General features: G+C 44.9%; 6 protein-coding genes and 1 pseudogene across 15 annotated transcripts; 1 reads left to right on the top strand and 6 right to left on the bottom strand.

The window, feature by feature from the left end:
* Positions 1-3,832: 3,832 nt before the first annotated feature.
* LOC138813611 (olfactory receptor 7D11-like) lies at positions 3,833-6,184 on the top strand (annotated as a pseudogene).
* Positions 6,185-9,899: 3,715 nt separating this feature from the next.
* Positions 9,900-10,838, bottom strand: LOC138813423 (olfactory receptor 7D4-like). Its single transcript, XM_070001847.1, has one exon. It carries the CDS (start codon positions 10,836-10,838, stop codon positions 9,900-9,902), a length of 939 nt encoding a protein of 312 aa, XP_069857948.1.
* A 7,605-nt stretch (positions 10,839-18,443) lies between these two features.
* Positions 18,444-25,487, bottom strand: Znf699 (zinc finger protein 699). 3 transcript variants are annotated; one of them, XM_070002337.1, is made up of 6 exons: positions 25,172-25,487; positions 24,621-24,672; positions 24,117-24,243; positions 21,218-21,328; positions 20,675-20,855; positions 18,444-20,113 (listed from the first exon to the last, which is right to left on the bottom strand). In XM_070002337.1, the coding sequence occupies exons 2-6, from the start codon at positions 24,651-24,653 to the stop codon at positions 18,667-18,669; spliced, it is 1,899 nt and encodes a 632-aa protein (XP_069858438.1). In that variant the 5' UTR covers positions 24,654-24,672; positions 25,172-25,487; the 3' UTR covers positions 18,444-18,666. The 3 variants fall into 3 exon arrangements, with proteins under 3 accessions (XP_069858438.1, XP_069858439.1, XP_069858440.1); XM_070002338.1 differs by having other exon boundaries at positions 24,621-24,666; XM_070002339.1 differs by lacking the exons at positions 24,117-24,243; positions 25,172-25,487 and having other exon boundaries at positions 24,621-24,665.
* A 14,172-nt stretch (positions 25,488-39,659) lies between these two features.
* LOC138813841 (zinc finger protein 266-like) lies at positions 39,660-49,196 on the bottom strand. Of its 2 annotated transcripts, none has more exons than XM_070002335.1 (7): positions 48,876-49,196; positions 47,973-48,124; positions 47,178-47,257; positions 46,257-46,383; positions 44,370-44,450; positions 43,470-43,552; positions 39,660-41,976 (listed from the first exon to the last, which is right to left on the bottom strand). In XM_070002335.1, exons 2-7 carry the CDS (start codon positions 47,995-47,997, stop codon positions 40,117-40,119), a joined length of 2,256 nt encoding a protein of 751 aa, XP_069858436.1. In that variant the 5' UTR covers positions 47,998-48,124; positions 48,876-49,196; the 3' UTR covers positions 39,660-40,116. The 2 variants fall into 2 exon arrangements, with proteins under 2 accessions (XP_069858436.1, XP_069858437.1); XM_070002336.1 differs by having other exon boundaries at positions 48,885-49,196.
* A 2,912-nt stretch (positions 49,197-52,108) lies between these two features.
* LOC138813839 (zinc finger protein 26-like) lies at positions 52,109-81,935 on the bottom strand. The gene is made up of 5 exons (XM_070002328.1): positions 81,883-81,935; positions 69,205-69,324; positions 60,372-60,455; positions 58,492-58,574; positions 52,109-57,967 (listed from the first exon to the last, which is right to left on the bottom strand). Exons 3-5 carry the CDS (start codon positions 60,391-60,393, stop codon positions 55,673-55,675), a joined length of 2,400 nt encoding a protein of 799 aa, XP_069858429.1. The 5' UTR covers positions 60,394-60,455; positions 69,205-69,324; positions 81,883-81,935; the 3' UTR covers positions 52,109-55,672.
* Positions 81,936-87,873: 5,938 nt separating this feature from the next.
* Positions 87,874-116,177, bottom strand: LOC138813837 (zinc finger protein 26-like). Of its 2 annotated transcripts, none has more exons than XM_070002326.1 (11): positions 116,090-116,177; positions 115,446-115,537; positions 106,040-106,113; positions 102,631-102,777; positions 101,845-101,930; positions 100,587-100,698; positions 97,955-98,037; positions 97,126-97,252; positions 96,412-96,495; positions 95,727-95,809; positions 87,874-95,128 (listed from the first exon to the last, which is right to left on the bottom strand). In XM_070002326.1, the coding sequence occupies exons 4-11, from the start codon at positions 102,653-102,655 to the stop codon at positions 92,879-92,881; spliced, it is 2,850 nt and encodes a 949-aa protein (XP_069858427.1). In that variant the 5' UTR covers positions 102,656-102,777; positions 106,040-106,113; positions 115,446-115,537; positions 116,090-116,177; the 3' UTR covers positions 87,874-92,878. The 2 variants fall into 2 exon arrangements, with proteins under 2 accessions (XP_069858427.1, XP_069858428.1); XM_070002327.1 differs by having other exon boundaries at positions 87,875-95,125.
* Positions 116,178-120,405: 4,228 nt separating this feature from the next.
* LOC138813840 (zinc finger protein 561-like) lies at positions 120,406-138,590 on the bottom strand. Of its 6 annotated transcripts, none has more exons than XM_070002330.1 (8): positions 138,512-138,590; positions 138,139-138,197; positions 133,405-133,554; positions 132,818-132,906; positions 130,837-130,963; positions 130,261-130,341; positions 128,091-128,170; positions 120,406-127,023 (listed from the first exon to the last, which is right to left on the bottom strand). In XM_070002330.1, exons 3-8 carry the CDS (start codon positions 133,427-133,429, stop codon positions 125,638-125,640), a joined length of 1,788 nt encoding a protein of 595 aa, XP_069858431.1. In that variant the 5' UTR covers positions 133,430-133,554; positions 138,139-138,197; positions 138,512-138,590; the 3' UTR covers positions 120,406-125,637. The 6 variants fall into 6 exon arrangements, 5 of the variants coding, with proteins under 5 accessions (XP_069858431.1, XP_069858432.1, XP_069858434.1 ...); XM_070002331.1 differs by adding an exon at positions 135,336-135,492 and having other exon boundaries at positions 138,139-138,567; XM_070002333.1 differs by having other exon boundaries at positions 120,406-126,867; positions 126,958-127,023; positions 138,139-138,567.
* Between the last annotated feature and the right edge of the window lie 3,403 nt (positions 138,591-141,993).

Genomic DNA, 141,993 nt, shown 5'->3' with positions numbered 1-141,993 from the left:
ACTTTAGCTCTTTTTTTTTTTCGGTCAGTCCTCGCGCTTGAATTCTGGGTCTGCCCGCTGTCCCTCAGCTCTTCAGCTCAAGGCTACCACTCTACCACTTGAGCTACAGTGCCACTTCGGTTTTTCTGAGTGTTTATTGGAGATAAGAGTTTCACGGACTTTCCTGCCTGGGCTGGCTTTGAACCGCGATCCTCAGATCTCAGCCTCCTAGTAGCTAGGATTACAGGCATGAGCCACCGGTGCTCAGCTTAGTTTAGGTCTTGAATGAAATTCTTCCTTGATTTAAATTTTCTGTGTCTTCTCTCATAACCTTTAGCTGAGGGGCTATTTTTTCACTGGACTCCCTTTCCTTCTCTTGCAATTTTGTTACCTTTTTGTTTGTGGATTCTATTAATTCCTCTAATAATCTTTGGTTAGTCTCATCATGCCCATGTGTAAGCCATGAGTGGGCTTTCTGTCTTTTCATTAAATGTATTTATCAGCAGTTTTTTTTTAAGCATTTTGAGAATTATCTTCTAGGTCCTTCATTGACTGCTCTGTTGCCTGATTACTTTGTGTGAGAGTTCAGGTTCCTTGATTTGTCAATTTTCTTGTGTTTCTATGGTTTGTTTTGCCCATTTGGAAACAAAACCAAATCCAAAACCACAACAGAACACAAGTTGAAGTCAACAGCCAACCTAGAACCCTATAATTTCACAGACTTTAAATCAGAGATCTTAAATCATAGGTATTCTATCTATTCCTCCATTTTTGTTTGGGGAGAGACATTGTGGTGCAGGAAAGGAGATTATATATAGTTGTAACCAGTGAGAAAATCTGTTGCTAGGGGTATATCAATCTGAACTGAAAAGATAACAGGATGAATCAATTAAACAGAGTCAAATGAAAGAAACAAACTCACAATTAGGTCCCAATGGAAGAAAAAAAAACAAGAGAGGGACCAGATGTAAAGGAAATAAACTAAAGTGAAATTGAAAGAAAAAGAGATATAATGAAAAATAAAGGAAGGAGAAAATAAGAATAGAGGAATTAAGAAAAGGAAAGGAGCTGGGCGCCGGTGACTCACACCTGTAATCCTAGCTACTCAGGAGGCTGAGGATCTGAGGATCATGGTTCTAAACCATCCCAGGCAGGAACATCTGTGAGACTCATCTCCAATGACCACCAGAAAACTGTAAGTGGCACTGTGGCTCAAGTTCCTTAGCTCCTCAGCTCAAAGCAAGCACTCTACCACTTGAACCACAGCACCACTTCTGGTTTTCTGGTGGTTTATTGGTGATAAGAGTCTCACAGATTTTCCTTTGCTGGTTTTGAACCACGATCTTCAGATCTCAGCCTCCTGAGTAGCTAAGATTACAGGCATGAGCTATCAGTGCCCAGCTCAAGAATTAAATTTCTTTTTTTTTTCAGGTAAGGGGTAGGTTTATTCAGTAGACCTGATGGGACCAGGCAAGGTTGGCACTCTGCGTGGCTGGGAAAGGCCTGGGAAAGAGAGAGAAAAGAGCTAGAAAAGAGCAGAGAGAGCTAGAAAAAAAGCATTTGGGAAAGAGAGAGCTAGGAAAGAACAGAGCTGGGAAAGAGAAGAGAAGGAAAGAGCTGAGAAAGAGCTAGAAAAGAGCAGAGAGAGGGCTTCTAGGCCTGGGCTAGGCCTTATCTAGGGTATGGGCGGAGAAAGGTGTGGCCACATCAAATTCAGATGAGACCTCAGCAGATGCAGATGTGACCTCTTCCAGGTGTGCCAGTTGCCTAGGTAACACAGGTACTGGTGGAGACTTTGCTGCGAGGAGGGTGGAGTCTGCTAGCCATCCAGGAGAAGACCTTACATTCCAGCTTTTTAATAATCATGAAATAGGGCACAGATTCTCTCTGGCTACTTCCTGCTGACAAGGGGCATCGACAACAGGGGCAAAAGGCTGGAATTTGGTCCCCTCCCAGAGAAGGCAGTGAGCAGCAGCTGTCCCTTGGTGGCATGAGTCCTTAGATGAAGTCCGGAGAAGTCTCATGAGGCATTGAGGGGCTGGAAAAAATACTAGAGAGCAAATAAATGGCAAGAGGAAGGACTTGGGGCTGAAAATGTTGGTAGAAATGTCCCTAGCTACTTCTGAAATCTGGCAACTAAGTAGAGAAGTCAGGTGACAAAGGCAAGAATATAAATTCCTGTTGTTAATAGGTAGACAAGTATAGACATTGGATGGGCAGGCTTCTACTGACCTCCTGGCTCTAGTTAATTTTGAAAGGGCAAGCACAAAGTAGCTGATGTGACATCATCTCCTCTTACTCCTCTCCATGTTCCCTTGTTCCCCAGACTGGCTGAGTCTAGGTGCTCATTGCTGGGATGGCTTGTCCCAGTTGGTATTCAAGGAGGTTTGAACTCAAGGCCTGGGCACTGTCCCTGAGCACTTCTGCTCAAAGCCAGCACTGAACCACTTTGAGTTATAGTACCACTTGCAGTGTTTGGCTGGTTAGAGATGAGAGTCTTGAGCCATGCTTCCAGCCTGGCTCTTTGCAGGTTAGTTGGGAGATGGACTCTTAGGAATTTTTTGGCCCGGGCTGGCTTTGAACTTCAATCTTTGCCACAAAAGCCCTTTATTATTTCCAATTAAAGCAGCAAGGAGATCAAGTAGAATAAGTAGAGTTTACCTGGTTCTTATTAAGAATTGCCAACAAATATTCTGAAATGACAAAACCCATTGTATGTGAGAATCTTAGCACAGATATGCCCAATATTTTAGAGTCATGTAGTCAGTAGTAGAATACACAAACCAAAACAAAAAAGGCAAAATTCAAATCCTAAAATTTTGACAATGCTTAGACATCTTTGCTAACAAAGCACATCAGACAGTTGGGCCTCAGTTACTAGGGCCTGTGAAAAGAGCAAATTGTTAGCAAGGCACTTTAGAATAGATGGATGGAGTAGTAAGATTGGTGGAAGGTTAAGGGTGAGATGGGGCCAAACCCTTAACCCACCATGTGGCCAAGATGGCGAATTCAAGATGGTGAATTTCTGAAAAAATGCAAAGAAACCTTGAACAAATAGATCAAGCCTACATTGGCTTGCCTTTGAGAGGGAACCTAGAGGGGGGGTCCCCGGGACCCAGCCTGTATCGCACTCTTCAGGGCACAAGCCAAAATGTAGAAAAGAGAAAGGGAGAGATAGGGAAAGTTGGACATGACTGGCAGAGAGAGAGCAAAGAGAGCCTGAAAGTAAACAGACTTCTGACCATTTACCATTGCAGTGGCAAAAACTGTCTACATCTGAGAATGGCATAAAATTAGGCTCTCTGGCTTTCCAGGTAGCGCAGGAGGCATTTCAAAGGGGTTTCATGGCTCAGGCATGACTCGCAGCACCCCATTAAATGTGTAGGAGAGTCAGTCTGGTGAGTGAAGGAGAGCTGACCAGGCAGAAGCGGCGTGCCGACTTCCCCCAGAGCCCTCTAGAGAGAAATGGCCAAGCCCCCAAAGCCAAGCATCTTCGGCTTCAGAGGTGACCGGCCTTTCAGCTAAAGGCCGTAGGAGCTCTCTGGTGTGGCGCCACATCTGGACAGAGACTGAGCAACAGAGAGCCGTAGTAGAGAAGTGGTGAGGACGTGGATGTGAAGGCCAGCAATGGTATTGATGTGCTGTGTCCACAGCAGACAGACCGGTTCGCAAAAGGCCATCAGAACTGTGGATATTCCTCAGAGCAAAAAGGGAAAAACAAACCAAAAAAAAGGAAAAAATAAAAATAAAACGAGAGAAATCCCACCTATCCTGACTTTAAGCCCTTCCCAGGTTTACACTGCACCATTTATGTTAGGTTTTTAAAAAGAGGTAGCCGAGTAAGAACTGCACCATGCACGTGGTATTCAGGTAAGGGGTAGGTTTATTCAGTAGACCTGCTGGGACCAGGCAAGGTTGGCACTCCACGTGGTTGGGAAAGGCCTGGGAAAGAGAGAGAGCTGGAAAGAGAGAGAAAAGAGCTAGAAAAGAGCAGAGAGAGCTAGAAAAAGAGTGTCTGGGAAAGGTGGGAAAGAGAGAGCTAGGAAAGAGAACAGATCTGGGAAAGAGAAGAGAAGGAAAGAGCTGAGAAAGAGCTAGAAAAGAGCAGAGAGAGCAAGAATTAAATTTCTAAATCAGTGTCCTTTATGTGACTTAGGAGATAGAAAGATCGATAGAGGGGCTGGGAAGGTGGTTCAGTGGTAGAGCGCTTGCCTTGCATGCATGAGGCCCTGGGTTCAATTCCTCAGCACCACATAAGCAAAAAGAAAAAAGCCAGAAGTGGCTCTGTGGCTCAAGTGGTAGAGCGCTAGCCTTGAGCTGAAGAGCTGAGGGACAGTGCCCAGGCCCAGAGTTCAGGCCCCAGGACCAGACCCAAAAAAAAAAGAAAGAAAGAAAGAGAGAGAGAGAGAGAGAGAGAGAGAGAGAGAGAGAGAGAGAGAGAGAGAGAGAGAGAGAGAGAGAGAGAGAGAGAGAGAAAGAAAGAAAGAAAGAAAGAAAGAAAGAAAGAAAGAAAGAAAGAAAGAAAGAAAGAAAGAAAGAAAGAGATGCTTTATTTATCATAAAAGTGAATAGTAATAATGATGGTGATAGTAATAGTAATAATAAATAGCTATCATTTATTGATACTTCTACTCCACTGAAACACATTTGAAATCTAAAAATGGTTTCTGTAATAACTATATTTATAGAGAAAAAATACTTCCCTGGCAAGTATCACATCAGGAAATAGAGATTGTTTCCACTGAAAATCAATACTACATTACTATTGCACAGCTGATAGGATTAAAAAATATGGAAGTTATCAAACAGGACACAGGAAATCACCTCCGATATTCTACAAGAGCCATAAGAAAATTAACATATCAATAAATTTCAAGATGGAAATCAAAGCCAAGCTCTGTGGATCGCACCTGTAATCCTAGCTACTCAAGAGGCTGAGATCTGAAGACCATAGTTCGAAGCTAGTTTGGGCTGGAAAAGAGCCACCAAACAGCCAAAAGTGGAGATGCAGCTAAGTGGTAGAGAACTAGCTTTAAGCCAAAAAGCTTAGAGGTAGCACCCAGGCCCTGAGTTCAAGCCTCAGGACAAGCACCAGAAATACAAAGACATCAAAAAGTTACTGAATATAAAACAGGAGAAACTTACCCAAATATTATCACCTTAAAGTGACTTGAGTCACTCTCGGCTGTGCAGGTCAACCCCACGGGAAGCAGTGGCATTGGTAGGGGTGACCACCTGAGCTCCCAGTGGATGTTGATTGAATTTTGGCTTGTTTTCCCCTAAGGATAACAGCCAGGGCTCTGACAGCACAATACCACACAGGGGAATCACAATTCCTCCTCCTGGGCCTCTTAGATATCCCTGAACTCCAACCCATCCTCTTTGGGCTGTTCCTGTCCATGTACCTGATCACTGTGCTTGGAAATCTGCTCATCATCCTGGCCATCACCTATGACCCTCACCTCCATAACCCCATGTACTTCTTCCTCTCCAACCTGACCTTTGTGGACATCTGCTTCACCTCCACCACCGTCCCAAGATGCTGGTGAACATCCAGACACAGAGGAAGGACATCTCCTACCCAGAGTACCTCACTCAGATGTATTTCTTATTGGATGATTTCCTATTGACCATGATGGCCTTGGACCGCTTTGTGGCCATTTGTCACCCATTGAGCTATGCAGTCATCATGAACCTTCACTTCTGTGGCCTCCTGGTCCTCGTGTCTCGGATCATCATGTTCTGTGTCATTATGCTCCATGTCCTTGATGATTCAACTGACCTTCTCCATGGGCACCAAGATCCATTTCTTCTATGAATTGGTTCAGCTTCTCAGGGTATCTAGCTCTGATACTCTGATCAACACTATCTGTCTGTATGTGTTGACTGCCCTGATTTGTGTATTTCCTGCCACTGTCAGATTCTCTCCTCTTTAATGAAGATGTCCTCCATAGTTAGCAAGCACAAAGCCTTCTCCACCTGTGGTTCTCACGTCTGTGTGGTCTTCTTGTCCTACGGGACAGGATTTGGGGTGTACCTCTCCTCAGCCATGACTCATTCACCCCAAGAAAGATCTGTGGCCTCGGTTGTGTACACAGTGGTCACCCTTATGCTGAACCCCTTCATCTACAGCCTGAGGAACAAGGATGTGAAGAGGGCCCTAGGGAGACTCAACAGAATCATCTCGTCCAAAATGGATTCCTGACCACAAAGTTAAGTGGGCACTACAACCCCTAAGGAAAATTCTGTGAGTTCTCCTATCCTGGTTCGGTGTGTGTGTGTGTGTGTGTGTGTGTGTGTGTGTGTGTGTGTGTGTGTGTGTGTGTGTGTGTGTGTGTGTGTGTGTGTGTGTGTAAACTAAGGGCACTTTTCTGTCATAGATCTTTTTCACTCAAGACAGGCACTCTACCACTTTAGAAACACCTGTACTTCTGGATTTTTGCTGGTTAACTGGAGATAAGCAGCTCTCAGAATTGTTTTGCCCTGATGACTTTGAACTGTGATCCTCAGGTCTCAGCCTCTTGAGTAGCTAGGATTGCAGATGTGAGCCACTGGTTTTCTGGCTATCTTGGCTTTTTTACTTCGTAAAGGTCATGTTTCTTTGTTTTTATTTTTTTTTAGTTCCCAAAGCACATATTACTCTTCTTGGATATGTGTATTTGTTTCTCTCCAATCACTTCCTCCATCACTCCTTTGAAACTCTTCTTCCCTGTAGACTGACTTTAAGGTTCTACTCTGGATCAGCTTTGTTCAGGTTTTCTGTAGACTTCTAATTGACATTTAGAACACTTTTTTCCATCAACAATGCTGATATGGTTTTCTCCTAAATCATCTTCTTGAATGATAGAGTCCTGTGACTTAAAATGGTTAATATCTTGGATCCACACACGTGTCAAAAGGAAACACCTTACCCAGTCAAGACTGTTGCTTGTTGTACATCTACAACACTTGTTCATCTGAAAAGCTGGTAAAATGCCAGCCTTGAGTGAAAAAGCTTAAGGACAGTGCCCAGGCCCTGAATTCAAGGACCCACAAAGAAGAGAGAGACAGAGATATAGAGACAGAGACAGAAAGGAAAAATATTGAAATCCATTGCTCTGTTTATTAAGATGGCATAAAGAAGGGAGCAAGGGGAAGGATAAAGAGAGTAGCAGAGGGTATAAATCTGATAAACATAGTGTGTGTGAAATTACATGGTAAAACCTCTATGCACTTTAAAAAATGAGAAACAGGGGCTGGGTGCTGGTGGCTCATGCTTGTAACCTTAGCTACTCAGGAGGCTGAGATCTGAGGATCACGAGTTGAAGCCAGCCTGGACAGAAAAGTCCCTGTGAGACTCTTATCTCCAATTAACCACCAAAAATTGGAAGTGGTGCTGTAGCTCAAGGTGGTAGAGCACTAGCCTTGAGCAAAAGAGCTCAGGGATAGTGCCCATGCCCTGAGTTCAAGCCCCATGACAGATACAAAAAAAAAAGAGAGAAAGAGAGACAGGGATGTATCTCAAGTCCTGTGGGGGAGGGGCATGAGTGAAAGGAGGGAGGGAAAATGGACAAGGAGAAAGGGATGAGTACTACCAAAATGCTTTGCATCAATGGAACAACAAAACCTCCAGAATTGTTTTAAGAAGAAGGGAGGGGAGAGAGAGCAATAGAGAGGGTGAATCTAATCAAGGTATATTATAAGCAAATCATATGTGAAAGAAACCTACTACATACTAACTTTCAAAAAGACTTACAAAAAGACAAACCTTGCTGGGCACTGGTGGCTCACACCTATAATCCCAGGTACTCAGGAGGCTGAGATCTGAGAATCCAAACCAGTCGGGGCAGGAAAGTCCATGAGACTCTTATCTCCAATTAACCATCAAAAAAGGTGGGAGTTGAGCTGTGGCTTAAGTGGTAGTGTGTTAGCCTTGAGCAAAAAAAAAAAAAACCCACCTGGACAATGCCCAAGTACTAAGTTCAAGCCCCAGGACTGGAACCAAAAAAAAAAAAAATGACAGTGAGACCAAAGGAGGGAACACAAAAGCACAATACCTCTGTGCATCTGATCATATGAAATAATATTTATCAAAATGAGGCCCAGGAATGGATAAAAGGTATTTTTTTCTTCATTGCTGTTTTTGTTTTCTTGTATTTTTGTCCTGTTTATCTGTCTTTGCAAGGGTAAGGGGGAACAGAAATGGAGGGACAAAAGGTAAACAAATACAGCAGTGGTACTTTATGAAAAATGAACTATATAACTTGTGGGTGGGGACAGGAAGGAAAACCTGGGAAACAGCCAGGGAAGGGGTGACATTGTCCAAAAAGAAATGAACTCTTTACCTGGCTTATGTAACTGTAACCCCTCTGTACATCACCTTTATGATAGCAATTTAAAAAATAAAAAAAGAAGAAAAGGAAAGAAAATTTTAAATGTAGCTTCTGTGTTAAACCAGAGAAAAACTAAAGTAAATCATGGCTCATAACTGTATGTTCATAAATGGTTGCTTCCTCTTAAACCCATTTTTAATTACTTAATAAAGATATCAGGGGGGCTGGGAAGGTGGCTCAGTGGTAGAGCGCTTGCCTTGCATGCATGAGGCCCTGGGTTCGATTCCTCAGCACCACATAAGAAAAAAGAAAAAAGCTGGAAGTGGCACTGTGGCTCAAGTGGTAGAGCGCTAGCCTTGAGCTGAAGAGCTGAGGGACAGCGCCCAGGCCCAGAGTTCAGGCCCCACGACTGGACCCAAATAAATAAATAAATAAATAAATAAATAAATAAATAAATAAATCAGGTTAATTTTGAGTAGTTTGTGATTCCTAAGCTATCAACTTTTAATTATGTGTTAAAAATCTCTAACCCTCTTTTGTTTTACTTCTTATTTTATTTTATTTTTTGAGAAGTTCAGTTCTTTTTTGGTAAGAATGAGATCCTTTATTTTGGAGAGAATTTCCTGAAAGTTTAAGCAAAAAAAAAAGTCAACCCTGGAATGGTGAAGTGTCAACAGTCAATAAATAAATGGATCTTTCCATTTTTTAAAGACTAATTTGGGGTGGTTTCACTTTTTTATTTTCATTTTGACATCTATTAATTGTACAAATCAATGGGTTGCTGAGATACTTCTGCACACATATACATCAAATATCTTGATCATGTCCATCTTCCCTTTTCTTACCCATGGTCCTGCTCCCACATCTCCATCTCTGTCCAGCACCCTTCCTGGTCCCTAAAATTCCATCCTAATCTTTCTCCCTTCACCCTCCTCAGTATCTAGTGTCTAGTATTCCATTCTGTACATCTACAAGATTAACTGACTGGCTTCCATACATAGAACAATACGGGGCATGTGTCTGGTGCCTGGCTTACCACGCAACAGAGTGTTCTCCAGTTCCAACCACACTGCTGCCTCTAACAGAATTTCCTTTTGAATAACTCAGTGATCTTCTATTTTTCCCATCTTCTCCTGTTTCCAGATATTTGAGAGAATTGAATCTTCTGCTTATAGTTTCAGATTGTGATGCTCAGAAGAACTTCACACTCTTTTCTATCTATCCCCTGTACAATTCCAATGGTTGAGGTGGGGTTATGTGATGTGTTCTTATCACACGACAATGACAACTTCTGGTTCTCAACTTTTGTGGAGGCAGCATGGTGGACAGCAGTTGTCTTGGAAACTGTTCTTACATCAGAAATGGTTAGCAATGACTTCCTTTCTACAATAATAACTGTGATGTCACATGGATGAAAAGGGGAAGTTGGACTGACAATAACAGAAAGGTGGACACAAAAGGTTGACAGAAAGTATTCACAGGGTAATTTTGATCGAGGACAGAAAACCAAAGAGAGGCAAAGAGTACAAGGTTTAGAGGCAGACTTTACTTTCCCACTGTCCGTCCTCTGCTCACAGCTTGAGAAATCCAGGCCCAAAGAATCATACATCAGTAGACACACAGCATTCTACCAAGAAGCTTCCACAAGGCTGTCTTAATGTCCCTGTTCCTCAGGCTGTAGATGAAGGGGTTCAGCATGGGGGTCACCACTGTGTACATCACCGAGGCCACTATGCCCTTCTGGGAAGAGGGTGAAGTACCGGTGCTGAGATAGACACCAAGCCCTGTCCCGTAGAATAAAGAAACCACAGAGAGATGGGAACCACAGGTAGAAAAGGCTTTGTATTTTCCATCTGCTGAAGGGATTCTCATGATGGTGGAGACAATTTGGACATAGGAGTAAAGGATTCCTGACAAAGGAACAAAGCCAAGGAGGCTGGTCACTATATAGAGCAGGATGTGATTGATCAGGGTGTTGGAGCAAGCCAGCATCAGGGCCTGAGCAAGTTCACAATAAAAATGTCGAATGACCCAATTGGTGCAGAAAGACAGACGCAGCATCAACAGACTCTGGATCAGAGAATAGGACAAGCTGATGAACCAGGACACAAGAACCAACAGACCACACAGTTGGGGGTTCATGATGGTTGGGTAGTAGAGAGGATGACAGATGGCCACAAACCTGTCATAAGCCATCACAGTCAGGAGAAAGGTGTCCAGGCCTCCAAAAACCATGAAAAAATACATCTGGGTAATACAGCCTGCATAACTGATGGATTTAGTCTGCGTCTGGAGGTTCACCAGCATCTTGGGGACAGTGGTGGAGGTGAAGCCGATGTCAGCCAAGGAGAGGATGGAGAGGAAGAAGTACATGGGGATATGGAGGTGGGGGTCAGAGCTGACAGCCAGGACGATGAGCAAATTTCCAAGCACAGTGATCAGGTACATGGACAGGAACAGCCCAAAGAGCATTGGCTGATCCTGTGCATCTTGGGAAAATCCCAGGAGTAAGAATTCTACCACCTTGGTCTGATTTCCTGGTTTCATGTTGACCTATCAGCTGGACAATTAGACGAAGAGAAAGAACATGAAATAGACACCACATCTGGGTTCTTTTCTTATTATTATTTCTTGAGGTGAAAGATCAGACACACAACACAATATGATAAAACTTAGGAAACCTGCATTCTGCTGTTAATTATAGGGAAGAGGTCCTGATGCTAAGCAATCCATATCCATTGGTCTGGGGGCATGGTGTGGGGTGTCCTCTATTCCTTCATGCCTATTTTAGAATCACCAACACAAGTTAAGCAAGTCTTGAGACCTTAAGAATATTTTGGGTTTTTTGCCCGTCCTAGGGCTTGAACTCAGGGCCTGGGCACTGTCCCTGAGCTTCTTTTTGGCTCAAGGTTAGCACTCTATCACTTGAGCCATAGCACCACTTCTGGCTTTTTCTGTTTGTGTGGTACTGAGGAATCAAACCCAGGGCTTCATGCATGTTAGGCACTCTACCACTAAACCTCATTCCCAGCCCTAAACCTTAAGGATAAAATCACCCACATTTGCTCTATCACACATGAATGTAAGGAAAGGTCTGAGTCTTCCTGGTCTAGGGCAGAACTCAGTCTCAGAAGAGAGTCAGATGACCATGTCTAAACAATAAGAAAATTTGAGAGCAGCGAAAATATATGAATAAACTACAGCAGGATGGACAGGATGTAGGTTTACGTCCCAAAGGAAAGAAAGAATGGAGTGGGAGAAACAGAGAAAGGAAGGAAAGAAGTGGGCAAGGATGGAAAGAGGAAGAGAAAAGGAAGGGAGGGAGAAAGTGAGGGAGGTAAAAGGAAGAAAGAAAGGGAGAGATGAAGGAGGGAAGGAAAAGAGGGAGGAAAGACAGAAGGAAGGAAGGGAGGGAGGGAGGGAGGGAAGGGAGGAAGGAAAGAAAGAGGGAAGGAAGGAAGGAAGAAAGGAAGGGAGAGATGAAGGAGGGAAGGAAAAGAGGGAGGAAGGATGGAAGGAAGGGAGGGAGGGAGGAAGGAAGGAAGGGAGAGATGAAGGAGGGAAGGAAAAGAGGGAGGAAAGACGAGAGGAAGGAAGGAATGGAGGGAGGGAAGGAGGAAGGAAGGAAGGAAGGGAGGGAGGGAGGGAGGGAGGGAGGGAGGGAGGAAGGAAGGAAGGAAGGGAGGAAGGAAGGAAGGAAGGAAGGAAAAGAGGAAAGAGAGAAGGAAGGATGGAAGGAAGGAGGGGGAAGGAAGGAAAAGAGGAAGTAAAGAGGGAGGGAGGGAGGAAAGGGAAGGAGGGAGGGAGGGAGGGGAGGAAGGGAGAAGAGAAAGGAAGGGTATTCACTCAAAACATACACCCCAAGTAAAAGCACACTATACAAAGAGAAGGTTAAATAACTAGTCCAGCATTCTACTTTTCCAGCTGTTATCCTCACGAGCAATTCATAAACTATAAACATCCCAGGCCTTCCCCGGCCCTGTGCTTTACAACAGTCATCTTTCCACTCAAGCTAACCATCTCTGTTCCCTGTTTCCCTGCACACTTACTGGGCTATGCAGGCTTGGCAATGTGGACCACACATGGCCAACTCTTGGCTCTTGTTCTCTCATAGAGGATGAGTGATGAAGACAGATCTGTGCCCCAAAGGAGCAGAGAGAAAGAGTCAGTCCTGGTATCCAAGACCCAGCTGCTTTCACCTGGGCGAAGGCATGAGAGTCTTAAGCCTGGCACTTGAGGGCCTTGGTGACTTGAAGTTAACAAGCTGTTGATTGTGCCCTGAGGGGTGAGGGTTCTATGCTCTCAGAAGCTAATTAAACAAATTGGTCAAGAATGTGTTCATTCCCTGAGCAGTGGGGTTTCTCAAGGGCAGGAATGACAGAGAAAGATACTCTATTCTTGGATTGCCTCTTGGAGAAAGTGTCCACATTTTCTTTTACTGTTTGTTTTTGGGTTTTTTTTTTTTTTTTTTTGGTTGGTCGTGGGGCCTGAACTCTGGGCCTGAGCACTGTCCCTCAGCTCTTCAGCTCAAGGTGAGCACTCTACCACTTGAGCCTCAGCTCCACTTCCAGCTTTTTCTGCTTATGTGGTGCTGAGAAATCGACCCCAGGGCCACATGCATGAAAGGCAAGCACTTTACCACTGAGCCACCTTCCCAGTCCCAAGTGTCCACATTTTCTGACCACCACTAATCATAGAGAAGAGAATGGCTTTTAAAAGTGTAAAATGAACTATAAGGTTAAAAGTAGTCAAGCCAGAGCCGGGTGTGGGTGGCTCATGCCTGTAATCCTAGCTACTCAGGAGGCTGAGATCTGAGGATCACAGTTCAAAGCCAGCCCAGGCAGGACCTCTGTGAGACTCTTATCTTCAATAAATGACTCAGAAAACTGGAAGTGGCGCTGTAGCTCAAGCAATAGAGCACTCGCCTTGAGCTGAAGAGCTGAGGGACAGCGCCCAGGCCCAAGGTTCAAGCCCCATGACCAACCAAAAAAAAAAAAAGTCAAGCCAAATATTAGTGGCTCACATCTGTAATTGTAGCTACTCAGGAGGCTGAGATCTGAAGATCATCGTTCAAAGCTAGCATGAGCAGACAAGTCTTTGAGTTTCTTATCTTACATTAAGTAGCAAAAAGCCAGAACTGTAACTGTGGCTCAAGTGATAGAACACCAGACCTGAGCCAAAAAACAAAAAGCTAAATAAGAGCTTCAGAACTACCAAAAGAAAAATTTTTTTAAACTTAAAAAGAGAAACTATATAAACTAGCTACTCCACAGACTATATAATCACCAAAAAGCAGAACTGAAAGTGTGGCCCAGGTGAAAAGCAAGATGCTATCTCAAAAATTAGTGTCAAAAAATTAATAATAAAGGAGCTAGGTGTTGGTGGTTCACATTTATAATCCCAGCTACTCAGAAGGCTGTGATCTGAGGACTGCAGTTCAAAGCCAGCCCCAGGAAGGAAAATCCATGAGACACTTATCTGCAACCAACCACTAGAAAACCAGAAGTGGCACTGTGGCTCAAGTGGTAGAGCACTAGCTTTGAGCAGAAGCTCAGGGACAGCTCCCAGGCCCTGAGTTCAAGCCCCACATCTAATATGGAGGGGCTCAGCTCTAGAGCACATATCTACTAAACACAATGCCCTGAGTTCAAACCCCAGTGCCAAAGACGTTTTAAAGCTGAGCAAGGTGGTACTTTCTTACTCGGGAAGCATTGGGAAAGAATAATTATATCACTTCCAGTATGCTTTAGACCTTGCAAGTGAAGTGAGTTTCTTGTAGGCAACAAATGTTGGGGTTTTGTTACTTAATCCAACCTTCCAATCTGCCTTCTGGTTGAAAATTTTAGGCCACTAACATTCACTTATTAAAAAGTATGTAATAATTGCTGCCATTTTTTTTATTTTTTGTGAGGCTTCTTTCCTACTCCTTGTCTAATAAAATCTCCTTTCCCATTTTTTATAGCTGCATTTATCCTGGGCACAGGATTCTATTAAGTGACTTCTGCAGAGCTGGCTCATGGGTGTACACTATTTCACTTTTATTGTGGCAGTTCTTAAATTTTCTTCAATTATAAAAGATAGCTTTGCTTAATAATCTAAGTTGGCATTTTTTTTCTTTCAGGTTTAACATACATTATCCCCTGCCCTCTTTGTGTTTAGAATTTCTGTGGAGAAATCTATTACTCTGGCAGATTGGAGCTTTTCTCTTATAGCTTTCAATAGCCTGCTCTTATTCTGTAATGTTTTAACTATGGCACAAGATTCTGTGTACTTAATATATAACTACAATATGACACAGGGAGGTACTTCTGTGGACTTCTCTGAATAGAGTATTTAAAGCCTTCTGAGTTAATATGGCCATCTCTTAAGATTTAATTTTCTAGTATTTTACCAAATATTTTCTATACTTTTATAGCTAGCACATCTTCTATGTCCGTGGTCCATAGTTTTGGTCTGCTAAATGTTATCCAAAGACATCTTCAATGTTTCATGTCAATCTGAGTGTTCTACCTTGTCTTCCCTCTAAAAAAAAAATCTATCTTCAACTATTCCTTTATATTGGTGAGGCTTTCAGCTGAGCTTTTCATTTTCACAACTTCTAGATGTCTATATTTTTTAATTCTTTTTTCATATTTTGCAGTTTTATTTCACTCATTTATTCATTTTGTCTTTTCCGAGATTTCATTCAGGAATTTATTCCTGGCCTCTTTGCTGACCATTCTTATAACCCATTTGAATTTTGGGGGAATTCAAACTTTTCGATGATTCTATCATGTTATTTTGGAATGGTTCTTTTGGAAGTATTGTGTTGCCTTGGGTGTTTTTTCATATTTCTTGTGTTGTGTTGGAATTTGCACAGCTGAGGCCACGTTCTTGGTTGGAAGCTTTAATTACCTGTCCTCTTTCACGTGAAGTATTACCAATGCTTAGACATGTTTCTCAGTGGTTTAAACTTTTCAGCTGCCCATGGTGTCTACAGACTTTCTGACTTGTAATTACTCATTATAATTAGAACTCAACAAAAAGAAATAAAAATAAAAAGATGCTCACTATAGCTCTCTTGAGTAGCTACCATCTTTCTCCATAGTTAGCCTGCCATGCAGGAATAGTCACTGTCACACAAAACCTCCACACTGGGACTAAGGCTTATGGGAAATTCTAGTCACCAGACCCATTTGGTTTACCTCATGTTTATAACTTGTTTCCTCTACCCACTGGGAAGCCAGGGTTAGAGATGTGGACTTTTCCTACTCTTTACTGTTGCCTTTCTTTTTCTGGGTATTTATCAGCCATTTCATGATTCCTCTCTTCAGATATCTTTTTTCATTCATAAAGTCATAGTGTCTAAACCACCTGACTCCTTTCTTCAGAAGTTTAATTCCTTGTGTGATGTTAAAACAATACATATACATCATGATAGAGGAAATCACAAGATAAATAGCTCATTAATATGATACAGAGGTGAATTTCTGAACTCATCGAGAGCTGGGGTGTGGGAGATGTGGCTCATAGTCAGAGCATCTGCAAGGCCCCTAGTTTAGAACCCCAGCACTTCAAAACATAAATACATTTCTTGGGCTGGGAAGGTGGCTCAGGGGTAGAGTGCTTGCCCTGCATGCATGAGGCCCTGGATTCAATTCTTCAGTACCACATAAGCAGAAAAAGCTGGAAGTGGCACTGTGGCTCAAGTGGTAGAGTACTAGCCTTGAGCAAAAGAAATTCAGGGACAGTGCCCTGAGTTCAAGCCCCAGGACTGGCAAAAATTTCTAAATCCAGGAAAATGGAAAGGCCAATATACCATGTCCCATGTGGTCTACTTCAAGAAAGAAATTATCATCTGAAAATTAAATAATATGAAGTTTACCAACACATGAAGAAACCAGGACTTTTTCAAGACTTTGATACATACAAAAAAAGCATTGGAGAAAACTCAATATCCCATGTTAAAAAGCAAAAATAAAGCTGGGCACAGGTGGCTCACGCCTGTAATCCTAGCTATTCAGGAGGCTGATATCTGAGGATTGAAGTTCAAAGCCAGCCAGGGTAGGAATGTCCAGACTCATCTCCAATAAACCACAGAATACCGGCAGTGGCGCTTGCCTTAAGCTGAAGAGCTGAGGGACAGTGCCGAGGCCCAGAGTTCAAGCCCACAACAGACAAAACAAAAACAAACAAAAAAAATCCAGGAGTAAAACAGAATTCCCTTCATAAAGGTCATCTATCAAAAACAGGTGGGGAATTATAATTAATTGTGATACTGAACATATTTCCTAAGGAACAAAGTAAAGATGTACCTTAGTGACTTCTACATTTAAAAAAAAAAAAAAACAGGTGAGAAAAGTAAAGGATAAAACTTGGAAATTAGGTAAGATATTCCTCTATTGGTATGTCATGAATATAAAGAAAACACCAAATCATAAACTAAATGAATTAATGTCACTACCTATAAGGTTAATGTACAAAGACAATATTATAATTTATGTAAGAATAGAAAAAAATTACAAAGCAAAATATACTGTGGTCAGAAATAAGCAATGATATTTAAGACCTCTAAAATTAAGATGACCTAGGAAGACGGACACTGTAGCATGTTGTTGAAAGACACAATATTGTAAAGAACCAGGTGCTAGTGGCTCATGTCTGTGATGCTTGCTATTCTCAGGAAGCTGAGATCTCAGGATTGAGGTGCAAAACCAGCCTGGGCAGGGCAATCCATGAGACTTTTAATCTCCAATACCAACACACACACACACACACACACACACACACACACACACACACACACACACACACACACACACACACACACACACACACACACACACACACACACACACACACACACACACACACACACACACACACACACACACACAGCTTCAGGAAAATGAGCTCAACACTGGTGCCCACCAGACCCCATGTGTCTGTCTACCAGGACCATGAGTCTACCTACCACACAGAGAATGGGGTTCTTCCTTCAAGCCTTCCAAACACTGCACAAACCTAGCCAATTTTAACTGAGAACTGGAGAAAGACATTAACCTAGGAAATGTAGTCCCTAGCCATACCAAAGTTAGCATTGTTGACATGTTGTTTAAATTTAAACTCAAAAAATATTGAGAGCTCTGGCATGAAGAACAAAGAGTAAAACATGACATCAAATGAGACCATCCTCCCGCAAGATCTCTATAGGACTTACTACTTCTTGGCAAAACTACTTATTACACATGAAAAGCTTTTGATAGTAAAAACTGCTCTTTTCAAAAACAGTAGCTTCTCTTTAGTAAACAAGAGGGAAGGAAAGGAAAATATTGGGTACCCTATTTCCAATACCTGCCCAAAAGACTTTCAAAAATTTAGCAATTAAAACTAAGTGTCCATAACATATTGGCCATATACCTAGGAGAAAAATTAGACTTAGAAGCCAAGTTACCTTCAGTACTGAAGACTGAACCAAGGGCCTTAACCACACCAGGCAAGCACTCTCCTACTGAGCTTATATATCTCCAGCCTTAGAAACCAACTAGGAAACAAAAAGGTTGCCAGGCACTGGTGGCTCGCACCTGTAATCCTAGCTATTCAGGAGACTGAGATCCGAGGATCATGGTTCAAAGCCAGCCCAGGCAGGGAAGTCCATGAGACATCACCAATTAACCCAATTAACCACCAGAAGCAAAACAGAAGTGGTGCTATGGCTCAAAGTGGTAGAGTGCTAGCCTTGAGCAAAAGAGCTCAGGGACAGAACCTAGGCCCTGAGTTCAAGCCCCATGACCCACAAAAAAAGAAAAAAAAAAAGGCTCTCCAGTTTACATATGAAAATGCATCTCAGCCAAACACAGTGGCCATGTATGTAATCCTACTTACTTCAGAGTCTACAGGCAGGAGGTTCACTTGAGTCCAGCAGTTGGAGGCCAACCTGGGCATATTTTGTTCCCCTCAAAAAAAAAAGGTGTGTGTGTGTGTGTGTGTGTGTGTGCGTGTGTGTGTGTGTCTATATGTGTATATCCATGCTTATGTTTATGAGCACGTACAACACCAGAGTCCAGAAGACTTCTGTAATGAAAAGAATTTATATTTGAGCCAAAATAAATGCACCTATTAAATGCGCCTATAGTTGAAAAGATTTGTCTCTCTCATTAGAAAGAAAAACAGTGAGCCAGCAGTTCCTCTTTAATGGTGAGGTACAGACCTAGTATAAACAAATGGTGACAGTCTGGAGCTATTTACCAGTTTCTCTCACATATCCTCAGGTCTTCAAAAGGAGGCACAGGAATCTCCTACTTTGTCCTATTTATGAGGTGTCTTCACAGTATGAGACTTCTGAAGTTACCCCAAGATTAGAAAAAGCCTTGCTCACATGCCATATTCTTTACATTTATGTGTTTTCTCGAGTATGAATTTTCAAATGTCTTCGAAAATAGGCTGGGCAAATAAAGGCTTTCCCACATTCCTTACATTCATATGGCTTCTCTCCAGTGTGGCTTCTCACATGCCGTCGGAATGATGAGGGACAGCTGAAGGCCCTCCCACACTCCAGACATTCAAAGGGTTTTTCCCCAGTGTGCATCCTTGCATGGACGGTGAGATAAGAAGAGTGTCGAAATGTCTTCCCACACTCCTTGCATTCATATGGCTTTTCTCCAGTGTGTGTTCTCATGTGGATGCTAAGGGCTGAGAAGTAAATGAAGGCTTTTCCACATTTCTGACATTCGTATGGCTTTTCTCCCGTGTGAGTTCGTCTGTGGACTGTTAGATGGGACGAACTAATAAAGGTTTTCCCACACTCTGTACATTCATAAGGCTTCTCTCCGCTGTGAGTTCTTAAGTGTTCAGTGAGGGATGAGGAACGACTAAAGGCCTTCCCACATTCCTTACATTCATACTGTACCTTCCCCATGTGGTCCCGCACATGCGCCTTATAGGATGAGGGACAACTGAAAGCCTTCCCACAATCCTTACACTCAGATGGCTTCTCTCTACTCTGATTTTTCACATGTGTGTTCAGAGACGTGGGAAGGTAAAAGGCTTTTCCACATTCAAAACATTCATACGGCTTTTCCCCAGTGTGTTTTCTCATATGGATACTTAAGGAGGAGGGACAATTGTAGGCTTTCCCACATTCCTTACATTTATACGGCTTCTCTCCAGTGTGGACTCGCGCATGGACAGTGAGCTTTGAGGACTCGCTGAAGGCCTTCCCACACTCCTTGCATTCATAAGGCTTCTCCCCAGTGTGGATTCTGATGTGAATGATGAGGTGGGAGGAGGAACTGAAGGCTTTCCCACACTCCTTACATTCATAGGGCTTATCCCCACTATGGATTCTTTTGTGTTTGGAGAGCGATGAGGAGCAACTGAAGGCTTTCCCACACTCCTTACATTCATAAGGCTTCTCTCCATTGTGGATCCTTTTATGTTCTGTGAGGTACGAAAAGCTACTGAAAGCATGCCCACATTCCTCACATTCATAGTTGCCTTTGTCACTGTGAATCTTCATATGGGCCCTAAAAAGTGAGGAACAGCTGAAGGTTCTGGAACATTCTTGACACTCATAAGGCTTCTCCTCAGTGGGAGTTTTCAGATGTTTCTTAAAACAAGCAAGGAAGTGGAAGCCTTTGCCACACTCCTTGCACTGATAAGGCTTGCTCCCAGCATGGGACCTGAGGTGATTCTTGAGGGACGAATGGAACGTGAAGGCCCTGCCACACTGGTGACACCTGTATGATGACACCTCAGCCATCCTGTCCAGCACACTGACATTTGCACTTGGTGTGTGCTGATTTTCTTCATTACATTCATAGACACTCTCCAACACATGACTTCTAAAAATTAAAGACAGATTATTATTAATAATAATGCATTTTTAGTGCATATGTTTTCAACCCTGTCACTTTAGAAGGTACCAGATATCACAGAAGGCTCCATCCCAGCCAATTACTATCACCATGTTTCTGAATCAGGAGGTATTTCTTGGTAATTGTTTCCAACAGAAGTATGTGTCAAACATTCAATATCTGTCTTCTTTGCAGAAAAATAAAGATCTACACAAAATACTAAATTAATACATTTTTGTCTGAAACTTTTATACACAGCTATTTCTAATACTGAAGACTTTTTTTGTGTATGTGCGCCAGTCTTGGGGCTTGAACTCAGAGCCTGAGTGCTGTACCTTAACTTTATTGTTCAAGGGTTGGCATTCTACCACTTGAGGCACAGCTCTACTTCCAGCTTTTTGGTGAGGCTCTGTGAGATCTACCAACTGCAGTCCTCAGATCTCAAACTCCTAAGTGGCTAGGAGTACAGCCACTAGTACCCAACTTAATCTGAAGCTATTGGATCCTTTTTTCCTGAGGCACTACTTTCTTTTATATAAAGGCACTAACCTCAGAAGTGTCTCCTGGCTTTTGTTCTGACAATCACTATCTTGGGATCCCCAGTTTTCCTGTGAAGCAGAGGACCAGGAATCCTTCCTTTTCAGTCCTACTATTTCCTGTTCTTTGGATAGCTTCTCTACCTCAGTAGCTTGAAGAACTAATTCATCAGTTTTAAGTTGAGTCTCAAAACCTGAAAAAAGGGAAGATGCCAATGAGCAAAGGACCAGGCTGTTAGGAACAGGCACAGGCACAACGGTGAGAAGGAATTTGTTTAGGAGAGACCTGACACACCAACAAAAGCAGGACACGACTCATAGAGCAGAACAGGAAGGTACTGAACTAAGTGCACATTCCAAACACTGACTTAGAAAGAGAAATGTGGAGGTCTTTGCAAAGAACAGGGGAAGTACAAGAAAACTGACAAAAAGTTAAACTGCAATCTGACATGTCTATGGAATACCAGCCCTCCTCAGATAAAGCCAAATTTTATAGTTTTGTTTCCATTTGATTTGTTTTCCCCCAACCAGGACAGTTTCTCCCCAGAATTCTTGCCTTCATGGTCCTCCAGAGGACAGGTGTCCTGGATAAGTCCCCTTTTCATGGACTGCAGGTCCTCCTCCTGCTCCCATTGAGAGATCAGACAGGGAGTCCATAGAGAGTACCCTGTACAACAGCAAATGAGAGAAACAATGAGGAACCACAAACATTTCCACTAAGTCACCAGGTTGAAATACTGCCCTTCTCTGGGAGAGAATGAAGGAAGGGGTGACACTGTCCAAAAAGAAATGTACTCACTACCTGACTTAGGAAATGGTAGCCTCTCTGTACAATATCTTTATAATAACAATTTTAAAATGAAAAAGAAACACTGATCCTCTAAATCTCTAAAATGAGCAAGTATAAGTTTAACTGAAACAAAATGGGGGAGAGGAGAGAAGGAGAAAAGAGAAGAGAAAGAAGGGAAGGAAGGAACAACTAAAGGTAGGAAGGAAAAGAGAAGGAGGGATGAAGGGATGGAGAGAGGGAAGGAAGAATGGAGGAATGGAACAATGAACTGAACCTTGGTGCCATTCCAGGACATCCCAGAACCAGGACATCAATAGGAAGGAAAGGAGGAGTGAGGTCATGGTGAGGGAGTGTAGAAGTTCCAAGAGCACTGTGTACTATATATATCACAATGACACCTCCTTATATTAAAATTTTATGGTAATTCAAAAAAGAAGAAGAAGCCAGGCACTGGTGGCTCTCGCCTGTAATCCCAGCTACTCAGGAGGCTGAGATCTGAAGATTTTGGTTCAAAGCCAGCCTAGGCAATAAAGTCTGACAGACTCTTATCTCCAATTGACCAGCAAAAAGCCAGAAGTGGACCCAAAAACCAAAACAAAAATTCCAGAAAGTAGAGCTGTGACTCTAAGCAAAAAAAATTCAGAGCCAGTATCCAGGCCCTGAATTCAAACTCCATAACAGACAAAATAAACAAATAAATAAATACTGGGAAAACTAGATAGCCATTGAAAACTGACCTCTTTTCTCATCCTGTGTAAAAATCAATTCAAAATGATGAAAGATCTTACTGTAAGACCTCACACAAACTTCTACTAATGGAAATCACAAAAGAAATGGTTCACTATACTGGCACAGGCAATGATTTCCTAAAGAGGACTTTAGGAGAAATAGAGCAAGAATTGAGAAACAGACCAGGTGTGGTGGTTCCATTCATGCCTGTAATCTCAGTTACCTGAAAGGCTGAGATTGTTAGCAATATAGATCAAGGCCAGCCACACCACAATAAGTAAATTGGGTGTGATGACACATGCCTGTAATCCCAGCTACACAGTAGGCACAGGTAGGAGAATGACCCAAGGCTAACCCAGGCAAAAGCATAGGACCTCATCCAAAAAATGACTAAGGTAAAAAGGACATTAAGTATGACTCAAGTGGTAGAGTGCCTGCCTAGCAAACATGAGGCCCTGAGTTCAAACTCTAGCTCTGGAAGAAAATTAAAAAAGAACTGACAAGTAGAGTTACATCACATTTAAAAGGAAGTAACAGAGTAAAGAGACAACTTACAGAATGGGAGAAAATCTCTGAGGCATTATCCACAAACGAAAGATTTTCTTTTCTTTTTCTTTTTTTTTTTTTGCCAGTCTTGGGGCTTGAACTCAGGGCCTGGGCACTGTTCCTGAGCTGCTTTTGCTCAGGCTAATACCATGTTTTTATGCTCCAAGTCCCTACAGGGGATGGGATGCCTTTCCATGCTGCACTGTGAGATACACCCAACTTATTTAACTGGAGGTATGTTCCTGGTGGTCTTGGGGAGAGGGCACTCACAGCAGCAAAACCCTCAAACTACCTTTCTGTGCCCCACAGTATTCCCTGAATACCCACACTTAATATATCCCTGGAGGTTCTCAACACTAAAAAGAACAAAGTTCGGGCTGGGAAGGTGGCTCAGTGGTAAAGCGCTTGCCTTGCATGAGGCCCTGGGTTCGATTCCTCAGCACCACATAAGCAGAAAAAAAAAGCTGGAAGTGGAGCTGTGGCTCAAGTGGTAGAGCGCTACCCTTGAGCTGAAGAGCTGAGGGACAGCGCCCAGGCCCAAAGTTCAGGCCCCATGACCAGACCAAAAAAAAAGAACAAGTTCAAGGCATAAATGTTCATTATCACGAAGCCTCTATACAGATAGAACCAATCTGTGTGGGCTCAATGACCAGAACATTCCCATTATGATTTAGATATGCTGTTGTCTGCCAGGAAGACCAATGTGTGGAAGGCTTCGTTCTCACCCAGTGCATTGATGTTCAGGATTGGGGCTTTAGGGAAGTGACTAATCAAGATACTCTGACCTCACCAATCTATTGATGGAGTCCTAATACAGTTTAGGAGGAACAGCCTATAAGGGAGGAGGGCAGTCAGTGGGCATGGCCTCCAAGGCAACATCAACATCCTATCCCTGGTCCCTTTCTCTCTCTGGTCCTAGCTTTCCATGAGATCTGCACTATGCTATCCAGCAGGATCTTCTGCCTTACCACTGGTCCAAAACCAAGGGAACCAAGCCACCACAGGCTGAAAGCACTGGAACTGGGAGCCAAAACAAATCTTTCCTCCTTTAAGTTGGTTGTCTCAGGTATTTTGGGGGGGAAGGAGTCCAATCGTGGGGCCTGAACTCTGGGCCTGGGCGCTGTCCCTCAGCTCTTCAGCTCAAGGCTAGTGCTCTACCACTTGAGCCACAGTGCCACTTCCAGCTTTTTTCTTTTTGCTTATGTGGTATTGAGGAATCGAACCCAGGGCCTCATGCATGCAAGGCAAGCGCTCTACCACTGAGCCACCTTCCCAGCCCTTTGTCTTAGATATTTTGGAACACTCTCACACCTCAGCCCAAATTCAAGATCTGGATTGGTAGTAAGGTAAAATTGTAAACCACTACATAGAAGAAAGCTGCCATTCTTACCTAGGGCAGCCAGGTTCCAGAAGGTTTCCAGCATCACAGCTTGATAGAGTTTCCTCTGAGCAAGATCTAGCAGAACCCACTCCTCCTGGGTAAACTCCACAGCCACATCCTCAAAGGTCACTGAGTCCTACAAGACCCCACACATTCTGCTCAGCAAGTCACAATCTTCCATGTGGGCAAGAGGATAGAGAAGGCCACCAGCAAGGGTAACTGAGAAGCAATTCAAAAAGGCCAGGGCCTGCCATATCTCCACTCTGACTCAGCCAGCAGATCTCATTTTCTTTCTACCCTCCTCATAACCCCCCACACACAATAAAATATTTGTTTATATACTCGTTATGGGTGCTTTACTACTAGAATGACAGTTTCCTTGCAACAAAACTCTTAAGACCTACAAAGCCTAAAATATTTGCTGTGTGATCCAAAGCACAGATTGCTAAAACGTGCAATTCACAAACTGGACAGAGGGAGAAATCTTTAGGAAAATTATTGCCTTCCACTCACCTTTATCATAATTCTCTTTAATTCAGCAGTCATTCTTTATTCCTCTCTGTACCTTCAGGAAAAGAAGTAAGCTATTGATATGTCACAGGTAATGTAGATGCTGACATGAGAATACAGACCTGCTCTCAATTTCCACATTCAGAACTCCAGATGTGTGTTATGACCGACAACTCCCCTCACTGGTCTTACAGAAGCAGCAAACTTGTCTCCTCCTAGCGCTAGAAAAATAAGGGTCTGCTCCTTACTGGCCACACAGAAGCAGCTGAGCAACACTGTGTAAGTAAATTAACACATGGCCCATCATAATTGGTCATGGTAACAAAAAGGTTTCAAATGGACCAAGCAGTGGCTACAAGCACAAATATGTTGTTTCTAATCCAGAAAAGTGCTGATTTATTCATATCCTAAGCTTCTCAGGCTTCACTTCAAACAGCTGCTACTTCTGCACCGCCCCACCCCCACCCCCGCCCCAGCCGCGGGAGGAAGGGGAGAAGAGGGGAAGGGGAAGGAAGAGGAGGGAGGGCAGGGGAGGGGAGGAGGACACAGCTCACCTGAAACGTGGTGGGGACAGGCGGGTCTGGCCCTGTCCCCCGAAGGCCCGGGAGGGCCGCGGTGGCTGTAGGCACAGAGCAGAGGACCCGTGTGGGGACTGGGGAAATTCTTCCCGCCGGCGTGCGAGTCACCGCGGCGGCTGGACGCAGTCAGGCGACACCGCGGCTGCGCGAGGCCCGGGAACCGCCCCAGCCCGGGCTCTCGGTTTCCGGCAGCCCCAGCCCTGGATGCCGGGGCGCGCCGGGTCGATTGTTAACTGAGGGCACAAGTTTACCCCACAACCCGGCGGGGGGCGTGAGGGGACGCGGCGACCTCGGCAGCGGTTGCGTCGCGCAGGCGCGTTCACGCGCCGCGGCTTCCCCGTTTTGTACCGCCCTCGCGTGGGCGTGGTTTCTAGGGGGCGTGGCCCTTGGCTGGGCGGGGCAATGGCGGGGCAGATGGAAGTCTGGCTTGGACCAACAGTCCGAAACGGTACTTTGGGCCGAAGTTGAGATGGCGCATAGAAGAACCACACGTACGGGTCACGCCGTGGCAGGACCAGGTGAATGTGGAGCTTCTTGTTCGGCCTCTGGAGTGAGGCTGAGGCGAGGTATGGCTCTAGAGACGTGGATTTTCAATGTTCCCCTTGAGGAAGGGGCGGAGATTGGTTGAACGTCATGGGGGGGGCTGGAATCCAGGGGCGGGGCTTATGTGAGATAATAGATTAAGATTCTCAATTGGCATTCTCACTGCACAGAGCGCTGTCCTTAGAACACTCCTACAACTCTAAACCCAACCCATCTGTAAGATACACTATCCATTCAGTCCTTCAGACTTTGATGGCTGCTATAGGAATGTTATTCATAACTAAGTCCTTTACCTGGAAACGGAAACTAATAGCTGTCAGTTCATTATTTTCAACTTCAACACTTTCTGGTTTTTTTCCTTGTTCTAATATTCATAGCTGATTTTTCTCACTTTGTCCAGCACTTCCTCAATGATAAGTCAGAAACAAATTATGGCCGGGCGCTGGTGGCTCACGCCTGTAATCCTAGCTACTCAGGAGGCTGAGATCTGAGGATCTCGGTTCAAAGCCAGCCCGGGCAGGAAAGACCGCGAGACTCCTATCTCCAATAAACCACCAGAAAACCGGAAGTGGCGCTGTAGCTCAAGTGGTAGAGCGCTCGCCTTGAGCTGAAGAGCTGAGGGACAGCGCCCAGGCCCAGAGTTCAAGCCCCATGACCGACCAAAAAAAAAAAAAAAAAAAAGAAACAAATTATGAGAACAGAAGAGGAGCCTGCCTAGGCAATCAGGGCCAAGGCCCCCTTCCCATAAAGGTTCTGCACCCCTCACCTGCCTTGCGCAGTCATGGGCTCTTAGTCATCGTTCCTATTAGACCTAACCCATGAACAATGGACAGACTGGACCCCAGAGGTGCATGCTGGAAGGGGTACGCAGTCAGAGGCCAAAAAAAAAAAATCCTATTTGAAAACTGAAGCAAAAAAAGTGGAACTGGATGCATGGATCAACTAGTAGAGCGCCTGCCTGGCAAGTTCAAGGCCATAAGGGACAGTGCCCAAGGGATTCTATAATGGACAAAAAGTGAGGCTTTCGCTTTTCCCTCCTTGCTTCTGTAGATTCCTCTAGACATCTGGGGAACTTTATTCTGGGGGGCGGGGAGGGGAAAGGAGTATGGACTCAGACGTGGGTTCGAGCGCTCACAGATGCCTGCAGTGAGACTTTGACCAAGTTACACACTTACTGTCCCACTATTTTCCCTTTCAAGCTTAAAAGAAAAAGCACTCCAAACCTCTTAAGCCCCCTCACCTCATGAAAGTATCCATCCAGCCCTGCCCTGGGCTCAAGGGACAGGCCCTCTGTGCCACACCCTCAAAGACGTCACAAAGAGGCCCCGCCCCACGCAACTCAGAATCTGAAATGTGTACCAACCACCCCATGAGTACCCACCACCCCTCTGCCCTCCTGGGCTGCAGCTGCTGCTACCTGCCTTTCTGGCTCCCTCGAAGTCTTGCGGAGTTTGGCCCAGGAGAGCCCAACTAGGTCCGGCCAACAGAAGACACAGATGGCAGGATGAGGCCTGAATCCCGTGCCCCACTTCATTCCCGGTGGCAGGTTTGGGGTGTCCGTGTCCCACAGGTGAGTATGGAAGGACAGTCGGAGTGCACAGGCAGGGTCTTTTCTGAATCCTCAATCATTTTCAAATGATGCCCCAAAATCTAGCTGTGTGTGTGTGTGTGTGTGTGTGTGTGTGTGTGTGTGTGTGTGTGTGTGTACTGGGACTTGAACTGAGGGCCTAAGCGCTGTCCCTTAGCTTTGTCTGCTCAAAGCTGGTACTCTACCACTTGAGCCACAGCTCTGCTTCTGGCTTTTGGGCGGTCAATTGGAGAGAACAGTCTCACAGAATTTCTCACCTGGGCTGACTCTGAACTGGGATCCTCACATCTCAGCCTCCTGAGTAGCTAGAATTACAGGTGTGAGCCACTAGCATCTGGCTCAATTACACTTAAACACATTCTTCTGATTAAGTTGAACCATTTTATGAAATTGTTTGAAAAGTGACCTTGTGCCCTTCCAGCACTACCCTGCCCTGGTTAACACTGTATAAACCATGTTAGTAGAATCATAGTACAAACACATTTTGAGTATTGTACAATTCGGTGGATTTGTATAAAAGATCAAATTGAGTCAAATCTAGTTAATAGCTACCTCTTGCCTTACAGATTGGATGTTATTACCTATACTAACATTTATAGTATAATGCAAGCAAGCATTAGTGACCAACTACACTGAAGTTTAAGAAAGCAGTCTTCATAAATGAATCTAATCCCAAAGATTTTGAATCTTCAATAATTTCAACATCTCAAATGACCTAAAAAGTATTGGGGTCTAATGTCTTTTGTGGCAAATACTTCTAGTATTTTCCTAAGGAATTTGACAAGTGTTATTGGGGTGAACTAAAGCTCCTGAATGCATAGGAACAGCCCAGTACCCTACACACACTTTTCATTTGGTGAACTCTGGGCCTTGGGTTTATCAGACAGGAGCTCTATCACTTCAGCCATGTTCTCAGCCCCTTTTGCATTTCTTTTTTAATATGGTCTTGCATTTATACAAGAGGATCACAGGCCTGCTTAGGATAATAGGTGTGCAACACTGTACTCCACTTTTTACTGATTGTGAAGAGGGTAGGCCTCAAACTATGAACCTCAATCTCAGCCACCTGAGTATTGTTTTGTTGTTTTGCCAGTCCTAGGTCTTGAACACAGAGCCTTGGACACTGTCTCTGAGTTTTTGTGCTCAAGGTTAGTACTCTACCAACTGAGCCACAGCTCCACTTCTGGCTTTTTGTGGTTAAATGGGGATAACAGTGTCACAGACTCAGATCTCAGCCTCCTGGGGAGCTAGGATTCAGGGGTGCGCCACTGGCACCTGGCTCATGGGAGATGGCGCACCGGAAAGGCTTCTCTCCGGTGTGCGTCCTCAGGTGCTCGCTGAGACGGGAGGACCTGACCAAGGCTTTCCCGCACTCCCCGCACGCGTACAGCTTCTCCCCGCTGTGGATGTGGAAGGAAGTGATCCTGGAGGCAGGAGGGAGGCTTTCCGGAAGCACTTCCGGGGCGGCCGCCTCCCAGCGGCGGCGGCTGCAGCAGCTCCGCGCATGCGCGGCCGCCCTCCCGGCCTCCCTCGGGTCTCTCTCCAGCGTGGGTCCCGGCGTGCTGACGCAGGCACGCGGACACGGTCCGCACTCGGGACACGTGAAGGGTTTCTCACCCGCGTGCGTTTTCCGATGCTGAGTCAGCTGACAGGACCTGGGGAAGGCTTGCCCGCAGTCGGCGCATGCGTGGTGGCTGCCGGGGCTCTGCGCGGCGGGAGGGGGGGGGGGACGGGGGGGGGGGGGGTGTCAGAGGAAATGTCCCCTGGACTCTGTGCTCCCGGGGGCGACCTGGGGCCTGTGTGCACACTGAAAGATCAAACCGTCTCTAGGAAGTCCCCTCCACTGCTGATAGTCTGGGAGAAGAAAGAGTTCCTCAAAAATGCATATAGATCATGACATACTATAATTATATATTATTATATACACGTATGTTACATAATTATTCACATATTTGTATTATTTCAAGCCAGGCGCTGGTGGCTCACACCTGTACTCGGGAAACTGAGATCTGAGGATCACGGTTCAAAGCCAGCCCAGGCAACAAAGTCCCTAAGACTCAGCTCCAATCAACTACGCAGAAAAAGCCAGAAGTGGTGCTGTGGCTCAACTGATAGACTGCTAGCCTTGAGCACAGAGAGGCTCAAAACAGGCCCCAGGACCAGCAAAATTCATTTTTTAAAAGATTTTTTTTTTTCGGGCTGGGAAGGTGGCTCAGTGGTAGAGCACTTGCCTTGCATGCCTGAGGCCCTGGGTTCCATTCCTCAGCACCACATAAGCAAAAAGAAAAAAGCCGGAAGTGGCACTGTGGCTCAAGTGGTAGAGTGCTCGCCTTGAGCTGAAGAGCTGAGGGACAGCGCCCAGACCCAGAGTTCAGGCCCCACGACCGGACCCCCTCCCCCCCCCAAAAAAAAAGATTTTTTTTTCAAAACCCATTAATAGATTCCTTGCATCTGAAGATAAATGTAATAATTCTCTCCAATTTTTTTTGCTATTTTATACATACAGTTCCTGTTGTTTCTTTATTGTATTTTAGAGATGGGTCTCACTGTGTTGCCCAAGCTGGCCTCAGATTCTTCAGCTCAAGCAGTCTGCCAGCCTCAGCTATCTTCCCAAGCAGCTGGGACTACAGGCATGAGTCACAACATGAGGTTTGTAGACTTCCTTAAAGTGAAATGAAGTGATCCTTCCACCAGAATATTCTGCTGTGCACCCTAATCATCAACAGATTATACAGATCTTTTCCTGGCATAAACTGGTTGCACAAGGGGTTTCCACCAGCATATATTATGCATCCCAATCTACCTCCACCCACCACTCTCTTACCAATTCCCTCTTCTTAAAACAATGGCAACAGGTTTCACTGTTCTGTTTTCATACATGTAGACAAACAATGTTAACCCTCCTCACCCTCATCCATCTTTGCCCCACCTTCCACTGGAACCTCCCCCCCAACATAGGCTGTTTGTGTCCTATAATTTGCTCAGAATGACCGTCTCTGTTATTTTCTCTTTCCCTGTACCATTTCTCTAATTTGATGAAGACCTTTTTCACACTCTCTAGATCTGGGAATGTGTAGTTGTGAAAACTTCGGAAGAACAGGTTTCAAGCTACATTTGAGGCATCTCCAACATCACCATACCCCTAGTTTCCCTCTGGGGCCATTGCTCCCTCTCAAGTTCATGCACCTTCCCTCAGATCTGTCTGGCTCTCCTTATTTACTATCACAGAATTAATCTTCTCAGAATGTGAAAAATAAGAAAATATCCCTTTTCTTAATCTTACTGTGTGGATCTCACTGGAGGTTTCCCCTCAAAGAATCCTGCAGAAGTGCTGAGCCTTTGGTTTCAGTCCCACTTCCCATTCTGTAATCAAAAAGATAAGGAAATTTAAGGATTTAGAGACAGAAATGGCAAAGGAGGGCTGGGAAGGTGGCTCAGTGGTAGAGTGCTTGCCTTGCATGCCTGAGGCCCTGGGTTCGATTCCTCAGCACCACATAAACAAAAACAAAAAAGCCGGAAGTGGCTCTGTGGCTCCAGTGGTAGAGTGCTAGCCTTGAGCTGAAGAGCTGAGGGACAGCGCCCAGGCCCAGAGTTCAGGCCCCACGACCGGACCCAAAAAAAAAAAAAAAAAAAAAGAAATGGCAAAGGAAATGAGGTGAAAAAGACAAGGATAATGTATAATTATTTTCAAATTAAAGTTTTTAAAAAGATTTGATCACTTACTGTGTCAAAAAAGGCAATGATTGTCGGGCTCTAGTGATTTATGCCTGTAATCCTATCTACTAGGAGGCTGAGATCTGAGGATCAAAGGTCAAAGCCAGCCCACGCCGGAACCACCAAAAAGCTAGATGTGGAGCTGTGGCTCAAGTGGTAAAGTATAGCCTTGAGCACAAAAGCTCAGGGACAGCACCCAGGCCCTGAGTTCAAGCCCCAGGACCAGCACACACACATACACACACACACACACACACACACACACACACACAAACACACACACACACACACATAGTTTCCTCATTCCACTCATGGAACACTGAGCTTCTTACCAGGGTCATACATGAACACTCACATGGGAGAAGTCCTCCCTCCACTGGCTTTGACTCATCTTGTTCCAATCAAGAGATCAGGTTGGGTTTGAGGAGCTGACATCCTGTGTATGAGCAAAGACACCTCCATTAAAGAGGTTCATGGCAGAGGTAATGAACCTTTCCAAGACAGGAACTAGCATTTCCAGTGAAATTATTCCCAAAAAGCCCCAAAATGCAAATATATCCCCTCTGCCTGTACCCTCTAAAGGTCAATTGTCTCTGACCCCTAATGTCCATATTTAAGTTCACATTTACAACGTAAAAGCAGGGAGCAGGGGTAAGACAAAACATGGGGTTTTTTTAAACTTTTCCTTTCCTTTTGGGAGCTAGGAATGGTACCCAGCACCCTGCACATACTAGCAGGAGATTCATCTGGCAAGCTGGTTTAGCACCAATGACAGGGGCCCAAGAATAGGATTTCTGACTGAGTCTGTCAGAACGCACATTTCAAACACAGTCCTGAACAACATTTGGAGAGCCACCACTGGAGATGAAGCCTCCAAAGGCAGAGTTCTACCTCTGCTGTTTCTCACTGCATTTGTAGGGGAAGCTGCTGAGATTATAGCACAGTAAGAATGGAGCCTAATCTGTTTCCTACAAGGCCACAAGGAATGCTGGCTGCCTTACCCATTGTGGCTAGATGCCTGTAGTTCTCCAGCATTACCTCCCTATACAGGCTTCTCTGAGCTGAGTCCAGCAGCATCCACTCATCCTGGGTGAAGTCCACAGCCACATCCTAAAGGTCAACCAGGTCTTAAACCATCACACACACACTGATTTGCGCCAAGTAACATCACCAGTGTTTGCTGGAGGAGGAGGACATGATGCACATGTCTGCACAGGTCTCTAAGGCCTCCTGGTCTACCCCAGAGTTCAGCAGTGCTCAGTGCTCCTGTCTATCCATACCCACTCAGTGTCTAGCTCCTCCAGTCCTGAAGTCTCAGCCTTTCCTACATGTGATCTTGTCTCAACACAGCCAGACTCAGTGTTTGACTCATTTTCCTCCATCACACTACAGATGCCTGATTAACACTGAGAAATGAGTAAATATTACAACCACAGGACTCTCATCTCCCTTACCATCTTTCAGAGCACTCAACAAAGGAAGAACCCAACCATATGGCACATAAGGGAAGATTTAACAAGTGAATACAAATCACTGGGAGATTATTTTTTGCAGTCCTGGGGCTTGAACTCAAGGCCTGGGCACTGTCCCCAAGCTGCTGTGGCTCAAGGCACTTGAGCCACAGCACCACTTCCAGCTTTTTCTGTTTATGTGGTACTGAGGAATCAAACCCAGGGCTTCATGCATGCTAGGTAAGCACTCTACCACCAGGACACATACCCAGCCCTCACTGGGAGATTTTAAGGTAATCTATGTCCTGGGAAAACCCAATGAGGAATACAGTCATTGGATGAGCCTCTGTTTGCTTTAAGAAACTCTGGAAGCTAGGAGCCAGATTCCACACTTGGAATCCCAGATACTCAGGAGGCTGAGACATGAAGATCTCTTGAACCCTTGAGACTAACCTGGAAAAAGTTACTGAGACTCCATCTCAGGAGAAAAAGAAAAAAAAAGTTCCAGAGTCAATTCCAAGCAGAAGGAAATCCAAGATTTCACCCCAGGATACATGTTCCACATACCTGGTCACCATTGGTCAGACAGCCAGCCATCTTCCTTTCTGCTTGAAGGTACACCAGATCCCACCAAAGAAAGACCTCATGGAAAACAAGAAGGTATGAAAAGTCATTCATATGCCTGGAAGCCACTCCATGCTAGTTCAAAATTCCCTTGCATCACTCAAGAAAGCCCCTATCTACACCAAGATGCCAGAGTCATGACATGACCAAGTGAAAGAGAGACGGTGAGCCCTGTTGTCCATGAGAAAAGGGTAATCATTTTGTCAGACATAGGAAAGTCATGTACTGAGAAATGTGATCATTTGCATGGTGATGAAACTCATGACAGAGGATCTACAGCCCCGCTTCGAAACACATACAAAAGAGCTAAGAATGAAGGGCACCTTCTAATTTGACTACTCAGGCACAGGCCACTGGACTCCATGCTGTGCAGGGGTAAACTGAAAACAGACAATCTATGAAGTTAACAATGTGGGGGTGCATACTTATAATCCTGGCTACTTAGAAGGCACAAGCAAGAAAGATCATGAGTGTGATGCCAGCCAGCACAAGGTCAGCAAGACGTGATTGTCAAAACAGTAAAATCAAAAGGGCTGGGAAATGGCTCAAGTAGTAGATCATTTGCCTAGCATGTGGGAGTCTCTGGGTTTTATCCCCAGCCTTGAGAAAGGAAAAAAGGCCACTGATTGGACTTAGGTGAACAGATCAAGGCCTTCCAGGCTGCGAGGCAGATGATGGCAAAATATGTCCAAACACTCCTTTTGTTGATTCCAAGGTCCTTTCAGGACACTGGGAGTTCCATGTAGAGGGCAACTGCCATTCCTTTTCATACAAGGGATAGCAGTCTATCATCAAACAATTAACCAAACATCACACACACTATCTTTGCAGATGACCCAGGTTTTACAAAGCCTCTGAAAAGGGCTGGGAAGGTGGCTCAGTGGTAGAGCACTTGCCTTGCATGCATGAGGCCCTGGGTTCAATTCCTTAGCACCACATAAGCAAAAAAAGAAAAAAGCCGGAAGTGGCGCTATGGCTCAAGTGGTAGAGCACTAGCCTTGAGCTGAATAGCTGAGGGACAGCGCCCAAGCCCAGAGTTCAGGCCCCATGACCGGACCCAAAAAGCCTCTGAAAACTAATATTAGGAGTATTGATTGCCACTTACTGAGCACCAACCTCTAGCTATCAGAAGTTGAGTTTTGTGAATGAGCAGCGTTATAAGGTTGCTTTATAGTAGACACCATTATCCCAATTGAATACTGGGGGAAAAAAATGATTCAAAGAACATTAATCATTGGTTCAATGTCACCCAGTTAAGTCAATGAGACAGCTGGGTGCCAGTGGCTCACGCCTGTCATCCTAGCTACTCAGGAAGCTGTGGATCAAGGATCAAAGCTAGGCTGGGTAAGAAAGTCGGTGGGCCTCTTATCTCGAATTAACCATCAAAAAGCCAGAAGCAGAACTATGGTTCAAATGGTAGTGCACCAGCCTTGAATGAAAAGAAAAGGCGGGGGGACAGCGCCCAGGCCCAGAGTTCAAGCTCCAGGGCCAGCACAACATAATTATAATAACTAGACGCGCAAAGAGAACGCGACTTCCTGGAGAAACGATTACGGGCGAGGAGGAAGAGCTCCGCGGGACCTCCCCGCCGGAGCCCCGAGGGGGCGCCCTCAGGACCAGCCCCCAACTCACAGCGGTCGCCCTCCCCCAACTAAGGGCAAAACCAACATGGCGGTGCGCGCAGACGACGTCGGAAGTGTCCGTCGCGTATACTGACATCACTTCCGCTCCCCACCAACCGCCCGGTGAAAAAGAGGCCGACTGACCAGCCAGACTGTCGAGGGCGGGAACTCAGAGCGTTCAAACCTGCAATTGCAGAACACCACTGTAGATGGCATTGGTTAAACCGTGTTCGGGATTCTTTGTAAGGCTGCCGTCGTTAAGGGATTTTTGCAGTAGAGGCGAGAGATACAGTAATGAGCAATTCGAAATTTGTGGGCAGGGATCCGCCCATGAAATCTATACAAGGGGGCAGGAGTACTGTCCCCTAACATGTCTTCACCCTCAGCTCCCGTGGGCTCCTGATCTCACCTTTCCTGGCACCTAGATTTTTCTCTGTTCAGGAGTAGCCAGCCAGAGCTTCCCTGCACTCAAAGCACTGCACGTTGCAGAAATCAGAATAAGCAATACCTGTACGTCTGTCCAACAGAAACTAGGTGACAATAACCATGTTGTCTTAATACACTGATTTTGAGCCAAATTAGAAAGCTACATGTAAAATGTCTGTGTATGTATATAAGCGGGGATTGAACCCAGGACTTGCTTGCTAGGCAAGCATCCTACCACTTGGCAGCAGACCTATACCCCCAGCCCTTTTTACTTTTGTTTTGGTTTTTTGCCAGTCCTGGGGCATGAACTCAAGGCCTGAGCACTGTCCCTGAGCCTCTTTGTGCTCAAAGCTAGCACTCTACCACTTGAGCCACAGCACCACTTATGCCTTATTAGTTTATTGGAGTTAAGTCTCATGGGGACTTTTCTGCCCAGGCTGGCTTCGAACTGCAATCCTAATCTCAGCCTCCTGAGCAGCTAGGATTACAAGTGTGAGCCACCAATGCCTGACTCCAACATAATTGGGTAGCCTATTCTGTTTTGGAGTTTGGGTTTGTGTGTGTGTGTGGGGGGGGGGGGGTGATGCTGGAATTTGAACTCAGGGCCTGGCTGTTATTAAGCTGCTGTGCTCAAGGCTAGTGCTTTACCACTTGAGCCATAGCTGCACTTCCTACTTTTACTTTATGAAATACAGTCTTGCTAATTTTGACTGGACTGGCCTGTCCTCAAATTTACAATCGCTGGGGCTGGGAAGGTGGCTCCATGGTAGAGTGTTTGCCTTGCATTCATTGAGGTCCTGGGCTCGATTCCTCAGCACCACATTGTTAGGTTTTTAAAAAGAGGTTGCTGAGTAAGAACAGCACCACCCACATGGTATTCAGGTAAGGGGTAGGTTTATTCAGTAGACCTGCTGGGACCAGGCCAGGTTGGCACTCCACGCCGCTGGGAAAGACCTGAGAAAGAGAGAGCTGGGAAAAGAGGTGGGAAAGAGAGAGAGCTGGGAAAAAGAGCTAAGAGAGCTGGGAAAGAGCTGAGAAGGAAAGAGCAGAGAAAGAGCGTCTAGGCCTGGGCTAGGCCTTATCTAGGGTATGGGCGGAGAAAGGTGTAGTCACATCAAATTCAGCTGTGACCTCAGCAGATGCAGATGTGACCTCTTCCAGGTGTGCCAGTTACCTATGTAACGCAGGTACTGGGTGGAGACTTTGCTGCGAGGAGGGTGGAGTCTGCTCGTCATCCAGGATTAGACCTTACGCACATAAGCAGAAAAAAGGAAGTGGCACTAGTGGCACGTTAGCCTTGAGCTGAAGAGCTGAGGGCCAATGCCCAGGCCCAGAATTCAGGCCCCACGACTGACCCCCCCACAAAAAAAAAAAAATTCACAATCACCCTGCCTCCACTCCCAAGCAGCTAGGACTTGAGGCGTGAGAGGCCATGTTTGGCAAATTATTGCCTGCCTTTATACAAAACAATTCTATTAAGTAGACATTTCATAATTTTCCTTTTTTTCTGTTTAACTGGGGCGGGGGAGGTAGGAGAAGGGGTCTCCACCTACAGATGTTCCAATTCTAGCTTCTGCGTATCTTTGACAGCTGTCTTGATCATGCATTTTGTTGAAAAGGTTCAAATTCAGCCAAAATGCCAACTGGTGGAGAGGTAAAGAGGATGAAAAGATGTTATACACACATATATAAACATGGAATAGGCAGCATAATGTAACCCACCAGACAAGGTTTGAAAAAGGAGGAAGGGAGGAGATAAGGGAGGAATGGTAACATAATGAATGTATCCAAAGTATACTATAGTACACATGTATGAAATTCATGCTGACTCAAAAATATTAAAAGGTATATGTCACCAATTTAATGTATGTACACATTTTAGATATTAACTTATAAATATATATTTATAAATATATAGACTAGGACCAACTAAACATTGATGAAGAAAAAGATACAAAACAGAAAGATAAGCCAGGTACTGGTGGTTCATGCCTGTAATCCTAGCTACTCAGGAGGCTGAGATCTGAGGCTCACAATTCAAAGCCAGCCTGGGCAGGAAAGTCCATGAGATTCTTTTTTTTGGGGGGGGGGGGTCCGGTCGTGGGGCCTGAACTCTGGGCCTGGGCGCTGTCCCTCAGCTCTTCAGCTCAAGGCGAGCACTCTACCACTTGAGCCACAGCGCCACTTCCGGCTTTTTATGTGGTGCTGAGGAATCGAACCCAGGGCCTCAGGCATGCAAGGCAAGCGCTCTACCACTGAGCCACCTTCCCAGCCCCTCCATGAGATTCTTATCTCTAATTAACCACCAGAAATCCAAAAGTGGCGCTGTGGCACAAGTGGTAGGGCACTTGCCTTGAGCTGAAGAGTTTACGGACAGTGCCAGGCCCAGAGTTAAAGACCATGACCCAAAAAAGGAAGAAAAAAAAAGGTATCCTGTTTGTGGATTGGAATGATTAATATTATAAAAATGACCCTACTCCCCAAATTGATTTAGGGATCTATCTAATGGCATCCTTTCCATTCCAATGATAGTTTTTTTAATCCTAAAATTCAAACAAAACCATGAGGCTCCAAAAAGCAAAAGAAAACAGGTCTTGAGCAAGATCTATCTACATGAGAGCATCAAATTTTCCAAATTCAAATAATATCACAAAGCTACAATAATTGTAACAGTGATGTACTGGAATCCAGGTAGTAGATCAATAACATACAACAGAAAGCTCACCAACAACCATTTTTGACAAACATCCAAGTACAGAGAAGATCCCTTGTTAATAAATGGTAATGACAAAACTAGTTATCCACGTACAGAAGAATACAATTGGACCACTATCTCCATGAGGCAATAAGATCATAAATGGTTAGAGAACACAGGGAAAGTATCATGACACAGGCTTTCGCCCTTTTTTTGGAGTTTACCTAAAGGAGAGTCAACAGAAGCAAAAAGAATCACATAGGAAAACAAACTGATAGCCAGGCACCAGTGACTCACACCTGTAATCCTAGCTAAGAAAGCTGAGATCTGAGGATCGTGCTTCAAAGCAGGAAAGTCCCTGTGAGACTATTAGCTCCAATTAACCACTCAAAATCCAGAAGTGGTGCCATGGCTCCAAGTGGTGGAGTGCTAGCCTTGAGAAAAAAGAGCTCAGGGACAGTTCCCAGGCTGAGTTCAAGCCCCACAACTGACAAAAATACAACAAAAAAGGGGCTGGGAAGGTGGCTCAGTGGTAGAGCACTTGCCTTGCATTCCTGAGGCCCTGGGTTCGATTCCTCAGCACCACATAAGCAAAAAGAAAAAAGCCAGAAGTGGCTCTGTGGCTCAAGTAGTAGAGTGCTAGCCTTAAGCTGAAGAGCTGAGGGACAGCGCCCAGGCCCAGAGTTCAGGACCCACGACCGGACCCAAAAAAAAAAAAAAAATAACATGAAAACACACATACATGAAATGGGCAACAGGTGGAAGAAAATATTGGTAAACCATACATATAATTATGGGTTACATCATATACATGAATTATATAAATATGGAATATTTATCCTTAAAGGAGTTGGGAACACCAGAGATGAACCCAGAGGACATCATGCTAGGCAAAACAAGCCAGACACAACCAAAAATACTATGCTACATGATTGTTCTTAAATCTGGAATTTAAAAGACAAATCTTAGCCAGGCACCAGTGGCTCACACCTGTAATTCTAGGTACTGAGGAGGCAGTGATCTGAGGATAGTGGCTCAAAGCCAGTCTGGGTAGGAAAGTCTGAGAGACTATTCAATGAATCACCCAAAAAAAGTGAGGCTGTGGCTCAAGTGGTAGAGTGCTAGCCATGAGTGAAAAAGAGACAGTACCTAGATTCTGAGTTCAAAGCCCCAGTACTGACAAAAAATAAAGTCAATCTCACCAAATGAAATATATAATTGGGGGGCTGGGAATGTGGCTTAGTGGTAGAGTGCTTGCCTAGCATGTATGAAGCCCTGGGTTCAATTCCTCAGTACCACATACACAGAAAAAGCTTGAAGTGATGCTGTGCTAGCCTTGAGAAAAAGAAGCTCAGGGACAATGCCCAGGCCCTGAGTTCAAGCCCCAGGACTGGCCAAAAAGAAAAAATTGTGTGTGTTGGGGTGGGTAGGATGAGGTCAGTCAATAACAACATCCTGTATATCTGAATCTGCTAAGACAGTGGAAAGTATTTCACAACCCCAAAACTAATGGGCCACCATATCACATATAAGATACTTCAATTATCCTGACTGTAGTAATCATTTCAGGATGGTGTGTGTGTGTACAATTCATTCTACATCAGATAGTATACCCTAAATAATTTCAGTTCAATTATCATGGATAATTATCCTGACTAGTACCACATCAGATTGTACCCTCTATAATTTTAGTTTTCAGTCACGCCTTGGTAAAGATGAAAGAAAAACTAAAGAGAATAAGAAATTACATTTTCAAACTGGTCACAAATACATATTTTCAAAACATTTCAAATATTGAAAGTGCAGGTAATCAAAATACATTTATAAAGCCATCAGTGAAGACATGTCTCTGTCAGCTTAAAGGACTCAGGATTTCTTTCACTTTCTCTCAGTGAGAATCCTCACCTGTTTATTAAGGAATGATGTTGAAACTGGAAAATAAAAAAGTGACTTCCCACATTTCATCCTTTCATAAGGACTTTCTCAGTCAACCATCAAAGAACTATGCAGAACTACACCTTGGCCATTCTCTATCAGTAGCTTTCTCTTCAATGGAAGATGTCATGTGTTTCTTCAGCTCCCAAGAAACAGGTAGGGCTTTCCATTCCTGACATGGCACAGCTAAAAGATGTGTGCTTGTCGCATGGACTGTGAACAGACTCAGCTTTTCCACACTCCTCCAGGTCCTGGGACAGGCAGAGAACAGGTTCTCCTGGGGACCCTGCAGTGATGGGGGCCTGAGGATACTGCAGAATGGCTTACACTGACAAGCTCTCTGGCCACTGTGAATCAGAATGCATTGTCAGGGCAAAAGGACTTCCTAAAGCCGTGTCCTCATTCTTTCCACCCAAAGGGCTCCCCTCCAGCGTGGTTACGCATCCTGCCAGAGGGGAAGCAGCACCCCGAGCTGGCCCCAAATCCTCACCTGGCTGACATCTCTCTGCACTGTGAGTCCGCACATGTTTACTGAGGTGAGAGTAAACAGCAAAGGCCCTGCCACAGTCCTTGCACGCGTAGGGCTTCTCCCCCGTGTGCGTGCGCATGTGGATGTGCAGGTAGGGGGAGCACGTGAAGGCTTTCCCACACGTGCTACACTCAAAGGGCTTCTCTCCCGTGTGGATCCTCAGATGGGCAATCAGATAGGATGACGACGCAAAGGCCTTCCCACACTGGTCACACTCGTAGGGCTTCTCTCCCGTGTGGCTTCTTATGTGTTCCATGAGACCGGAGGAGGTGGTGAAGGCCTTCCCACACTCTTGACACGTGTAGGGCTTCTCTCCCGTGTGGGTTCGTGTGTGTTTTGTGAGGCCTGAGCGCACTGTGAAGGCTTTCCCACACTGCTCACATTTATGAGGCTTTTCCCCGGTGTGAATTCTCACGTGCTTACTCAGGTGTGAGGAGACCGTGAAGGCTTTCCCGCATTCTTTACACACGTAAGGTTTCTCCCCAGTGTGAGTCCGGATGTGGTTGTGGAGGTAGGAGGTACATGCAAACGCTTTCCCGCACACATGGCACTCGAAGGGGTTCTCTCCCGTGTGAGTGCGCAAGTGCTTCGTGAGACTCGTGCGCTCCGTGAAGGCCTTGCCACACTCCTTGCACGAGTAGGGCTTCTCGCCGGTGTGTGTGCGCATGTGGATGCGCAGGTAGGAGGAACACGTGAAGGCTTTCCCACACACCTTGCACTCAAAAGGCTTCTCTCCCGTGTGGGTCCGCAGGTGGGTGATGAGGGTGGAGGAGGAAGCAAAGGCCTTCCCACAGTGGTCGCATTCAAAGGGCCGCTCTCCTGTGTGACTTTTCATGTGTTTAATGAGGCCCGAGGTGGAGGTGAAGGCCTTCCCGCACTCCTTGCACTCGTAAGGCTTCTCTCCGGTGTGGGTAGGCAGGTGTTTGCTCAGGCCAGAGCGCCCTGTAAAGGCTTTGCCGCAGTCCTTACATTTGTAGGGTTTTGATCCGGTGTGAACACGGAAGTGATCGTTGAGGCAGGAGGAACTCCGAAAGCACTTCCCACAAACTTGACATTCAAAGGGCTTCTCTTCAGTGTGGGTTTTTAAGTGCTGAGTTAGTGGGTAACACCGAGAAAATGCCTTCCCACATTCCTTACACTGGTAGGGCTTCTCCCCTGTGTGGATTCGCATGTGGATATTAAGGTTGGCAGCGTACTTAAAACTTTTCCCACACTCCTTACATTCGTAGCGTTGCTTCCCGGGGTGTGCCTGAGCACTTGCAGTGTGGCTCATGGGCGGGGCAAAGGCCCCAGGCTGCTCTCCCCACTGGAAGGGCCCATCGTCACTGCCAGCTCTCCCAGGTGGCTGAAGGTATAACCGGCCAACCAAGGCAGGCCCAAAGGCACCACATCCGAGGGATCTGGCTTGCACACTTGGTGCCTGGTAAGCATCACCGGAAGTCAGACTCGAGTCTTTTCCACATGGACTGAATGCCGGGAGTTGGTGTGCACCCATTTCCTGATGCAGAGTAGGAAAGTCTTGTCCACACTGGCTGCAGTCATCAGTGGCCCCTCCATTTTGAGGACTACCATGCGTCAGGGGACCCAGGTGTTCTCTGATGAGTTCCTCATGAGGCTTCAAGTCACAGAGCTCCTTTCTGTCCTGGCTATGGGCCTGTCCATGAAAAATGAACAGTGAGTAAAACATGTGATGATGGTGATGAGGGTGGTGATGGTGATGATAATGGTACTCACTCATTCTACTCCAGGAGAATTTCTTGTGGGTCCTTCAAGTATGATAATCAGCATGGCCCGGGGTTGGCCCAGCCTGCTGGAGGGGGTGGGCCATCAAGAGGCTGACGTCATTGACCCACAGGGCGAAAGGGGGTGGGCCTGCTGCTGGAGGGGATGAGGTGTCACGCCCCACATGAGCTGCCTATTGGAAGTGATTAGACAGTAGGCAGCTTGGGGGAGAGCATGAATGGCGGTTAGAAACTATTAGTGGGGGAAGGGCACAGCCTATATATAGGCTACATGTTCCAAGCAATGGGGAAGTAGTCTCATTGGAGAGGAGTGGAGTAGAGAGTACAGGGGGAGTAGAGTAGAGTGGAGTGAAAGAGAGGTAGGAGGAGGTGAGACAGCAGAAGGGGAAAGCCTGTAGGAGCAGAGCAGGGCAGGCCAGTAGAGGTCAGCCTGGAGAGGTCATTCAGGGCTTCCTCCAGAGATCATTTGGGGCCTTCCTCTAAAGAGGCAGGTATAACCACCTCTCTGTGAGAGGCACCTCCCAGAGCAGAGCCGGGCAGGCCTGTGGAAAGTGGAGAGGCCTGCAGAGAAGGAAGAAGGGAGGAAAGGCAAAAGCCTTCTCCTTTGGAGGTCTGAGGTTTACAGACCGACTAATTGGTGGTTTGCAGACCGGTTAGGCTGCCCATTGGAGGCTTGGAAGTTTGGTGGTTGAGGCCGCTCTTGGTTCTGAGTATCTAGCCGAGAACAAGATAGTCAAGGGCCCCCTTTCTGGTGTAAATCGTGTAAATAAATGTTATCTTTAACCGTAGCTTGATGGATTGTCTCACTCTTTACAGGTCATAATTCAAGCATGCCCTATTTTTTTTGCCAGTCCTGGGGCCTGAACTCAGTGCCTGAGCACTGTCCCCGAGCTGCTTTTGCTCAAGGCTAGCACTCTACCACTTGAGCCACAGCACCACTTTCGGCTTTGCTGTTTATATGATACTGAGGAATTGAACTCAGGGCTTCATGCATGCTAGACAAGCACTCTACCACTAAGCCACATTTCCAGCCTGAAATTGTTTTAAGAAGGGAGAAAAGAATGAGGGGGATTAATGGGAGGGGGAGGGGTTGTTCAGGGTTCATCATACACATGCATAGAAATGTCACAATGAAACCCCCTTATACCATTAATGTATGGGAGGGAGGGAGGGAGGGAGGAAGGGAGGGAGGGAGGAAGGAAGGAAGGACTCCACAAAACTCATTATCTAGTTTTAAGGTGGGAACATGTCCTTGAAGAACTCAATTCCCCTGCAGATTTGGGGCATCTCTCCAGAGATCCCATTCCCACACTCTCCAGACTCTCTCTCTCTCTCTCTTGCACTGACATCATGGAAGACCCAAGCCCCCCTGAATTTGGAAAACAAGAAACAAGCCTTGTCTTACCAGCTGTATCTCTGCTAACATTTTTAACCAAAAAGTATCCCGCTGAACTGCTGTCTCTTTGGTGTTAAGTCTCATTGCCCATTCTGAAGTGGAAACAGAGAAATATACAGTTGCTTACAGAGGAAAGAGATGAGAAAAGTTAGGAATGATAGAGCTCATTTGTACTTGTTTTCCTATTCAACACAATAAATTACAAAATTACAAAAATAAAATGATGATAGCTTTTGAGTAGTCTAGTTATAGCTTCAAATTTTAGGGGCGGGGGAGGTAGCCCTGTGTGAGCATGTCCAAAGCCCTGAGTTCAATCTCTAGAATAATAATAATAATGATAATAATAATGTCACAATCATAAGAACACAGTCAAAATCTAGAAATCTAAATGATGCCTTGTATTTTCTGAAATCAAATGTCATAGTGATCAGAAACTATTAGGTAAAAGAAACAGGGAAAAATAATTAGAAAATTATTAGGAAAAAGAACATATATGTGAACTATTAACTCAAAAGTGAAGCCTGGTTGAGACTAAGAAAATTCTGGACAGCTGCAAAAGTACTACAGTGTTAGTGTTGATGACATCCCCAAACTTCTGAGTCCAACAGCTCCAGCTAACTCAAAGGCTATATTCCCTCAGCGTAGAACACATGCCTGGCATGCTCACACCCTATTCTCAGAATCACAAAATACATATTACACATATGTGCATACATATGTATACACATACATATGCACTCCACTATACACACATCCAAGGTATACAGTATAATATATATACACACATACGTGTAAACATGCATGTGTGTGAACTGTATGTACATATATGTATTTTAGATTTTTTAATTCCTCATGCTCCAAAGGTTCTTAACTTCACATTGACTGCAGATGCCTTTCACAAACACTTACCTTGGAGAACACTTCTCTCTGCTGTCCTTAACTCTTCTGCCTCTAAACAGGAGATCAGGCTGGGCTTGACAAGCTGATATCCTGAATATTAGAAAGACATAGTCATGGAAGTAGCTCACACAGGACATGACAAACTCCCATGATTCAGAAATGATTATCTCTTTATTGTTCCTTTTTTCATTCATTAGTTTTCAATTTTGGAAACTACACTTTTTTTTCAGTCCTGGGGCTTGAACTCTGGGCCTGGATACTGTCCCTCAGCTCTTCAGCTCAAGGCTAATGCTCTACCACTTGGGCCACAGCACCACTTCCTATTTTCTGGTCGTTTATTAGAGATAAAGAGTCTCACAGACTTTCCTGCCCAGGCTGGCTTTGAACCGTGATCCGCAGATCTCAGCTTCCTGAGTAGCTAGGATTACAGGCATGAGCCACTGGCACCTGGCTTGGAAATTATACTTCTAATGACAGCCCTAAAGTGACTGCTTAAGTCCTCAATATGAAATATCCCTTCAGCGGAGAATCAGTAGCTGACTGCCATCCTTGCTGTGGCTCAGGTTGAGAGTGTTAGCCTTGAGCAAAAAAGCTCAAGAACAGTTTCAAGCCCCAGGACCAGCACACATGCACAGAGAAAAAGAAACGTCCCTTCATATATGTGTAAAGGCACCAACTTCTGATCTCCAATACCAATGTGATGGTTATGTAGACATTCACAAAGTATTATGGTTCTTTTTCTTTTAATTATTTGTCTTTTAGTTTTTGTTTTTTCATATACACTCTCACTATGTAGCACAGGCTGGACTAAAACTAATGATCACTCTGCTTTGGTAATCATTAAATACTGTAGGCCCAGTGGATTCAAGTGTAAGGATTATTAAAACACAGATGAAGCCAGGCACCTATGGCTCATATCTATAATCCTAGCAACTCAATAGACTAAGATCATAGTTCAAAGCCAACTAGGGCAGACAAAACTAAAATTTCTTATCTGCAATTAACCAGGAAAAAAACAGAAGTGAAGGTATAGCTCAAATGATAGAGCACCAGCCATGAAAGGAAGGCCAAACAAGAGCTTGAGGCTATGAATTCAAGCCCCAGTAGCAGCATTAAAAAAAACTAAAAACAATAACCGGGCGCTGGTGGCTCACGCCTGTAATCCTAGCTACTCAGGAGTCTGAGATCTGAGGATCATGGTTCAAAGCCAGCCTGGGCATGAAACGCTATGAGACTCCTATTGCCAATAAACCACTAGAAAACGGAAGTGGTGCTGTGGCTCAAGTGGCAGAGTGCTCACCTTGAGCTGAAGAGCACATGGGCAGCGCCCAAGCCCATTGTTCAAGCTCCACGACCGACAAAAAAAAAAAAAAAATTTTTAAATTAAAAACAAGAAAAAGACAGATAGGGCCCAACTGAAGATTTTCTGATTCAGTATGTCATAAGAGGAAAATGAGAGGTACCATTTTGAGAGACTAAGAGGGATACAGTTAACCCCAAGACCATACCATGAGAACCACAAGCTTGGGCAGAGTCTAGGCCTCACATTTTCCATAACACAGTAAATAGGTGAGGGCGCGCGTGTGTGTGTGTGTGTGTGTGTGTGTGTGTGTGTGTGTGTGTGATTTTTAATTGGTCGTGGGACTTGGGTGCTGTCTCTCAGCTCTTCAGCTCAAAGCTAATGCTCCATCACTTGAGCCACAGCACCACTTCCAGTTTTCTAGTGGTTTATTGGGGATAATGGTCTCGCAGACTTTCCTGCTTGGGCTGGCTTTGAACCGTGATCCTCAGATCTCAGCCTCCTGAGTAGTTAGGATTACAGGCGTGAGCCACCAGCACCTGGCTGGTGATATACTTTTGTTTCCTAAGAGGCTACAGGAATGCTGGCAGCCTTACCTACTGTGGCCAGGTGCCCATAGTTTTCCAGCATCACCTCCCAGTACAGGCTTCTCTGAGTTGAGTCCAGGAGCATCCACTCGTCCTGGGTGAAGTCCACAGCCACATCCTCAAAGGTTACCAGGTCCTAAACCATCACACACACACACACACACACACACACAAACTGGTTTAAGTCAAGTAACAACTCCATCAAATTTCATTAGACAGCCAAGTACTAGCACTTACACCTGTCATCCTAGCTACTCAGGAGACTGAGATCTGAAGTGGTAGATGCTAGCCTTAAGCAAAAATGTTCAAGGACAGCACCAAGGCCCTGAGGTCAAGCCCAGAACAGTCATACCCACACACACAAAAAGTTCATTACAGAATGAACACAAGGATCTCAATCCCTAGAGAGAGTGGAGAGTCCTCCCACTCTCCACCATAGGGTTCACTGGCCCTCAGGATAATTTGGTACCTACATTCATTGCTTCATGTTCTCCACTCTTTAATGAACTACATGAACAATGAACACCCATGACCAGACACTCTTCCTCCTTTTATGTCTCTCTATGTAAATACACTTGATAAGGGTGGTGAGGGAATGAAGGCTTCCCAAAAAAAAAGGGAAACATTCATCCACCTTATCACCTGTCAGAACAGCCAGAAAATCAGAGATGTAGAGTCTGTGCTGTGGGAATGAAGATTCATTGAGGAATTACTGAAATGCTGGGATGATTTTCAAAGTAAGGCTCCACCAATACAAGAGGGTCCACTAACTGGGGAAATACACCTGAGAACTCAGATCTGAAGTATGCCTTTGTTTCCTTCCAGAAGCCCTTAGAGACAAGTCAGCCTAGGTGGAAATGTGACTTCCTGGTAGATGCAAACATGCCATTCTGGCAGATAGCATTCATTCATTCATTCATTCATTCATACCTGATAACAATTTGTCAGCTGGTTAGCCACTGCCCTTTTGGCCTCTTCATGAAAGGAGACTGGACTTCTAGAAAATAGACCTAGGATGGAGGAAAAAAAGAAGGTGGCAAGAAGCCCCAGAACTAAAACATAAAATCCTCACATTCATATGCATGGCTATTATTACAGCCTAGCTGGAAACCATGGTATAAACCAGCACACTCAGGAAAACACATACACACTACTGCCCCTATCCCTAAGCCACTCAGGAAAACACATACACACTACTGCCCCTATCCCTAAGCAGTCAGCCTTGTCCATAGGCAGAGAAACCTTGGGAAGCTTTGCTACATAGGTGGAGTATAAGCATCTCTTGTACAGATGAAATGAGAAGTAAAAACCCCGAGAAGTATGACTTTATTTGCCCACTGTGATAAAAAAAAAAAGGGGGGGGGGGAGAAGGGGACAGGCGCTGGCAGCTCACGCTTGTTATCCTAGCTATTCAGGAGGCTAAAATCTGAAGGCCGAGGTTCAAAGCCAGCCTGGGCAGGAAAGTCACTGGAACTCTTATCTCCAATAAACCACCAGAAAACTGGAAGTGGCACTGTGGCTCATGTGGCAGAGCACTTGCCTTGAGCTAAAGAGCTGAGAGACAGCACCCAGGCCCAGAGTTCAAGTCCCATGACCGACAAAAAAAAAAATCCTGTGGTTACCTTAGCACCTTAGTCCTCTGTGGCCCATTTTAGCACCTCAAAATAACCCTCAGCTCAGCTCAGACCACTAGCATCCCTTCTGTGTGGGAAGGATAGCACTTACCAGGGGACACAAGGAGGGTTTCCATGCTGGAAGGCTGATGCAGAAATGCACCTTGATGCTCTCTCTTCTGTGACTCCAAGGACCACCAGGCCGCCTATGAATCCAGGAGGGCAGTGGCAAGCTGCTCCTCTTTGTAAGGTCATTTGCATTCCCTGCAAAAGATTCACCATTCGGTAAGAAGCACTAGTACCAATCCTCAACACCAGAATTACCTCCATCTTCTTCATAAGATGTATGTGAAAGCCACTAGAAATGACCACTTGGTAACACATGTAGTTCCACTAGGAGCCTTTACTCCTATGTATATGTGATTGTGCCTATATATATAATATACATGTGTATATATTATATATATTAAGTCGGGCGCCGGTGGCTCACACCTGTAATCCTAGCTACTCAGTAGGCTGAGATCTGAGGATAGAAGTTTGAAGTCAGCCTGGGCAGGAAAAGTCCGTGGGACACTAATCTCCAATGCCCAGCAAAAAGCAGGAAGTGGGGTTAGGGCTCAAGTGGTAGAGAGCCATCCTTGAGCAAAAAGGCTAAGGGACAGCACTCAGGCCCTGAGTTCAAGTCCCAGGGCTAGCACAAAATAATAATGTCAACTGTAAGCACTGTGCACACCTTTGGTCCTCAGCTCTACCCAGCCCTGAACTCCTCCCAGCCCTGGAGTTCCTGCATACAGCTGGCCCCTCCCTCTCTCCACTCAGACCCGCCTGAGCTCCCACCTACCTTACTTCCGACCCCCTGACCCTGCTGCTACTTAGATAGTGGAGGCGGCCATGTGCTCCCTATCTGGGGGAAGCATGGCTCCTCTAATAAACCTTGTAATAATCTTTCTCCTGGGCCTGCCTGCCTGCCTCTGCGTGGTCCCCTGCGATGGATCCTTTCAACAATAATTATTACCGGACGCACAAGTTGGACCCGACTTGGTGGAGAAACGGTTATTGGCGAGGTCAGGAGGAACAAGGGCTCCGGACGAGCTCTCCGCAGAGCTCCGTGGGCAGCGCCGGGCGCCCGGGTGGAAGGACGCAGCCCCGCCGGAGTCCACGGAGCTGCAGTCAGGGAAGACGTTCCTACTTCCCGGCTGGCGGGGGGTCACGACAGCGGAGAATTCTGAAGAGGCGACAACCGAGTTTCCGCGGACCCCGAAGGGGGAGTCTTCAGGTCCGAACTGACAGCGGACGCCTCCCACGGGCCCGCCGCGCCCCCCCACACCCCCGCCCAAACACACTAAGGGCAAAACTAACATGGCGGCGCGCGAACGGCGCCGACTTCCGGCGCGGTTGTGACGTCACCCCTCTCCCGGGCCCAACGGCCAGGTTCACGCGAGACTTTGCTATAAACCAGAGAAACAGGTTTGTGGGAGCCTGGCTCGGTGACGCTTTGCCAGGCTGTCAAGCGCCGGCCCTGACTCAAACCCCCACCTAACCACGTTAGCTGTTTGTCACTGCTGCCCACACTAGGAATAATTTAATGGAACTTTTTGCAGTAGAGAAACAGCAATGTGTAATTAAGAATTTGTGGGCAAAGATCGGTGCATGGGCAATTACTAAGGCAGAGGACGAATGGCTCAGATAAGCTGTGCTAAATGATTCTTGCTGAAGCAGATCAAAGTGACTTAGGGAGCCCGTCAGACACAGAGGGGCTGGGGTGTTGCTTAGCATTTGTCTTACCATGTGCAAGGGCATGGGTTTGATCAAAACCTTTTTTTTCTTTTTACTTTGTGCCAATCAATAAATGGGGCTTATATTCCAAGGCCCTGTGCTCTCACTAGGACTTTTCGGCCTCTGTTCTGGCTTTTTACTGTTTAATTGGAGGTAAGTCTCCTAGATTGGTTTGCCAGGTCTGATTTCAAACTGAGATGGTCAGATCTGTCTCCTGAGTAGCCAGAATTATATTCATGAGCCACTGGCTCATTAAAAAATTTATATTTAATATTTTTAAAAGTTGAGAATGTAGATCAATAACAGGCCGGATTTTGGGGGGGGGGGTCGGTTGATGGACTTGAACTCTGGGCCTGGGCACTGTCCCTCAGCTCTTCAGCTCAAGGCTAGGGGCTCTACCATTTGAGCCACTGCACCATTTCCGGCTTTTTCTGTTTATGTGGTACTGAGGAATCGAACCCAGTGCTTCATGCTTGCTAGGCAAGCCTCTACCACTAAGCCATATTCCCAGCCCCAGGCCAGATATTTTAAAGCAAGGCCATTACCTTCCATGGTCCCCCTCTCACACAGCCATTTCCTTTTCTGCTTTTCTGCCACGTTGAGGTAAGATTCAGTCCATGGGGGGAGGGGGAGAGAAGGGTCTCAGAAAAAGCTAAACAAAAGGGGGTGTGAGATCTTGGATTTCCAGCCTCCAAGGCTGTAAGCAGCAGCCTCAGGTACCTTGTTATAACAATGGAAAACGGACCGGGAAACCTAATCAAAATCTCTATGGCAACTAGGTACAATCTGGGCAGAGAATCCCCACAAGCTGTATCTGGAATTCTCACCACAAAAACCTTGGAGACCTATGCTTTGTAAGAACCTAAGCTTAAGCCGGGCGCTGGTGGCTCACGCCTGTAATCCTAGCTACTCAGGAGGCTGAGATCTGAGGATCGCGGTTCAAAGCCAGCCCGGGCAAGAAAGACCATGAGACTCCTATCTCCAATAAACCACCAGAAAACCGGAAGTGGCGCTGTAGCTCAAGTGGTAGAGCGCTCGCCTTGAGCTGAAGAGCTGAGGGACAGCGCCCAGGCCCAGAGTTCAAGCCCCACGACCGACAAAAAAAAAAAAAAAAAAAAAAAGAACCTAAGCTTACTGAAACAGCAATGTATGAAAAAACACATTCTCTAATCAAATGGTTATCTTTGAGTTAGAGAAGGGCAGGTCTTTTTGTCTGTCTTTTTCACTCAAAATTAGAGGGCTTGGGAGCATTTGTGTTGAATAACAGCACAGAAAAAATTTTCCAGTGAAGTTCATCCATTTCTTTCATCTACCTCTGATTTATCTACCCAATCTCCTGTTGATTCACATTTGGTTTGTTTCCAATTTAGGGATAAGTCAATACTGGTGTAAGCCAGGTGTGATGGCACATACCTGCAATCCCAGTACTCTGGGGTCTGAGGAAGGAGGAACATGAGTCCAAGGCCAGTCTGAGCCACATAGCAAAACTTTATCAAAAGGAAAGAAAAGAAGGAAAAAAAATATGGGAGGAGGAGAGGCAGAAAAAATAGAAAGCAAAAGAAGACTGGTCACTGGTGGCTCACACCTATAATCCTATTCAGGAGGCTGAGATCTGAGGATCACAGTTCAAAGACAGCCCAGGCAGGAAAGTACATGAGACTCTTATTTCCAATTAACCACTAAAAAGCCAGAAGTGGTGCTGTGGCTCTAGTGGTAGAGTGCTAGCCTTGAACTCAAAAGCTCAGGAACAGTTCAAGTAACAGCCTTGAGTTCAAGCCCCAGGTCCAACATAAAAATTAAAATAAAATAGGAAGAACAAAAAGGAAAGGAAAGGACAAGAAAAAAAAAACTAAAGTGTGAACTTTGATCTTGATACATAAAAATGTAGGATTACCAGAGTCATAAAGCACACAAATGGTAGCTTTAATATACACTGCTAAGTTTTTGAAATTATTTCTCCAAAGTATTACCCCCAACAGAAGTAAATGCATTCTCATTAACTCTCTATTTAGAATCTATAATGACTTTTTCCACCATGTCCAGCGAGCTATATAACATTTACTGTTTAAAACAGTGTACTTTGTGACAAAGAACATATATTAGACATCAAGAAGAAAGCTAAATGAAAACAGTGATCCATTTAAAGAAAAAAAGGGAAAAATGAGATGACCTCAGTAAAATAAAACCTGTCAATACTTACATAACTGCACTGTGCTTCCACTAAATAAAGTTAATGTTTGTTGTTTCTTTGTGCTGCTGGAGATAGAATTCAGAACCTTATACATGCTAAGTACACTACCACTGAGCTGTTGCTGTTGCCAGATTCTTTTATCTCCTTTCACTCTCAGTCAACACCTTATGCCCTAAGGTGAAGCAAGCATACAGGTAAATATATCCCATTTCTTGATATAGACTTTTGATGGCCAAAGTTAGTCCATTCACACTTAAGTAATTGTTAAAAGAACCACACACTATGATCAAGTAACATTTATCCCTGGTAGATGGAAAGATGGTTGAACATATGCAAATAAATGTGCTATATCATGTTAACAAAACAAAGGGAAAAAATCATATTACCAATGCATAAAAAATGACAATATTAAACAACCTCCTATAACAATTCTTAACAAATAAGATATTCTAAAAGGCACCTCAACTAAGTAAGGGTCATATAACAAGCCCAAAATTATCATCACAAATGGTGACAAGCTCAAAATATTTCCTGTAAGATCAAGAACAAAACCAAAAAAAGCCCACAATTGCCACCCCTATCCAATCTAACACAGCAAGTCCAAACCACACAACTGTACAAGAGACAGGCATCCAAATCAGTCGTCATAGATGTAGAAAACAGTAGAGTGTATGAAATAACTACTTGAACTAATACAAATTCACAAAAGTTGAAGGGCTCAAGTCAAACATAAAGCATGGGGGCTGGAGATGCTCAGCCTCCAGTACCACCACACACATACAAACAAAAAGAAATCAGAAACGTCCTTATACATTGTCAAGAAAAAACAAGAACTTACAGAAGCAATTCTATTTCCAATAAATAGCAAAAACAATGAAATAATATTTAGGGTAGGTTGAAATGAAACCAGTACAATAAAAACTATAAAACACTGATGAAAGAAATTAGACACAAATAAATGAAAAGGACACCCCATGCTTATAGATTGAATGAATATTGTTGAGACACCCACATTCCCCAAAGAAATCTACAGATTTAACATGTCATCCCTTTCAACATTTTAATGGTATGTTTTCATGAAATTTTAATTTTTTTAATTTAGCACCAAATAAGACTGAAAAGCCAAAGGAACAGAGAAAGAATAAAACTTGAGGCATTATAGTTCCTGATTTCAAATTATACTACAAAACTACAATAATCCAAATAATATTGTACATGTATGAGGTCCTGGGCTCAATACTCAGTAACCCACAAAAAAAAAAAAGTACTGAACTGGCATAAAAATAAGACATAGAACAATGGAATATAACAGAAAGTTCAGAAATAAACATGCATATACAGTCAAGTAACTTCCAACTAAAGCACCAATACACAAATGGAGATAGTATAGTCTCTTATATAAATGTAACAGTGAAAACTGGATATGTATATCCTACAGAACAAACTGGACCATGGTCTTACATATATGAGTCCATACTATGTAGGTTAAAGACTAAACATCAGGCTGTAAAGATCCACTTTTCATCCTAAAAAAAAAAAAAACTCCTGAAAGAAAATGTTTCTTGGCAATTTTTTTTTAAGTTCTCGCCCAAATTACAGGCAAGAAAAAAATTGAAAAAGCTAGACTATATCCTTAGTGATGCAAAGGAAACAATCAAATGAATGACAAGGCAAAGAATGGAATGGGACAGAGTATTTGTAAACCATGTCTCTGGTAATATGTTCACACCCGAAATATGTAAGGAACACAGATCAGTCAACAGCAAAAGTCCCAACTAACCCAACTTAAAAAATAGGCAAAGGACCAGGGTATTTAACAAGGACACACAAATGGCTATACAGGTATATAAAAAGATACTGAGTCAGTGGTCACCAGGGATATACAAATAACCATGATGAGGTATCATCTCACACATTAAGATACCTATAATAATTGTTTTAAGTCAAGAGTATTTAATGTCAGTAAAGATGATTTTTTAAGAAACACCTCAGTATACTGTTGGTGGAAATACAAGTAAGCAGTCTGTGCAAAAGGGGATATGCAGGCTCTTTATAATAAGAGTAAAGCTACACCTGAGCCTCACTGCCACACACCTGTAATTCTAGCTACTGAGAAGGCTGTGATCTAATGATCACAGCCCAAAGCCAGCCTAGGCAGGAAATCCACAAGACTCTTACCTCCAATTATCAAAAAGCCAGAAGTGGAGCTATGGCTCAAGTGGAAAGCACTAGCCTTGAGCAAAAAGGCTCAGGGACAGGCCCTGAATTCAAGCCCCAGGGCGGGCACAAAGGAAAAAAAAAAAAAAGGAAAGCTACAAAACTGTCCAGCAAACTGATCTCTGGATATGTACACCTAAGGAAATAAATACGTTCCTGCTGAAGAACAATTTCAGAAATACTTTTTTGTGGGATGGGAGCTCATTATGTAGCCCACAAGCCATACATACTCCCGCCTCATCCTCCAGAGCACATGGGACTAGAGGCACATGCCACCACGCACGTCTCAGCACCAGTAACTCCTAGGAGCCAAGGTATGGTAAAACACTGTGGCCCTCAAAACATGAACAGATAAGACATGGTGTATATATAAAATTTAATATTGTCTTTGGAAAAAGAAACTCTGCCATTTTGCAATAGCATCAATGATCCAGTAGGACATTATGTTAATACTAATTGAAAAAAGGCAGATTAAAAAAAAAACCTAAACTAAAAGTATAAGTGTGGTGGCACATTCCTGTAATCACAGAACCAAGGAGGAGACGGGAGTATCATGACTTCAAGGCCAGTCTGGGAAACAAAACAATACCTATTTCAAAAACCCAAAACAAAACAAAACCAAAAACTCTTAAGACCACACCTAAAAGTGTCAAACTCACAGAAACAGATTGGAACAATGATTACAAGCTGGAGTTGGGGGGTGAACAGGGGAGGAGGAGATTAAAGGTACAAATTTTTACTCACAAGATGCATAAGTACTAGACATTATGCTATCAATAGTAACAATGTGCTATAAATATGGAACTTTAGACAATAGAAAGTATTTTTCTGGCATAACATTTAAAAGAATAGGAACTGGGGGAATAGCTCTGTGGCAGAATGCCTAACAAAGGTCCTGGACTGGAGCCACACCCATCCCACCCCCAACACTCAAAAATCTATCTGGTAGAGAAGGTGGTAGGGATGTAAGAAGATGGAGTTGCTAACTAGCTTGAGTAGGTTTATAATTTCACAATGTTTACATATATACACATCAGATTGTGCATCTAATACAATGACTTATCAATAAAGATGCTAAAAACAGAACTTAAAACTGTAGTGGAAATTATATAACCAAAGTTAAGAACACATACTCATAATGAAATATATAAAATATCCAAAACATTAAAATTTATCTATAGAACCATCTAGAAATCCAAGTCTGTCAGCACATAAGACTTCAGGATACATGGAAGCACTGCCCATATTCCACTCACGCAGTGTCTCTTCAGTGTGAATCACATCTACTAAAAGAGGAATATGTAAAAAGAAACTTTCTAAATTTCATAAAGTCACTGTGAGATCAACCAGTAAACAACTACAACTTTTGCATGTATTATTATCTTACATCAATAGGATTTCACTCCAGCAAGTTCTCTATACCATAAGTGCCTCAGGGCTGAGTTCTTCCATCCATGTTGGATTGTGGGGAGATTCCAACAGCTCTCCTATGTTCATTATATTCATAGAGCAGAGTCAAGAGTCAGGTCTCCCATGTCTTCAAAGTGTACAAAGACATCTGAATGCTTTATACCTTGATAAGGTTTCTCAAGACTGTATTCAAATGTGATTATTACAGACTGAGCACTTTACAGACTTTCCTCATTCCTTACATTCAAAGTGTTTTTTTTCATGGATGACTTGTGTTCATTAAGATCAGCGGAGCTAGTGAAGGCCTTCCCACATTCCTTCCATTTAGAGAGTTTATGTCTGGCATGAATTTTTAAATGGGTATTTAAGTGGGTGGAAGCAGTGAAGGCTTTTCCACATTCATTACATTCGTAGGGTTTTCTCCCAGTGTGAGTTCTTACATGTTTAGAAAGGCCTGAACACTCAGTAAAGGATTTCCCACACTCCTTACACATATATGGTTTCTCTCCAGTGTGTGTTCGCACATGCCTGCGAAGGTAGGAGGAACAGGTAAACGCTTTCTCACACACTGAACACTCAAAGGGCTTCTCTCCAGAGTGGGTCCTTAAATGGAGATGAAGAGATGAAGAGGAGACAAATGTCTTCCCACAGTGCTTACATTCAAAGGGTTTCTCTCCTGTGTGGCTTCGGAGATGTTGGATCAGATAAGAGGAAGTACTGAAGGCTTTGCCGCATTCCTTGCAATCATATGGCTTCTTCCCCGTATGAGCTAGGGCATGGGTAGTAAAGCTGGTCCGCCCGGTGAAGGATTTGCCACAGTCCTTACACTTATATGGTTTTATTCCAGTGTGAATTCGAAAGTGAGTCTTAAGGCATGCGGAATTCCTAAAGGATTTTGCACATACTTGACATTCAAAGGGCTTCTCGCCAGTATGAGTTTTCATGTGTTCAGTGCGCTGTGAAAAGCTAATGAACGCTTTCTCACACTGCTGACACTGATAGGGCTTCTCCCCAGTGTGGGTTCTCAAGTGTTTAGTGAGGCCTGAGCGCTCACTGAAGGCTTTCCCACAGTCCTTACACTCGTAGGGTTTCTCTCCAGTGTGAGTTCTCATGTGCCTGCGGACGTAGGAGGAACGTGAGAACGCTTTCCCGCAGACTGTGCACTCAAAGGGCTTCTCTCCAGTGTGAGTCCTCAAGTGCACAGTAAGATAAGAGGAAGAGGCAAAGGCCTTACCACACTGGTGACAGTCAAAGGGTTTCTCTCCTGTGTGACTTCTCAGATGTCCAATCAGATGTGAGGACGTGGTGAAGGCCTTCCCACACTCTTTGCACTGATATGGCTTCTCCCCAGTGTGAGTCAGTATATGCGTAGTAAAGCCAGTATGCCCAGAGAAGGCTTTGCCACAGTAATTGCATTTATAGGGTTTTACTCCAGTGTGAATTCGGAAGTGCTTTTTAAGGCATGAGGAATTCCTAAAGCATTTTGCACATACATGACATTCAAAGGGTTTCTCGCCAGTGTGAGTTTTCATGTGTTCAGTGAGTTGACGAAAGCTAGTGAAGGCTCTTCCACACTCCTTACATTTGTAGGGCTTCTCCCCAGTATGTGTGCGGGAGTGTATGTTAAGGCATGAGCGCACAGCGAAGGTTCTCCCACACTCCTTACACTGATAGGGCTTCTCTCCCGTGTGAGTTCGCATGTGAATGCGAAGGTACGAGGAGCGAGTGAACGTTTTCTCACACATGGTGCACTCAAAGGGCCTCTCTCCAGTGTGAGTCCTCAAATGTGCAATCAGGTAGGAGGAGGAAGCAAAGGCCTTCCCACACTGGTCACATTCGAAGGGTTTCTCTCCTGTGTGACTTCTCATGTGCTCAATAAGGCCTGAGGACTTAGTGAACACTTTCCCACATTCCTTACAGTCATAGGACTTCCTATTATGACTTCGTAAATGAGCAGTAAGGGCAGAGTGCACAGTGAAGGCTTTCCCACATTCCTTACATTCATAGGGCTTCTGCCAAGTGTGAGTTCCCAAATGATTATTCAGGTACAAAGGATATGTAAAGAAATCTCCACATTCGTAGGGCTCCTTTACAGTGTGTGACTGAACAAGGGCAGAACAGCTAGTGGACTGAGTAAAAGTTTTCCCACTCATATGCTCCCATTCATAGAACTTTTCTCCATTGTGAGCTGTGTCCTGGGCCTGAAGATGTGGTTGATTAACAAAGGCTTTTCCCCAATCACTGCACTCAAAGGATTTGTCTCCTGTGCATGTTTTCTGGTAATCAAGGTTTGGAGCCAGGGTGAAGGCTTCTTCCCGCTGAATCAACAGAGAAAATTTCTCTTCACTGGGGCTTTCCTGGACCAGCGGAAGGAAGTCTTTTCCATACTGATTACACTCAGAAGTATTCTCTATATTTGGAGCACTCATGTGTGTTTGCAGATCTGAGTGTCCAATAAAGACTTTTGTGATTTCCTTGGAGTCATAGAGTTCCTCTCCATTGTTGCTTTCTGCCTGTTAGTAAAGGGATAAATCAAGATCAAAGAACTTTCTAGACTGAGAGGAATGTATACTTGTGGGAACTCTGAAGTACCAAGCCTCACACTAGGTTTGAACATCTCTCCCTTGCGAGTCATGATCATTTCTTTCTTGTAGCACTCATTTGTACTGATTTTTATCCAGAAATTTCAAATCTTCTGTGAACTTGAAAACTAAAAAATATCCCTTATGGTTGTGTGTGGTTGACTCATGCTAATAGGCATATTCAGGGGACTGAGATCTGAGGATCATAGCCCAAAGTCAGTGTGGGCAGACAAATCCAATTAACCAGCAAAAAGCTGGAACTGGAGGCATGGCTCAAATGGTAGAGTGCCAGCTGTGAGTGAAAAAGCTGAGTGGAACTGGGATTCCCTGAGTTCAAGCAGAATGAACAGAGGGAGGGAGGAAAAGAGAGAGAGAGAGGAAGGGAGAGAAGAATGGAAGGAGGGAGGAATGGATGGAGGGAAGGAAGGAGAGAGAATAGTCCTTATGAATCTTACCAGTTGGATCCCGTTTGATGCATCTGACCAAAAAATATCCTGCTCAACTGCTGTCCCTTTGGTTTTAAGGCGCATTTCCCATTCTGTAATGAAATACAAAAACATTTTTAAAGATTTATAAAAGGTTACACAACCCTGAGAGCTTAAATGAGTTAAAAATTATAAGGCTGATTAGTATTGTTTTCAAATGAAAGCAATGGTAGAAGAAACAAGAGGGCTGGGAAGGTAGCTCAGCGGTGGAGTGCATGCCTTGCAAGCATGAGGTCCTGGGTTCGATTCCTCAGCACCACATAAACAGAAAAAGCCGGAAGTGGCGCTGTGGCTCCAGTGGTAGAGCGCTAGCCTTGAGCTGAAGAGCTGGGGGACAGCGCCCAGGCCCAGAGTCCAGGCCCCATGACTGGCCAAAAAAAAAAAAAAAAAACCAAGAGAATCAGAAATGCAACACAGGAAACAGTTGAACAAATAGTTTCCAAGTAGAAAAGAACAGGGACTGTTGAGATCACAGGGAAGATGGCCTAAAGTAAGCAACAGAGAATAGGGAGTTGAAGATACCCCACAATGTGTAGTCCCAAGACCTCAGCCTTCAGATACAAGGTGGGCTTTAAAAAGTCTTCCCACAGCCAGGCACGAGTGGCTCACACCTATAATCCTAGCTACTCAGGAGGCTGAGATCTAAGGATCACAGTTCAAAGCCAGTCTGGGTAGGAAAGGTCATGAAACTCTTATCTCCAAAAATCACCAGAAAACCAGAAGTGGCACTGCGGCTCAAGCGCTAGAGCACTCACCTTGAGCAACAACAACAACAAAAACCTTTCCCCAAAGACTTCACAACCTGGAACTTATCAATGACAGTATGACAAGGGAGAATACCATAGTTAACTGCTGAGAAGGGATGCTCCGGAGAATGAGGAAAGTTCCAAGAAGTGGAGGAGGGGACTGGCTATCACTAACTCTGGATATATCTCAAATTATGCAAGTTTTCGAATCCTTCACCCTCTCAGGGGCTGTGAGCTGGATAGGTGGGCATGAGTGGGAGGAGGGATCTGAAGGGACACCAAACTGTTCTACTTATTACTTTCCCTCCATCTTCTGCCTATCCTGCCATGTCTACCACTCACTCAGCCCCCTTTTCTGGCTCCCTGACCTTCCAGATTTCCTGATGATCACTTTTATTGCCTTTTAATGTATTTATGCTTTGAGTCTTTCTTTGAAGGTTTCTATAGCTGAAACAACTCCATTCTGCTTCCAGCAGCTCTAAGGTATATTCCACTACCCCTGGGGAAATGTACTACTTGTTTGGGTGTGGGGTTTTTTCTTTGCCTTTTTCTCCTCCTTTATTTGGGAAGAAGAAGGAACAGGGGGATAGGTGGTGGATTTTGCTTTTTTTTTTTTTCTTCTTGATGTTTGCAAGGCAGGTGCTCTTTTTTTTTTTTTTTGGTTGGCCATGGGGCCTGAACTCTGGGCCTGGGCACTGTCCCTGAGCTCTTCAGCTCAAGGTAAGTGCTCTACCACTTGAGCCATAGCACCAATTCCACTTTACTAGTGGTTAGTTAGAGATAAGAGTCTCAAGGACTTTCCTGCCCAGGCTGGCTTTGAACCATGATACTGAGCTCAGCCTCCTGAGTAGCTAGGATTACTGGCATGAGCCACTGGCCCCCAGAACTACCTCTTTTTTTTTTTTATTGTAAAGGTGATGTACAGAGGGGTTACAGTTACATAAGGAAATAAGTACCTTTCTTTTCATAGTTACCCCTCTCTTGACAGAGTGTCTTGTGAGTAGCTTTTTATTAGCTCATTTCCAGAAGGTATAATTTTTTTAATGTTCCACAAATACAGTTTTGAAAATTAAAAAAAATTAAAAACATGTCTTTCACACTTACCATGAAGAACACCTTGCTCCATTATTGTTAACTTTACTTCTTCCTACAACCAAGATATCAACTTGGGTTTGAAGAGCCGACCTCCTATCCACAAAAAAAGGTACATCAAAGGAAAAGTCTCATATAAGATGACAAGTATTACCATGCAAGAGGAATTAATTTCTAATGAAACTGTGGGGGCATGGGGTGGTACTGGGGATTGAGCTTGTTAGGCAAGCACTGTTATCATTTGAGCCATGCCCCTAGATCTATTTGCTTTTCAGATCTGATCTTATATTTTTGTCAGAACTGCCCTGGACCACAATCATCTTACTTATGCCTCCTCTGTAACTGAGAATGCATAGCTGAAAGTGCATAGCTAGGACTGCTACCATGCCCAGCTTTCCTTGTTAAGATGAGTTCTTTTCTAATTTTCCTCCTAGGCTGGCCTAGAACCACAATCTCCCTGCTCCTGAGAAGTTAGGATAACAAATGTGAGCCTAAAATTATTTTTAAACAGCATAAAATACAAGCATTCACTTTATGGGTGGGTAATCTCTGACCCCCTAGAACACATTCAGGCTTAAACACACATGTAAAAGTCATTAAGACTTTCCCTCAAGTTGGATATAATGAAGGTAAAGATCTTCCTTCTTTTAGGAACTTATTCCAGTAGTTATCAACCTTAGATAAAACATATTCATATGGGAGAATTATTACAACACAGGTGATTCACCATGTCCAAAGTGCAATCTCAAACTGCACATTTCTAAGAGTGATGGTAATGCTATCATAATCACCAATAATATATTAAACATATTAGGGCAGGGACACTACCTCTGTTGTTTCCCACTGTATTCAGAGATGGCTTCACCAATCCAGGAATCTTTCTACTCCATATGGAATGTTTCTACTCCATAAGAGGCTACTACAAGAAATAATGACAGTCCTACCAGTTGCTGACAGTCTCCAGCATCACCTCTCTGTATAGATCTCTGAGGTGGGTCCAGCGGAATCCACTCTTCCTGTGTAAAGTCCACAGCCACATTCTCCAAGGCAACCAAGTCCTAAATCATCACACACATGCTACCTTGAGCCAAGTAGCTTCTTGACCAATAGCCACTGGAAAATGAGGAAGTAACACTGATGCCTATCTAGGATTCTAAGGTCTCCCAAACAATATCCCAGGGTTCAATCTTTCTAGGACATCTCTCTTTACACTCACTTGCTATTGTTCTCCCATCACATGGCTTTTGGCATCTCTTACATGTAAACTTATCTCATCACAACTAGACTGGGAACTCCTCTCATCTTATTTCCCTATAGTGGAGTACATTCCTACACACAATGTCTTTTTCCAGTAAGTTCTACTTAGAAGTATCTATGTATTCCTCCTTTAAACCTTTAATTTACATATAAAGTAAACAAAAATGTAATAAGGAACATAAACAATACCAATGATAAAACAGGTTCAATAGCACCAAAAGGGGGAAGAAAGAGAAAGAAAGAGAAGTGATCAAACAGAAGAATATCTCAGAAGACTAGTTTGTTTTCTTTGCCAGTCTTGGGGTTTGAACTTAAGGCCTGGGCACTGTCCCTTAACTTTTTCATTCAAGGACAGTGCTCTACCACTGTCTACCACTCTGCTCTGCTTCTAGCTTTTTACTGATTTATTGGAGCTAAATCTCATGGACTTTCTGCCTAGGCTGACTCCAAACCGAGATTCTCAGCTCTCAGCCTCCTGAGTAGCTAGAATCATAGATATGAGATACTGGCATTCAGCTGGACTAGTTATAAAATACACAAAAGATGGCTGGGAAGGTGGCTCAGTGGTAGAGCGCTTGCCTTGCATGCCTGAGGCCCTGGGTCCGATTCCTCAGCACCACATAACCAAAAAGAAAAAAGCCAGAAGTGGTGTTGTGGCTCAAGTGGTAGAGCACTAGCCTTGAGCTAAAGAGCTGAGGGACAGTGCCCAGGCCCAGAGTTCAGGCCCCACAACTGGACCCAAAAAAAATAAATAAATAAAATAAAATACACAAAGGAAAAAATGATTGATGAAACTTTATATGATTTGTGAGGTGGACTCAAAATGGAGACGGATACAGATAGAAGTGGTAAAATACTTTCCTAGCATGCACAATACCATGGGTTTGAACTCCAGAAGCATAGAACAACAGAAAAAGTCTTACATCTGGAAAAAGATGCTATTCCTCTCAAGATTCTCCAGTAAAATCAAGGGGAACAAGCTATGAAATTATTATAACCAATCAAAAATCAAAAGCAGAGTCAGATATTGGTGGCTCACGCCTGTAATACTAGCTACTGAGGAGGCTGAGATCTGAGGATCATGGTTCAAAGCCAGCTTAGGTAGGAAAGTCCATGAGACTCTTATCTCAAATTAACCACTAGAAAACCAGAAATGGCATTGTGGCTCAAACTGGTAATGCACCAACCTTGACCACAGAGTTAAGAGATAGCGCTCAGGACCCACAATCTCAAACCCCACAACTGACATAAAACAAAGCACAAAAAAAAAAAAAAAAAAAGCACAGAGGTACATGCTGAAACCAGCATGAGGGGGGGAAAAAAGCAAGTAACGTGAAGGACTTCCAAAAACAGCCACTAGCAGAACTATAACTTAGGAACTTATAGGCCAGGACAAAGTGGGAGAATATATAACAAGTGCTGAGGGAAGGGGGGTGGGGGATTCCTAACCATAAAAAAAAAAAAAAAAAAAAAAAAACAATCTTACTATGCTAGTCCTTCAAAAATGGCAAAATATGTTGATGGTGTAGGAGTGAGCAAAGCTGCCTTCCAAAATGACACAGAAAGACTTTCCAAGAAAAAGCTCAAAAAATTCATCACCTTCCAAAAGTTCGATGGCTGCTAATTACGAATGTAATAACCTGTGAGTGAGAAAAGCCACAGAGACAAGGATAAAAGTGACAAAGAAGTTTTATTTGTTGGTCTGCAACCCTGTCCTGGGTTATCTCAGAACCAGAAGCAGCTCCAACCTCCAAGGGGGCAAGTGTTTTTCCTTTTTCCTTCTTCCCACAGGCTTCTCCACTCTCTGCAAGCCTCTCTGCTCTCCACAGGCCTTTCCACAGGCCTCTCCACCTCTCAGCAAGCCTCTTCACCTCTTCACAAGCCGCTTCGCCTCTCCACTCTCTGCAGGCCTCTCCGATCTCCTCGGGCCTCTCCAATCTCCACAGGCCTCTTGCACGCCTCTCCGATCTCCTCAGGCCTCTCCAATCTCCACAGGCATCTCTGCCTCTCATCAGGCCTCTCCCATCCCTACAGGCTTCTCCACAGACCGCCCGTATCTCCCCAAGCCTCTTAGCTCTTCACTGCCCTCTTACACAGGCCTCTCGGCTTTCTGCAGGTCTCACTGTTCTTCATAGGCCTTTCTGTGGGCCTTTCTGCAGGTCTCTCCAACGGGTGGGGGGGAGGGGGCCGGGGAGTGGGGAGAGGGACATGAGGTGCGTCTCTTGCAACCTCTTGTGTCTCCTCTATCCCCCTCTCCAGAACACCCAGCCTCATATATATATATATATCCATCTGCACACCCGGAACCCAAGCCACCCTTTGACGCCCCCCACCCCACCCCAGCGGTATAGCATGTGTGGCAGGACTTCCCACCCCTCTGGTTCTCACATTCACATAAAAACATAAGAGGCCTGGGATGTAGCTCAATGACAAAGTACTTGCCTAGCAAGTGCAACATCCTGCATTCAATCCTCAGTACCAAAAGACCAAAAATAAAAAATAAAAAAAAGCCTATGACTCACAGATAAAAGTACAAAATTAAACTCAGAATACTCTAATACCCTAATGGTGGTATATTAGTCACATATAGTCTTTCTGTGAAGACTTAAAAAACCAAACTATTGAAAATACTAATAGCTACATGATTTATTAGGAGATATACAATATTAAAACACAAATTGTAAGGCCAAAAGTAAAAAATGTGAGAAAAGGCAGTTATTTTGCCAGGTGCTAGTGGCTCATACCTATAATACCAGCTACTCAGGAGGCTGAGACTTGGAGAACTAGGGTTGGAAGCCAGTCCAGGCAGAAAAGTTTGAAATAATTTATCTCCAGTTTAACAGCAAAAAGCCAGGCTGGAAGTATGACTCAAGTGGTAGACTGCTACCAGTGAGGAAGATAGCCAAATGAGAGTACAAAGCCCTGAGTTCAAGCCTCAGTAGTGGCACATACACACCCCACAATTGTATAGTTATGCAAGCAAAATTGGATAAACCTTTTTTTTATTTTGATTTTCTGCTGGTCATGGGGCTAACTCAAGGCCTGGGAACTGTTTCTAAGGTTTTTTTTCTTTTTTTTGTTGTTGTTTTTCTTTTTTTGCTCAAGGCTGGCACTTTACCACTTGAGCCATAGCTCCAGTTCTGGCTTTCTGGTTGTTAATTAGAGTAACAGTTTCAGACTTTCCTGCCTGAGGCTGTCTCAAATCACAATTCTCAGATCTTAGCCTGAGTGGCTAGGATTACAGACATGAGCCACCAGCACCTAACATAAGATTAAGTTTTTATTAAGTTTTTAATCACACTAAATTATGGCTATAAAATGTTTTATATAAGCTGCAGAACCAAAAAGCAAAACCTAACGGAGATACACAGGAAAAAAAATCACTAGCAAAAATAACACAAATCAAATCAAGAAACCAAGAAAAGGAAAAAAAAAAAAAAAAAAAGACCTTCAAAATGGCATTATCAGGTTTTTACCTACCAATAATTACCTGGAATACAATAGAATTACATTCCCCAATCTAGGATGCAGATATAGCTGACAAGGCCTTAGGTTTGGTCCCCACAAAAACAAACATAAGCACAACAGAAAATAGTATACAGGATTCTCAAAAAAATTAGAAAAAGCAGGGCACCAGTGGCTCAGGCAACTCAGGAGGCTGAGATCTGAGGATCTCAGTTCAAAGGCAGCCCAGGCAGGAAAGTCTGTGAGACTCTTGTCTACAATAAACCACTCATAAAACTGGAAGTGGTGCTGTGGCTCAAGTGGTAGAGCACTAGCCTTGAGCTGAAGAGCTGAGGGGCAGCATCCAGGCCCAGAGTTCAAGCCCCACAACTGACCAAAACAAAAAAAAATTAAAAAAAGAAGTTCCACAAAATTCAACAATTCCTGCATGTGTATATTTTCAAAGCATATGACATCACAATGTCAAAGACATCTACACTCTCCTATTTATTACAGCACTACACATGAGACATTTCAGCAGCCCAAGTACACATTAAGATATGATTAAAGAAAACACAGTATAATACTTATAGTAGATAGCTTTTAATAAGGAAATCCCCAACCTGTAATCCTAGCTACTCAGGAGGTTGTGATCTAAGGATCACGGTTCAAAGCCAACCCAGGCAAGAAAGTCCATGATACTCTTATCTTCAATTAACCCAGAAAATCAGAAGTGGCTCAAAGTGGTAGAGTACTAACCTTAAGCAAAAAAGCTCAGGGACAGCACCCAGACAATGAGTTTAAGCACCACAACCACCAAAAAAAAAGGTGGGGGGGAATCCCATTCCAACTCCAGTACTCCCAAAAACACAAAGAAAATCCTAGGAAATCAGGAGGATGTCACTTTGAGGCCAGCCAGATAAAAAGTTACAGAGAACCTCTCCTATCTCAACCAACAGCTGGTGACATGTAACTGTTATCCCAGCTACAAGGGAAGTGAATAAAGGGAAGTGTAAATAGAAGGATCAAGGTCCAAGCTGGTCTGGGCAAGAAGCGGGCATGCTACCCAAAAATAACTAAAGCAAAAAGGGATGGGCGAGGCAAGGCTCAAGTGGTAGAGTACCTACCTGCCTAGCATGAGATCCCAGGTTCAAACTGCAGTACTCTCAAAAAAAAATCTGTCCTCCCCTCACATTGACAGAGAAGCAATGCCAAGTTTGAGTTTAATCAACTCATCTATCCTGCCAGGCAGATGGGGACCCAAGGAATAAAGTGAGGATATGTTGGGATCTTTTTTAGAACTGTTGACTCACTAGTGAGTCAGTCAAGGAGAACCAAAAGGAAGAGATGCAGCCAGTATCATCTTAATATACTGATCTACTTAGTTGCCCAAGTATAGCTCCCCATCTATTTGTAGGAAAGTTAAGAGATCAAGAATTTTTTTTTTAACATTCTAACATATTCTATTCTGTGATGCTTTAACATTCATTAAAAAATGGATTGGGATGTATACCACTCGTGACTTAGATTGTGTGTGTACATGTTGAAACTGAGTGAGTTGGGTGGCAGTGGCTCATGCCTGTGATACTAGCTACTCACCACACACCACACACATACACACACACACTGTCTCTCTCTTTCTCCTCTCTCTCTTTCTCACACACACACACACACACACACACACACACACACACACACACACACACTGAGTGAGACAGACTAGCCAGCAGACAAGATGACAAATAGAAAGAATGACACTCAAAAGCCAGGTATGGTGGCTCACACTTGGAATTCCAGCACTCAGGTGCCTGAGGAAGAAGGATTGGGATTCTGAGGCTAGCCTGAACTCTGTACATAATAATACCCTGTCACAAAAACAAAGACAACACAAAAGTATTAGATATATGACAACAATTTGGAACTCAGTCCACAACCAGGTAACCCCTTTGTCAAAAGTAGCCAGGAAAATACATTCAACATCTCTGAAATTAAAGGGAATCTTTTAACGCCCATTATGTTATGGCAGCTCTTTACCTCAGCTTATATTCTTTATACTTTGTACTATACCTGGATAGATACACTAAGCTGCACAGAACCCTCCTTCTCTGCTAATATTCAGTCAAAGAACCAGTTACCTAGTTTTGTTTGTGGTTCTCTCTCTCTCTGTCTGTCTCTCTGTCTCTCTGTCTCTCTGTCTCTCTGTCTCTCTGTCTCTCTGTCTCTCTCTCTCTCTCTCTCTCTCTCTCTCTCTCTCTCTCTCTCTCTCTCTCTGTGTTGGGGTTTGAGCTCAGGGCTCATGCTTGCTAGGCAAGCAATCTATACCACACCACACCTCCAGCCCTTCTATATATTAATTGTTTTGGAATAGTCTTGCTTGTTGCTTATTTCCTCACCTAGACCACGATCCTTATATTTATGCTTCCTGCCACAGCCAGGATACAGGCCTGCACCATCAAGCCTATATTCTTTCACCAACATGGAGTCTTGCAAACATTTTTTACCTGGTCTGACTTAAACGATATTGTTGGGCTGGGATCACAGGCATGCACTCCTGCTTCCATCTATTGATTGAAAGGGGGTCTGGTCAACTTTTTACCAGGCTAGCCTCAAACTGCAATCCCCTCCAACTCAGCCTCACAAAGTAATTGCGATTATAGATATGAACCACCATACCCAGTTTCCAGTCCATTTGTGAAGTGGACTCAAGTCTGCTGCATAAAGGACATGCTGCCACCAAGTACCTAAACTAAAAAAGACTTAGAAAGCTGTTGACCACTATGAGTTGACTTGATTGGACAAAGGCTGCCAATGTGTGATATGTCCTAGTGATAAGAGAAATAGCACATTTTCAATAGAGGGAAAATGGATCCCCAGAGGATGCAGAACTCTGGGCATCTCCAATGTACCAACTGCACATCAGGGTAGGATTTCTTTCACAACAGTAGTTATAGAATGGGTAAAGGAAAAAATCCCTAAGGGGTTGTGCTCATGAGTTTAGACAACTGATAGTCCCAATGGAAATATCACAACTTAGTTAGTAGTAACATCAGTATACTCAAGGAGAAAGGAGGTGTTCTGGTCGTGCCTAATATTGGGGCTTTAGTCTTTATACAGAGGCTTATGTAGTTTTTATTTTATCTTGGCTGTGAGGTAAGATTCCAAGAGTACTTTTTCTTGTTTTTGCTTTGTGTACTTAAGGAGGCATTATTAGGCAATGACAATGTTTTATAATAAATGAAGAGAGGTGATACTGTGTTGCTTGAGGTATACACTAAGTTTTGCTCCCTATGTCGAAGTCCTAAAGGATGAAACCATCAACACTCCATATAATTGGCACTCTGACCACCATGTATATTAGTTCGCATTCACATAGTACAGGAACTACTGTTGTTCTCTTAGCTAATCAAAAAGGGCTTCTGTGGCCCTCAACAGAGGGATGACCTCCTCCAGTACCCTAGCACCTGCCAAGTGACCGAAAATAGAGAGACACTCTCTCCTGCAGCTGCAGTAGACCAGAAGCTCCAAGTATGGCTCCATACGAGGCTAGACAGGCCTCCATTGCCATTATGGAGTACCTACAACCAAAGCACAGGAGGCAGCTGGGTAGGGAGAACTTTTTTCAGTACAGCCATTGCAGTTGTTAAACATATGGCACGTAGCCATGAGGGGTAATTTCCTCCATCAGAATCCCTACAGCAACCAAAAGTCAGTGTAACTGGTCTCAGACTGCAGGAGGCACAAGACAAGGTTACCAAAGCTTTTAGAGTTAAAGATGCTTTTCTTTCAATTTTTGAATCTTGCTAGGCAGCCCAGGCTTGCTACAAATTCACAATCTTCATGCCTCAATCTCCAAGCACTAGGAATACAGGAATGTGCCCCTCACTAGGTTAGATATACTGAAGGAGTTTCTCAGGGCCCCAGTGGGAGTATCTGCTGGGATTCATTTGTAAATGAAGTATGTGTTCCCAAGAAATCCAAATAGAAGGCTGGAGGTGTGACCCTGAGTTCAGCCCCAAGTACCAGGAGGGAAAAAAGGACATTTTTAGAGCCCCAAAAAACTAAAAGACATTGGGTTTATGTGTCATTACTAAATGTGATTATGAATGCCACTCTGGAGGATACCATTATCGATGTACTATCATACCTGCAGCTCTGTACAAGAGTGGATTCAGTAAGATGCTCTTTGCAAATTGTTATGGGAGCCCTGTAGTAGCCTGGAAAAGGTGTAGTCCTCTCTGCAGTACAGGCACACTGGGCTGGGAAGCTGCTGAAATAGAAAATGAATATACAGGTTAGACAACACAGAAGGAAGGATAGCATTTGTATTTGTGTGTACACACACATGTGCGTGCCAGTCCTGGGTTTTAAACTCCAGGCCTGGGCACTGTCCCTAAGCTTTTGTGCTCAAGGCTAGTGCTTACCACTTGAGCCACAGCTCCACTTCCAGGTTTTTGGTAGTTTAGTGGAGATAAGAGCCTCACAGACTTTCTTGCCAGGGCTGGCTTTGAACCTCAACCCTCTCAGCTCCCTGAGTAGCTAGGGTACAGACATAAGCCACCAGTGCCCAGCAAGAATAGCATTTTTATCATGTACTGAACATAAAATCAGCAAAATTTTTTATTTAGTATATAAATTTTTCTTGGTGCCAAGGATTCAACCTAGGGCTTTGGTGTGTGCTATACAAAGACCCTATCACCAAGCTACAGTCCCTGACTGTAATCAGTGATTTTAATAATATTGAGCATTCATTATATGCACCATCAGTTAAATAAAAGAAGCATGTGGTTGCTAATCCATTCATCAGGAGACCTTTGCTTGGATTCAGATTCAAGAACAGACAATGGTGACAGGTCTTCCACTTATGAAGTTTAGTCCTTGAAGACCTTATGTTAATGTATATTAACTATTATAATCAGGCCCATAGAGCTCCATGTATGAATGTAATCCTAGCAACTCAGGACGCTGAAATGTGAGGATCATGTTTCAAAGCCAGCCCAGCAGGAAGTCCATGAAACTCCTCTCTCCAACTAACCACCAAAAAGCCAGAAGTGGCTCAAGTGGTAGAACTCTAGCCTTGAACACAGCTCAGGATCAGCGCCCAGGCCCAGGTTCAAGCCCCAGGACTAGCTCAAAAAGAGAAAAAAAAGCCAATTATGAAAAGAACAAAAGTTAAATCACTACTTACTATACAAGAGCATATATTGGGACTATTTTAGGACATTAAATATTATTACTATAAAACATGTCATCTTAGATGCTTTTTAAAGACAACAGGGAAAACAATGCTTAAATTTAGCAAGATTCTCAGGCGTAACTATGAATCATAGGATAGTGTTCATGAAATTTTATCAAATGTTAAGTGAAAGCCTTCATCATGCAGGAACAATACCTAACCAGTACTCTTTTGGTACTGGATTTTGAACTCGGGTTTCATACTTGCTATGCATGTACTCTTAACACTTCGCCACATTCCTAGTCTTTTTTGCTTTAGTTATTTTTCAGGGAGGGTCTTTCACTACCCCAACCTTGTACCAGCTGGCTTCCGTCCATGACCCTCCTCCTTAAACTACTCATGTATCTAAAATTGAAGTTTTAACCCACCATGCCCAGCTTATTTGTTAAAGGGTTCTCATTCACTTCTACGCATGGCTGGCCTGAAATGACAATCTTCCCACAGGTGCCCAGTCTCCCTTTTATTTTTTATAATACGCAAATACAGTAAAGAAATTCTAGGCCAGGCACTGGTGGCTTATGCCTGTAATCCTAGCTACTCAGCAGGCTGAGATCAGAGGATTGCAGTTCAAAGCCAGCCTGGGCAGGAAAGTCTGCAAGACTCTTATCTCCAATTGATCACAGAAAAAGCCAGAAGTGGTCCTGTGGCTGAAATGGTAAAAGTGTTAGACATGAGCAAAAGGAGCTCAGGGAATGGCACAAAAAAAAAAAAGAAAGAAAAAGAAATTCTAGATTTTCAAATGAATCAAATTACGGAACTTCTTTTACTTAATCTGTTAAATACTCATTTCATGCTATGTATAATCATCTAAGACACATACATAACCCACTTAAGTTACTTTGGCCCTATTCACAGGATATCCAATTCCTTCACATCTTTTTCTTATTCTCATATGCAAGATTTTCTATAGACTAAGCCAGGTGCTACTACTCAGGAGGCTGAGATCCTGAAGACTGCCATTCAAAGCCAGTTCAGACCCAAAAGTCTTTGAGACACCATCTCCAACAAACCAGCAAAATGAGAGAGTGGAGGTGTGGTCTAGCATTTGATGCCTTGAGTTCTGGCCAACATACTGGCACACACATGCGCACATGTGCACACACACAAGATTTTTCATAGCTTGTTTCTCCCTGGTTATGTAACTGACAAGCTCCTGGTAGTCCTAAGCAGCACAAATTAGCCTCCCTCTCAAGTGTCACTGTCAGTCTTAAAGGGGCTGGGCTCTACTTCCAAGACAACAATAGTGGTTTCAATTTATCTCTTTAATTCCTTATTTTGCTACAATTTAAAGCAAGAGACTATTACCTGCTATTTAGAGGCAGCAGCATGGCTCACAAAATAAAACTCTTGCCTAGGAAGCGCAAGGCCCCGAGTTCAAACTCTAGTATTACCCCAAAAAATGTTTAAAATGAAAAACACAGGATAAGAAGAATAGAAGGGGTGAATATAATCAAAGCACTGTATATGTGTACATGGAAATATGACACTGAAATTCCTCCCTGTGTGTTTAACATCCATCCATAAAAAATTAGATTTGCAAACAAATGTGACAGTACAGACACATGCTCCCTCTTATGTCTGCTTAAACCACTTTTCAGTCACCAGAAGCTACAAGAGTGTTCAAAAGGCACACAATCTCTAAAAACCATGACAAGGTAAAAAGGTACTGTCTAAAGTGGTGCTTAGAGCCAACCATGAGGGGGGCAAAGAGGCTGCCTGGAGCAGAGTAAAGTTAAAGCAACTTGGGAAAACCTGTGGGAAAGGCCAGAGGTGATTCAAGTGAGACTGCAGGACTTTGTAAGTCTGTCCCCGTTTGTCTGTCTGCTTTTAGGTCACTGTGTTGTCACAAACTGGGAAGGTAGAACATACAGGACCTCTCGGGAAGCCCTTATCTCAACACAAAAGCTAACTCTGACCAACTGTATCTGTTTGGATGACTCTCAGGTTTCCTGAATCTCAATTTTCTCATCTGGAAAGAGGACAGAATTACTTCGTCCTCAGAGTCATGACCTTTGAATTGGTGATGCACAGATCTAGCACTTTATGTGTTGAATGAAGGCACTCTACAAGTTCACCATGCTCCTAAGTCCTTCCCTCCTTGACCCCCAGGCCTATGCTACCCCGGTATTCTCACATTAATCTCTGACAGCTCCATTTTGAGATGTTCAGATGAAAAACCCTGGAACCATCTTTTACTCCTTTCTCTTGTCTAGCCTATTGTAGCTCACCAGGAAATCCCTCCAGGGCCACGCATCAGTGGATCACACCTATAATCCTACTCAGGAGGCTGAGATCAGAGGATCCTGCTTTGAGTCAGCCTGGGGAAGAAAGTCTGTGAAACTCTTATCTCCAATTAACCACCCAAACTAAGCCAGAAGGAGCATTGTAGCTCAAGCGGTAAAATGCTAGAATTAAGCAAAAAAGCTAAAAGGACACTATCTAGGCCCTGAGTTCAAACCCTAATACTGGCATTGAAAAAAAAAAAATCCATCCGGCATCCTACACTGCCCTCCATCTTCATACTACCTTGGTCCTTTTCAGTACTTTTTCCCCTCAAAACTACAGGGATAGCCTCCTCAGTAGTTGTTCATCCTGTCAGCTGAAGAAAGACCTTTTGAATGGAGAACTGAGACCTGCCCCCATGGTTCAGACCACATTTGAGTAAAAGCCAGAGCCTTTATTGTGGATTATGAGTCCTGATCCCCTGCCAAACCAGTCTCTTAGCCTGTCCTCTGACATACTTGGTAACTGTCATGTGGGCCCCTTCACTGGTCCTCAAAACTGCCAATTAAGTAGCCACCTTAGGAGCTTTGCACAATTTCTCTTAGCCTGGACCACTTGTCCTCCAGATAGCTGAATAGCTCACTCCATCTTCCTCCTTCAGAACCCTGCTCATACATCTCTGTAAGCCTTTCCTGCCTACCTCACACCAAGCACCTCCTCCCATTAAATGCCAGACACTCACTGGCTAACATATATTACATATTCAGTCACTTCCTACTACAACATGAGCAGTGTGACATTGGAGACTTCGCTGTGCTCACTGCTATTCATCCAGCATCTAGAACATCACAAAACATCTCCTGAGCCGGGCGCTGGTGGCTCACGCCTGTAATCCTAGCTACTCAGGAGGCTGAGATCTGAGGATCTCAGTTCAAAGCCAGCCCGGGCAGGAGAGACCGTGAGACTCCTATCTCCAATAAACCACCAGAAAACCGGAAGTGGCGCTGTAGCTCAAGTGGTAGAGCACTCGCCTTGAGCTGAAGAGCTAAGGGACAGCGCCCAGGCCCAGAGTTCAAGCCCCACAACCGACAAAAAAAAAAAAAAAAAAAAATCTCCTGATCAACTGATAAAATATTTGTCAGATTCAGTTACTGAGCAAAATGTGAGGGGTTTATAACAGGTATAAACAATAGAGGTTAAAAATAAGTCATTTTTTATGCTCAAAGCTAGCACTCTACCACTCATAGACTCATTGATTCTCCTGCCTGAGCTGGCTTCAAACTATGATCCTCAGATCTCAGCCTCCTAGGTATCTAGGATTATAGGTGTGAGCCTATAATAGGTGTGATGTCTGCCCAAGTCTATCATTTTAAAGTTTAAACTAATATGCAAACTATACATTTGTTCCATCACAATTAATGTATGACAATATAATGAATAATGGCAGTGGCAAGGAAGGGGATGGACAGGACACCTAGCCAATGATCAGCATACAAAATGTGAAGCTAAAGTATACATACACTTTCAGTCTGGTAATTTCTGTGAAGGTTTCTATCGGAATAAATTATTAAAATCCTGATATAGGTAAAAAGCAAAGGTATATAGGTAAAAAGGCATCTAGGTAGGTATATAGATAAAAAAAATAATACTATTAAAAAGGGCTAAAAATGTAAAAAAAAATGTACACATTTCCTCATTCACTGGTGTTAGTTTATAGCAACCAACCACTCTATTTCCTTCCAATGTCTGTGTCATCTGAGGTAAATTTGTAATTTTCCTTTAAGGTAACAAGATTCAGTGAGACTAAGTTTAAGGAGTTATATGGCCTATTATGGCAAAGCAATGACTGGGCCTATACATCTCACTTTGAGGAAGGGTGAGAACTTTTTCACCTATATTCTTTTGGGTCCGGTCATGGGGCCTGAACTCTGGGCCTGGGCGCTGTCCCTCAGCTCTTCAGCTCAAGGCTAACGCTCTACCACTTGAGCCACAGCACCACTTCTGGCTTTTTTTTTTTTTTTACTTTTTTTTTTTTTTTGTCGGTTGTGGGGCTTGAACTCTGGGCCTGGGCGCTGTTCCTCAGCTCTTCAGCTCAAGGTGAGTGCTCTACCACTTGAGCTACAGCGCCACTTCCGGTTTTTTGGTGGTTTATTGGAGATAGGAGTCTCACGGTCTCTCCTGCCCGGGCTGGCTTTGAACTGAGATCTTCAGATCTCAGCCTCCTGAGTAGCTAGGATTACAGGCGTGAGCCACCAGTGCCCGGCTTTTTTTTTTTTACTTTTTGCTTATTGGGTGCTGAGGAATCGAACCCAGGGCCTCATGCATGCAAGGCAAGCACTCTACCACTGAGCCACCTTCCCAGCCCTTCACTTATATTCTTAGATTTAAAAAAGAACTACAGAGAGAGAGAGAGAGAGAGAGAGAGAGAGAGAGACAGAGAGAGACAGAGACAGAGAGAGACAGAGAGACAGAGAGACAGAGAGACAGAGAGATGTGGGGAGGGTATGTGTGTACTGGAAGCCTGTGTACTATCCCCTTAGCTTTTTTTGCTCAAGGCTAGTGCTCTAAAAATTAGGCCACATCTCCACTTCTGGCATTTTGGTAGTTAAAAAGTCACAAACTTTCCTGCCTGGGCTGGCTTCAAATCTCAATCTTCAGATCTCAACCTCCTGAGTGGCTAGAATGACAAGCATGAGACACTGATTCCGAGTTGCTCTACAATTTCAGCCATACACCCTTAGACTTCTTTCTAGACAGAAGGACTGCTGGCTCATGCTTGTCATCCTAACCAAGTCAGAGATTGTGTCCTAGGCAGCCTGAGAAAAAAATGTGAGCCCCCCATCTCAACAACAAAAAGATCTAGGTATGGTGGTATGCTCCTGTCATCCAAGCCATGGCAGTAAACAAAATAGGTGGATCATGATCTGGTCCTGTCTGAACAAAAAAAAAAAAAGCAGGGCTAGGGGCATGGATCAAGTGATAGAACAACTGCCTAGCAAACCCAAGGCCCTGAATTCAACCATGGAAGAGAAAGGAGCTGGCAGGGGGAAGAGCACAAGAGACAGAGAAGGAAATGGGACGAGGGAGAAAAATCCCTACAAGAGGTATTTAAGACTTTTTTAATGTACTCTGAGGGATAAGGCACCAATGTCTCCATGGGGAGTGTGAACACAGGCTTCAGTCATGTGTAGGGCTGAGTGAAGAGGGGCAGGGCTTGGGCTGCAAGCCTGGGAGAAGCTGGGTGGAAAGGTGTCTTAGAACTAGTCCCAAGGAGAGCTCCTAAGTTAAGGGATATCTAGGGAAGACTATCCAGGCAGAAGGAGAGGGCTTTGTGTGGTAGGATGAATCCAAGACAAAAGAGTCCATAAATATAGGCAGAAGAAAAGAAGTAATTAAGGTAGAGGACAAAGTATCCATAAAAACCGCAGTACAACTCAAGTGGGAGAACACCAGCCTTAAACATGCAAGCCAAGGGAAACCCCAAGGTACTGAGTACAAGCCTAGTACCAGCAGAGAAGGGGAGGAGACAGGATGGAAGGGATGGAGGGAGTGGAAGGGGTCTCAGCTCAACAGGCTGAGACCTGGAGAATCTGAATTTGAAGCTAGTCTAGGAAAAAAAAGTCTACAAGACTCCATTTCCAAAACAACCAGCAAGAAAATGAACTGGAAGTATGGCTCAAGTGGTATAGTGCCAGTCATGAGCAAGCAAGTTGGGCAAGAGGCTTCAGTACTAACAAAAAAAATTTCTTAACTGTGCATCTAGATCTAAAATGTTAACAATAATGGGAAATGAATGTAATTGGGGGACTAAGGGAAAAGGATGTGGGGGAACCAGCAGGAAGGGTAAGAGGAAAACAAGGTGTTGGGTAGAGAAGAGGATAGCAATACATTATGGATCTATGTGAAGCTGGCATAATAAAACCCAACTAAAGCTTGAAAAGGAGAGGAGTACTGTAGGGGAAATTAAGGACTAAAACAGAGGGGGTGTTGGGCACCAGTGGCTCAAACAAGTAATCTAAGGTACTCAAGTGGCTGAGATCTGAGGATCACGGTTCAAAGCCAGCTCAGGCAGGAAAGTCCATGAGACTTATCTCCAATTAACCATCAGAAAACCAGAAGTAGCACTGTGGTTCAAAGTGGTAGTACAAAAAAACTGATACAGCACCTAGGCCCCGAGTTCAAGCCCATGAGCAACAAAAAAAAAGAGGGGGTGACTTGTTCAAAGACACTGTAGGAATCTATGGATACTTGCACAGAAATACTATATTATAAATGTATTACAATAAAAATAAATTGAAAAAGAAAATCAAAACAAATAAATAAATATTGGAGTATCTCAACCCAGTCTAGTGGTTGCCCAGGTACTCTAAGAGCAAAAAATTGCCCTTACTGACCATCGACCATTCATCATTATGATAAGTGACCTACCACCTACAGGGCTCTCCTAGAAACACAAGATCAGACAGGCACTGAGCCTGCGACCCTCTATAGCCAGCTTGTACATCATGTTATGCACATGGAAACATCCAGGTTTGGCAACCAACAAAGGCTTCATTTTAAGAATGAATCTATAAAATCTTAATATATATATATATATATATACACATGTGCACATATATTTTAGTATATATAGAATATTATCAATCCACAAAGAATTAAATTATAATTTTTCAGAAAAATGGATCAAACTGGAGATCATGTTAAATGAATCTGGGTTTAGAGGATAAATATCACATTTTCTTGCATATGCAAAGTCTGTAAAACCTAAAAGAGATATTCATGTGTATACATGCATATACATACATATATGTGCCATGTATATGTATATATGCATGTATGTACATATACACATATGTATAGAGAACATGGTTACAATTATGAAGCCATTTCAGGGTAAGTGGAAGAGAAGAAGGGAATGATGGACAGTGAATATGGAAATACATTGTGTCTACCTATGAAGGTGACACAAGGAAACTCACTAAAAGCTGTTAAACAGAGAGGAAGGACAGACTGGAAAGAGAGAGCAATAGAAGGGGTTAATCTGATTAAGGTATGAGTGTATACGTGTGTGATATACCATGATAAAATTACATTGTACAATTAATGTACATATTTTTAAAAAGTATAACAGGAGGGCCAGGAAGGTAGCTCAGTGGTAGAGTGTTTGCTTTACATGCATGAGGACCTGGGTTCGGTTCCTCAGCACCACATAAGCAGAAAAAGCCGAAAGTGGCGCTGTGGCTCAAGTGGTAGAGTGCAAGCCTTGAGCTGAATTGCTGAGGGACAGCGCCCTGACCCAGAATTCAGGCCCTATAACTGACCAAAAAAAAAAAGATAACAGGAATATAAAAAAGATTGTTGGAGCCAGTGGCTCACGCCTATAATCCTAGCTACTCAGGAGGCTGAGATCTGAGGATCTCGGTTCAAAGCCAGCCCTGGCAGGAAAGTCTGTGAGACTCTTATCTCCAATAAACCACTAGGAAACTGGAAGTAGCGCTGTGGCTCAAGCGGTAGAGTGCTCGCCTTGAACTGAAGAGCACAGGGACAGCATCCAAGCCCAGAGTTCAAGCGCCATGACCAACCAAAACAAAAAAGTTGTTGGGGGTGAGCAGAAGGGGAGAACAGAAAGTGCATACAGCCAAAAGTACTTTATAAATGTTTGAAAATACAATAAAACCTATTAAAATTGTTTTAAGACATGAGAGGGAGGAGAAGGAGGTGTGATAGATGAATTTGTTCAGTGTGTTCTATGTATGTATGAGAAGAGCACAATAGAACAAACCAGATGCTAACACAAATGTTAAAAAAAAAAAAAAATTAAAGAAGACAGAATGGATCCCAAGCATAAACTGGAATATTCCACCTGCGGTAAGCAGCGGTTTCTGTCGTTGATTATGGGCAGGTGCCTGTGTGCTAGACAAGATTGCATGTGGGCACCAGTAGCTCACACCATAATCCTAGCTACTCTGGAGGTTGAGAATGAGGATGCAGTTCAAAGCCAGCCCAGGCAGAAAAGTCCCCGTGAGTTTCTTATCCCTTATTAACCACTCAAAAACCAAACTGGTGCTGTGGCTCAAGTGGTAGAGCACTAGGCTTGAGCACAAAGAGGCTCAGGGACAGCACCCAGGACCTGAGTTGAAGCCCCACAACCAACAACAACAAAATACAAAGCTGCATGTGCTCAAGAAATCTAGCTAGATAACCCTTTGGTATGAACTGAGTGAAACAGTGAAGGGGGTAGAACATACCCACCTCACTGCTGACCATGAGATGTGAGTGAGCTTACTGGAATACTACAGCTTTCTAGCCATTAGTGAAAATGTCCCTAATAAAGGACAGAACCCCAAGAAACAACACACTTGGTTAAGTATCAGGCCACTGATCATCTTTTTTTTTTTGCCAGTCCTGGGGCCTGAACTCTGGGTCTGGGCGCTGTCCCTCAGCTCTTCAGCTCACGGCTAGCGCTCTACCACTGACTGGAGCCACAGCGCCACTTCCGGCTTTTTCTGTTTATGTGGTGCTGAGGAATCGAACCCAGGGCCTCATGCTTGCAAGGCATGCACTCTACCGCTGAGCTACCTTCCCAGCCCAGCCACTGATCATCTTAACAGTGCATGCCCTGGTCAACAAATGACCCCATCTCAATAATGCACTTACAATGATAGGGCCACTGCCATAAAGAAATGTCCCTTTCAAAGTAAAAACAAACAAACAAACTCTGGATTCTCTACTGACACCCAAAATATAGGGCAAAATCTCCTACACAAAGACCACAAAACAAGACTTTGCCAAACACTCCTTGCTGCCTTTGGCTATCAAACATCAGACATCACTAGTCCCCAGGTTCAGCCAAGAATTTTAGTTCCTTGAATAATTTCATTGTAATTTTTAAGGTGATTTACAGAGGGATTACCATTTCATTAAGTCAAGTAATGAGTCTAATTCTTTTTGGACAATGGACTAGAGTGTGGTTCAAATAGTAGAGTACTTTACCTAGCAAGTACAAGGCCCAGAGTTCCAACCCCAGCACTGTCAAAAATATTTTAAGTTAAAAAAAAAACAAACTTGCAGGGCACCGGTGGCCACACCTGTAATCCTAGCTATTCAGGAGGCTGAGATCTGAGGATCTCGATTCAAAGCCAGCCCAGGCAAGGAAAAGTCCATCAGACTCTTATCTCCAATAAACCACTAGAAAACCAGAAGTGGCACTGTGACTCAAGCAGTAGAGTGCTTGCCTTGAGCTGAAGAGCACAGGGACAGCGCGCAAGCCCAGAGTTCAAGCCCCATGACCAGGGGGGAAAAAAAAAACTTATGCCCGTTACTGAAAGCTCTTGCCTGTAACCCTAACTACTCAGGAGGCTGAGATCTGAGGATCTCAAGTTGAAGCCAGCCTAGGCAGATAAATTTGAGTCTTATGCAATTAACCTGTAAAAAGCAGGAAGTAGAGACGTTGCTCAAGTGGCAGAATACTAGCCTTAAGCAGATAAAGCTAAGCAAGAGCGCAAGGTCCTGAGTTCAAGCAAGGTCCTGAGTTCAAGCGGCAGCGCGCTCGCACACACACACACCAGACACTGGGGATTCATGCCTATAATCCTAGCTACTTAGGAGACTGAGATCTGAGGATCACAGTTCAAAGCCAGCTAGGGTTGGAAAGCCCATGAGACTCTTATCTCTAATTAACCACCCAAAAACTGGAAGTGGAGTTGTGGCTCAAGTGGCAGAGCGCTGGCCTCATGCACAAAAAAAAAAGTATTCATGCTTATAGTGTGAAAAAGAATAATAAAATCTGCCTCTGTACAACCAATATAAGCTAATATTTTATATATGTGTGTTTACCATATTTTGTTTACATCATTCCAATACTTCTTTCATTTGTATATTGAAGAATAGATTCTTTCAACTTTTTTCACATAGAAAAGGACTTAAGTATTAAACTTGGAAGTAACCTGATGTACTTTCCGATCTCTACAAAAGCAATGCCAGTTCACAGAGCTTCCGTGCTTTCAGCATGGCTAACTCTTCTACCTTTTTTATTTTGCTTTTGTTCTCCTTGTGGCACTGGGAATGGACAGAGCCCCTCCACTCACATTAGCCAAGTGCTCTACCCTGAGCCGTATCTCCAGCCCCACTTCATCTTCTATTTTAGGTCTTGGATTAATCATGGTGTAATCAGTTACACCCAAAGACAGAAAACCACACTGTCCTCTATTGTCCAAACCTTCATACATTTGTAATGGCCTGTTCATTTCCTTGGTTACCTGTCAGCTTCTGCCAGGAGTTTACAAGATCTAAAAGAACATCTGAATTGAATTTTGTCACTATGCCTTAACAAGCCATTGAGGCACCCAAGTTTACAGGTCACACACATACACACACATACACACACACACACACACACACAAAGAAACATCTGAGGACCACAGTTCCAAGCCAGCCTAGGCAGTGAAGTCTGTGAGACTCTTTTCTCCATTAACCAGCAAAAAACAGCAAGTGGAGCTGTGGCTATGGCCCAGCCTTGAGCCTGAAAAATAAGGGATAGGAGCCCCAGGACTAGCTCAAAAGAGGAATGGGATAAGGGACGGTAATAGAGGGGGGAGGGCTGATGGGGGCACACTGCTTACAGGTGTGATGTGACAAGTAACCATCCATGTATAACTAATGTCTGCGAATGATGCTTAAGTTCTGGCTATCATAAAGTATTTAAAAGCTCAACTTGTATGCCTGCAACCAAATTACTTCCTTTCAAATAGTTCACCAAAAGTGTGTTTTATTTTTCTGAAAATAAAGAAAAAAAGCAAGGGAAGAGGCCAGCCCCGGGTCAGGATTTTTCCCTCCTAGAAGGCCTCGGGTGCCCCACGACAGCGGGGTCGGGGTGTTAACGGAACGATTTGCCATCTCACCATCACACAGCTTATTTTTTTAATTTTTTTTCACCACTTTTTCTTCCTCCTTAAACACCAAGCGCTAAAAATAAGGCTGAGCGGGGAGAGCACGGCCGAGAAAATGCCCGGATGGCGGCCGCGGCCCGCGGGGCCCGGCGGCGACTTGGCGGCGCTCACCTGGCCGCGCCCCGCCCAGGCCTGCGGGGCCGGCCGCGACCGCGCCGCCGCGGGTCCCAGCCCAACAAGTTCAAAAAGTTTGTCGGGAGCGAGCCCAGAGCCAAGAGGCCGCGCCGCCACCAACCCCGGCGGGGCTCCGGAGAGGACGGGCGGCCTGGGAGGCGAGGGGGGGCGGGGCGCGGCGGCGCCAGGAGGACGCGGTGGCGGTGGCGGCGCCGCGTGTCGCCGAGGTCGCGGCTGCGCGGCCCGGACCCAGCGCGGCCTCTCCCCTCCCCCCCTCGGCCGCCGGCCAATGCCCTGACCCCACCTCACCGCGGCCGCCCGGATGACCACTGAGGAGAAGAGGAACTCGGCGGTCCGGAGCCAGCGCCGGAAGAGGCCGAGGCTCCTGGGTGACGTCACTTCCGCCCCCGAGCGCCGGCCGCGTGGGCAGACGGCGGAGGCTTCGGGGCCCGGCCTTCAAACTGGTTGAACGACTCCCCGTGGATAAACGAGCCTCCTCCTCCCACCCAGGGGGAGGGGGGCGGGTCAGGAGAGGGAGGGGGAGGTGGCTGGAGCGCAATGCTGAGTCGACAATTAGGCCTGGGGGCGGGGCTGCGGCTGGGGCACGCCCGGCCCGACTCCAGCAGGAAAGCTGCCCGCCAGGCTCCGGGGCTCAGGCCTGTAGCTCCAGCTACTCGGGAGGCAGAGCTCTGAGGACGGTAGCTCGAAGCCAGACGGGGCAGGACCACCAGAAGACGGAAATGGTAGAGTGCTAGTCTTCAGCAAAAAAGAACAGGGCTCAGGCCTGAGTTCAAGCCCCAGGACCAAAAGAAAGAAAGAAAAAAGAATAGGATAAGGAAGGTTCTACTGCTTACCCAAGCTGCTGGAGCAATTGCATTGATCACCACCTCACCCCCATCATGAAACCCCATCCAAATAGTCTTTTTCTTTTTCTTTTTTTTTTTAATCTGTGTCAGGCCTAGGATTTGAAGTCAGAGCCTGGGAAATACCCCTTAGCTTTGTGCCCAAGGCTAGCGCTCTATGTTCCACTTGTGGCTTTTTGGTGGTTAATTGGAGATAAGAGTCTCACAGACATTCCTGGCTGGGCTGGCTTCCACCTTTGATCCTCAGATCTCAACCTCCTGAATAATGTGAGACACCTTGATTTCCTCTTTCAAAAAGGTTTTAGTTTGATGCAATCGCATTTTTCAAGTCTCTTTCCTATTTGCTCAGCCCCTGAATTCCTGCCTCTGCCAATAAGTTCTATTCTTTCCTTTTTGATCCAAGCCTAGAACTCAAACTCAGAACCTGACAATTTCACTCATTAATTAGTATTCTACCGAATGAACCACTCCTCCAGCCACAAGCCAATAAGTTCTAATGTTTCTCCTACTCCTTCCAGTATTATTGTTAAGGTTTCAGGTCTAACATTGAGGTCTTTGATCCATTTCAAGTAGATATTAACAATATGGCAGACAGGGATCCAAGTTTCAGTCTTCTACATATGGATGTGCAGTTTCCCCAACCATTTGTCAAAGAGGCTGTATTTTTTTTCCAACATATATTTTTGGCTCCCTTGTCAAAAATCAAATGGCTCTACGCATATGGGTTTATTTTAGGGTCTTTTAGTCTGTTTTTGTACTAATACCAAGCTGTTTGTGTTACTATGGCTCTGTGGTAAAGTTTGAAAGCTGGAATGCTGATACCCCCAGCATTGCTTTTTTTTTCTTGATTAAATCAAGCTAAAAAGTTTCTGCACAGAAAAGGACAGTTCCTATGCTAAAAAAGAAGGGTACAGGATGAGACAAGATCTTTGGCAGCTGTACTCTGACAAGGGCCTAACATCTAGAAAATACGAGGAGCTCAAAACTAATCACCCAAAGAATCAATAGCCCAATTAATAAATTGGCAAAGATCTAAACAGACGTCTCCAAAGAAGTAAATTGGTCAATAAACACATGAAAAAAAAAAATGAGCATGCATCACTGGCCATGAGGGAAATGCAAATCAAAATAACATTGAGATTCTATCTCATCCCAGTAATTAAGAATGGACATCAAAAATACGACTCTAGCCGGGCGCCGGTGGCTCACGCCTGTAATCCTAGCTACTCAGCAGGCTGAGATCTGAGAATCGCGGTTCAAAGCCAGCCCGGGCAGGAAAGACCGTGAGACTCCTATCTCCAATAAACCACTAGAAAACCGGAAGTGGCGCTGTAGCTCAAGTGGTAGAGCGCTCGCCTTGAGCTGAAGAGCTGAGGGACAGCGCCCAAGCCCAGAGTTCAAGCCCCATGACGGACAAAAAAAAAAAAAAAAAAAAAAAAATACGACTCTAAGTCCCAGTAGTTCATGCCTATAATCCTAGCTAATCAGGAGGGTAAGATCTGAAGACCACAGTTCAGAGCCAGCCCAGACAGGAAATGCAATGAGACTCTTATCTCCAATTAACCACCAAAAAACTCAAAGTGAACCTGTGGTTCAAGTGGCAGAGCCTCCAGTCTTAAGTGAAAAATGTCAGGGAGAGTGCTCAAGCCCTGAGTTCAAGCGCCAGCACACACAAAAAAATTCATCCATCAGGAAGAACAGGAAGAAAAATAAATGATATTATGTCTTTTGCAGGAAAATGTACAGACCAGGAGAAAATGCAGGCTCAGAGAGACAAAGGACATGTTTTATATGTAGAAGTTATATCTAAATTATAAACATGTATAAAAATATATACTGGATCAATGCATACACACACACACACACACACACACACACAAAGAAATTGGCTAAAGTATGCTATACCAAGGAGAGGATCCTAATGGTGTAACTTCTTTGAACAACTAACTTACAGTTTAACAAAATGAATGCCAAGAAACTGAAACATTTGGGGGGTAAGGGGAAGAGCTCAGAGAGAGAGGGGCAGAGAAATGGAGAGAGGAAGAGTGGGTGATGATATGCAATGCATGCATGTGAAAATGGAACCAGGTAACTTAAGGAGATGGAGTTGGGAGAAATGGGGAGAAAAGAGTGGCATTGTAAAGGTGCACTGTTCTTATAAACTGACATGTTAAACTGAAACCCCTTTGTACAACTAAACATCTTTTAATTAAAAATAAGTAAAATAAGCCAGGTGCCAGTGGCTCATGCCTGTAATCCTAGCTACTCAGGAGACTCAGATCTTAGGATCACAGAAGCCAGCCCAGGCTAGAAAGTCCCTAAGACTTAATCTCCAATTAACCACAGAAAACCAGAAGTTGTGCTGCTGTGGCTTAAAGTGGTAGAACACTGGCCTTGAGCAAAAGAGTTCAGGGACAGCACTCATGCCCTGAGTTCAAGCCCCACGACCGACCAAAAAAAAATAAAATAAAATAAAAAGGTTTTAGGACACACCACTGAAAGGGGGGGTGGAAAGGAGGGGTGCAACATGTTCATGATGGAGGGAGTAAAGAAGTTCAAAGCACACTATATGCATTATAGAATTATCACAGTGAAACCCCTTCAGATTAATGTATTCCTAAAGGAAAAAATTGTTTTAATTAAAAACAAAGTTTTAGAGGTTGGGGCATGGCTCAAGTGACAGAGTCTGCAAGAGAAGAAATGTGATATGTGTCTTTCCCAGCTTGCCTCATTTCACGTAATATGATGATCCCTAATTACATCCAATTTACTTCTGTGCCAATACAAAAGTACTTGTACTTAACTCAGGGCCTGGGCTCTATCCCTGAGCTTTTTCCACTCAAGGCTGGTGCTCTACCATTTGAGCCACAGTTCCACTTCCAGATTTTTGGTGATTCACTGGAGATAACAGTCTCACAAACTTTTCTGCCCGGCATGGCTTTGAACTGTGTTCCTCAGCTCTCAGCCTCCTGAGTTAATCAGGATTACAGGTATGATCCACTGGCTTCTGTCATGGCATCTAGACTCATTTACTTCATGGAAAAACTTTTGGTATTCATACAGAGAAATATCCAAACCTAAGTACCTGAACTTTTCGTTTTCAAAAGTAAATACAAGTCTTGCAACAACAATGCCAAACTGTCAGACGAAACAGCTACAAACACAGGATGACAATCCCCTTTTGAGAGAACCAAGGAGCCTCACACCTGCAAATCCCAGCTATTCGGGAGGCACTAGTAGGAGGATCGAGGACAGAGGCCAGCCCCGCCCCCTTCCCCAGAAAAGCCAAGATCCCGAGGACTAAAGCCAAAGAAGGTCTGGGGGGCGTGGCTCAAAGGAAGAGCTGCTGGCCGGCCCTGAGTTCAAATCCTAGTGAGGCAAGAAACAACAACAAAAAACAAAAAACAAAAAAACCTTAGAAACCACGTTCACCCGGAGCTCACCAGAAAACGGCAGAAGGACCCCGGAGGCTGTTCTGCACCGACCTCAAACCGCGGCTATTCGGTCCCTTCAGGAAAACAATTAACAAAAGGTTACTTAAGACCAGGTGTAGGGGAGGAGGGACGCACGGCGGGCGAGAACCCCCCGCGCATGCGCACATCGCGCCGCGACGCGGCCCAACCCTGGCTCCTCGCTGGGAACCCAGGCCCTGGAGAGCGCCGGAGCGGGAAGGACCCGGATGTCGGGGGCCTAACGCACCGAGCCTAAGAACGCTCGTTCTGAGTGAACCCCGTTATCCGTCGCACACATCTTCCATCCCCCATCTTAATCACAAGGTTCTCACCCGAAGCCGCCCCAGACTGGATAAGCACCGAAAAAGAAAAATAAATTAAAAAATTAAAATAGCAGTAAGGGGGTTGCGGAGGGGCGGGGGGGGGGGAGAGGAAGCGTTGATGACGTCACTTCCGCTCACCACAGAATGAATCCGGGCTGCAACCCGCCTAAGGGCAGCGAGTTTGGACCGCCTCTGGAGAGAAGTCATTGGTTCCTACTGGGAGGGGACTGGTGTTCCACGGAGGCTTCTCCGTGAGTGGGCTGCCTGCGGAGCCCATCCACACGGCAGGCTGAGCTTAGAGCGAGGACGCTGCGTGGAGGGCGGGATTGAGGAGTAGTCCAGACCTAGTGCATGGATCCTAGGACAGAAAGGCAGGAGTTGGGGTGGGATCACCCCTAGGATGCAAACCAAAACCTCTTCTCCAGTGCTCTGCATTTTTCAGCCTGTGATTTCTTTTTTTTGTGGTTGTCATGGATGCTAATCTATGAAATGGTCTATCTTCTACATTCAATCACGATGTTGATTTTCTTGTCTTTCGTGGATCTTGAACTCGGCCTGGGCGCTGTCCCTCAGCTCTTCAGCTCAAGGCTAGCCCGCTACAACTTGAGCCACAGCGCCACTTCCAGCTTTTTTTCTGCTTATGTGGTGCTGAGGAATCGAACCCAGGGTCTCATGCATGCGAGGCAAGCTCTCTACCACTGAGCCACCTTCCCACCCCACTCCTTTTTTTCCCCCTTCCGGAGCTGGGATGGAACCCAGAGCCTCCTGCCTAAGCTCAACGCTGAGCCATAGCCCAACTCCTCATCTTATTTCTTCAGCCCTAATGCTTGCTCCTTTCATTTCTCAATATTTTTGTGTGTTTTGCAAACCAACTTTTGCATTTTTTTAAATTTTCTTTTTTGATACTTTTTTTTCTAGTACTGTTTATTATGATTTCAGGTGCCTGGCCTTTTCAGGGGTTTAATAAATTTATACCAGCCGGGAGCCGGTGGTTCACGCCTGTCATCCTAGCTACTCAGTAGGCTGAGATCTGAGGACCACGGGTTCAAAGCCAGCCTGGGCAGGAAAGTCCGTGAGACTCCTCTCTCCAATAAAACCACTAAAAAACCGGAAGTAGTGCTGTGGCTCAAGAGGTAGAGCACTCACCTTGAGCTGAAGAGCTGAGGGACAGTGCCAAAGCCAAGAGTTCAAGCCCTACGACCGACGAAAAAAAAGCCAATAGCACATTTTATCGAGAACTGTTCACATGATATCAAGTGTTTTACACAACTGTCAAGATCTTGTCTTGCTTTTTTTTTCTTTGATGTACAATATATCATTATTCTGTACCTACTTAAAGCTTCTTCTGGTTTCCAACTTTGCTTAAAGCTTTTTTCAGCTAGGCAGCAGTAGCTCACTCCTATAATCCTAGCTACTCAGGAGGCTGAGATCTGAGGATCGTGGAAGAAAGTTGGTGAGTCTCTTATCTCCAATTAACCACCAAAAAAACAGAAGTACAGCTGTGGCTCATGTGGCAGAGACAGCACCCAGACCTTGAGTTCAAGCCCCAGAACTGGCACCAGAAAAATAAGTTATCTTCAGGTAAAACGGGTTCTGATGGGGGAGATCAGCTACCAGTGGGGGAAGAGGGCGACCACTTAAGAGAGAATGAGCTTGAATATAGTCAAGTTTATTTGCATATATGAAAATAGAACAATAGAAACTGTTGAAACTATTTTAAGAAAGGGGAGAGGAATGAGGGAGCATCATAAAGGAAGGAGAGTGGATCCAAATACATTATTTACATATGTGGAAATATAACTAGCTAGCTAGTAGCTCCCACCTGTAATCCTAGCTACTCTGGAGCTGAGATCTGAGAATTGCAGTTTTGTTTTTTGTGTTTTGTCAGTCACGGGTCTTGAATTTTGGACCTAGGCACTGTCCTTCAGCTCTTCAGCTCAAGGCAAGCGCTCTACCACTTGAGAAACAGCGCCACTTCGTTTTCTGGTGGTTAACTGAGATGAGTCTCACAGAGATTCCTCCCCAGGCTGGCTTTGAATGATAATCCTCCAGATCTCAGCCTCCTGAGTAGCTAGGAATACAGGTGTGAGCCTCCGGTGCCCAGCAGGATTGCAGTTTAAAACCAGCCTGGGGAAGACTCATCTCTAGTTCATCAGGAAAAAGAGTTGGATCGTCTGTCAAGAAGGAGAGTATCAGCTTTGAGTAAGAAAATGTAAAGGACAACACTCAGGAACTGAGCTCAAGTCCCATCATTGGCACAGGGAAAAAAAGAGTAATGAGTGTTATATTCCCCAGTGGCCTCATACTCCTGCTAGGAAACTCCAATTCCTGCTCAGGAAACAATAAAATCACAATATAATTACCTTGCATAGACAAAAGCTTCGATGTAAACTTTGAGAATTTCCATGACATACTGCAATAATAAAGGATTTTATGATGAAGAAAAAAATTCTTGGGCTGGGAATGTGGCTTACTGGTAGCATGCTTGCCTAGCACACATGAAGCCCTAGATTCGATTTGTCAGTACCACATACACGGAAAAGGCCAGAAGGGCACTGTGGCTCGAGTGCAGCCTTGAGCAAAAAAAGCTCAGGGACATTGCCCAGGCCCTAGGTTTAAGCCCCAGGACTGGCAAAAAGAAAAATTGTGCTGAAGCCTGAATTCAAGGCCTGGGCTCTGTCCTTGAGTTTGTTTCTATGCTCAAGGATAGTGCTCTACTGACCCACAGGCTCGACTTCCAGCTTCTTTAGTGGTGAATTAGAGATAAGAGACCCATGGACTTTCCTGCCCCAGCTGGCTTCAAACTTTGATCCTAAGATCTCGGCCTCCAAAGTAGCTAGGATTACAGGCACGAGCCACCAGTGCCTGCCCAAATACTGCTAATACTTAATCTACCATTTTGACAGTGCACCAATATGGTTATCAAAAGATTTACATGTCATTATGAATATATTGGTTTTTTTTTAAGGAAGGCATTTCTAAAAACTTTTTTAGGGATTCACATCTGTTATGTGTGTGCTGTATGTGCAAACACAGCTACACAGGTGTATTAGGGGCTGAACTCAGGGCTTCTTGCTCTCACATAGCCATTTTTCACAAGGTGGATGCCCCACTTGTCTTTTTTGCTTGTCAATTGGAAATAAGAGTCTCAAGGATTTGTCTGCCCTCACTGTTTTGAACCATGATCTCAACCTCCTGAGTAGCTAGGATTACAGACATGAGCCACCAGGGCCCAGCTTCAGGTGAGTATTCTTTAGAGAGGTACTTGGTACTCTTCCAACAGGATTAATGAAGGGGTCATGTAGCAATCCCTGCAGGTTATCATCTAGGGTGGAGTCAGCCTTGAACTGTGGGCAGTAACTCCTATACCTGAAAGGAACTGAATGAGTCCCAACACATTCTTCCAGAAACCATGATCCCAAATCCCAACTAAACATCTTTGCAGCCATGTTTGGAGAAAGAAAATAAGCTGAATACAGTGGCTCCTACTTGTAGTCTCAGCTTCTTGGGAGCCTGAGTTTAGAAAGGATAGCCATTTGATACAGGATGGTACAAAACAGCTAATGAGACCCCATCTTAGTCAATAAGCCAGGCATGGTAATTCATACCTGTGGTTCCATATGCTACAGCTAGAACTATAGTCTGAGGCAGGTCCTTTGCAAAAAACCCAAGGCCTTTTCTGAAAAATAACCTAAGCAAAAAGGACTGGTGTGGCTCCAGTTATAAAATACCTGCTTAGCAAGCCACCGGACCATTAATTGAAACCTCAGTACCTTTTCACAGAAAAATCTAGGTACCAGCCGGGTGCCAGTAGCTCACACCTGTAATCCTAGCTACTCAGAAGGCTGAGATCTGACGATCGTGGTTGAAAGCCAGTCCCGGCAAGAAAGTCCGTGAAATTCTTATCTCTAATACACCACCAGAAAACAGGAAGTGGCGCTGTAGCACAAGTGGTAGAGTGCTAGCTTTGAGCTGAAGAGCTGAGGGACAGCGCCCAGGCCCCACAACTGACAAAAAAAAAAAAAAATCTAGGTACCAAACCATACACTGTATGATAAATAAGACCAAAGAACAAAGGTTTTAGGGTAATGGAGTACATAAATTCCCAACACTTGGGGGGTTGGGAGGAAGGGTACCTAGATCTGAAGATAGAGAGCTACTGCCTAAGCAAGCCAAGTTCAAAACCCACTAATGAAAAAAAAAAAAAAATCCGGCTGGGAAGTTGGCTCAGTGGTAGAGCGCTTGCCTTGCATGCCTGAGGCCCTGGGTTCGATTCCTCAGCACCACATAAGCAAAAAGAAAAAACCTGGAAGTGGTGTCTCAAGTGGTAGAGCGCTTAGCCTTGAGCTGAAGAGCTGAGGGACAGCGCCCAGGCCCAGAGTTCAAGCCCCACGACCGGAGCCAAAAAAAAAAAGAAAAAAAGAAAAAAAAAAAAAATCCAGACAAGATAATGCAGAGCTGATCCAGTCACAACAAAGCTGAGATTGAAAGCACACCAAGACTAAAGTCCATTCAAATTCATCACAATTTAATTAGGAACTACAAATTCCATCAAGTGTGTTAAGCTTAGTGTATATTTCGACATTATTGTGTTAATGCAATATGGGATTATAACTTCGAAATCATTGAGGCAGGCCACCTTAAGCTACCCAGTGAAACCCTGTCTAAAAGACATAATATATCTGATCCTGGCCTCGGCCAGGATGAGAAAAATGCTAGGGTCTAACAACCTTTCATCATGTCTTCTATAAAGACAAACCTGGTGATGTCCCCGTGCTTGTGGATGAGTTATTCTGTAGTACAAGTCTACAAGGTCTGTTTGGCCTAAAGTCTAGTTTAAGTCCGTTTTTCACTTGGACTTGCTAAAGTGTCTCCTACTCTTGTTCTTCTATACTTGTTACTTCACCTTACAGATATGTTAATATCTGCCTTCTACACTTGAGTATTCTATATTTTGGTTTATATATACAAATAGATTTCTTTGAGGGTGGGAGAGAGGTACTGAATTTGAATTCGAGGCCTTATGTTTGCTAGACAACTGTTTTACCACTTGAGCCAGACCCCTGGCCCTTTTTCACTTTTGTTATTTTTCAGAGAGGGTCTCACATTTTTCTGACCATGCAATCCTCCTAGTCTTCCACGTAACTGGAATTAAAGGCATGAGCCACAATCCCTGGCTTATTGGTTGAGATGGGTTCTTGCTAACTTGGGGATTGTGCTGGCCTGAACTCCAGTCCTCCCATCTCTACCTGCCAAGTACCTGGAACTACAAGCATGAGCTACCATATTCAGCTGAATCCATATACATTTATAACTGTTACATTTTGCTGACATGACCGCTGTGTCACCTTTCATCTTTCCCTCCATTTTCAGGTTGTTCTTGGAAAAAAAAAAAATCTAAAGACTGTATAAATTGAAATCCCATATCTGGGCCTACTATCAAGTGTGGAGACCTGATTTCAAACCCTAGTATCTCTAAAGAAAAATGACAACTACCCTACAGGAAGAAACCCCTTTCTGAGTTTCGAACTGAAGACATAAAACCACTGTTCACACTGCTACACCCATAGCAGCAGTATGAAAACCACCTAAGTACTCCTTGACAGAACAATGAATAATAATAATACGTGGTCTTCAACAAAATAGCCAGAGAAGAGGAAAGCCTGTCATTTGCCATAACACAGTTCAAGCTCAAAGACATTATATTGATTCAAATAAGCCAAATACAATAAGACATAGATCTCTCAGAACCTGGTAGGATTCACAACAGAGACTAAACAATGCCTTCCAGGGTCTTGGGAGGGACGGGCGTGATGGGAGAAAGGGTACGAATGACACTGGTCAAAGACAGAAGCTGTGAAATATTAAGGTGTCAATTACAATATGGGGAGCTGAGTTAATGCCAGGGGCAGCACAAAGTGCTCCATGAGACCACAAAGAAACAAACAATGTGGGGCACAGACACACAGAGATCCTATGTCATCGCTTCACAATGTCTAAGGACCTGCAACCATGGGGGGGGGGGGTCCTAGATAAAAACAAGTTTCCAATCCTCTCAAATAGGGAAATTTTAAAAAGGAAAGCTCCAGTGAAAACTAGAAATGTATAAGGAGGTCATAAAAATACACAAATCTAGAAATACTTGAAATATTTAAAAATTTATCTGTAGAACCACCTAGAAGGCCATGTCCTCTGTCATACCAGATTTCAAGACACAGTGACGCCGAGCCCATATTATGAACGGGTACTTTCTGTTCAGTGCGAAGCACCACTCAGTCAAAGGGGCAAGTGAAATCTCAAATCCCATCAAGCTTCTCTCCACTGTGAGACACTGGGTGAGAATGGCGTTTTCTATGCCTGCATCAGTAAGTTCTCTTTGCACTACCTCCCAGATCTAGTAAAGACTTGCATGAGGACTAACGCTTCACCTGTTTCCTGTGAGAGCAGGATGACTCAAGCACAATCCCTAGATTTATGGAGTACTGACAGTTTTCATGTCTTAGAAGCAAAAAGCAACAACTGATTGCTTTTATATATATTGCTAATAGACCTAAGAGTCCTTAAGACTGTCAGTTCAATCTCAATTACAAAGAAAAGGGTGGATGGCTTCCCCTCACCTCCCCCCAAAAAAAAACCCACAAGACTTTCTGACGTCCTTCCATTCAAAGGGCTTCTTCTCTCCAGGAAGGATTCTCCTGTTCATTTGCAGCAGGATCAGCGAAGGCTGGCTCACAGTCCTTGTAGTCATAGGGTTTCTCTCCAGTATGTTTTCGCACATGCTTATTAAGGCCTGAGTGCTCGGTAAAGGCTTTTCCACAGTACTGACACACATAGGGCTTCTCTCCAGTGTGGATGCGCATGTGCACACGCAGGTAGGAGGACCACAGGAAGGACTTGCCACATATCATGCACTGGAAGGGCTTCTCGCCCGTGTGTGTGCGCATGTGGACGGGCAGGTACGAGGAGCACGTAAACGTCTTCCCACACACAGTGCACTGGAAGGGCTTCTCCCCCGTGTGGATTTTCAAATGCACATTGAGATAGGAGGAGGAGGCAAAGGCCTTCCCGCAGTGGTCACACTCGAAGGGCTTCTCTCCCTTGTGACTTCGGATGTGCGCGATGAGGCCTGAGGACGTGGTAAAGGCTTTGCCACACTCCTGGCACGCGTAGGACTTCTCTCCCGTGTGATTCCGTAAGTGGATCGTAAGGCCAGAGCGAGCCGTGAAGGCTTTCCCACAGTAACTGCATTTGTAGGGTTTGACTCCAGTGTGAATTCTAAAGTGGGTCTCCAGGGATGAGGAGTTGCGGAAGGATTTGGTGCACACCTTACACTGAAAGGGCCTCTCATTGCTGTGGGTTTTGATGTGCACAGTGAGCTGGGCAAAGCTGGTGAAACCCTTCCCACACTCCTTACATTCATAGGGCCTCTCGCCAGTGTGTGTCCTGATGTGCTTGGTAAGGCACGAGCGCTCGGGGAAGGTTTTCCCGCACTCCTTGCACTCGTAGGGCTTCTCGCCTGTGTGTGTGCGCATGTGGATGCGCAGGTAGGATGAGCGCGTGAACGTTTTCTCGCACAGGGTGCACTCAAAGGGCTTCTCCCCGGTGTGGGTCCGCAAGTGGGCTACCAGAGACGACGAGTGAGCCAAGGCCTTCCCACACTGGTAACACTCGAAGGGCTTTTCGCCTGTGTGGATCCGGATGTGCTCCACGAGGCCCGAGGACGTGCCAAAGGCCTTGCCGCACTCCTTGCACTCGTAGGGCTTCTCGCCATTGTGGATGAGGACGTGCTTGGTGAGGCCCGAACGCGCCGTGAAGTCCTTCCCACAGTAAGTGCACTTGTACGGTTTTATCCCGGTGTGGATCCGAAAGTGGGTCTTAAGGCAGGAGGAATTGCGGAAGGTCCTGGCACACACCTTACAGCGGAAGGGCTTCTCACCCGTGTGAGTCTTGATGTGCTCTGTGAGCTGGGCGAAGCTGGTGAAGGCTTTATCACACTCAGGGCAGGGGTAGGGCCTCTCTCCCGTGTGCTTGCGCAAGTGGATGGTGAGCCACGAGCGCCCGCTGAATGCCTTCCCGCACACTTTACACTCATACGGCTTCTCTCCGGTGTGAGTTCGAATGTGCCCCAGCAGGTAGGAGGAGCGCGTGAAGGCCTTCCCGCACACATGACACTCGAAGGGCTTCTCTCCTGTGTGCGTGCGCAAGTGGGTAGTGAGGTACGAGGAGGACGCAAAAGCGTTCCCACACTGCTCGCACTGAAAGGGCTTCTCCCCCGTGTGGCTTCTCATGTGCTCGGTGAGGCGTGAGGGCTGGATAAACGCTTTGCCACACTCCTTGCACTCGTACGACTTCTCGCGCGTGTGTTGCCGTAGGTGGACAATGAGGCCCGAGCGCTCAGGGAAGGCTTTTCCACACTCCTTACAATCATAGGGCTTCTCCACGGGGTGGCTTTGCATATGGATATTCAGGTAGATGGGATGTGTGAAGAACTTGTCGCATTTCTTACATTCATAGTATTTCTTTCCAGTGGGCGGCTGACCACATCCATCGTGGCTTGTGGGGCGAGTTAAAGCTTGCCCACATTCCTCGGATTTGCAGACATTTTCTCCATCGTGCGTTTTCCTATGGGCCTCGAGGTGTGACTCATCACCAAAGGCCTCCCCACAATCGCTGCACTCAAAGAATTTATCCAGAGGGAGCACGGCCCCGTTTACACTCTGGGACACCAGAGAACATTTCTCTTCAGCAGACCTCTCCTTGAGCGGCAAGAAGGCTTTCCCACACCGACCACACTCTGAAGTGTGCTCTGTATTTGCACTACTTGTGTGTTTCTGAAGATCTGAGTGTTCACCAAAGACTTTTCCAGCTTGCTTAGAGTCACAGAGCTCCCCTCCACTGTGGCTTCCTGCCTGCTTGTAATAAAGGGACGAATGAATGATGGTTAAAGGATTTTCCAGACCCATACAGAACTGGGTACTTGGGGTGATTCACACTAGGTTTGGGGCATCTTTCCATGGAAACTGTTCCCCTGAATCAGTGCTTAGAATCCCAGCCCTCAGAGGTTGAGTCAATAATCACAAAAGTTCCCAACCAGCTGGGTGCCATTGGCTCCTTCCCATAATCCTAGCTACTCAGGAGGCTGAAATCTGAGGATTACAGTTAGAAAGCAAACCAAGGCAGGAAAGTTCTTGAGACTCTTAGCTCCAATTACCCACCAGAAAACCAGCAGTGGTGCTGTGGCTCAAGTGGCAGAGCACTCACCTTGAGCTGAAGAACTCAGGGACAGCACCCAGGCCCAGAGTTCAAGCCCTACAACTGACAAAAAAAAAAAAAAAAGGAAAAGGAAAGTTCCATGCCAGCCTGGGCTACACAGAAATTGAGAAATTACAAGGTCAGACAAGGTTATAAAGCAAGGAAGGACATTATCTCTCTTTCATACTGATTTCTACTAGGGAATTCCCAGTCTTCCATGAACTTGGAAATTAAGAAGAGAACACTTGTGAATCTTACCAGTAGTTTCCTATTTGATGCATCGGACCAAACGATATCTCGCTCAACTGCTGTCCCTTTGGTTTTAAGATGCATTTCCCATTCTGTAATGAAATACAAAAGCATGTCTAAGGGGCCGGGTGCCAGTGGCTCACACCTATAATCCTAGCTACTCAGGAGGCTGAGATCTGAGGATAGCTGTTCAAAGCCAGCCTGAGCAGGTGCCTTTGTGAGACTCTTATCTTCAATTAACCACCAGAAAACCAGACGTGGCGCTGTGGCTCAAGTGGTACAGGGCTAGCCTTGAGATAAAGAGCTGAGGGACAGCACCCAGACCGAGTTCAAGCCCCATGACCAACCAAATTTTTAAAAAAAAGACAAAACTCTATTCTGTGTTTTTACTAAAAATGCTAAACAATAATATAAGGTTAGTCTCACACAGTTTGCCTACATCTAAAACTGGCCATCATGAGACTATGGGATCAAAGTAAGTTTATGAACTGTAATGGTAAATCAGCTGCACAAAGAGAACCATAAACTCCAAGTGGAAGAGAAGAGGCCACTGCTGAGATCACAGAAAAGGCAGCCTAGAGTGGGGAGTTGAAGACATCCCATAATCAGTCCAATGACCTCAGCCTTCATTCAAGTTGAGCTTTAAAAGATTTCAAACACACTACCAATGTCCAAGTCTTTCACAAATGCTTACCTTGGAGAATGCCTTGCTCTACTACTGTCAACTCCACTTTTTCCTCCAACCAAGAGATCAGGCTGGGTTTGAACAGCTGACCTCCTATATACAGAGAAATTTGAATCAGTGGATGAGACAGAAAGCTATCTAAGGAGGGATAAGAATGATTCCTATGCAGCTCAAAATACAAATATTCATGCTTTAGTGTCATGAACAGATTCCTTTTCTCTGACTCAAGAAACCCATGTCCAAGGCTTAAACTTCTATTTACCCACTCCTATTTACATGGGTGTAATATACCCCTTAGTCATTTAACAAATAGTGTTATTTTAAAGAACCAATGCCCACCAGTACTTTTCTTCTATTAAGCAGTAAGTGAAGTCACTTTTAAAAAAAAAAAAAAATCACAAATATTAGGCAAGCACTCTTTCAATGAGTCACATTACCAGCCTAAGTTTTCAATCTTACAGGGAAAAACAACAACCCTGGTTCTGATCTTGAGTGAAACAGATCCACATGGAAAAATTAGTAAAAACATGGACAGAATTTCCGAGTGTGTATTTCTAACACAGCACAAGTGATTTATTGGTTCTGGAAGCATGGTTAGTTGAGAACCACTGTAACAGGTGGCTGCTAGGGAATCTGTTATTTCCACCTGTATTCTGAGCAGACATCACTAATGCTGGGACATTTCTGCTCTCTCTAGGGCTGCAGGGAAAGGTGCAGCCCTACCCACTGTGGCCAGATTCCGGTAATTCTCCAGCATCACGTCTCTGTACAGGCTTTGCTGCGTCGGGTCCAGGGACATCCACTCCTCCGGGGTGAAGTCCACAGCCACATCCTCAAAGGTCACTGAGCCCTGGATGAACACAGACATGCCAATTTAAACAAAGTAGCATCTCCACCAATAATTACTGAAGGAGAAGGAAATGACACCAATGCCTATCAAGGATGTCCTAGAACATCTCTCAGTCCGCACACTCACTCACTGTGGTCTCCTCCAACCCATGACCTTTGGCATCTCTTACAGGCCAACATAACCTTGGCCTATTTTCCCCTATAATGAGCACACTCCTGAGCACAGTGAGAACTGTTCAGAAATGACTACACATGAACACACCCTGTCGAAAAAAATAATTTTGATCTTGCTCGAACACCCAGAAAAACAAACAGCTAACTGGCATTGGGGAATTTAAGACTCCCATAACGTATGACGTATTTCCACTCCTTCAATAACATGTGATGGGTGCCATTTTCTGGAAATTCAACCAGAGATTCAGCCTTGGCATGGGTCTTTTCCAGTTCTAACCAGTTTGAGACAGATATCTACAAGAAAATGTGTACCTGGCTTATAGGTTTAACTAAACCATATGAAAGGATAACGTTTCACATTAACTTTGGACATTCCTACATTCTTCATTGATAGAATGAATCTTCAGAGACTTTGTTCCATGCCCTCGAATGTGAAACCTATTTCTCCAAAATACCTTTCCATGTCCTAAACAGAATCCTTAATTTTGCCTAAATATATAAAACAGAAAATATACTTGGCTAAACTTACCCTTTGTGTACCCCTACAGGTATGGCCGGTAAAAAAGTCTGGCTGAAGCACTAAATCTTTGGTTTGTAGTTGCATTTCCAACTCTGAAATTAAACCCAAAAAAAAAAAAAAAAGTGAAATAATTTATGTCTAAAGAACAAAATGGAGGGCTATAGGGAGCAGCCTTATGACTATAAAAGGGGCACTATTTGGGGGTGGGGAAACAAGTAGGAGTGGGAAGAGAGAGGGAGGAAAAAGGAGAGTATGATAGGGGAAAATACGTTATAGTTATGTATAAAAATAACATAATGAGCCAGGGCCAGGTATGGCCCACACCTATAATCCTAGCTATTCAGGAAGCTGAGATCTGAGATCTGCCCTACCTGGGCAGTAAAGTCCCTATAGGATTCTTCTTTCCAATGAACCACTCAAAAACCTGAAGTAGGGCTGCAGTTCAAAGTCAAAGAATGCTAGCCTAGCTCAGGGACAGTACTCAGGTCATGAGTTCAAACCCCACGACCAACCAGGAAAAAAAAAAAGACATAAGGAAACAAACCAACAAAGAACTGTTAAAGGAGGCCAAGGAAGAGGGCTAAGAAGTAATATAGGATGGGCACTGATGGCCCATGCCTGTAATCCTAGGTACTCCAGAGGCTGAGATCTGAGGATCACGGTTTGAAGCCAGCAGGTAAGTTGATGAGACTCTCATCGCCAATAAACTACTCAGAAAAAATGGGAAGTGGTGCTGTGGCTCAAGTGGCAAAGCTCTAGCCTTAAGCAAAAACAAACTCAAGGACAGTGTCTAAGCCCAGAGTTCAAGTGTAATGAATCTGCGTGTAAATATCATATGAAACACCTTTCTTCAAATAATTTGGGCTAATCATAATTCAAAGGATTGCAACTCAAAGCTAGTCTGGACAGGAAAGTCCATGAGATTCTTAGGGCTCATGTGGTAGAGCGCACTAGCCTTGAGCACAAAAAGGCTCAGGGGCAATACCTAGGCCCTTAGTTCAAGCCCCAGGACTGGCAAAAAAAAAAAAAAAAAAAAGGCTTGGTGCAGTGTTTCCCATCTATAATTCTGGCTACTACAGAGGCAGAGATCAGGAAAATACAGTTCAAGGAAAGTACAGACAAAAAGCTTGCAGACTCCATTTCAATCTGGGTATGGCAGCTTATATCTGTCATTCTAGACATATGGAAGCATAAATAAATAGGAATGAGGTCCAGACTGGTCTGGGAATAAAGGGGAGCCTCTATTTGAAAAATAATAAAAGCAGGGCTGGGAAGGTGGCTCAGTGGTAGAGTACCTGTCCGGCATGCATGAGGCCCTGGGTTCAATTCCTCAACACCACATAAGCAGAAAAAGCCGGAAGTGGAGCTGTGTGTAGAGCACTAGCCTTGAGCTAAAGAGCTGAGGGACAGAGCCCAGGCCCAGAGTTCAGGCCCCATGACCGACAAAATAACAACAACAGTAATAATAAAAGCAAAAAGGGCTGGTGAGTGTGGTTTAAGTTGCAGAAGGACCGCCTGGCAAACACAAGCCATAAGGCCAAAGCCCTGTAATAGCAAATAAAAAAAGCGTCTCTCAAGAAAGACACAAAGTGAGAACTCAGGAAGGAGTCAAAGGTCTTCTGAACAATGCTTCCTTGCTATGCTTTCAATATGCTGAACCTGCCATTGAGCAGGACCATCCTTCACACTCCTTTACCCTGGGGAGCTCCGCTCTGCACCACTGACTTCTCTCCCTTCAAGGACACAGCTCTGGGCTTGATGAGCTTCCAGCACCCTATACATTGAGAAAGACGCACTCATGGAAAAGACTTGACAAGCCTTTGTATGATTCAGCTCTGTATTTCTAATGGAAGCAGTAGAAGTATGTCATAAAGTCTGGAAAGGCAAATAGCCTCCTTCCATGATCCAAATGACCTGATGACCATGTTCATATTTCCACAGCCAACATTTTAATCAAATGGGAGATAAAATAGGCAAACCAAGGAAATCTGTATCAGGCAATAAAGTCAAACAGTCACTCATCAACACTGCAGTGTATGCAATGCAGGTGGAGACACTGCTAAGACACAGTAGATAGGACCCCAGCTAGAGATTCAGAGACTTGGAATGTCAAAGAAGTGACTTAGCCAGTTGCTGGTAGCTCATACCTGTAATCTTAACTACTCAGAAGGCTGAGATCTGAGGATCATAGCCCAAACACAGCTCCGAGAAATAACACAAAAACAGAACTGGAGGAATGGCTCAAGTAGTAGAGAGCCAGCTGTGGGCAAAAAACTAAAAGCAATAGTGCAAGGCCCAGAGGTCAAACTCCAGTACTGGCAAAGAAAAAACAAAACAAAAACAAAGAGATGTAGGACATATATGGCAACAAGACTAGATGATGCCACTGACCACATACGAAGAACTACCACAGTAGGCAGGTGTTGGAGCACAGGACCAGAAAGCATTAGGCCCTTGCCCATAAGGCAGCCCCACCAAAAACATAAAACAACAAAAACTCACCGCAGTGGATTAAAATGTATTAGGGACACCACCATCATGGTTAACCATCCTCAGTGCAACATTAGAGATTCCAGAACACATTGAACACAACACATGAACCTGTTCCCTGTCAGGCTACAGGGAATGCCCATTGTCTTACCTACTGTGGCCAGGTTCCGGGGCTTCCTTGCCATCACATGACTGCGGAGGTTACGCTGAACTGTATCCTCCTGGGTGATGTTCACAGCCACATCCACAAAGTTCACAGAACCCTAAGCCATCACACACATGCTGGTTCAAACCACATAATCATTCCCCTGATTGGGGGGTGGGGGAGAAAGCAGGAGGGAGGTAATCCCCCAATGCCTAAACGTGTCAATTTCCTCACTGTCTAACCCAGGATTCCATGGGCCCAGGGGCTGACTCCTATCTGTATCTGCACTTTCTCCCTCCTCATTTTTCATCAAACATGAACCCAGCTCCCCACAGATAGGTACCTCTTTTTCATGTTATTTACTCTTTCATTAAATATCTGGATACATTGTGTACATTTAATAAATGGCAATGGAAGTGGAACTTGTGCCTCAAGAGGTAGAGTACTAGACCTGAGCAAAAAAAAAAAAAAAAAACCTCAGGAACAGTGCCCAGACCCTGAGTTCAAGGCCCAGGACCATCACAAAAATTAAATAAATAAATAAATAAATAAATGAATGAATGAATGGTGAAAGCCTGGAGCCAGTAGCTCATATCTACTCAGGAGGTTGAGATTTGAGGATCATGATTCAAAGCCAGCCCAGGCAAGAAAGTCCATGAGACTCTTATATTCAATTAACCGCTAGAAAACTGGAAATGGCAGTGTGTCTCAAAGTGGTAGAAAAGTGGGCACTGGTGGCTCATGCCTGCAATCATAGCTACTCAGGAAGCTGAGATCTGAGGATTGTGGTTCAAAGCCAGCCAGGGCAGCAAAGTCCATGAGACTCTTCTCTCCAATTAAACATGAAGTGGTGCAGTGAAATGGTAAAGCACTTGCCTTGAACTCTGCGCCCAGGCCCTGAGTTCAAGCCCCACAACCAACAAAAAAAATTAAAATAAAATAAATGGTAAAAATGGGTAAAATTGAGAAAAAATATTTCAACTTTATTACCACTTGAGGTAATTGAGCAAAACAAGAAACATCCACTTGGGACCATGAGGATCAGACTAATTAGTAATTACAAAAATGCTGTAGTGATTGTCAAGATAGTCTTTCGCCAATGAAAGGTGGCACTCCCTGGTGGAATCCAAGGGAAGACTTGGTCCTTGCATAGGTTTCATTTCCTCCCATAGGCTTCAAAAGAAGTCTTTCTAGATGGAAAGGCATCTGTCTACACACCACATGCATGCACATCAGTTTATAGAAGGAAACAAGATCTTCATACCTGATTTTGTGAGCAGTCTGCCACTGTGCTGTTAGCCTCTGTCTCTTCTTCTTGACTACAGATTGGGTTCCCAGGAAGTAGGGCTTCTGGAAGAGAAAGACACACAACTCTCAGCTGATCAGAGCCTGAATTCTTATACATGAACCTAATTCTATTCTAAATGAATATCTAATCTAACTCATATACAATACTAAAGAAGTTCTGGGTTATACATGCAGCCAGAAAAAGTGATAGGGAGCTGTGCTGCCCAGCAAGAAAAGAATACAAGTATCATTTTAAAGGTAAGGAAAACTAAGACTTGACTTGTTTTGTGTGTGACGGTCCTGGGGCTTGAACTAAGGGCCTGGGCTCTGTCTCTGAGCTTTTCTGCTCAAGGCTTGCATTCTAGCCCTTGACCCAATGATCTACTCCTGGCTTTTTGGTGATTAACTGGAGATCTTATGATAAAAGAAAAGATGTGATATAGGAGAAGAAAAAAAAAAAAAACAGACTTTCCTACCTGGGCTGGCTTTGAATTAGACCTCAGATCTCAGCCTACTGAGTAGCTAAGATTACAGACATGAGCTACAGGCACCTGAGTAGAAACCTGACTATTAATTTGCTTGTGGTGACAGATTGCAGCAATGAGATTATGCAGTGTCTCCTCCCAAAGCCAGCACAACCCAAAGGCAGAGGAACACAACAGCTCTCTCTCTGGTTCACTTCAGCACCCCAACATGGGCCAGCAGTACAAGTGCGCCAGCCTAGATATCCGAGACCTCTAGAACTGGCAGTAACAGGACTCACCATGGGAGGAACTGGCACCATCCATCTTGTTAAGTCTTATAGGGAAACATGCATGACCGCACTCCTCTGTGATTCCAAAGACACGTCACAGGTCTAAGTGGATGGTTACAATGCCCCTTCCTTTTAAAGCAGGACCTGTTAGGATTCCTGTTGACATCAACATTAACACACAAGCATTACTCTGTAGTCAAGACACTAGATACTGACACTGGGCTGGTAATGCATGTGAAAGCCAAAACATAACAATACACTCACAGCCCAGGACGATGGACACCATCACCAATGCACTGAGTTACACTAAGAGGATATATGTATTTATATGTACATGGTTAGTTATATAAATATTTCTAGTACTCCTTGGAACATTTAAAACCTATTTGTCAAAATGAATTCCAGGAAATAGAAACATGGGTTTTTGTTGGTGGTGGTAGTGCTGATGATGTTGTTTGCTTTACTCTGGGGTTTTTGTTTTTCTTTTGGTCTTCTTAGGGGGAGTTAAAGGGGGACACAGAAATGGAAGGAGGAAGGGGAAACAAATGACATTATGGTACTCAGTAGAAACTATGTGGAAAATGAACTAAGCATTTGTGGGGAGGAACAGGAAGGGGAAACTAGGGGAAAGCCAAGGAAGGGGTGACATTGTCCAAAAAGAATTGTACTCCTTGCCAGGCACCAGTGGCTCACACCTGTAATCCCAGCTACTCAGGAGGCTGAGATTTGAGGATCGTGGTTCAAAACCAGCCGGGACAAGAAAGTCTGTGAGATTTTTATCTCCAATTAACCACCAAAAAACCACAAGTAGTGCTGTGGCTCAAGTGGTAGAGTGCTCACCTTGAGCTGAAGAGCTAAGAGACAGCGCCCAGGCCCAGAGTTCAAGCCCCATGACTGACAAAAAAAAAGAATTGTACTCCTTGCCGGACTTATGAAATGGTAACCCCTCTTCTGTACAACACCTTAATAATAATAAAACTATTATTTTAATTATTATACTATTTACTTAATTACTCTATCATCCTTTCTCAAGACATATCATCATACAGCAATGAGAAACCTAGAATCAGAAAACATAACTCTTCCAATGTCACTATGAACCTCTGGATCTCAGCCTCCTGAATCCTTAAAACTGTTCCAATTTTGTCCACTTTGGTTCTCAAATTTCATCTTCTATGGCTGCCATTACACTCCAAAATAACCAAGTAACAGACTCAGGAAATGGCTATCTGAGTTACTTAAAACTGTTCACATTGTACTTTTGACAGTAGGGCATTTCAACCAGAATGTCAAGGTTTTACAAGTGGTAGAATTCCTATTAACCACTGTTGGGCATCACCAGAATCCTAGTGCAGAAGGGCCAAGCACTCTGAGTTCTACACAGTGCCCACAGTGGAAAGAAAACATCTGCACCAAAACAGTTTGCCAAACAACAATTATTTGCTGGTCTTTCAAATGAAACACTTTATACTATTACTAATGAGCTCTTTTTCCAGTGATTTCTGCTTATATTTTGGTGTTTTTGTTTTTACTTCTTCCTTTAAGATTCGGACTGCAAAAGAAATTTAAAAATGAAATAAAGAACATATAAATGAAAATAGAATAAAGAAACTTTTTGATATTTATAGGAAAGTGACACAACAAATTCCTAATTTATATGACTTTGACAGGAACTAGAAATCTTTTGCTCTTTTTTGCCAATGCCAGGGCTTAATTAAACTCACTCAAGCCTTACAGCTTGCTTGACTTGCTTGCTAATGGCTCACTACTTGAGCTATACCTCCAATCCAGCCTTCTGTTGGTGATCTTGGAGGTAAGAGTCTTCAGGACTTTTCTGCCCAGGCTGATTTTGAACTATGATCCTCTAGATCTCAGCCTCCTGAAACCCTAAGAATTATATGTGTGCGCCATCAGTGCCTAGCTAGAAACATTTTAAATGTGGAAGGCTGTAGGCCTGCTCTATAGCACCACCACAAAAAAATGGTAAGGCAAGACAGAGCAAAGAAAATCAAAGTCACAGTGAGCACCCTAAAGGCAAATGAGAAAAAGAAGCAAGTCACATGTGAGAGATTTCCAAAAAAAAGACTATGAGCAGACTTGTCACCCGAACTTTCAGGCCAAGACAGTGAGAGAATGCATAAATGGCTTTAGGAAAATACTGTCAAGTCATCATGCCAAATTTAGCAAAGCCATCCTTGAAAAATGAAAGAGTGAGGATGTAGCTCAACAGCAGAGTACTTGCCTGACATGCATGACACCCTAGGATTTATCTAAAGCAGAATGGGGAAAAGGGGATAAAAAACACATTTTTTGTAATGGAAAAGTACATAGTTTAAATTCAGGACATTTTAATACTGTAATCCTTAGCAAGAAAGATGAAAGTCAAAATTTTAAATGCTAATAAGCTATAATAATATATTAAGGGATATACAATATAAAGACATAATTACAAAATCAAATTCATAAAAATGCAAGGAAGTTGAGATAGGTGCTATTCACCTGTCTACCAAATACAAGTCTATACCCAAGTACCACCAAAAAAAAAAAAAAAAAAGGCTTAACATCGGTATATTTATAAACACAAAGCAACATCCTACCAAAGATGCATACATAAAAGACAAACTCTTAGCCACGCGCCGGTGGCTCACGCCTGTAATCCTAGCTACTCAGGAGGCTGAGATCTGAGGATCGCGGTTCAAAGCCAGCCCGGGCAGGAGAGACCGTGAGATTCCTATCTCCAATAAACCACCAGAAAACCGGAAGTGGCACTGTAGCTCAAGTGGTAGAGCGCTCGCCTTGAGCTGAAGAGCTGAGGGACAGCGCCCAGGCCCAGAGTTCAAGCCCCACGGCCGACAAAAAAAAAAAGACAAACTCTTCCCTTGCATGCATGAGGCCCTGGGTTCGATTCCTCAGCACCACATAAGCAGAAAAAGCTAGAAGTGGTGCTGTGGCTCAAATGGTAGAGCACTAGCCTTGAGCTAAAGAGCTGAGGGACAACGCCCAGGCCCAGAATTCAGGCCCCATACTGACAAAAAAGAAAAGAAATCAAAGCACATCCCTAATACCAAAAGGGCCAGGCATGATGGCTCACAATCCCAGCTGAGTAAGCAGCTACAAGATTAGAAGGATGCAAATTCAACAGAAATACCTATTTCAACAAGAAAGACTTAACTGGTGGCAAAAACCTGTAATTCTAATTACAAAGAGGCATAGGTAAGAGGATCACAGTCTGAGACCAGTTGAGAACCAAAATTTAAGACTTTACCCAAAAATTAATGAAAGCAAAAGAGCCTTGGGGTAGGGGCTCAGTGGTAGAAAACACACACACACACACACACACACACACAAAACACACACACACACAAAACACACACACACACACACACTCATGAACAACAGAATCAGTATCATGTCATACCTATGGTCCTGGAGGCAGCCCAAAGAAGAGGAACTATGTCCCTTTTGTGGAAGAGTCACGCTGCATCCAAGGGGCTGTCAAAATAGGCAATAAACAGAGTAAGTCAGGCAATGTATAGGAGCAAAATACCATCTGTTGACTACCCAGATACAGAATTGTAGTGACAATGAATTCTGGACTTGGGGACCTCATGAATAGAATTACAACATTAAGGTTGCAGAACTATGAGCACCATTAACTTATGTATTTATTTTCAGATTTAACAACTTATAATGACAGATGAACAGATGAATAAACAGTGGGGATATTATTAGGTTGGGTTTTTTTCTTTTCTTTTCTTTTCTTTTCATTGTACTAGTCCTGGGGCTTGAATTTAGGGACTGGGCACTGTCCCTGAACTTTTGTGCTCAAGACTAGTGCTCTCTATCACTTAAGCCACAGCTCCACTTCCAGTTTTTAGGTGGTTAATTGGAAATAAGAGTCTAACAAACTTTCCTGTCTAGGCTGGCTTCAAGCTGTGATCCTCAGATCTCAGCCTCCTGAGTCGTTAGGACTACAGGAGTGAGCCACTGAGCCTGGTTTTTGCTTTGTCAGTCATAGGATTTGAACTGAGAGCCTGGTGCTGTCCCTGAACTTTCTTTTTCTTTTTTTTCTTCTTTCCATTGGTCACGGGGCTTGGACTCTGGGCCTGGGCACTGTCCCTCAGCAAATCAGCTCAAGGCTAGTGCTCTACCAGTTGAGCCACAGCACCACTTCCAGTTTTCTAAGTGGTTTAATGGAGATAAGAGTCTCACTACTGGGCTGGGAAGGTGGCTCAGTGGTAGAGCGCTTGCCTTGCATGCGTGAGGCCCTGGGTTAGATTCCTCAGCACCACATAAGCAGAAAAAGCTGGAAGTGGCGCAGTGGCTCAAGTGGTAGAGCGCTAGCTTTGAGCTGAAGAGCTGAGGGACAGCGCCCAGGCCCAGAGTTCAGGCCCCATGACCGGACCCCCCCCCCCAAAAAAAAAAAGAGTCTCACTACTTTCCTGCCAGGGCTAGATTTGAACCACAATCCTCAGATCTCAGCCTCCTGAGTAGCTATGATTACAGGCGTGAGCCACCACGCCAGGCCTGTCCCTGAACTCAAGACTAGCACTCTACCACTTTGAGCCACTATTGGTTTTTGAGTGGCTCATTGGCACACTTTTCTGCCTGGGCTGGCTTCAAACTAAGATCCTCACATCTCAGCCTCCTGAGTGATTACAGACATGAGCACCAGCTTGTTTTTAACACTTAATCCTTTAAGATCCTGTTTTAATTTACAATGGACCATATTAACTACTTTAATCAAGCCTCCAGGAGATCAAAAAGTCAAATATAATTCACAAGAATTTACCTTAAATTATTTTTACTACATCTGAGCACATATGAGAACTATTTGGGGACAGTGATCATTGTTACTATAAGAAACAACAGATGAGGGCTGGGAAGGTGGCTCAGTGGTTAAAGCGCTTGCCTTGCATGCCTGAGGCCCTGGGTTCGATTCCTCAGCACCACATAAGCAAAAAGAAAAAAGCCGGAAGTGGCGCTGTGGCTCAAGTGGTAGAGCACTAGCTTTGAGCTGAAGAGCTGAGGGACAGTGCCCAAGCCCAGAGTTCAGGCCCCATGACCGGACCCAAAAAAAAAAAAAGAAACAACAGATGCTGGGCACTAGTGGCTCACGCCTATAATCCTAACTACTGAGGAGGCTGAGACCTGAGGATTTCAGATCAATGGCAACCAAAGAAAGTCCATGAGATTCTTAACTCCAATTAACCACCAAAAAGCCCAAAGTGGAACTGTGGCTCAAGCAGTATAAGACAAGTTTCCCCCATATTGTATTAGCTACATTTTTAGAACTGAAGGGGAAACAATGTTCAATGTGGTACTCAATGTTAACTATATTCTCAATCCCAATACCAAAGATCACCTTTTGTTCTTAGGGCCTTTTTTTTTTTTTTTAAGTCGGTCATAGAGCTTGAACTCAAGGCTTGGGCACTGTCCTTGAGCTCCTTTGCTCAAGACTAGCACTCTACCACTTTGAGACACAGCTCCACTTCTGGTTTTTGAGTGGTTAATTGGCGATAAGAGTCTTAGAGGGACTTCCCTGCCAAGCTTGGCTTTGAACCACGACCCTCAGATCACAGCCTCCCAAGTGGCCAGGATTACAGGCATGAGCCACTGGCACCCAACTCTTGATGCCTTTATAAAATGCTCAAAGGGACTAGGTGCCCATTTCACACAGTGCCCTTTTATCTTCTGTCATATATCAACTTCCTACATAAATCTGGATTTCCAATGAGCTCAAAGTATACAACGTCTTTATTTTTCCTACATATAACTTGCCAGATATTAAGTTCACATTATCTACATTAAAATATGGATAACCTACTTAATGTACTTCTACTTCCTCCATTGGGATCTAGAGGGTTGATATTAAATTACTAACTGATCTAGGGCTACCATTATCTTTGCTCCACCTGGCATCTGCCCAGCAAGCAGCTTACAGTTCCTTCCTCATCACCCTTGGGCTCTAAGCCACCTAGGGTGGGCAGTCTTCCTCTTCTCCCTCCCCTGCCTTTTCTTTACTTTCCACAGAATCTGGCTAGATAGGCAAGGCTGTGCACCGCTACACCAGCTTTTCTGTTGGATTGGTTTTTTTCTTCTGTCTGAGGGAAAAGGGAAAAGGGGGAGTGCCAGGTGCCTTGTCACCCTCTCCCTCCCTTGGAGGGCTCCTCCCACAGGATGGTTTATTCCTTCTTTCTGTTCTTATTCTCTCATACCCAAGACCTTTTACAACACACTAAAAACTGAGGTTCCCTCTATGTGGCTGACTTCTTATATCTAGATGCTTAGCTCTTAGTTCTCCCTAAGCAGCTAAACCAGCTGCCCTCCCTGAAGGGCTTTTAGTAATCTCACAGGACCGGACTTCACACCTAGGAAGGCAACGGGGACCTCACTTTCTCTCTTTAAACCCTGCCCCTCCGTCTCCCTCCTTACCCCATTCCATTTTTTCCTTTCCCTTTTCTTTTCTTTCTTTCAATTTAATGGGTGGCACCAGCCAGTCCATCCTGGATAGGATCTGTCATCATCCTGGAGCTACAAAGCTGGGGAGACAATGAGCAATGACAGGATATAGCCACAAAGCATGCACTGCTGGAGGCTGACCATCTGGCTGGAACACATGCCTGCTCTACACATGGCTGAGCTCTGCAGACGCTGCCATCTGTGCCCTCAAAAAAGCCTCGCCCACAGCCACAGCATCACACAGCTGATTCTCACTAAGGAGCCCTTGGCACTACAGAGGAAAGGCGCTGGTGGAGCACTGTCCAATCACAACTCTCCTCCTGGCAGAAGCAGCTCATCTAATGAAAGCAGGACAGCTCAGGCACAGGGCCAGGTGGAGACAATCCTGAGAGAACAGGATTCTGTAGTACAACCAGATCTATGCTTTGAACAGGACAACCTCCCATGATTCTGGCCAGCTCAGTCCAATTTTTTTTTCTTTTTTTTTGTCGGTTGTAGGGCTTGAACTCTGGGCCTGGCACTGTCCCTCAGCTCTTCAGCTCAAGGCTAGCACTCTACCACTTGAGTCACAGCTCCACTTCTGGTTTTCTGAGTGGTTTATTGGAGATAAGAGTCTCACTACTGCCGGGCACTGTGGCTTGCGCCTGTAATCCTAGCTACTCAGAAGGCTGAGATCTGAAGATCACAGTTCAAAGCCAGCCCGTGCAGGAAAAGTCCATGAAACTCTTATCTCCAACAAACCACCAGAAAACCGGAAGTGGTGCTGTAGCTCAAGTGGTAGAGCGCTAGCCTTGAGCTGAAGAGCTGAGGGACAGTGCCTAGGCCCAGAGTTCAAGCCCCATGACTGACTGAAAAAAAAAAAAAAGAGTCTCACTGCTTTCTAGCCCAGGCTGGCTTTGAACCCAATCTTCAGATCTCAGCCTCCTGAGTAGCTAGGATTATAGGCATGAGCCACCAGTGCCCAGCTTCAGCCCAATTTCTTTAGGTCTAAGAATGACAGGTGAAGATGAAACTGGCTAGACCGACAAGAATGTTATTTCTACTTCCAGCCACTCAGAGCACTGCAGGTTCACAGATCTTAGACTCTAACAGGGAAAGACTCCTCTCCCCAACCCTACCCCACACCACCCAATTAGTAGTTCCAACACATTAGAGGATGAGATTGCCACTTGGCCATGAGTTTCATGTAGCAATAAACCAAGAAGGGAAAAGGGAGAAGAAGGGGAAATCTACTAGCTGTAATGCTCTATCCCAGTGAAGGGAAACCACAGTACTATACAACCTCCTAGACCTTCTATTGTGCATAGTCCAGGCTAGGGGAAACATATAGCTAAAGACAGACAGGATAACACAGTGTTAGACCCTTAACAGGAATGAAGGTCACTCAACCAGGTACAGGCATGGAGCAGCTCAGGTTCTAACTAAGGACAAGAGAAATATGGAAATGATCATTGAAGTAATAAACTGTGGAGGAGCACTGTTGACTCATACAAGCTGCTCAGAAAGATGAGATCTGAAGATCAAGGTTAGAATACATTACCAAAAGAAAAGTCCATAAGATTCTTATCTCCCAACTAACCAGCAAAAGGCCAGAAGCAGAGCTGTGGCTCAAGTGGTAGAGCACTAGCCTTGAGCCTAAAAGCTAAGGCACAGCATCCAGGCCCTGAGTTCAAGACCCAAAGTCCCAGGGCTGGCACACATACACAAAAACAAGAGTGAAACAATCTGGTTTTTTTGTTTTGTCGGTCATGGGGCTTGAACTCTGGGACTGGGCACTGTACTCAGCTCTTCAGCTCAAGATGAGTGCTCTACCTCTTGAGCCACAGCTCCACTTCCAGTTTCCTGGTGTTTTATTGGAAATAAGAGTCTCACGGACTTTCCTGCCCGGGCTGGCTTTGAACCACAATCCTCAGATCAAAGCCTCCTGAGTAATAGGATTACAGGCGTGAGCCACCAGCACTGGGCAGAGTGAAACAATCTGATGAGGATGTCAACACCAGTGGGAGGGAAAGTCTGAGAGAGGGTGAATGAGGATAAACAACGTAGCTTATTTGCATGCATGGAAATAGAACAATGAGACCTGTTGGAATTGTTTTAAGAAGAAGGAGTAAGGGAGAGTAAGGGGGTGAATTTGATCAGGATACATTGTACATGCAATAGAATATCACAATAAAACCCTTCATGTACAATTAATACATGCTAATAAAGAAAAAAAACAGGGGCTGGGAAGGTGGCTCAGTGGTACAGCGCTTGCCTTGCATGCCTCAGGCCCTGGGTTCGATTCCTCAGCACCACATAAGCAAAAAGAAAAAAGCCAGAAGTGGCGCTGTGGCTCAAGTGGTAGAGCGCTAGCCTTGAGCTGAAAAGCTGAGGGACAGCGCCCAGGCCAGAGTTCAGGCCCCACGACTGGACCAAAAAAAAAGAAAAAAGAAAAAAAAAACATGGATATTGCCAAGTCATCTGGCTCCTTTGGAGCTAACTGTTCCAAGATGCAAGTTTTCTTCTCATTTCTTTATGGAATGATTATTTGGGGGCCAGTCCTAAGACTGCAACTCAGGGCCTGGGTACTGTCCCTGAGCTTGTTTTTGCTCAAGGCTATGCTCTACCACATGGGTCATAGCTCTACTTCCAGCTTTTTGGTGGATAGCTAGAGAGGAAAGCCTCATGGACTTTGCTGACAAGGATGGCTCTGAACCTCCATCCTCGGATCTCAATCTCCTGGGTAGCTAGGATTACAAGTAAGAGCCACAGGCACCAGCCCTATCGAGTTGATTTGAACTCCCTAGATGTGTGACCCTATTTTTCAGTGCTCAACTACTGTTTTGAATTCCTCAAATTAATCTCCTACATGAACTGAAGACACTCAAACTATTTCATTTTGATTCACCTTAATTCAATATATATGCATGAGTTTTCCTGTTAAATTATATACTGAGTAATACATTCATTCCACCTGTTTACTGAAATGTAGAAAATAACTCTTGGCATAACCTGAAAGCATGCCTGGACACATTCATCCCCTTGTCTACCTAGAAATATAATCAGTCACGCCAGGCACCAGTAGAGTGGCTCATACCTGTAATCCTAGCTACTCAGGAGGCTAAGATCTGAGGATCCCAGTTCAAAGCCAGCAGAGACAGGAAAGGCTGTGAGAAAACCGCAAGTAACACTGTGGTTCAAGTTGTAGACCACTAGCTTTGAGCTGAAGAGCTGAGGGACAGCGCCAGGGCCCAGAGTTCAAGCCCCACCACCGACAAAAAAAAAAAAAGGAAGCAGCAAATAAAGGAACAAAGAAATACAATGAGTTCAGAATATTTTATATAATAACTATAATAAATAAATAATCAGAAATATAATCCTTTTCTCCTTCTGCTTCCCTTTCAACATGGCTAATTCCTACCACTTCTATTTGGGGCCCTGTCTTAATCATTAATCTCTCCTTAGCTTTACCTGTGTCCACATGAAGAGCACAAAACCATCCTCTACTCTAAGAAACTCCTCCATTTGTAATAATGCATATATTTGCCTGGATAGATGCCAACCTCCTCCACACATTTATAAACTTCCTAAGAACAATTCTAGCTTGAATTTATTCATGCCTTCACCATTTTGGCAATCATAAAGTAAGTACAAGAAATGAAGGGAACATTTAAGCACACCAAAATACAAGAAATATTTTTTAAAAAGGATGATTTTCTGAAAAAAAAAAATTCATGACGATATAGTGGCTCATGCCTGTAACTACTTGGTAGGCTGAGATAGGGAGGACTACAGCTCAGGGCTACCCTACAAAAAGTTCCTGAGACCTCCTTCATGGTGTCACACACCTGTATCCTAACTGCGAGGAACACAAACAGGTGAACCATGGGTCCAGGAAGCAAGAGTCTATCTTAAAATTAATCAGTACAAGCCGGGCACCGATAGCTCATGCCTGTAATCCTAGCTACTCAGAAAGCTGAGATCTGAGGATTGAGGTTCAAAGCCAGCCGGAACAGGAAAGTCCTTGAGATGCTTATCTCCTGTTAACCACCAGAAAATGGGGAGTGGCCCTGTGGCTCAAGTGGTAGAGCTAAAGTGCTCAAGGACAACGCCGAGGCCCAGAGTTCAAGTTCCATGACAGACAAAAAATAATAATAATAATAATAATCAGTACAAAAAGGCTGGAAGCCGGGCACCGGTGGCTCACACCTGTAATCCTAGTTACTCAGGAGACTGAGATCTGAAGATCACTGTTCAAAGCCAGCCCAGGCAGGAAAGACCATGAGACTCCTATCTCTAATAAACCACCAGAAAACCAGAAGTGGCACTGCAACTCAAGTGGAAGAGCACTGGCCCTGAGCTGAAGAGCTGAAGAGGCCCAGAGTTCAAGCCCCATGACCGACCAAAAAAAAAGGGCTGGAGTTATAGCTGAGCAGAATGAGCACCTAGCAAGTATGAGATAGTTTAAACCCCACCCCACCCCACCCCCCAAAAAAACTCTTGACATAGCATTTGTTGTGCTCAAGGCCAAATTAAAACCACAGCACTACCACTACCCTCTCAAAAAAAAAAAAAAAAAAAAAAAAGACAATGAAAAAAGCCATCAGATCAAAAGCTTCTAACAAAGAATTCCAAAGAGATATTCTAGAGGAAAGAAAACATTCACTGCTGCAAAAATCAGTTGAAAGATCTATTTATTTATTCATGTATGACAATATTGGGACTTAAACTCAGGCTGGGAGTTGTCCCTTAAGCTTTTTTGCTCAAGGCCAGTGCATGACCACTTGAGACAGCTCCACGTCCAGCTTTTTGGCAGCTAATTGGAAATAAGACTCGGACTATCCAGCTGAGACTGACTTCAAAGGAAATCCTCAGATCTCAGCATCTAGGATCACTAGTGTGAGCCACCTGCACCCAGCTCACAGATGCCATTTTCTATTACAGTACCTATCAAATAGTTTATCACAGAATGAGAGTGTATGTAGCTCTGTACTTGAGCTCTATACATGAAGCCTGGGATTCACTCCCTAGCATAGGGAGTGAATAGAACTGGAGATCATCATGCTAAGCAAAAGAAGCCAGGCTCACAAACACAAAAATCATTGTTTTCCCTCATTATGTGGAATCTATTTAAAAGAAAAAACAACTGAATGATGACTGTTTGGGCAGAGGGGAGAAGACACAAAAGAGCACTGAGAGTGAAATGGCTGAAGCGTATTATAAGCATGAATAATGAAACCCACTATCTCATACAACGATACACTGGTGATACATTGGTATTTTAGGTTTTGGCCAGGCAATAAACTTCACACATAACTACTCAGGAGGCTGAGATCTGAGGATCTCAATTGGAAGCCAGCCTGAGCACATAAAAATCTGAGACTAGCCAGGCGCCAGTGGCTCACACCTGTAATCCAAGCTACTCAGGAGGCTGAGATCTGAGGATTGTGGTTCAAAGCCAGCCCGGGCAAGAAAGTCCGTGAAACACTTATCTCCAATAAGCCACCAGAAAACTGGAAGTGGCGCTGTAGCTCAAGTGATAGAGAGCTCGCCTTGAGCTGAAGAGCTGAGGGACAGAGCTCAGCCCAGAGTTCAAGCCCCATGACCGACAAAAAAAAAAAAAAATCTGTGAGACTCTTCATCTCCGTTCAATGAACCAGCAAAAAGCCAGAAGTGGAACTGTGGCTCCAGTAGCAGAGCACCAGCCTTGAGGGAAAAATGCTAAGGAACAGGGCTCAGGCCTTGAGTTCAAGCCCCAGTTCTAAAACCAAATAAAGTTGTTTAAGCATTTTTCTTGAAGATAGTATATGATCAAAGATAGCACTTCAATGAAACTAGGCCGTCATCCTTGAGTTCCAAGTCTGGTTTTGAAGCGCTATGGGGAAGTACATTCTTTTGTTGTGTTATTTGGGGCTGGTCCTGGGACTTGAACTCAGGGTCTGGGTGCTGTCCCTGAGCTGTTTTGCTCAAAACTAACACTCTAACACCTGAGCCAAAGCTCCACTTTCAGCTTTTTGGTAGTTAATAGTACTTAAAAGAGTTTCTTTTGCAGGTTGGCATCTAATCACGATCCTGAAATCTTCAGCCTCCTGAGTAACTAAGATTAGCAGTGCAAGCCACCAGCACCAGGCTTCTTTTCTAAAGAGTATGTCTATCAACTTTATAATAACAACGAAAAATTTTTTAAATTAAACAAAAAAGTATATCCACCCTAGAAAACTATTTAAAAAATAATCTTTCTACCACACGTAAACGTAAACATATGACAATGCAAAAACAAAGTCAAATTCAAAGATAATACGTTCATTAATAAATAGCAAGACGCCAAACACCAGATAAATCTTCTGGAACTAAGTCCTTCCCCTTCCCCATGCCCTGCTCACCCGGCGGGGACTGAAGGTAACTGACAGGCGCCAGGATCGCGGGGTCTGTGGAGGGTCGTCAGAGCCCCACTCTTGCGGCAGAAGTTCTTTGTCTATTGGGGAGAAGTAAAAAAAGAAAGAAAAAATAACTATAGACAGGCTTTTGACGCATCAACCCATATGCAGGAAATGACCCCGAGGACACGCCCTGAAGTACAACCACAGGGCACCGCTGGGCAGCACCTTCCAAGAGCAATGGTCCTAACCCGGGGCCGGTGGCTCCCGCCTTGAAATCCCAGCCACTCAGGAGGCTGACGTATGAAGATCGAGGTTCGAAGCCAGCCGGGGCCAGAAAGTCCGTGAGACTCTTTATCTCCAATGAACCACCAAAACGACGGAAGTGGAGCTATGGCTCAAGGTGCTAGAGCGCTAGCCTTGAGTGGAAATAAAGGCTCAGAGACAGCGCCCAGGCCCTGAGTTCAAGCCCCCGGACCGGCACCCAAAAGAGAGAGACAGAGACAGAAAGCCATGGCCCGAATGGCGCGTCCAGGCCCCGGAAGCACGGAACGGACCAGGCCGCTCTCCAGAGTCTCCTCGGCCGCTTGGGAAAACTTCCCCACCCACTACCCACCTCCACCTCGCGCCGCCCCCTCGCCCAAACTCACCAAAGTCGTTCCAGCCAAACCTTCCCCTACCCCGGAGAGGGGGGGAGAAAAAGAAGGAACTCGGCCGCGCGAAGCCCAACCGGAAGAGACCGGGAGTCGCCGTCTGCGGCGTCACTTCCGTCCCCCGAGCTCCAGACAGGAAGTGCTCCCGTGGGGGGCGGGACCTCAGCGGCGTCGGATGCTGTCAAGCCAATTTCTAGCTTTCTCCCGAATGGAGGCCCATTGGTGGCCCGCAGGGTGGGAGGAAGCAGTAATTCCCAAGGACCAACCAGAATCGGATTACTACCACGCTTCTGAGCGACGGCGGAGTCGGAGGTGGGACCAGACCCAGCGCGTGTCTCTTTGTTTTGGTGGTGGTTGGGGTTTTTTTAATGCTGATCCCTGGGGCTTGAACTCAGGGCCTGGGCTTCTCCACGTCTCTCTCTCTCTCTCTCTCTCTCTCTCTCTCTCTCTCTCTCTCTCTCTCTCTCTCTCTCTCTCTCTCTCTCTCTCTCTCTCTCTCTCTCTTCTCCCCCCCCCTCTCTCTCTCTCTCTCTCTCTGTCCCTCTCTCTCTCTGTCCCTCTCTCCTTAAGGCTGGTGCTCTGCCACCAGTTACAGCTCCACTTCTGGCTTTTTGGTGCTCCCATGAAGGTAAGAGTCTCACAGACTTTCCTGCCCTGGCTGGCTTTGCACTTCGATCCTCAGATCTCAGCCTCCTGTGTAACTAGGATAAACAGGCGTAACCCACCAGCCCCTGGCTATAATATATTATTTTTCAAAACATTTAGATCTTTCATCCTTGTGTGAATGATTTTGGTTTGTTGTGTGAGCAGTGGATCCAATTTCTTTTAATCCCTCCAGAAAGATAAGCAATCAATGAAACCTTTGACTTAATAATTTAAAATGTCATGAGTAGGCAGTACATTCCTACATATACAGTTACTCTCCCCTATCTTATCCTAAATGATCAAACCAAATTCTGTTCCAACCCTAATATTGTTTACCTTTGAAGATTCTTTATCTTTCTGGACTGTAAACTAAAAGTTTCTCCTCTGCTGGCCTAGCAGGGACCGATTGGATCTGCCTGCCTGAATGCCAAACAGGTGGTTGCCATGGCAACCGGAAAGAACCATAAAAGTAGTAACAAAGACTCTTTGTCACCTAGAATTTTGGTAGACAGTACATTTAATCTGTAGAGCAACTGGGGGTTATTGCCACCTTAATAATATTAAGTAATCCAATCCATGAACTTGGACTTCCTTTCCATACCTGATGTTTTATTTTTCTTGTTTTTAATTTTTATCTTGGCTGTACAAGCATGTGAATTCAGGGCCTCATGCTTGATAGTCAAGTGCTCTACCACCTGAGCCATATCCTAGCCCAACAGTTGTCTTGATTTCATTGGCATTTTGTGATGGTCAACATGTAAATCCTGCACATATCTTTTAATAAATTTATTCCTAGTAGTTTTATGTTTATTATCTGTAGAATCATTCTTTTGATTTGGGGACAGAGTTGGACAGGGTTACATTATGTACCCCAGGGTACTCTAGGAATCACTGTGTAACCCAGTGTCTGGCAAGATTTGTTTTAGTGCCAACCCTGAGGCTTGAATTCAGGGCCTAGGGGCTATCCCTGAGCTTCTTTTGCTCAGGACTGGCACTCTACAACTTGAGCCACAGTTCTGCTTCCAGCTTTTTTTGTGGTTAATTGGAGACAAGAGCGTCACTGATTTTCCTGCCTAGGCTGGCTTCATACTTGGGTCCTCAGATCTCAGCCTCTTGAGTAGCTAGGATTACAGGCATGAGCCTCTGGCACCTGGTATGAATGTACTTTTTTTGTTGTTGTTTATATGGTACCAAGGAATTGAACCCAGGACCTCATGCTTGTTAGGCAAGCACTCTACCACTAAGCCACATTCCCAGCACCTTGAATGTACTTTTTTAACTGGGCAGTTTGCCAGTTCAGTTCAGCTTGCAAGATACAATCAACAAGCCAGGTTCCAGTGGTTCATGTCTGTCATCTAGACTGTACTGCCTGAAAGGACTCATCTTTCACACTTGAGTTCTCAAGGTCAATGTTACATCTCACTGCCATTAAAAGACTTCTTGGATGCTAGGGTCAAGAAAAGAAGGGGGGAAACAATAACTTCAGCATTGATGGCTCTCTGTTCCATTGAACATATGATAATAACCAAAGAAACACACATACATTCACACACACATACATTACATGCTACAAAGCCTCTGTAATTAAAACTATGTGGTACCAACACATGGCCAAGAAACAGAGGAATGAAATTTCTAGAAATCTACCCAAGAACACATACCTATAATCTCAGCACTGGAGAGGGTGAGGCTGGAGGATCATGAGCTCCAGGCCAAACTGGGCTAACAGACTCTCTCTGAGAGAGAGAAAGGGAGCGAGGAGGGGGGAAGAGAAAGAGAGGCGAGAGAGAGAGAGGAGAGAAAGAAAAAAAAGGAAGGAAGGAAGGAAGGAAGGAAGATGCCGGTGCCAATGGCTAACACCTGTAAGCCTAGCTACTGAGATCTAAGATTGCCGTTCAAAGCCAGCATGGGACAGAAAAGTCTGTGAGACTCTTAATCTCCAATTAACCATCAGAAAGCTGAAAGTGAAGCTGTGGCTCAAGGAGTAGAGCACTAGCCTTGAGCACAAATGCTTTTGGACAGCACCCAGGCCCTGAATTCAAGCCCCAGGACTGGCACGCGCGTGCGTGCGTATACACACACACACACACACACACACACACACACACACACACAATCTACACCTCATAACACATACAATAAACTCCAATGCAGCAGAGATCTAGATGTGGGGGGAAAAAAATCTATGTAGGGAAGTCAAGCAATTTCTTGTCTAGTTAATAAAGATATGCCCAGTAGATGGCAGTAGCACACAAGTTTTATTTGGACAGAGCCTTGACCCAAGCTGCGGTTAGATCCTGATTGGATCTATCCGTCCACAGGCTTTGACTTGGAAGTCAGGACTCAAAAAGGGACTAGGGCATAGAACTCAGCAGAGAAAGGATTCAGGAGGGAGCTTTTGTAATTACGCTCAACAATTTCATAGGGAGCTTCTGGGTCAGAAAGACTGGAAAGGCATCAGACACATGGGGGTTTATAACTGCAGAAATTATTTTATTAAAGGCTAGTGGTATTGGGCTATATAAAGGGATCTACAAAGCAAGTGCTCTATGCATGGCACTGGTGGTTCATGCCTGTAATCCCACTCAGGAGGTTGAGACAAGGATCACGGTTCAAAGCAAGCCTGGGCAGGAAAAGCCCATGAGACTTCTTTTGGGGGTTGGGGGTGTCCAGTTGTGGGGCCTGAACTCTGGGTCTGGCCACTGTCCCTCAGTTCTTCAGCTCAAGGCTAGCGCTCTACCACTTGAGCCACAGCGCCACTTCCGGCTTTTTTCTTTTTGCTTATGTGGTGCTAAGGAATCGAACCCAGGGCTTCATGCATGCAAGGCAAGCGCCCTACCACTGAGCCACCTTCCCAGCCCCAAAAGAGGCCTCTTTTTTTTTTTTTTTTTTTGTCGTGGGGCTTGAACTTTGGGCCTGAGCACTGTCTCTCAGCTCTTCAGCTCAAGGCAAGCATTCTACCACTTGAGCTATAATGCCACTTCCAGCACTTCTGGATTTTTAGTGGCTAACTGAAGATAAAAGTCTCATTGACTTTCCTGCCCAGGCTGGTTTTGAACCTTGATCCTCAGATCTCAGCCTCCTGAGTAACTAGGATTACAGGTTAAACCACCAGCACCTGACTGAGACTCTTATCTCTAATTAACCTTCAAGAAGCAGGAAGTGGCACTGTGGCTCAAGTGGCAGAGCACAAGCCTTGAGGAAAAAAAAAAAAAAAAAAAACCACAGGCACAGGGCCCAGACCCTGAGTTCAAATCCCAGGACTGGCATTAAAAAAAAAAGTACATGTTATCATTTGGCTTTCGTTTCCAACAAAGGGACCTAAAACTCAATTGCTGATTGAGCTATAGCAGTAATTCCCAGAAGCCAACTTGAGTCTGCACTTACAGAGCTCAGTTCTCATTCCTGTTGGTCAAAGCAAATCACAAGACCAGCTCACATCAAAGGGGAGAGGAAACAGACTACCCCACCTTCTTGTTTTTAGAGACTAGGACTCACTCGTAGCCTGGGCTGAACTGGAATTCTCAATCCTCCTCCTGCCTCAGCATCTCAAAGTGTTGAGATTACAAGCATGCAGTACCACACCCCTCCTTCAGATCCAAGTTACCACAAGAATTGGTGTCTGTAATCTCTCTCAAGATATGCTGGTCTGTCAAGGGGTGTATTCTGTTTTTCCAATTTGATCTGTTTAGTGTATTCTGTGAGGACATACATGTGAGTATGCAGGTGTGCTAGAAAAGAATGATGGGCATCTATGCAAAGAGTCTAGTGCACTCAGAAAGACACAAATATTTGTAAGACTTACATTGTTAAAATGAATTTAATGGCTTAGGGAAGCAACTAAAAGAAAAATAATGGAGTCTGTAAGTTTCAAGCATCAGGAATACAATATCAAGGAAAAATATTACCACAGAGAGGAGTCCAGTGAGACAAATGCAGGAAAAGCAAGACGGTACCAATTAATCCGGATTTATTACTGATTACAACATATGTCATGGACTAAGGTCTTCAAGGTAAAAGGATTGTTAGTTGGGAGTTTTTCAAGTACTTAGAAGTTTTTGAAGTCAAACTAAAGTATGTATAGAAAGATACAAAGTCTTAGATTTGACAACTGGTAAGTTCCCCACCAAAAAAATAAAGACACATCTACAAAGAGTACAGAAAGGTTAAACAATAAAAGCAAGCTGACGGCTCATACAATCAGCTGAATTAAAAAAAAAATAGAAAGTTTAAAAAGTTCAAGCCAAAAGTCTACTTTTTTTTCTTTTCAAACCACTTACCAGGTCCCCAATTCCATATATGGGCACACCTGTTTTTTTGTTTTGTTTTTTGTTTACATATGGTTTTGTTATATAGCCCAAGCTGGCCTTGACCTCCCAATCTTTAGCCCTTAGCCTCTTGGGTGCTGAGATTACAGGAGTGTGTCACCATGCTAGGCTTTCCAGACAAATACTCTTTGAAAGAAATCACAAACGGAATAATTTCTGCCAAGATTAACACTTGGGATCAAATGCACAAAGAAAACATTGCAGAAGGCAAAACAAGGCCCAAGGTAAAATTTAATTATCTGACCTGGAACATTAAAAAATATATGACCTTTTGCTATACATGTGAACATGAAACATGTCTAGAAAAATATACTCACGATGTTTAATACTAGAAATCTTCATTGTCCTATAACTATAAAAAGCAATTGAACAAATAGCTTAAAACCAGTATAGAAAAGGGGTACCCAAAACAGTAACAATTATTCTAGATGAGAACAAATATATATGTCAAAAAATTAGGGGAAAAAATGGATTACAGCTCCAGCAGGTATATAACACTGTAATAATGTACATCTAAATACTATTCAGTTCATTTTTATTTTGGTGAAGCTGGGAATTGAACCTAGGGCTCAGTCCAAACTAACCATCCACTGGCCTGGTTATATAAGAAAAACTACACAGACTGGGCCATGACTCAAGTGGTAGAGCACCTATCTAGAAGCATTGGGCCCCGATTTCAAAACCCAGTGTCACCATAAACCAAACCAAAAAAAAAAAAATGCTGATGTTATTCAAACTTATCTATGGAAAAAGCTTTTACAATTAGTAAACACGATCACATGAATTATTTTACAAAATGATCCAGCAGGCTAGGAACAAAACTTAGTTGCAGAGTGCTTGTCTCGATGTGTGAGGCCCTGAGCTTGATCACCAGCACTGCCAAAAAAAGAAAAGAAAAAAAACTAAAAGTAATCCCGTATGTCCAAGCAGAGTATACTTAGAAATGCGAGGTTAACATTACAAAGCCAATAAATAATCCTAGTCAATAAATGAGCACATTTATTTGAGCCCTTTCACTCATTGACTCATTCAAGTATTTAGACATGGAGGACCAGCAACAGGTGGAGGACTTGAGTGTTATCCAGAGATGGTTATCACTGCAGAGGATACTGGGAAAGCAACAACTAACTCCCAGAGGAATTGAGCCTCATGGACATGAATTTCCAACAAATGGAATTATGCAAACACTGGGGAAGAACATCTTTAAAATACCCTCAAACAAGACAGGCAATGAGGCTGGGGACCAGTGGCTCACACCTGTAATCTCAGTTACTCAGGAGACTGAGATCTGAAGATCGCAGTTTGAAGCCAAACCAGGCATGAAAGTCAGTGAGACTCTTACATCCAATTACCAAACAGCTAGAAGTGGAGCTGTGGCTCAAGTGACAGAGTGCCAGCCTTGAGCAAAAGAAGCTGAGGAGAGCCCAGACACTGAGTTCAAGCCCCAGGACCAGCACCAAAAAAAAAAAAAAAAAAGGAAGGAAGGAAGGAAGGGCGAACGAAGGACAAAGACCTAGTTCTTAGTCGGGATGGGTGGCTCACACCTGAAGCCTAGTTACTCAGGAGGAGTAGTTACTCAGAGCTCAGGAACAACACCCAGGAACTGAGTTCAAGTCCCACAACCAACTAAAAACAAAAGCAAAGACAAAAGTAACTTCTGTACCTTTTACCTCCATCCCTCCCAGCTCAGTAATTGGGACCAATCTCAGCCTTATGAATATTAGGCAAGTGCTGTGCCACTTAATTAAACCTTTAGCCTTAAATTTTATTGGAGGGGAGAGGAAGGGTAGGGTAAGGAGAGGAGGGGAAATTTTAAATGAATGTATAAGCCAATTGGTCTGTGGTATATCGTTTTGGCAGCCTAACCTGAAAATACCACAGATTTTGGTATTGCAGTAAAAATTACCTAAAAATGTGCAAGGTTTGAAAGTTGGATAATAGGTCAAAGGTACTCTGTGAGAATTCACCTGGAAATCTAGAACACATTATTAGAAAATAAAGTGGCCAGACACTGGTGCTTATACCTGTAATTTCAGCTACTCAGGAGGCTGGGATCTAAGGATCACAGTTGAAAGCCAGCAGGAGCAAACAAACTCAAGAGCTTCTTATCGCCAATTAACCAGCAAAAAGCCACATCTGGAGGTATGAACCAAGTGGTAGAGCACCAGTCACGAGCAAGAAAGCCCTGAGTTCCAGCCTAGTATTGGTACCTGCGCACGCACACTGCACACGTGCGCGCAAGCACACACACACACACACACACACACACACACAAGGCAATCCTTGGTTGATATTCAATGGCAAAGAATGTGGCAGAATTATTTTGTTTTTTGTTTTGTTTTTTGGTCGGTCTTGGGACTTGAACTCTGGGCCTGGGCGCTGTCCCTGCACTCTTCAGCCCAAGACGAGCACTCTACCACTTGAGCCACAGGGCCACTTCCCATTTTCTAGCAGTTTATTGGAGATAAGACTCTCACAGACTTTTCTGCCTGGGCTGGCTTTGAACGGTGATTCTCAGATCTCAGCCTCCTGAGTAGCTAGGATTACAGGCGTGAGCCAGAGCGGCACCTGACTAAGAATTGTATTCTTGAATTCTGTGGAAGGTAGGATTTGAGAATGATAAAATCAAAACTTCATTTGAGATCAATACTGTTGAAGGAACAGTTTTATTTTGTTTTGTTTTCTGAAGGAACAGTTTTTTAGTAAAATACAAAAAAGAGAATCAGTCAGGCACTGGTTGCTCACACCTATAATCCTAGCTACTCAAAAAGCTGAGATCAGAGGACTGAGGTTCACAGCCAGCCCAAGCAGAAAAGTCCATGAGACTCTTATCTCTAAAGAACCAACTAAAAGTCAGAAATGGAGCTATATCTCAAAGGGTAGAGCACTAACCTTGAACAAAGTGATAGTGCCCAGGCCCTGAGTTCAAGCCCCAGGACCAGCACCAAAAAAAAAAAAAAAGGAAGCAGAACTTGGAGACATGGAAAACTTTCCTATCTGTATTGCAAAATCTGGAGACACATTTTAAAAGGACAATGCTGATGGAAGGGCTGAGCAAGCACCTGACAAAGGTCATGAGTAGCATCCCTGGACGAAGTCAGCAATGTCAGAAGAAGAAAGGGCCCAAGACTGGCTTACACTAGCATTACAATGCCATTTAAACCACAAATGGACACAAAAGGTGGGACAAGAAAAGACTTTGGCCAAAGTTGATGGCCTGTAATCCTAGCTACTTGGAAAGCTAAGATTGAGGATCGCAGTTCAAAGTCAGCCCAAGCAAGAAAGCTTGTGAGCCTCATCACCAATTAACTACCAAAAAAGCTCAAAGTGGAAGTGGCACTGTGGCTCAAGTAGTAAAGTTCTAGCCTTGAGCAAAGAAAGTTCAGGGACAGGGACCAGGCCCTGAGTTCAAGCCCTAGAACTGGTACAAAAAAAGGACTTCTAAGAAGGGGGTAGGGCTGGGCACTGGAGGCTCATGCCTGTCATCCTAGCTACACAGGAGGCTGAGATCTCTGAGGATCATGGTCCAAAGCCAGCCCAAGCAGAAACATCCATAACATTCTTATCTCCAATTGACCACTAGAAAACCAAAAGTAGTGCTGTGGCTCAAGTGGTAGAGCCCTAGCCTTGAGCTTAAGAGCTGAAAGACAGCACCCAGGCCCAGAGTTCAAGACCCATGACTGACAAAAATAAAAAGGAGGAGGAGAAGAGGAGGGTAGAGATAACTGGCTGGGAGCATGGACTAGCCATTGAGGACAGACATGGGCTATTCCATTCCGGCCAAGCTCAGTAGGATCAATGAGGTCAGAGATGCCTGGAAATACATCTTTCAGCAATCCCCACATCCCAGAGCACCTTGGCTGCTGAAGAATGGCACGTGAACAAGCCACGCTGGCAGCACTAACCAATGAGGGACAGGACCAGATCAACTCCACTTACCTTACACAGCATTTAGTAATACTCCAAGTACCACCAGCCCAAGCCTTGAGCATTCAGGCTCAAGTGCACAAATGGGTTTGGGGGGGTGGAGGGGTGGCGGGAGCGGGCAGGAGGCAGGCAGGTAGCTCAGTGGTTGAGTACTTGCCTAATATGTATGAGATCCTGGGTTTAATCCCCAGCAATGCCCCAAAGATTAAAAACTATAATAGAGTCCCAGGGGGAATGGACAGATCTTATTCAGCCAATCAGGATGGCATCTAAGAGCAGTCAGCTGCTACAAACTACACAAGGCAGTTAAGACTAATTTAATCTAGCCAGGCACTGGTGGCTCACACCTGTCATCCTTAGCTACTCAGGAGTTGAGATGTGAGAATCGTGGTTCAAATCCAGCCTGGGCAGGAAAGCCCAGTAGACTCTTTTTATCCCCAATGAACCATACAAAAAGCCAGAAGTGATGGTGTGGCTCAAGTGGTAGATTACTAGCCATGGGCATAAAAAGCTCAGGGGTAGTGCACCCAGGCCCTGAGTTCGAGCCCTAGGACTGGCAATAATAATTATAATCATTATAATAATAAATAATAATCTGATGCTCTTTGGTGGCACTGTTGGCATTGAAACATGGCAGCAGGTGGGCTAAATGGCGACCCCCATGCCCTCACATTCATAGGGCTTCTCGGTAGTGTGGACCCTCGCGTGTTTCCTGAGGCGGGAGTACACCGCAAAGGCTTTCCCACACTCCTTGCAGATGTAGGGTTTCTCGCCCGTGTGCGTACGCATGTGGATGTTGAGTGACGTGGAGTAGATGAACGCTTTCCCGCAGATGTTGCACACGAACGGCTTTTCCCCACTGTGGATTTTCAGGTGCTTCGTGCGATGGGATGAGGTGATGAAGGTTTTCCCACAGTGCACGCATTCAAATGGCTTCTCCCCGGTGTGAGTCCGCACATGGTGGATGAGGCCGGAGGTTCTGGTGAAGGCTTTGCCACACTCCTTGCACGCGAAGGGCTTCTCTCCGCTGTGGATGCGGACGTGGGTGGCAAGGCCCGAATACTGTGTGAAGGCTTTCCCACACTCCTTACACTCGTAGGGCTTGATGCCCGTATGCGTCCGCAGGTGCTCGGTGAGCTGCGTGGATCGCGAGAACGCTTTGCCACACTCCTTACACTCGTAGGGTTTCTCTCCCGTGTGAACTCGGACGTGCTCGGTCAGGCCCGACCAGCGCAAGAACGCCTTCCCACACTCCACGCACTTGTACGACTTGACGCCCGTGTGGATCCGCACATGATCATTGAGGTACGAGATGTTTTTGAAGGATTTCCCGCACTCCTTACACACGAAGGGTTTTTCTCCACTGTGCGTTTTCACGTGGGCAGAGAGGCGAGAGAAATTAGCAAAGGACTTCCCGCATTCCTGACACGTTTTGGATTTCTCATGGGTACGAGGATGAAGGCTCACGTACTGGGGGAGGTGTGGGGAGACACCAAGGGCTCCCCAACACTGCTTGCACTCACAGACCTTATCTCCTGGGCAGAGTCCCATGGGGTTCTGAAGGCAGGTGAAGTACGGGAAGTCCTTCCCATAGTCCTCACACTTGTAGGGTTTTCTCATGCTGAGAACTGGAACCCGCATAGCCAAGTTGGAGTGAAGGAATCCACTCCCGTATTTTCCCCACTCGTGAGGATCTCTATCCTCAGTCCTCGTATCTGGAGGAAGGTAGGCCTGTTTAAAAAAGGCGTCACCACAATCTGTGCACTCAAAGGGTTTTTCTCGCATCTCGCTTCTCTGGTATATAATGTTCCGGGAGAGGCCCAAGGCATTTCCACACTGATTAAACTCAGACTCATTCTGTCCTGGATGCATTTCCTTAAACAAAGAAAGCACGTCTTTTCCATACCAGCTGCACTCAGACGTGAACCCTGGATCCTCCCTTCCCACAGGGCTATGAAGGTGCACCTGTCCACCCAAGGCTTCTCCACACGGTGAAAGGTCACCCGGCTCCCCTCTGTGGAAGCTGCTTGCCTGTGAATGAAGGATGGATGGGATTAAGGCACTGTGCAGACATACACGTACACTTTACCACCTGAGGGCAGAAACGTTTTTGGTGATCCCTGACACTTCCGATTACACACCATCATTTCCCAAGCTCTTCATTCCTTTCAGAAAAGATGGAGTTCTTGTCCAAAATGCAGTGACTCTGGCTCTAATTGTAATGAGACTGTGTAAATTCTCATAAAACTCCTATGTATAGTAGCATTTGCAGAACTACAAAGCAGTGGCTTCATGCTAGTTTATTTGTATCGTGTGTGTGTGTGTGTGTGTGTGTGTGTGTGTGTGTGTGTGTGTATTCTGGAGCTTGAACTCAGTGTGTGTGTGTGTGTATTCTGGAGCTTGAACTCAGGGCCTGGGTGGGTCTCTCAGCTTTTTTTTTTTTTTTTTTGTCAGTCATCAGGCTTGAACTTTAGGCCTGGGTACTATCCCTGAGCTCTTCAACTCAAGGCTAGTGTTCACCACTTGAGCCACAGCGTCACTTCTGGCTTCTTCTGTTTATGTGGTGCTGAGGAATTGAACCCAGGGCCTCATGCATGCAAAGTGAGCACTCTTACCACTGAGCCACCTTCCTAGCCCTCTCTCAGCTTTTTTGCTCAAGGCTGGCACTCTACCACTTGAGCCACAGCTCCATCTTTAGATTTTCTTTTTTTTCTTCTTTAATGGTTAATTGGACATAAGAATCTCATGGACTTTCCTGCCCAAGCTGGCCTTGAACTGTGATCCTCAGATCTCAGCCTCTTGAGTAGCTAGGATGACAGGGATGAGCCACTGGTGCCCTGCCATGCTAGGTTTACAGCACCAGCCCATGTTAGACTTACGACATTACTCCACACTAGGTTTATGGTACCACATCACACTAGCTGTACGGCATCTCTAAACACACGGTGCACAGCACCTGTCCAGAGGCAGTGCTGTGTCCCACTGGGTGCACAGTACCCCTTACACAGCTCCTACTGGATTTTCCACAAAGGAATTCCGAGAAAATAATTCTCTTTTGTGAGAGCAGGAAATAAGAAATTCCCCTTTGCTGACCTTACCGTTGATATCCCACTGGAAGTTGGTATCCTAAAATAATTCTGAGGCTCTGATCCACAGGTTCTAGGTTGCTCTTCTAATTCTGAAGTTAAACGGAAAGAAAAATATCAGGGCTAATGGAAATCAATGGCAGGCAGAAGGAGTTAAATTGATAAGGGTTATTTGTTCTTGTTTGGAAATCATATATAAGAGAAAGAGTAGGGCTGGGAAGGTGGTTCAGTGGTAGAGTGCTTGCCTTGCATGCATGAGGCCCTGGGTTCGATTCCTCAGCACCACATAAGCAGAAAAAGCCAGAAATGGCGCTATGACTCGAGTGCTAGAGCACTAGCCTTGAGCTAAAGAGCTGAGGGACAGCGCCCAGGCCCAGAGTTCAGGCCCCATGACCGGCCAAAACAAACAAACAAACAAAAAAAAAAAAAAGAGAAAGAGTAAGCCAGAAGTGGTGCACACTTATAATCCTACTACTTGTGAGGCTGAGGCAGGAGAATTAAGTTCAAGTACAGCCAGAAGTACTGAATGAATTCTGTTGAGAGGAAAGAAGGAAGAGGAAGGGGAAGAGAAGAAAAGGACAGATTACTTGAGCATTTTGCTATGTAAAACTTGCAAGCCAAGCCGGGCGCCGGTGGCTCACGAGGCTGAGATCTGAGGGTCACAGTTCAAAGCCAGCCCAGGCAGGAAAGTCTGTGAGACTCTTATCTCCAATAAACCACTAGAAAACCAGAAGTAGCGCTGTGGCTCAAGCAGTAGAGCACTCGCCTTGAGCTGAAGAGCACAGGGACAGCGCCCAAGCCCAGAGTTCAAGCCCCACAACCAACAAAAAAAAAGATTTAGAAAGCCAGGGATTGATGGCTCATGATATAATCCTACTCCGGAAGCTGAGATCTGAGAATCACAGTTCAAAACCAACCTGGGAGCCCAGCACTGGTGGCTCACACCTGTAATCCTAGCTATTCAGAAAGCTGGGATCTGAGGATCACAGTTCCAAGCCGGTCCAAGAAGATAAGTCTATGAGACTTATCTTCAATGAATCATAAGAAAATTGGAAGTGGTACTAGGGCTCAAAATGGGAGTGCACTAGCCTTGAGCAAAAAGCTCAGGGACAGTGCCCAGGACCTGAGTTCAAGCCCTGAGTTCAAGCCCCACAACAGACCAAACAAACAATCTGGGCAGACAAAACCACCAAACCTATCTCCATTTAACAAGCAAAAAGTTGCAAGTAGAAGCATGGCTCTGGTGGTAGAGTATCAACCTTGAGCAAGAAAGCCAAGCTAGAGCATGAGGCTCTCAGTTCAGTACCCATACCAAAAAGTAAATTCAAACAATTAAAGTAAGCCATGCACAGTGGCTCACACCTGTAACCCTAGCTACTCAGCAGGCTGAGATCTGAAAATTGAGATTCGAAACCAGCCCAGGCAGGAAAGTCTGTGAGACTTTTTTTTTTTTTGGGTCCAGTCGTGGGGCCTAAACTCTGGGCCTGGGCGCTGTCCCTCAGTTCTTCAGCTCAAGGCTAGCACTCTACCACTTGAGCCACAGCACCACTTTCGGCTTTTTTCTTTTTGCTTATGTAGTGCTGAGGAATCGAACCCAGGGCCTCATGCATGCAAGGCAAGCGCTCTACCACTGAGCCACCTTCCCAGCCCTGTGAGACTCTTAACTCCAATGAACCACCAGAAAATGGGAAGTGGCGCTATGCCTCAAAGTGGTAGAGTACTAGCCTTGATCAAAAAGAGCTTAGGGGCAGAGCCCTGACCCTGAGTTGAAGCCCAATGACCAGCAAAAAAATTAAAGTAAGAATTTAACAACAATACCAGGTGGTGTGGCTCTATAGTTAAGAGCCTGTGTTGTATACGCAAGACACAGGGTTCCCTTCCCAGCAATGCAGGGGAAAAATAACAAAGACATAAAGACGTGGGTGGAGGGGCAGTCAACATGCTAGCAAGTTCATACAAACTGAGTCTATGAAAGTGGAAGTGGAGATGATTAGAAAATGAAAGGAAGAAAGATCTGCGAAAGCAGCCCACAGGGTTCCCCAGTAGAAGCAGACCAGGTAAGCTGTATAAGGCAGAGCAGAGAGTTGAGCAGACAGTGGCTTCCACCTCCTGACACCAAGTCCATCTGGAGAAACGTCAACAGTGGACGCAACACCAGAGGAACTCATTCACAGATACTCACCCTGAATTCCTGCGCCTTCCACAGGCCCCAACACTTCTTGTGTTAACCAGAGGATCACACGAGGCATGAAGAACTGACACCCTGTGAAGGGAGGGAGGCGGAGAGGGGGGAGGACGAGGACACAAGAATGGCAGAGGCTCATGGAGGTGACTGATGGTAACCTTCATGGACTAAGGAGAGTGCAGGCCCATCCAAAGCAATGATACCCATTCCAAATGTGTGCAAAGGCGCACATTAGGGTCTAGGGGTCGGGTGCTTGCTCAGCCAACTGCAGGCTGATATCTGCTCTATACATTTACAAAGCACAAAGACTTTCATTCCAGGGCCTGCAGGGGTAGGGGTGGAGCTTAGTGGGAGAGCTCCACCTACCCCACCCCTCACAAACACACACAGACATAGATGAATACTGACAAAACAGATCTACTTTGTGGGGAATGGTAGCACACGCCTGTAATCCCAGCACGAGAGAAGCTAAGGAGGCAGGATCATTAAGTTTCAATGTTACTTCTCACTGTGTTCAGATAGTAAGGCCCCCAGTGGGTTCTGGGGTAGGTAGAAGGAAGGATGCAGCCTTACCCAAGGTAGCCAAGTTCTTGTAGTTCTCCAACATCACGTCCTTATACAGGGTTCTCTGAGCTGAGTCCAACAGCGTCCACTCCTCTGGTGTGAATTCCACAGCCACATCGTCAAAGGTCACGCAATCCTAAACCATCACACACACACACACACACACACACATGCTGCTTTGAGCCAACTGTGAGCTCTGCTGGTATTCGTGGAGGAGAACAAATGCCTGGATGTGGCTCTGAAGTCTCCCCAAAATCCTTTCTTCGGAGGGAGCAGGTATCAGGCTAGGGGCTCTGCTTTAACATCACTCACTGTGGCCTCTGACCCCCATGTCTTTTTTTTTTTTTCTTGGTCTCTGGGACTGGGCGCTGTCCCTCAGCTCTTCAGCTCAAGGCGAGCACTCTACCACTTGAGCTACAGCACCACTTCTGGTTTTCTAGTGGTTTATTGGAGATAAGAGTCTCACGGACTTTTCTGCCTGGGCTGGCTTTGAACCATGATCCTCAGATCTCAGCCTCCTGAGTAGCTAGGATGACAGGCGTGAGCCACCAGCATCCAGCCGTCATCTTTGATAGCACTCCTGTAGCTTTATGCTTTTGTGCCGGTACTAGGGCATGAACTAAAGGCCTGGGAGCTGTTCCTTTGCAGTTTTTCATTCAAGGCTAGCACTCTACCATTTTGAACCATAGCTCTACTTCTGGTTTTCTGGTGGTTCATTGGAGTCTCATGAACTTTTCTGTCTGGGCTGGCTTTGAACCACAATCCTCAGATCTTGGCATCCTGAGAAGCTAGGATTACAGGCATGAACCAAACATGACTTTACAGCAGCACTTCCAGGCTAGGAACCCATGTCTTGTTTCTCTATTGTAGCAAGTTCTGAGCACACTGAAGTATCTGGGAAATGTTAAGGACTAAATCCTTAAGCACAAAGATACTGTCTGTCATCTGCATTACTACCTGTCCAAGCACACAGCAAAACAAAAAATGTGGAAGAGCACTGGCCTTCAGCAAAAAGGCCAAGCAAGAACTTAAGACCTGAGTTCAAGCCTCAGTACCAGCATCAAAAAATAAAAAAATTAAAAAGTCAGTTATGTCATCACATGAGGCTTAAGACTAATTAGGAGGAGCCTGGGATAGCAGCTCATTCCTTTAATCCCAGCACTGCACTGAGAAGGCTGAGGCTAAGCTGGGCTACAAAGCGAGTTCCAGGCTAGTATACATGGCCAGAGCCTGTCTCAAAAATAGCTAGCTAGATAGATAGATAGCTTACCTAGCATGATATAATCCTGGGTTCAATCCGCAAGAGCCCCAGGACAAATTATGAATTACTAACAATTGGGACAGACATGCCCGCTTTCCATTCCTCTAGTGCAGTTTTCTATGGAACCCTGTCTACACCAAACCTTTATCAGCATTGAACTCAGCCATGAAATATCATTTATCACTACTGGCATGATTTTTGAGACCAATATAAGGCTGAACTCCCTGGAAAAATTCAACTAAGGACTCAGTCCTTTTGGTGAGATTGTATTTCCTTTAAGAAGTTCTGGCCACGGGTGGTAGTTGATGCCTTTCATCTTAGCTAGTTGGGAGGTAGCTCTGACTGCAGTTCAAAGCTATCCAGGGCAGAGTTAGGAAGACTCCTCCCCTCCCCGCCGCCCCGCCCCCGTCCCCCCACCACACCATCATCTCAACAAACAAGCTGGGGGTGGCAGTACACATCTACAATTCCAGCTACGCAGGACCCATAAGTAGGAGGATCGCAGTCTGAGGCTTATTCAAGCTAAAAGTGCTAGATCCTATCTGAAAAAAAGTAACGAAAGCAAAAAGGGCTGAGGATATGCCTCAAGTGATAGAACACCTGAGTGCAAGGTTCAAACCCCAGTACAGGGTGAGTAACAGAACTCTGCAGGTGAGTATATCCAGAAGGAAGGTGTGTAGCTTGTGGAAGGAAGGGCTTGCCTCTGTAGCATTGCACCCTTGCTTGTACCTGGGAACAGCTTTCCTGGCGGTCAGCCACTGTCCCATCTACTGCCGACTCTTCTTCATATACGTGGACAGGCTCTCTGAAAAGAAGGCCTGGAAGGAAACACAGAGAGAATCAGAACCCAGAGGGGCCTTTAAGGGTGGGGCAGTCCTGGGGCTTGAACTCAGGGCCTGGGCACTGTCCTTGAGACTTTACACTCACGGCTAGCACTCTATCCCTTGAGCCATAGCTCCACTTCCAGCTTTTTGGTGGTTAATTGGAGATGTCTCGTGGACACCAGGCGTCCCATGGCTCATACCTCAGGAGACTGTGAGATCTGAGGATTGTGGTTTGAAGCCTGCCGGGCAGGAAAGCCTGTGAGACTCTTATCTCCAATGAACCACCACTTCCAGCTTTTCTGAGTAATTTATTAGAGTTAAGAGTCTCACAGACTTTCCTACCTGGGCTGGCTTCAAACTACAATCCTCAGATCTCAGCCTCCTGAGTAGCTAGGATGACAGTGTGAGCACTGACAACACAGCTCCCATTCAGCTCTTGGTAAAGGAAGCAGCTGCAGAGCCTCGCCCATGGAGGCCACTAGGAGGACTTACCATGGCAGAGATCGATGGCTGCCATCCTCTAAGGCTGGTGGTGCAGGAAGCCCACACACTCCCTTCCCTGGGGCCAAGGCGAGCACAGCTTAGGAGTCCAAGTGGACAGTGGCATCCCCCATTCCTCCGTATTCAGGGTGACATGGAGTCCTGTTCACAATCAGTGGTCAGCAACAGCAAATATCAATCATTAAACATCACACATGGGTTTTTGCTCTCTGAAACTAGTATCGTCTACTCGAGAACCATGATATAACATCAGCTAACTTTGTGTGTGTGTGTGTGTGTGTGTGTGTGTGTGTGTGTGTGTGTGTGTGTGTGTGTGTGTGCGCGCGCGTGTGTGCACGCTGGTTCTGGGGCTTAAACTCAGGGCCTAGGCATTGTCCTGGCATGGCTTAGTGCTCTACCACTTGAGCCACAGCTCCACTTCTGTTTTTTTCTGGTGGTTAACTGGAGATAAAAAGTCTCACAGAATTTTGCTGCCCAGGCTGGCTTTGGACCTCGATCCTCCTGAGTAGCTAGGATGACAGGTGTGAGCCACCAGCATCCAGCTGTACCACCCTTTTTTTTGGGGGGGGGGGTCTGGTAGTGGGGCTTGAACTCTGGGCCTGGGTGCTGTCCCTCAGCTCTTCAGCTCAAGGCGAGCACTCTACCACATGAGCCACAGCACCACTTCCGGCTTTTTTCTTTTTGCTTATGTGGTGCTGAGGAATCGAACCCAGGGCCTCAGGCATGCAAGGCAAGCTCTCTACCACTGAGCCACCTTCCCAGCCCCCCCCCCCTTAGTTTTTTTTCTACCTCAAGGCTAGTGCTCTACCACTTGAGCCAGCTCACTTCCAGCTTTTTGCTGGTTAGTTAGAAATAAGAGTCTCACAAACTTCCCAGCCTGGACCGACTGAGACACAGTCCTCCTATCTCAGCCCTCAGAGTAGCTAAGATTACATGCAAGAGCTACAAGAACTCACTCCCAAGGGCTGGGATTACAGGCATACCACATCACCCAGCACACAGCATTACTTGTAAGAAATAGAAACCCACTTCACTGCAGAGGAACTGTAATACATGCACGTCTGCACAATCAGGTGGCTGTATCAGATGCCTAATGGACATGAGGTAGAACTTCAAAATGAAGGCTCAGACAGGGCAGAGGGTGGAGCTCAGTGACAGAGCAATTGCCTAGATCCTCACGTAGGAACATGCCTTCTACTCCCAGAGCCATAAAGGGAGAAAATGTTAGGCAAGGTAGCTCACACCTGTAATCCTAGCTACTCAGGAGGCTGAGATCACAGTTTGAAGCCAGCCCAGGAGGGCAAGTCTGTGATACACTTATCTCCACTTAAGCACCAAAAAGCCAGAAGTGGAGCTGTGACTCAAGTGGTCAAGCGCCAGGCCTGAGTTCAAGCCCCAGACTACAACTCCCTTCCCCCAAAGAGCTAAGGAAGTACCCACATAAAGTACACCTTGATACCAAGTACAGAAGGAAGAACTGTAGGGATGTATTTTCTCTTTCCAATTATTTCAATCAATCTATCGATTTATTTATTCTTGTGCTGGTCTTGGGGTTTGACCTCAGGGCCTAGGTACTGTACATGAGCTTTTTTTTTTTTTTTTGCTCAAGGCTATATCACTCTACCACTGTGAGTCACAACTGCATTTTATCTTTTTGCTGGTTTATTGGAGAAAAGAGTCTCACAGACTTTCCTGCCCAGGTTGGCTGAGAACTGCAGTCCTCACCTCTCAGCCTCTTGAGTAATTAGGATTATAAAAGAGCCATCAGGTCCTGGCGTGCGTGCGTGCGTGCGTGCGTGCGTGCGTGTGTGTGTATACATATATATACTTACATATACACATTTATTTCTACATACTTATATATATATTTATTGTTATATGTTTGTATATATTTTTAACACAAATATTGCAGGTTAACTTACAATTTTAGTCTTGAGCCGTACTCCCAACCCTTTTGGCTTTAGTTTTTTGTTGTTTTTTGTTTGTTTGTTTGTTTTTGGTTGGGACTTGGACTCTCAATCTTCCTTAACTTTCTCTGGTAGCTGTGATGACAGATACACATTACCACCCACAGACTTCCTGTTGAAAAGGGATATCATCTAAATTTTTGCCTGAGTTGATCTGGACCTGCAATCATCCTAATCCCCGCCTGCCAAGAAGCTGGGATTACAGGTGTGCACTACCACACCCCAAAACACTGGTTTAAGTAGTTCTCCTTGGCCCTGAACATGGTAATTTTTGTCTGCAGGGCTGGGGGAAAAGAGGTCAGTTGGTAATAGTGTTTGCATTGCACACCTGAGGCCCTTATGAAACACCCCCACCACCACAAAAAATAAAAGCAAAACTTTAAACCGGGCACTGGTGAGTCATACCTGTAATCCCTGCTACTCAGGAGGCTGAGTTCTGGGGATCAAAGTTCAAAGACAGCCTGGGCAGCAAAGTACATGAGTCTCTAAAATCTCCAATAAACTACTCAGAAAAAGCTGAAACTGGCCCTGTGGCTCAAGTGGTAGAGCGCTTGCCTTAAGCAAAATGAAACTCAGGAACAGTGCCCAGACCAGCCCACATAGACACAAATTTTTTCCCAGTAGTGGGACTATTAGAGAGACATTAAAGGAGGGAAAACTTCAGCTAGGCAGGCTTCAAGTGGAAGAGCACCTGTCCAACAAGGCTGAAGCCATGAGTTCAAACTCCAGTACTAGCAAAAAGTAAAAACATTATCCAGACACCAGTGGCTCACACCTGTAATCCTAGCTTCTCAGGAGGCTGAGATCTGAGGATTTCATTCAAAGCCAGCCAGGGACAGAAAAGTCCATGAAATTCTTATCTCCAATGAACCACCGAAGAACCAGAAGAGGCAATGGAACTCAAGTGGTAGGGTTCTAGTCCAGCAGTATGAGGCTGTGAGTTCAAACTCTAGTACTGCCAAAAATGAGGCAAATATGGTCTAATGTCCAGCCAATGTCAAAACATCTCTTCAGAGACCTTGCTGCAGGAAAGTGGTCCCTTCATTTACTGTGGAATTGATTCCACAATCCCACACAGGATGGTCTAGAACATTCCCTGGGAAAATGGGAGTCCTAGTTTGGATAGGCAGAACCCCAAAGTGAACTGAAAGCCATTCAAAGAGGCTTTGACAGTTTATAAATACAAACATGTCCTAAGATGAATATTTCTCTTTTTTTTTCCCTTTTTTTTTTTTTTTTTTTTTGTTGTTGTTGTTGGCTGTGGGGCTTGAACTCTGGGCCTGGGCGCTGTCCCTCAGCTCTTCAGCTTAAGGTGAGTGCCCTACCACTTGGGCCACAGCATCACTTCTGGTTTTTTAATAGTTTATTACAGATAAGAGTCTCACAGACTTTCCTGCCCAGGCTGGCTTTGAACAGTGATCCTCAGATCTCAGCCTCCTGAGTAGCTAGGATTACAGGCATGAACCACCAACACCCAGCTTTTCTCTTTTTTTTACCTTGGTGCTGGCACTGCGGCTTAAATTCAAAGCCTGGGTGCTGTCTTTGATCTTTTTTTTATGTTAATGTTTTTTGTGGGGTTTTTTGTTTTTTTGGGTGCTGTCCCTCAGCTCCTCAGCTCAAGGTGAGGGCTCTACCACTTAAGCCATAGTGCCACTTCTGGCTTTTTCTGCTTATGGGGTGCTGCAGACTCGAACCCAGGGCCTCATGCATGCAAGACAAGCACTCTACCACTTAGCCACCTTCCCAGCCCCAATGTTACTGTTTTTACTACTTGAGCCACAGCTCACCTTCCAGCTTTTTGCTGGTTAATGGGAGATTAAGATTCTTGTGGACTTTCCTGATCAAGTTGCTTTTGACTATGGATCCTTCAGATCTCCATCTCCTGAGTAGCTAGGATTACAGGTGTGAGCCACTAGGGTGGCCCAGCTCCTTCCACGTTTCAGAGACAGTCTCACAGACTTTTCTGCCCCAGTATGGCCTCCACCTAAGCTTCTCTAGGTCTCAGCCTCATCAGTAGATAGGATGGACCCATGGGTGCCCAGCTAATGCCTGTAATTTTCAACTGACTGTCAAATAGTTCACCAGAGGGTTAGGAATGTGGCTTCGTGGTAGAGTGCTTGCCTAGCATGCAGGAAGCCCTGAGTTCAGTTCCTCAGTACCACATACACAGAAAGAGCTGGAAGCGGTGTTGTGGCTCAAGTGGCAGAGTGCTCCCCTTGAGCACAGAGAGGATCACGGACACAGCCCAGGCCCTAACTTCAAGCCCCAGAACAGGGGGAAAAAAATAGTTCATCAGAAAATGTATTTCATCAGTTAACTTCATCAATAGTAGCTAACAAAGCCTCCATTCTTTCTCCCAGAAGTCTTGGAGCAGTACAAGCCTAGCATAGCTTAGTGCTAGGGTAGGAATGTGGCCAAGGGTTTCTTAGCATGCATGAAGCCCTGGATTCCATCCCCAACACAAACACACAGCCAGACACACACACATGAAAGAGAGAGAACTGCTTAGTATCCTTGATTTTCTGCAATAAAGAGACGAATTTAAAGTCTCTGCAGGTTTATATTTACATAAAGGCATCATGCAACCTACAGGCTTCCGGAGAGAAAGTTATTTCTTAACTTCCTACTAGAATGCAATGTGCCCCTATTAAACACAAGCCATCCAGAGAAAGCGCAAGTTTCAGATGAAACATTCATTCCCCTGAAGAGAGAGAGAGAGAGAGAGAGAGAGAGCGGGCGCGAGGTTCTCCTGACCCACCTTGCTGCTGAAGGGTGCAGTGCCCGTTCCTCCTGACTCCAACCCAGGCAATTCAATTCCTTGAGAGGAAGGGGGGGGGGGAATAAAAAAATTGTGCAAGGTTACAGTGGAGGCTTTAGAAGGGTGGCCGCGAGGCTGCGAGGACGAGCCCTGATCACACTTCCCGCCCCGGCACCTGGGGTGGGGGTGCGGCGGGGGTGGGGTGGCGGCCTGAGAGGCCCCTCAGCCACGGTGGTCACACCGGGGGCGGGGGAGCCTGCAGCCCCCCGGGGCACGCCATCCGGACGCGTCGGGCCTCTCTGAAGAGCTTCCTTCCATCACCTCGGGCCAAACGCGTGCCTTCACTTCCCCTTTTTCTTCAACCCAGCCTCACCCAGGCCCCGCGGGAGCCCCGCGACCATCACGGAGGGCTGCGTCCCGACAGCCGAGCCCAGGGGGCGGGGAGAAAGGCGGCGATGGGGGGCGGGGAGGAGTTGGTGACATCACTTCCGCTTCCGGACCGGGGGGGCGAACCAGCCACGCAGGACCTTTTCAGGCAAAGAGAGTCTTGTTTCTTTAGCGGTCTCCGATGTATGTGTGTTGGGGAGGGGGCAGGAGGGAAGGGGTGGGCAGCTGGACTTCTCCCCTCCATCCAGAGGGTGGGCTCAACGGAGGGAGGGAGACAAGGCTGAAAGAGACCCCGAGGCCCAGCTGGAGGTCAGAACGTGGCCGAGGACGGCGGCTCTAGAGGGGGCGGTGGGCGTGGTCTTGTGGGTGGGCGTGGTCTGTCTTGAGCCAGCGCCGTGTGGATGGAGAAACCTGTGGGGCGAGGATGAGGGTGAGGATGGGGGTGGGGAGGGGGGGGATGGCCCCTGGGGATGCTGACAAAAGCTTTTCCGCCCGGCCTCTCCCCACGCTTCCCCGGGGCCTCCCGGTAATCTGCTGTCACGTTGCTTAAATCTGCCAACCCCCCGTCGAATGACCTGTCTCCATTCAAGCAATAGCAGGCCATCTTTAACATTTATTATTATTATTTCAAAGCCCTTCGCTGGTGGCTCTGATGCCTGTAATCCTAAACCACTCAGGAGCCTGAGATCTGAGGATCATTTGGCGAGCCTTGGGCAGGAAAAGCCTGTGAGACTTGCTTTTTGGCCAGTCCTGGGGCTTGAACTCAGGGCCTGGGCACTGTCCCATTGCTCAAGGCTAACACTCTACCATTTGAACCACCGCGCTAATTCTGGCTTTTTCTGTTTATGTGCTACTAAGCAATCAAACCTAGGGCTTCATGCAGGCTAGGCAGCACTCTATCACTAAGCCACATTCCCTGCCCCTTGAGACTCTTCTGTCTCGATTGAACCACCCAAAAAAATGCTGGAAGTGGAGGTGTGGTTCAAGTGGTAGAACACCAGCCAGAAAAAGCTAAGGGGCAGACCCCAGGCCCTGAATTCAAGCCCCAGTACTGGTACAAACACAAGCAAAAACTTTATTTGAATTTCTTTTTTGTAATATGCTAAAACCTTAATTGTTGATTCTGTTGTATTTTTAATATTAAGAAAGTACTTTTGTATGCTCAGGTTTGGGTGTTTTTCCCCTCAAATTTTTCCCCCCACATTTTTCAAATGTATGCTTCTCGCTCTGCTTTTTTTTTGGGGGGGGGGTCCGGTCGTGGTGCCTGAACTCTGGGCCTGTGCCCTGTCCCTTAGCTCTTCAGCTCAAGGCTAGCACTCTACCACTTGAGCCACAGCGCCGCTTCCGACTTTTTTCTTTTTGCTTATGTGGTGCTGGGGAATCAAACCCAGGGCCTCAGGCATGCAAGGCAAGCACTCTACCACTGAGCCACCTTCCCAGCCCCTCTCGCTCTGTTTCTACTCTCTCTGTGTCTCTGTTGGCTTTCATTACTTGTGACTTAAACAGAGGGCTCAAACCCCCCCCCATGCCATGTTACAAAATAACTACATTTTTCCATTGTGCAGCAATGGTTTCTAAAGTTTCTTCTCTCCAGGAATCATGTTTGCTGTGGTTTTTATTGGGTGTCTTTTGTGGCATTCTGGTTATGTTAAATACTGGCTTACTAGCATATTTCATCAATAGTTGGTGTGCATTATCAAATCAGCCTTAGGAAACTGCCAAATTTGAGCCCATTGTTGCATCCTCTGCTGTACCCAATACTACCTTTTTGTGGTATGCTTGTATTAGAGCAGGACCTCATGCTCTCACTGAGCTTTTTTTCTCTCCCAGCTGATCCTCTACCACTTGAGCCTCTCAGTTCTCTATCATAAAGCTGCTTCCATTTTGCTGGAGATGGATTCTCATGGTCTTTTCTTCTTGAGCTGACTTTGAGCCAAGATTCTCTGGGTCTCAGCCTAGAGGATGTAAAAATATTAAATATCATGAGCCACTGTTACACAGCTACACATTTTAGGGTTTTTTTTTCAGGGGGGGGGTGTTTGTTTTGGTCTGTCATGGGGCTTGAACTCAGGGCCTGGTTGCTGTCTCTGAATTCTTTTGCTCAAGGCTAGTGCTCTACCATTTTGAGCCACACCTCCATTTTGGGTTTTCTAATGATTAACTGGAGATGAGAGTCTCAGGGCTTTTCCTGCCCAGGTTGGATTCAAACTACAATCCTCAGATCTCAGCCTCATGAGTGCTAGGATTACAGGTATGAGCCACCAATGTGCGGCTGGAGGGGGTGGAGGGGTTAAATGGGTGCCCTCTGGAGTTGATATGCACATTTGTATTATAAACCAGATACAATCCCAAGCTAGCCCTACCAGCAGCAGGACCCACAACCAACAGACTGGTGTGCAGCTGCTCTTAACAATTGTTTGGGGGATTTTGGTGGAAGTGTAATTGTGAATGGGTCCCTCGACAAATGGCAGCTGGGCCTGAAACATGGGGCAAGGTAGGAAAGTCAGTTATCTCTCCAGTCTCTGTGAGCTGGGGGTAAAATAGAAACTTCATAAAGATAAGGCTTTAGGTAAAACATTAACTTTGGAGGTTCATTGATTTACTGGAGATCACAGGAGTCTCCCGGAGTGGTCTGTGAGGTCTGGCTTTGAACTGTTAACTTCAGATCTCATCCTCTTGGGTAGCCGAGATTACAGGCATGAGCTACCAACACCCAGCTAAAGCAGGGATCTTGAAAGAAGTCTTCACGTTTCCATCTCTCCAATCATCCATGCTTACCAGCCTCAGTGTCAAGGCCTGTCTCTTGTACCAGAGCATTAGAACATAAATTAGGACCCTGGACAGCTTCACTGACTTCCCTCTGCCCAGCAGCTCCCATTCCAGAACTGAGAGTGGGTTTTGTTGTCTCTGTTGTACTAAGGGCTGGGGGCGCTGCTTCAGCCCTAAATAAAGCGCACCTGAAGGGGAATCTGTCTACTGCCTCTTCACTGTTATCTTTTTTCTTTTTCCTTTTGCAATATGCAAAAGAGCTCACTCTAGCTAAGCTTGCTTGCTTAATCTGGTGCTCTACCACCTAGGCCATGTCTCCAGTCTTGTCTTTTGCTGATTATTTTGGAGATAGGGTCTCAGGGATTTTTTCTTCCTGGGCTAGCCTTGAACCATGATCCTCTAGGTCTCAGCCTTCTAAGTAGCTGGGACTATACATGTGAGCCTCTGGCTTTCTTTGTTCTTGAAAAAAAAAATCTGTGTTCTTTTTTTATTTCAGTACTGAGGCTTAAATTCATCCCCCAACCCAGATTGTTGTTGTTTTGGGTTTTGGGTTTGGGTTTTCTTTTTTTTTTTTTTTTTTTTGGTACGGTCGTGGGGCCTGAACTCTGGACTTGGGCGCTGTCCCTCAGCTCTTCAGCTCAAGGCTAGCACTCTACCACTTGAGCCACAGTACCACTTCCGGCTTTTTTCTTATGTGGT

Source organism: Dipodomys merriami, unplaced genomic scaffold (genome assembly GCF_024711535.1).
Source record: "Dipodomys merriami isolate MVZ:Mamm:240054 unplaced genomic scaffold, mDipMer1.0.p SCAF_6, whole genome shotgun sequence".
In the NCBI taxonomy this organism is placed as follows: Eukaryota; Metazoa; Chordata; class Mammalia; order Rodentia; family Heteromyidae; genus Dipodomys; species Dipodomys merriami.
The sequence above is the reverse complement of the archived record's forward strand: the minus strand, read 5'-3'. Positions and strand labels throughout refer to the sequence as shown.

Coding starts and splice junctions, on each gene's coding strand:
- LOC138813423 (XM_070001847.1), bottom strand. CDS start 10,838: ATGAAACCAGGAAATCAGACCAAGGTGGTAGAATTCTTACTCCTGGGA.
- Znf699 (XM_070002337.1), bottom strand. CDS start 24,653: ATGACTGCTGAATTAAAGAGAATTATGATAAAG. Junction 21,329..24,116: donor CTGGAACCTGGCTGCCCTAG/GTAAGAATGGCA, acceptor GCTGTTGTACAG/GGTACTCTCTATGGACTCCC. Junction 20,856..21,217: donor TCCTCTGGAGGACCATGAAG/GCAAGAATTCTG, acceptor CCCTTTTTTCAG/GTTTTGAGACTCAACTTAAA.
- LOC138813841 (XM_070002335.1), bottom strand. CDS start 47,997: ATGGAAACCCTCCTTGTGTCCCCTG. Junction 43,553..44,369: donor AGAGAGAAGTGTTCTCCAAG/GTAAGTGTTTGT, acceptor TTTCCACTTCAG/AATGGGCAATGAGACTTAAC. Junction 41,977..43,469: donor TGTTAGCAGAGATACAGCTG/GTAAGACAAGGC, acceptor TTTCATGGACAG/GCCCATAGCCAGGACAGAAA.
- LOC138813839 (XM_070002328.1), bottom strand. CDS start 60,393: ATGGAGCAAGGTGTTCTTCATG. Junction 58,575..60,371: donor GGAGCAAGGTGTTCTTCATG/GTAAGTGTGAAA, acceptor ATTTCATTACAG/AATGGGAAATGCGCCTTAAA. Junction 57,968..58,491: donor CATCAAACGGGATCCAACTG/GTAAGATTCATA, acceptor CTTTACTAACAG/GCAGAAAGCAACAATGGAGA.
- LOC138813837 (XM_070002326.1), bottom strand. CDS start 102,655: ATGGATGGTGCCAGTTCCTCCCATG. Junction 98,038..100,586: donor CCGGAACCTGGCCACAGTAG/GTAAGACAATGG, acceptor GTTTAATTTCAG/AGTTGGAAATGCAACTACAA. Junction 95,129..95,726: donor CATCAAATAGGAAACTACTG/GTAAGATTCACA, acceptor CTTTATTACAAG/CAGGCAGGAAGCCACAGTGG.
- LOC138813840 (XM_070002330.1), bottom strand. CDS start 133,429: ATGGCAGCCATCGATCTCTGCCATG. Junction 130,342..130,836: donor CAAGAACTTGGCTACCTTGG/GTAAGGCTGCAT, acceptor CTCCCTTCACAG/GGTGTCAGTTCTTCATGCCT. Junction 128,171..130,260: donor GGAAGGCGCAGGAATTCAGG/GTGAGTATCTGT, acceptor GTTTAACTTCAG/AATTAGAAGAGCAACCTAGA.